This window comes from Melozone crissalis, unplaced genomic scaffold (assembly GCF_028551555.1).
Source record: "Melozone crissalis strain CALT ecotype California unplaced genomic scaffold, PUWL_Pcris_2 ptg000088l_1, whole genome shotgun sequence".
Classification (NCBI taxonomy): Eukaryota; Metazoa; Chordata; class Aves; order Passeriformes; family Passerellidae; genus Melozone; species Melozone crissalis.
Window position 1 is genome coordinate 2,849,990 of NW_026535865.1, and position 112,208 is coordinate 2,962,197.

Here is a 112,208-nt window from a genome sequence, read left to right on the forward strand (position 1 = left end):
CATTGCTGAGACCCTGGGACCAGCCCTGTGGGGCCTGACAAGGCTTGTGGAGGCTGAATTACACAAGGTGTTGCAGCCAGCAGGTGTTTCAGGCACTGGAGGCTCCAAAGCCACACCTGGCGTGGGGCGCTCCTGCCTTTGCTGCTCTTTCTGCTGCTGCTGCTGGATTTTGGTTGCCTGGAGCCTGCTGAGGAAACACAGGGATATTTGCAGCTCTGCAGAAGGGAAAGGAGTGGGAATATTGCCCCTGAGGTCTCGGGTTGCTGTTGATATTTGCTGCTTCAAGATGAGCAGGATGTCTCTGCTTCAGCCCGCACAGCTGAAGAACGAGTCTGGACTCTCCACTTTTCGGTCTTGAAGTTGTTTATTAATTCTGATCTATAAAATTTTCTTTCTGCCCAGCCAAGATCTGCTCAGCAGGGCAGCCACAGGGCACTCTCTGTGTTGTCCTTTTATACTACAAACTACACATAACATATTTACACTGAATTCCCAATACCCATCACTTGTGTTAGACAGTGCACTTCTACTCTAAACCAGTCCCAAAGTGCCAACATCACTGCAGAAAATGGAGAACAAGGAGAAGAAAGAAGAAGGACTAGACATGCCCATATTCCTCCATCTTATCCCCACAACCCCCATACCAAAAATCCTAAAATCTACATTTTCACCCTGTGATAGTTTTATTATTACACCATTCAAACTTCTGTGACTTTCAGGTCCTCATACAAAGCTGGTAATTTGCTCCAGGGGTCAAAATCCAATCCCCAGGTGCTCTGGTCAGCATTCCAAGGTCTCTGAGCCCCCCAGTGGGGTTCTTGGCAACTCTGGACACCCAGAGGGATTTTCTGAGTTCTGACACTGAGGGGCTCTGAGGCAGCAACAGAGGCAAATGCTCCCATTTGGCACATCCAGCATCAGCACCTCTCCTGCTGCTCTTGTTATTTCTTCCTGACCACAATTTGTGAAACAGCTTCCAAGCTGGTTTTTGTTGTGTTTTTCCTTTCCAGCCAGCACCTACTTGAATAGAACCTTGTTGCTGTAGAATATTACCACAAAATATAGAATATTACACAGGCAGAGGACAGAATGCTGCCCTTTGGAGCCAGGAAGGAGAGGGATTACCTGACTGTTCAGCATTAGCAAAGCTCCCAGCTCACCTGCCTGTGGTTTTTATACCTGGAAGCAGGAAATTGCAGCTCTGGATTTGAATATTAAAAGCTAAGAAGGATGGCAGTGGGATGGAGGCTTCCTGGGCATGGACAGAGTGCTGTAGCAGGGCAGAAATGATCCAGAATTCCTGAATTCCCTTCCTGGCTCGCCCTGTGAGGATGGAGCAGAGTCATTTTGTCTCCATGCACCCCAGGGCTGTGACTCACTGTGCTGAGTGGCAATGTGGGATGCCAGCACTCCCACCTCATCCTCCCTGCCCTGCTGCTGCTGCCCCTCTGCCCACAGCAGCCAAAGCACAAATAAACACACGTGGCCCTGAACCACAGTGCCTGTCATTGGTATATCTTTAAAAAAATCCCTCCTCAGCAGCACTTTGGGTGGAAATCTCAATCCACAGTGCCACAGGACAGAGCAGGTAGGACTAGCCTCGAGTTAAGCAATTGGATTTTCCCAAACTGGCCCCTTTTCCCAGATTTTGGCAGCAGCAGCAGCAGAACTGGGATGGTGGTGACTCCACCACTGCCCTGGGCAGCCCATGACAATGCTTTACAATCTTTCTGTGAAGAAAATTCCTCTAATTTCCAATTGAAATCTCCCCTGGAGCAACTTGAGGCTGTTTGCTCTTGGCTTGTTGATTGTACCCAGGGAGCAGAGGCTGACGCCCCAACTGTCCCCTCCTGCCAGGAGCTGTGCAGAGCCACAAGGGCCCCCCTGAGCCTCCTTTTCTCCAGGCTGAGCCATCCCCAGCTCCCTCAGCCCCTCCTGGGGCTCCAGACCCTTCCCCAGCTCCATTCCCTCCCCTGGACACGCTCCAGGTCCTTCTCATCATGAGGAGCCCAAATTTCCCTCCAGGATTTGAGGTGGGGCCTCAGCAGAGCCAGCACTGGAGGGGGGGGGGGGGGTCTCTGTGTTACTCTCACAGGGCCCAGAAGTTTCACCCTGAGCTGCCTGGGCACCCTCCTGTCCCCAGCCCATCCTCATCATCCTCAGCATCCTCAGCATCCTCAGCATCCTCAGCATCCTCAGCGCCCCAGGCCCTGCTGACCACAGGCAGGAGGATGTAAACATCAGCAGGAGTGTGGAGTGAGGACTCAGCAGGAAGCCAAGCTCCCTTTATGACCCAGTTATTGATGAATCAGGGGAGGTGCAGAGCTGTGACACCCTCCCCAGTTATTCACCCACTGCTGGCACAGGATGTAGCAGGGATGCTTGGACGCTTCGCTCACCCCAAGAGGTTTTGGGGTGGGAAATCTCATTCTTTTCAAAGATGTTCACACAGAACAGGCATCACCTGTGTGGGATCTTCATCCCAAATCCATCTCTGCCGCCTTCCCAGTGGGATGGGCAAGTTACCACTGGTTTCTCACTGAGATTCTGTGACCGTGTTCACAGGGGTCTGAGGATGAGGGAAGAGATGAGGATCTGACTCCATGTTTCAGAAGGCTTGATTTATTATTTTATTATATATATTACTTTAAAACTATACTAAAATAATAGAAAAAAGGATTTCATCAGAAGGCTAGCTAAGAATAGAAAAAGAAAGAATGATGACAAAGGTTTGTGTCTCGGACAGAGAGTCCGAGCCAGCTGACTGTGATTGGCCATTAATTAGAAACAACCACATCCAATCACAGATGCACCTGTTGCATTCCACAGCAGCAGATAATCAATGTTTACATTTTGTTCCTGAGGCCTCTCAGCTTCTCAGGAGGAAAAATCCTAAAGAAAGGATTTTCCATAAAAGATGTCTGCGACAAGATTCCCTGAGGAACTGGGGAGCTCCTGTCAGCCTGGGAGCTCAGTGTCCAGCCTGCAGAGTCCAAGTGAATAAAAAGCAAATCCATCCCAGATCCTTCACCATCCAGGGGTGGGAGCAGCTCTGTGGGATCCCCTCGGATCCTCTGCTCCAAGTTTATCCTAGAAGGACGCTAATCCTGGACTTGGTGACAGGTAATGGAGGCTCCACCATGGTGCAACACCGTGCTAATTACCCTCATTTCCAAAGCCAGGTGGATTTGTGAGGCTTTTGTAAGCCCTGGCACAGCCCAGGGATGCTCTTTTTCACAGGAGAAGGAAAATAAATGGCTGAAATTCCCAAAGAGCTTCTCCCCATGGCAAAGGCTTGATCCCTACTCTTCAGAAAGCAAAGGGAGGGACAAGGACAAGAACAGGGACAGGAACCTTAGAACTTGGTTTCACCCTGCCTGTGTTGTCTCCACCAGGAAGCAGTGGCCAAATAATAAGTTTCATGTTTAAGAAAACAACATATTTCTCTCAACTCTACACGAAAGGAAAAAAATGTTGTTTTGGGGGGGGAAAAGTTTAATTGCTGCCAAATTTCTTGAACGCCTGAATGAGGTTCCAGGCGGAAAATATTTGCAAAGCAGTCACCCAAAGGTGTCCTGTTCGGATAGTTCTTTAACTAAACAACAAAATAAACCTGCTAGAAGGAGTGAGATCTGATAACAACATTCTTTTTGATAATAACAATAATAAAACAGCATTTGGGGGGCAAAGCGGAGAAGGGGCTTGAATTTAAAGAGGCAGCATCGCCTTGCTCAACACTTTCTGGTGAAAACCTTTGGACTGGGTTTTCTGCTGGTGCAGGGGAGTTTGTGTGGATGCTGTTGGATGCTGTTGGATGCTGTGTGGATGTTCCCTCCCCTGGGAGAAGCAGGGCCAGGTTTGGGTGCGGCGCCTGCGCAGGGAGCCTGCCCGGGGGCACTGCGATGATTTCAGGCTGCATTTCCACCCCTGCTCCTCCAACCCTTCCAGCTCACGCTTGCCTGCCCTGCCTCCCTGCCCCTGCCCATCTGGGGGCACGGATATAAACCCCTCCAGCCAAAATGTTTCCTGTGGGGACCCAGCTTTGCCTGGAGGGTGCACATGACTCCTGTCCCATCCCAGCTCTTTCCCTAGGGACGGACAGAGGGGATTTTCTGGCGGCTGCTGTTGGTGAGCTCACACCGTGGGCATTCCTCCGGAGCTAGAGAGGCAGGGCAGGTTGCTGCTCCAGCTTTGCTGGAAACCTTGGAGCTCCCAGAGCGTGTGGAAGCAGCGCTGGTCCATCCAGGGATCGCAGGTAAGGCAGGCTGGGAGGAGACACCAGCAGCCAGAGCTGGGCACTCCATCACTGCTTCCATCTTTCTGCTGCTTGTTCTTGTTCTTGTTCTTCTTCTTCTTCTTCTTCTTCTTCTTCTTCTTCTTCTTCTTCTTCTTCTTCTTTCTCCTTCTCCTTCTTCTTCTTCTTCTTCTTCTTCTTCTTCTTCTTCTTCTTCTTCTTCCTTCTCCTTCTCCTTCTCCTTCTCCTTCTCCTTCTCCCCACTGACATCTCTTTATCCATGAGCTGGGATTTCCCATCCTGGCTCTGATTGTTTTTCCACCCTGCATCGCTGTAGAAGCGATGAGGGATGAGGAGAGAGTGCCTGGGGTGTGAAGGAGCACATGGAAACCCAGGAGAGCAAAGATTCAGCCCTCAAACCCTCCTGCCTGGCACCTCTTTGCCTGCTGTGATCCCAGCCAGCCTGGATTGAGGAGAGGCCATGGGTAGAGCAGAGCTCACCCTCGGGTCGGTCGGGCTGGTCGGAGCAGGAGCTGCAGCAGAGCTCGTTTGTGCTGCACTCCTGTGTTCCCTCCCTTTGAACTGCTTGGGAAGGGAGGCAGAGGCACCTGAGGGAGCCTCACCCTGCCGCACACCCAGGCCACTGCTGGACACGGCGGTGGCTCAGCTCATTCCACTGCAAATGGGGATTTTCTCCTCAAGGACATCACCAACGGATGAGAGGGTTTGAGACAAACCTCCCTTCCCTGCATTAGAGATTTAAAAGTTTTCAAAGAAAAGCGGTTTGCCAGCAGTGTCTCGGGAGCTCAGAGATGGCACTGGGGCAGTGTCACCTGGCTGGTGTCCCCCCCAAAGCTGCTCACTCTGCAGGGCTGGAGCAGCACGGATGGCTGGGTTAGTCCCACACCGCATCCAGGGACTGAACTGCTCAGCTCCAGGGGATCCCTGTCTCTGTTTTGTACCAAAAATCCAGATAACATGGGTTTGGTGGTGCTTCCAGATGCCTCTAAGGTTGGCAGCTGTCTTCAATAGCAGCTCTAAAGTCACAAGGATCTGAAAAAAAATACATAGCAAATAGGAAACTTCTGATCAAAATAATGAAAAGTGCTTTTTTAAATTAATGAAAGTGCTGAGAAACAATGAGGACAGGAAAGTTTTTCCTATAGTGGGGGTATCACTATAGGACACGAAAAAACACAAGCGCACACTGCTGTTCTTAAGGTGAAGGAAAAGGGAGGTTTATTTTTTGATTTTAACATTTATAGTTTTTTAAAAGTGACAGTGGATTGGAGGGTGACAGTGCCACCTCTCCAATGACACTGGTCAAACTAACAGTCCATCAACTTTTTCTTCTTCTATAAAGGAGTGCAAAACAATGAGTTATTTACAGAAAGTGTGTGAGAAGGTTCACTACAAGAATGTTAACATCAGAAGGCTTAGAAAATCTTAAAAAACCAGGGTGACATGGGGGAATAAAACAGGCAGAAGGTTAGATTTTGTTTTTGTTTGGAGTCCCATTTTGAAGCTGCAGTGCTGCCAGAGGCTGGGTCTGGCAGTTGAGAACCTGCTGGAGGTGTCAAACTCCAACCCCTCTCACGTTAAACCAGTGGTGGACTTTGCCTGGGAGTGCACCCCAATTGAGAGCAAAGAGGCACCTCCCAGTGCTCCCAGTGCTCCCAGTGCCCCAGCACTGCAGCAATGCCCGGGCTCTGTGCTGGAGCTCCAGGCCTGAGCTGCCACCAGCCGAGTTCCAGCCCTTGGGAAGATGCTGAGGAATGACAGTGGAGAGCAGAGCCAAGGAGCACCAGCCCCTGCAGGGCTGTCCACTCCCCAGAGGTAACTCTCAGAGCACAGGGAAGTCTTCCTGGCACGAAGGTCTGAGTCACAAAGAAAGTGAGGAGAAGGGAGAAGATGAGGTGACCAGCACTGGGCTGAAATGGGGAAGAGTCCCGTGGCAGCGGCAGCACCTGATGAGAGATGTTAAAGCCATGGATTGGTGACCATCCTCAGAGCCCAAGAGCATTTTCTGGGGCAATTTGCAACCTCTGCATTGAGGGGAGAGAGGAACAGTTGAGCAGTAGGATGTGTGTTGGGCATGATGAGCCCTTGGTAGCTGGGTAAGGCGCTGTGCTGGTGCCACATGTGTGAGGAGCAAAGAAAAGCTGTTTGGGTCCCCTTTGTGTGTGCAGCCCTGTGCTCCCCCGTGCCCAGCACTGACCTGCTGCTCTCCTTTCCCCCAGGGTGCTGAGGATGCCGAGCATTTTCTCCTACCAGAGTGCCGAGGTGGATTGGTGTGAGAGCAACTTCGTGCGCTCGGCGGTGATCGCCGAGTACTACAACACCGTGAGTGCCTCGGGGACATTGGGGCTCCAGGCGCCCAGGAGCTGCTTTTGGGGCCCTCACAGCATGGGACATCTCTGCTTTCTGTCCTCCTCCTCGCTCCTTTGAGCTTCCTGGTGCTGGAGGGTGCTGGTGTGGGGAACAATTTCTGGGCTTCAGGTAAATCAGGGGGTTTTTGTTGCTTGGAACAATTGCTCCCCAAAACATGCTGGGGTCAGGGGTATTTCAGTGTTGTGTGTGTGTGGGGTTGATTCCCAGTGAGAAAACTCTGGCAGGGCTCCCTGACAACCCAGATCTGTGAGATCCTGTTATACCAGTCCTGCAGCTCCGCTGCCAGCCGGGCTAAGCCCCACACAGGGCTCACATATCCCGGCTGAACGCTCAGGAGTGGCAAAACGAGAGGCAGCACTGCCATGAACCGTGTCAGGCGCGCTGGGAACACGGAACTGGGCTCAGAGCATGAGCCAGTTTCACCTCCTGTGATCCTTTATCACCCAGGCTGCCTCTAGTGCCAGTGCCTTGGCTGGAGCATCCATATCAGCCTGCACAGGGCTGGAGATAAGCAGCCTCTCCAAGCATGTCCTGCTCCCTCACAGCAATTAAAGGCTGCCAGGGGTGTGAGGCATGTGGATTTACAGCCTTCCACAGGCCTTGTTTACAGCTTTTGGCAATTGCTGCCTAACACTAGAAGATCTTGTTCTCATGGAAATGGCTCTTCCTCTTTTTTCTCCAAAGCATTTCCTGTTTTTAATAAATTACCTGTAATGACGATAATTGCCCAGCCCGAGTCCTGCAGGCTCCAGGGTCTCAGAGGAGGGGGCTGTGTGTGCTCACTGCTCTTTGAGGCACTCAGCAAAGAAAGATCTGCCTGTCCAGAGCAAACCCTGCTCCCCTGTGGCACCCAGATGGGTGTTCTGTGCTGTTTGCTGCTGCATGGGCTCAGAACTGCAGAGCAGGGAAATGAGCAAAGAGATGCAGAAATCACTCAACACTCGCATCAGCATCTCAGATTTCAGGGCTTGGAGCGACCTGTGTGAGTGGAACATGTCCCTGCCCATGGCAAGGGGTGGAAGGAGATGATCTTTAACATCCTTTCCAACCAATCCAAACCATTCTAAATTCAGCTAGAAGTGCCCAAAGCCTCTGAGAGTGTGGTTGCTAACACTGCAGAGGGGCTGATTGCCACCAAGAGCACAAAGCCTGGAAGTGAAGGGTTTGGTTTTGGTGTGAATTCCTTCCTTCTGGGAGGTAAATTTGCCTCATGTCCTAATTTTATACACAGGGCAGCATTTTTTAAACAGGAGCTGAGATACCATTGACACCAGGCTTATAAAGTGGCTCAGAGCTCTTATCACACCAACAGCTATCTCAGTGCAGAGCAGGGAAATGAGCAAGGAGATGCAGAAATCACTCAACATTCACATCAGCATCTCAGATTTCAGGGCTTGGAGCGACCTGTGTCAGTGGAACATATCCCTGCCCATGGTAAGGGGTGGAAGGAGATGATCTTTAAGGTCCCAACCAACCCAAACCATTCTAAATGCAGCTGGAAGTGCCCAAAGCCTCTGGGTTTGAGTGGCTGCTAACACTGGAGAGGGGCTGACTGCCTGAAAGTGAAGGGTTTGGTTTTGGTGTGAATTCCTTCCTTCCAGGAGGCAAACTTGCCTCATATCCTAGTTTGATACACAAGGCAGCATTTTTTAAACAGGAGCTGAGATACCATTGACACCAGGCTTACAAAGTAGCTCAGAGCTCTTATCACACCAACAGCTATCTCAGGAGCTCTTCAAAAGCACTTCAGTGCCTGAGTCCTCTGCTGGACACCAGCTGGTGTGTGCCCAGATGCATGACTAATCCTTGTAGGAGCTGTAATTCCCATAAAACATTAACTCTCAGCTGCCTGGCTCTCATTCTGTGGCACAGGTTTCTAAATTCTGAACGTCTCACCCAGGTTCACAGTCCTGGAGGAGCCACAGCCACATCCCAGGTTCCCATTCCACACCCTTGGGATGAATTCTCACTGTGTGGGGCTCAGGCACAGTGAGGAAAAGCTCTCCAATGCATGTCTCAGTGCAGATACAAAGGAATGTGATACTGAGGGAGAGAGAGAACTTGAAATTTTGCAACTCAAAGATGCAAGAGCATCAGTGAAGGAGCAGGTAAAAAAAAAAGTGATCTAATGAATTTAACTTATAACCTGATAAAAAAAAGTTTAGTGATGTTTGTGTGATGAAGTAGCCCAACAGAAATAGGTCTGATTTCAATACCAAGGCAAATATTGACATACAATTCAGAAAAAAATGAGGATCTCTCAATGCTGAATTCCCAGGCAGAATCCATATAATTGCATGATGCAAGAGGGCAATATCTGTATTTGTATAACATAGGGAGGGATATGGACAAGCAAACCCTGCAGGATTTTTTCCCAGCAGTTGGATTTGCCCTTTTCTCCTCTGTGTGACACTGAGCACCTCTTCCTCAGCACAGAAAGAGCTTTTCATGGTCCCTGCACTGCTGTCCTTTCTGCCAGGCTCAGGAGATCAGCAGAGTGCCAGTGCAGGAAGGGAGGGAAACAATTCTGTGTTAGGATGTGATTCCTGAGGAGCCCAACCCTGCCACGGCAGCCTCGGGCTGGCTGGTGACCCCTGCCCACACAAAGGGTGACAGAGCGGCAAACCCTCCTGAAATCTGCCCTTATCTGAGCATTGACAGCAGCCCCAACGCTGTGCTGTGCTCAGGGCCAGGCCTTGTCACCGAAATTGGGCAGGAACATCACTGAGATGGGCATCAGCCCTTCCTGAGCAGCACAGCCAGGCTGGCACTGAATGGGTCTCTCCTTCACCCAGAACAACCTGTTTGGCACTGCCTGGGAGCCATCCTTGGCTGGGACTGAGTGGGTCCCTTCTTCAGCCTGGCTGGCACTGAATGGGTCCCACTTTCACCCAGCACAACCTGTTGGGCACTGCCTACATCCCATCCTTGGCTGGCACTGCCTGGCTCCCTCCTTCACCCAGAATAGCCTGGCTGGCACTACCTGGGACCCTCCTGCAGCCTGGTTGGCACTTTCTGGGACTCTTCTTCACCCAGCACAGCCTGGCTGGCACTGCCTGGGTCACTCTTTCAACCAGCACAATCTATTTGGCACTGCCTACATCCCGTCCTTGGCTGGCACTGCCTGGCTCCCTCCTTCACCCAGCACAGCCTGGTTGGCACTGCTTGAGTCCCATCCTTGGCTGGCACTGCTTGGGTCCCTTCCTCAGCCTGTTTGGCACTGCCTGGGACCCAAACTTGGCTGGCACTGCCTGGGACCCTCCTTCAGCCAGAACAGTCTGGCTGGCACTGCCTGGGACCATTCCTGAGTAGCATGGCCTGTTTGTCACTGCCTGGCTCCCTCCTTCAGCCTGTTTGGCACTGCCTGGGACACTTCTTCACCCAGCACAACCTGTTTGGCACTGCCTACATCCCATCCTTGGCTGGCACTGCCTGGGTCTCTCTTTCACCCAGCACAGCCTGTTTGGCATTGCCTGGGTCCCATCCTTGGCTGGCACTGCCTGGGTTTCAACCCTGCAGCAGCACAGGGACCTCCATTCCTGCTCTGGGATCTCGCCCAGGATCAATCTCCTTGTGATGTGCCCTAAATAATTATAGAAATCTAGATTATAGAAAGGGTTATAGAGCTCTGGGGCTCAGGGCACTGTGATGGTGTTCACAGGGGTCTGAGGATGAGGGAAGAGATGAGGATTTGACTCCATGTTTCAGAAGGCTTGATTTATTATTTTATGATATGTATTACATTAAAACTGTACTAAAAGAATAGAAGAAAGGATTTCATCAGAAGGCTGGCTACGAATAGAATAGCAAAGAATGATAACAAAGGTTTGTGGTTAGGCTCTCTGTCTGAGCCAGCTGGGCTGTGATTGGCCATTAATTAGAAACAACCCCATGAGACCAATCACAGATGCACCTGTTGCATTCCACAGCAGCAGATAATCATTGTTTACATTTTGTTTCTGAGGCCTCTCAGCTTCTCAGGAGGAAAAAAATCCCAAATAAAGGATTTTTCATAAAAGATGTCTGTGACAGGACATCATCCTGTGATCCTCCCAGCCTGCATCTTCCCTTCTCCCCCTTCATTTGTTCCCCACATTCAGGTTGCTGCAATTGTTACTGCCCTGAATTAATTATACCAACATTTACCTCATTTTTCTGGAGTTTTAGGCCAGCTGGGAACCCAGCCAAGCCTCACTAAATCAGCAGGCTTTCCTCACAGAGCATCCTCTTCACTGTCTTCCTCCCAGCCCTGCCTGGGGCCGGAGCAGAGCTGCTCTGTGCCAAATGTGCTGCTGGGGATTGCTCTGTGCCAGCCACACTCTCTCTGGCCTGCTTGCCTTGGATGCTTTTTATTGGAAACAAGCACCAGGGGTATGAGAAAAGAATGTAAACAGCACCTTGAGGTAGCTAATAACACATGGTGGCTCATGGCTGGATGCAGTTCAGCAGCAGAGCTCCATTTGCAGTGACTCAGTGACCCAGACATTTATTGTCTTCTGGCTCAAACCAGCAGCTCCTGCCTCAATCCCCATCAGAGGCTGATCTCACCTGTCACAGGTGCAGGTTCTGTCCCTCTGTCTCAGGCTGGAGTCCTTCCCTGAATGAACCCTTGAATCCTTCCCTGCCAGGAATCTCCTTCCCCTGCAGAAAGTGCCTGGCTGGAGCACCCACTCTGTGCATTCTGTGAATTCTGTAAAGTCTGTAAATTCTGTGAATTCTGTGATTCTATGGATTGTGTGAATTCTGCGAATTCTGTCAATTTTGTGAATTCTGTGAATTCTGCGCATTCTGTGAGTGAGGAGCAGCCTGTTTAAGCCTGTGCTTAAACCAGCACCCCCTGCCCCAAACCCCATCGGAGGCTGATCTCACCTGCCACAGGTGCAGGTTCTGTCCCTCTGTCTCAGGCTGGAGCTGCAGAATTTGGGCAGTTCCCAATGATCCTGTTCATGCTCCAGGATTTGAGCTGTGTTGCTGATCCCAGCTTCTGTTCTCTCCTCTCCTGAGCTTAGTTGTTAATTGCTGCCCTGAGATGTGCAGGGTGTCTCTGTTTCAGCTTGTGTGTCTGAAGAACGAGTCTGGACTCTTCACTTTTCGCTCTTGAGGTTGTTTATTAATTCTTATCTATAAAATTTTCTTTCTGCCCAGCCGAGATCTGCTCAGCAGGGCAGCCACAGGCACTCTGTGTTGTCCTTTTATACTACAAACTACATATAATATATTTACACTTAATTCCCAATACCCATCACCTATGTTAGACAGTGCACTTCTACTCTAAACCAGTCCCGAAGTGCCAACATCACTGCAGGAAATGGAGAACAAGAAGAAGAAGAAGAAAGGCTGGACATGCCCAAGTTCCTCCATCTTGTCCCCATAACCCCCACGCCAAAAATCCTAAAATCTACATTTTCACCCTGTGATAGTTTTATTATTATACTATTTAAACTTCTGTGACTTTCATGTCCTCATACAAAGCTGTATGAGGTCAAAATCAAATCCCCAGGTGCTCTGGGCTGTGTGCCAGCGTCTCTGAGCCCCCAGCAGCGTTCTGGGCAACTCTGAACACCCAGAGGGATGCACTGAGTTCTGACACTCTCCTAGGAGAAGAAGTAAATAGTTGGGCTCAGCTGAGGCAGCTGGAACAATAATTCACATTTACTGGGGAGTGGGAGCTCAGCCAGGGGGGCTCTCACATGTCCTATCACACCAAAACCACTCCCTTATCTCCCTTATCTCCCTTATCTCCTCGGGCAGAGGGAGCAGAGGCTGAAATAGAATCTGTGTTAGGGGGTCCCAGCCTGAGCAGAAACTCCACAAAAACTTCCAATGTCTGTCCTGGGAGCAAAACCCTCCCAACCACATCTGAGACAGAGCTTGCCACATCCCAGAGGGAAGACAGAAAGTCAGCATTTACAAACCGGAGTGATGAAAACCCCGCGTCCCCCACGGGGGTGGGAGCTGTTCCCCAAACTCGGAATCCCGTTTATCTCCCTGACCCTATTGGCACGGTTCCCTTGGTTATCCCTCCCTTCTGCTATCTGATCTTGCACATCTCGTCCCGAGTTAATGAAGTGATAACGCAGCTATCATGTAATTAATGGCGCTGTTGCAATGCCCGGTGCTCGGGGATGCGGGGCTCTCCTCTCCCTTCAGTTTCCTCACTGAAATTCGTGCTGGCACTTGCGCTCTCCTGCCTTTCCCCCAAAGCGTTTTCCCTCTCCTTGCCTTCCCAAAAGCCTCCTTAATCATTTCAAGGGAAAAGAAATGTTTGAAGCGCGGCTGTTGTTTGATTTCTCGGTCGTTTCTGAACAATTTGACCTCGAGGGTGCAAGTGGGAGCAGCGCTTCTCATTTCATGGCTGGAATGGGAATTGGCCGGGATTTGGCTCTAAGCACCTGTGGAAAACAAATCCAAAACAAATCCATTCAGCCCCGAGAGCTGCTGCTAATGGGAGCATCAACTTGTCTCGTGGAAGCCTTAGCGAAAATCAAGATGAATCTGCGGTGTTTAAGGGAATAGAGACCTCGCATTAGGCATGAATTGTGTTTCCCTCTGGAATAGGAGAGGGCGTGTTCCAGAGAAATGACAGCATCCCGGTGATTTGCAGCCCTGTTAGGATAAACTGGGGTCCCAGGGGATCCCAGCACTGATTTTGCCGTTTACCTGGTGCTGCTGAGGGGGGAGAATCCAGCTGTGGATGCCGAATTCCAGGGGTGGGGTCTGGAAGATGAAAGGAGAAGGATTGTGAGGCTGAGATAAAAGTCACGCTGGTGCTTTGCCAAATGGCACCTCAGCAGATGGCTCCAGAGCCCCAGAGAGCTGTCTGGCAGGTAAATGCAGCACCACAATCCCAACCTTTCATAAGCAACAACCATTTTCACTGGGGAGGCCGTGCTCCCCACCGATATCCCTTCCCTGAGCTTGCAAAGTCAGGTGGAAAAGGCAAGGTAGGAACCCACAGAGGGTAATTAAATTAGCTCAGATTTCCCTGCCCTGTGCTGCAGGGTGGAGCAGGCCTGGCCCAGCAGGCAGGTCCGGGCTTTGGGCACTCACTGCTCCTCCCCAGCTCCCACATTTTGCCCATCAGCATCTCCTCTCTGCAAAGCACTGGCACCTTCAGCCAGTCCAGCAAGAGAATGAGCCCCAGAACCATCCTATCCTCCCCAGCACCATCCTCTTTTCCTCAGGACCATTCCCTCTATCCCTGCACCATCTCCTTTTCCTCAGCTCCATCTCCTCCTCTCCAGCACCATTCCCTCCTGCCCAGCACCATCTCATCTTCCCCAGCACCATCCCCTCTTCCCCAGCACCATCTCCTCCTCCTCAGCACCATCCTCTCCTCCCCAGCACCATTTCCTCTTCCTCAGCACCATCCTCTTCCTCAGCACCATCCCCTCTTCCCCAGCACCCTCTCCTCTTCCTCAGCACCATCCCTTCCTCCTCGGCACCATCTTCTCCTCTCCAGCACCATTCTTTCCTCCTCAGCACCATCTCCTTTTCCTCAGCACCATTCCCTCTTTCTCAGCACCCACCCCTGCTCCCCAGCACCATCTTGCTCAGCACTCTCTTCTTCAGCACCATCTCCTCTTCCCCAGCTCCATCCCCTCCTCTCCAGCACCATCCCCTCTTCCCCAGCATCATCTAATCTTCACCAGCACCATCCCCTCCTCCTCAGCACCATCCCCTCTTCCTCAGCACCATCCCCTCCTCTTCACCACCATCCTCTCATTCCCAGCACCATCCTCTCTTCCTCAGCCCCATCCCCTCCTCCCCAGACTAATCAAAGTCAGTCAAAGAAGGAATTTTGCAGAGTCGGAAGCCAGAGCAGAACAATTCCTCTGTGTTCATTTGCCAGGCGTGTTTAGGGGAGGTTGATGACCTCATGTAATTAGCAGTGTCCAGAACACCTCTCCTCCCCAGGCCAGGTGGCTTCACACCTGACACCACAGGATGTCACCTCAGTGCTGCCTGTCCCCACCTCCTGCTGTCCTGCTCATCCTGCTGCTCCCCACCCCACCCACTCCCAGGTCAGGATGTTTTGCTGACCGTGGTTTGCTGTGCTGGCCGAGCTCCTCACACCCTCCCAACCCCTCACAGGGTGGCTGGAAGGGTCAGGAGCCACCCAGGCAGCTCCTGGAGGGTCTGGTTTGGCATGAGAGGGAGGTGGATGCAAACTGAGGAGTTGTTGGAGACAGCAGGCAGCTGAAGATAAACCAGCATCACCCAAAAGGGCCACAGCAGCTCAGAGGGAGGGCAGAGGTGTCTGCAGTCGCTGCCGGCTGCCACAGCAAGAGCTGCCCTTCCAGTTCCAGCCTGGCTTCTGCAGAAACACCTCTGCCCTCTCCCTGTGCCAAGAACAACCCCTGCTTCCCGCTGGAGATCAGGAGACGCTGAGCCACGGGGTGGGATGGGGCTTGCCCAGGAGTGTCACAGACATCTTTTTATGGAAAATCCTTTCCTCAGGATTTTTCCTCCTGAGAAGCTCAGAGGCCTCAGGAACAAAATGTAAACATTGATTATCTGCTGCTATGGAATGCAACAGGTGCATCTGTGATTGGTCTCATGGGGTTGTTTGTAATTAATGGCCAATCACAGTCAGCTGGCTCAGAGAAAGAGTCCAAGACAGCTGCCTTTGTTGTCATTCTATTCTATTCTATTCTATTCTATTCTATTCTATTCTATTCTATTCTATTCTATTCTATTCTTAACTAGCCTTCTGATGAAACCTTTCTTCTATTCTTTTAGTATACTTTTAATGTAATATATATAATAAAATAATAAATCAAGCCTTCTGAAATATGGAGTCAGATCCTCATCTCTTCCCTCATCTTCAGACCCCTGTGAACACGGTCACGCAGGAGCTGAGTGTGCCTCTTGTTTTTCAGATCAGCAATGTGAGCTTCTTTCTGCTGTCCCCTGCGCTGCTGTACCTGAACAGGCAGTACTGCCAGAAGAAGGCTGTGCCCCTCTACTTTGTCTCAGGGCTGCTCATCCTCGTAGGTGGGTGCCAGCACTGTGGGAAGACCAGACAGGGTGCCAAACTACCCAACATGAGACCTTTGGAGGGTCCCAATGGCCAAAGCACAGGGAAAACTCAGACAGGGTGCCAAACTACCCAACATGAGACCTTTGGAGGCTCTCAGCGGCCAAATCACAGATAAAACTCAGACAGGTTTCCAGACTACCCAACATGAGACCTTTGGAAGGCCTCAGTGGCAAAAGCACAAAGAAAATTCAGACAGGGTGCCAAACTACCCAACATGAGATCTTTGGAGGGTCTCAGTGGCCAAAGCACAGATAAAACTCAGGCAGGTTGCCAGAATACCCAACACGAGATCTTTGGAGGGTCTCAGTGGCCAAAGCACAGGGAAAACTCGGGTGGGCAACCAAGCAGCCAGGTGTGTTTGAAGCCTGCAGCCCATGGTTGCTGCCAGGTGTGGATGTGCAGCTTCCAGCCCTGTGATCCACATGGTGTGACTGGGCTGACTCAGTCCGGCCCACCTTGAACAGCAAAATCCACACCCTGCTCTTGAGGAATGGTGGGTCTTGAGGAATGGTGGATCTTTGGGAATGGATCTTGAGGAATGGTGGGTCTTCAGGAATGGTGGATCTTTAGGAATGGTGGGTCTTCAGGAATGGTGGGTCTTTAGAAATGGTAGATCTTGAGGCATGGTGGATCTTGAGGAATGGTGGATCTTTGGCAATGGTGGGTCTTCAGGAATGGATCTTGAGGAATGGTGGGTCTTAAAGATTTTGAGGAATCTTGAGGAATGATGGGTCTTGAGGAATGGGGGGTCTTGAGGAATGGACCCTGAGGAATGGTGGGTCCTCAGGAATGGTGGATATTCAGGAATGGTGGATCTTGAGGAATGGTGGGTCTTCAGGAATGGTGGATCTTTAGGAATGGTGGATCTTGAGGAATGGTGGGTCTTGAGGATCTTGAGGAATCTTGAGGAATGGTGGGTCTTGAGGAATGGTGGGTCTTTGGGAATGGTGGGTCTTGAGGAATGGTGGGTCTTGAGGAATGGTGGATCTTCAGGAATGGTGGATCTTTAGGAATGGTGGATCTTTGCGAATGGTAGGTCTTCGGGAATGGTGGATCTTCAGGAACGGCCCCCAAGAACCTCCCAGGGCTGGTGGGAGGATGGAGCTTTGTCATCTCAAGCTGCCCTTGCTCCTTGCAGGTCTCTTCTCCATGTACTTCCACATGACCCTGAGCTACGTGGGACAGCTGCTGGATGAGCTCTCCATCCTCTGGACGCTGGCTGTGGCTTATTCCTTCTGGTACCCTCAGGCTTACTTCCCCAAGTGCATCAAGACCAGGTATGACCAGAGGGACACGGGCAGGCTCTGAGGGAGGCATGGGACACTGACACTGGGGTGTAGTGACCCACAGTTCCCCTGCAAGGGGTCAGCCCTGAGGTCACTGAAGGGATTTAGGATCAGGTCCTCCTGACAGAGGAAAAGTCAAAATTCTCCTCTCAGCTGGAGCTGTTTGTGTTTGTGTTGCTGCAGAGGAAAACTTTGCATGGAGAATTTCAAAATTAATTAGGAAATGAAACGTTCCTGAACACTAACATTCAATTACTCGTGCTGTCAATCTGTTCCAGCATCCTCTGTCATCCACAGAGAGCTTTCCCTCAAGGCTGAGGGGGTTTCCCATAGAACAAGGTGGTCACAGCCCTCATTTCAAGGAGGAGCCCAGCAGAAAGGATGGGGCCACTGGGAGGGCATGGACCAGCATGTGATGGTGTTCACAGGGGTCTGAGGATGAGGGAAGAGATGAGGACCTGACTGCATGTTTCAGAAGGGTGATTTATTATTTCATTATATATATTACATATATATATACAATTTTTTTATTTTACAATATATTAAATTTATTATTTTATGATATATATAAAATTTTATTATATATAAAATTTTTATGACATATATTACATTATCATATATTATGATATATATTACATGTATGTAATATATATGTATTATATATATGTATGTATATACACATATATACATACATACATATACAATACATATATATATTACATACATTATATAAACTATACTAAAAGAATAGAAGAAAGGATTTCATCAGAAGGCTGGCTAAGAATAGAATAGCAAAGAATGATAACAAAGGTTTGTAGCTCAGACAGAGAGTCCAAGCCAGCTGACTATGATTGGCCATTAATTAGAAACAACCACATGAGCCAATCACAGATGCACCTGTTGCATTCCACAGCAGCAGATAATCATTGTTTACATTTTGTTCCTGAGGCCTCTCAGCTTCTCAGGAGGAAAAATCCTAAGGAAAGGATTTTCCATAAAGGATGTGTGTGACAGCAGCAGGAACGGGAACCCAGCAGGGCTTTGCTCAGAGGATGCTCCCTCCTGGCTGGAGCCCCCTGAGCCAGCCCAGCTCCTTGCACAGACCTGCTCCAATCTTCCCATGGCGAACAGGAGGTCACCAGGAGTTCACCGAGGAGACACAGCTGGGGGAGAGCAGGGACTTGGGAAGGGGATTTGCATGTGAAAGGCCCCTCTGAGCCCCATTGTTGCTCAGGGAGCCCAGAGCGGTGTTTGCACAGCCCTAGCCTGTGCAGAGCTCCCTGCCTGTGCCTCATCCCTGTGCCTCACCCCTGGCACCCCAGGAAAGTGCAGGAGCAGCCCCTGGGTCTGTCAAACACTCACTGGGGGCTGCTACCTCACCCTCCCTGCAGGACCCCAAAAACACCGAGATCAGCCACATGCAGACAGAAGGGAGGTGCTGGAGGAGCTTTGCCCCTCTCAGGACCTTTCCCATCCTTACTCTCCCCTACACTGACACTCTGTCCCCATTCCCCTCAGGAGACATTTCTTCTGGCTGACGGGCATCACCACCGTGATCAGCACCCTGATGTCCTTTGTCAAGCCCACCCTCAACGCCTACGCGCTCAACTGCATCGCCTTCCACCTGCTCTACCTGACCTGGAAGGAGCTCAAGAAGTAAGGAGGGGGCTCAGGGGGTACCTGCAAGCTCCAGCTGTGCTCCTGCTGGGCAGTGACTCTGTCCTCAACAGGGAATTGAGACCAAGTCTTCACCAGCCACGTGTGCTTGGGAGGGAGCAGAGAGGCAGTGGGGTACAGGAAGGGCGCCTGGCACAGGTGGCAGAATGAGGACAACCCATGGGACAGTGGTGGAATCATCACCCCTGAAAGTTTTTAAAAACCCATGGGACAGTGGTGGAATCATCACCCCTGGAAGGTTTCAAACACAGGGCATTTTGGAAAACATCCCTGGAAGTTTCCAAAAGTGCCCTGTGGATGTGGCATTTGAGAACAGGGTTTTGTGCTGAACATGCTGGTGGTGCTGGGTTAAGAGCTGGATATGGTGATCTTAGAGGTCTTTTTCAACCTTTACAGTTCTATGAGGCCATGATTTCTCCCCCCTGGGAGTTTTTAAAAACCCATGGGACAGTGGTGGAGTCGTCACCCCTGGAAGTTTTCAAACACAGGGCATTTTGGAAAACATCCCTGGAAGGTTTCAGAAATGCCCTGTGAAGTTTTCAAAAATGCCCTGTGGAAGTGGCATTTGAGAACAGGGTTTTGTGCTGAATGTGCTGGTGGTGCTGGGTTAAGAACTGGCCATGATGATCTTAGAGGTATTTTCTAATATTCACAGTTCTATGAGTCCATGATTTCTCCCCCTTGGGAGTTTTCAAAAACCCATGGGACAGTGGTGGAATCATCACCCCTGGAAGGTTTCAAACACAGGGCATTTTGGAAAACATCCCTGGAAGTTTCCAAAAGTGCCCTGTGGATGTGGCATTTGAGAACAGGGTTTTGTGCTGAACGTGCTGGTGGTGCTGGGTTAAGAGCTGGATATGGTGATCTTAGAGGTCTTTTTCAACCTTTACAGTTCTATGAGGCCATGATTTCTCCCCCCTGGGAGTTTTTAAAAACCCATGGGACAGTGGTGGAGTCGTCACCCCTGGAAGTTTTCAAACACAGGGCATTTTGGAAAACATCCCTGGAAGGTTTCAGAAATGCCCTGTGAAGTTTTCAAAAATGCCCTGTGGAAGTGGCATTTGAGAACAGGGTTTTGTGCTGAATGTGCTGGTGGTGCTGGGTTAAGAACTGGCCATGATGATCTTAGAGGTATTTTCTAATATTCACAGTTCTATGAGTCCATGATTTCTCCCCCTTGGGAGTTTTCAAAAACCCATGGGACAGTGGTGGAATCATCACCCCTGGAAGTTTTCAAACACAGGGCATTTTTGAAAACATCCCTGGAAGTTTCCAAAAGTGCCCTGTGGATGTGGCATTTGAGAACAGGGTTTTGTGCTGAATGTGGTGGTGGTGCTGGTTTAAGAGCTGGACATGATGATCTTAGAGGTCTTTTCTAACATTTACAGTTCTATGAGTCCATGATTCTCTCCCTTGGCTGCCATCTCTGCAGCTCCTTCCCCTTTGTGGGGCATTTGGAAGAACCCACCAGGGTCTGGAGAGAAAGACAGGAGTGCTTTGGCATCTCCCAGCATCATCCTCACCCCGGAATGTCAGAAATCCTCTCCCCAGAGCCACACTTCCCCAGCTCCTGTGGGATACTCTCCAGAAGGAGCTTGCTGGGGTTTGCACCGCTGCATGTGCAGGCAGGAACCAGCCCTGTTTACAGCTCCCTTTCCTCCCAACATGATTTCTGTGCTCCCTGTCCCTCTCTGTGTCCTGCAGGTGCAATGACAAGCGTGTTCACCGGATGGCCGCGGTCATGGTGATGTGGTGGGCCCTGGCCATCACCAGCTGGATCAGTGACCGCTGGCTCTGCTGGCTCTGGCAGGCCATCAACTTCCCCTACTTCCACAGCTTCTGGTAAGGAATCCAGGAACCCCAGCCCTGAAAGGTCCACAGCAGAGGAAAAGAAAAATTATTTCCCCACCCTCTCCCCCTTTCCTGTCACTATTGGTGTTTCTCCTCACCCAGCCCAAGGATTCACTGTTCAATGTCCCTCTCCTCCTCCACACCCCCCAAGCAGTGTTTTGCAAGTGGAATGGTTCCAGAAGTCCCTCCAGGTGGGCTCTCAAAGGGCTGTGGCTGCTCCCAGGCTGCTGTGTGAAGTACAATGTTCTAGAGGTTCTTTCAGCAGCCAAACTGAAAGGCAGGGCTTTGTTTGGACCTGACATTTCAGTGCCGGCCCAGGTGGGGCTGCAAGTGCTGCACACTCAGATCCATCCCCAGAAAGCACTGGGATGGCTGGGACAGACAAGCCAGGAAATGGGGAATGGTTGGAACAAGTCCCCTCTGCCACCCCAGAAATGGGGAATGCTGCACCAGGAAATGGGGAATGGTTGGAATGAGTCCCTTATGCCACCCCAGCCCCGCTGCACCAGGAATTGTCCCCATCCCAGCTCTCACAGAGCTCTGCCAGGATCTCCCTCTAGGCAAGTGCTGCACACTCAGATCTATCCCCACAAAGCACTGGGATGGCTGGGACAGCCAATGCAGTCAGGAAATAGGGAATGGTTGGAATGGGTCCCCTGTGCTACCCCAGCCCCACTGCACCAGGAAATGAGAAATGGTTGGAATGAGTCCCCTCTGCCACCCCAGCCCAGCTCACAGAGCTCAGCCAGGATCTCCCTTTAGGCACAAACCCTGCAGGATCCACACTCCCTGCAGACAATGCAGCCAGGAAATGGGGAATGGTTGGAATGAGTCCCCTCTGCCACCCCAGCCCTGCTCCACCAGGAATTGATCCCAGCCCCATCCCTCACAGAGCTCTGCCAGGATCTCCCTGCAGGCAAGTGCTGCACGCTCAGAACCATCCCCACAAAGCACAGGGACGGTTGGGACAGACAGGTCAGGAAATAGGGAATTTTTGGAATGAGTCCCCTCTGCCACCCCAGCCCAGCTCTCAGAGTCTGCCAGGATCTCCCTGCAGGCACAAACCCTGCAGGACCCACACTCCCTGCAGCCCTCCTGGGACCTTTGGGGGCTGCATCCTCATGGTGACCATGCCATGACCCTCTGTCCAACCCACAGTTTTGGTTTCCTTGGCAGGCACGTGCTGATAGCCCTGTCCCTGCTGTACTGCTGCCCTCTGGTCATCTACTTCGACGTCAGCTACGAGATGCCCTCGTTCAAGCCCAAGCTGGAATACTGGCCCAGCGACTCGTGGCCTGTTGTGGTGCCCTATGTCACCCTGGAGGAGCCCCACAAGCAGTGCTAGAGCTCTGGGGTGCCCTCAGGCCTCCCTGGGCACGGGCTGTGTGTGATGCTCACGCTCGGTTGTGTTCCTCCTGCTCCTCAGGCAGTGCAAGGGGCAGGGAGCAGCTGAGGCCTCGTGATGCTGGGCATGAAGCAAGGTGGGAGCCCACGGGTGCCTCAGGAGGCTCTGCCCAGATTGGTGTTCAGGGAGCTGGAGGTTTCCTCCAGCAGATCCCCATGAGTGGGGAGGGACACGGTGCTGCTTCTGTGTCCTCTGTGTTAGTGCAGCACCAGCACCCCTCGCTGACAAGGGCACAGCACACAACACTGAAGCCAAACTGGTGACAGCTGGGTTGGTTGGGGCTGCTCTAATTATTATTATTAACTCTATTTATTGATGTATGTGGTTTTACTCAGGACAGCTGTGCATTAAAGCTGTGGACATTGACTTATACTGATGCCTTTTTTTCCCCTCTGACTGCACCACATCCTCTTGTCTGCCAGTCACAACCACAGACAGGGCGGCCAAAGCTCTCTCTGACCCAGGGAGAGCTGTTCATAAAGACAAATCCTGGGTGAGAGCCCAAAAGAGGCTCTGCTGGCCCAGGCCCTGGAGTGCCCTGCCCCAAACTCTTCCCCTTCCTCAAACCCCCATGTTCCTCCCCAGCTCTGAGTCTCCAAAGGCCACAGAGGTAAATTGGAGACTCCTCTGCTTTCTGGAAGAGCTCTCTGGGGGCAGGATGAGGCAAGGAGCCAGGATGGTCAAAGCTGGCTGAAGGAGGGGATTGTCCCCCTCTGCTCTGCCCTGGGGCAGCCTCAGCTCCAGTGCTGGGGGCACTTTGGGCACCACGAGATCAGAAGGACCCAAAGCTGTTGGAGAGTGCCCAGAGGAGGGACACGGAGCTGGGGAAGGGCTGAGGAGCAGCTGAGGGCACTTGGCTGGTTCAGCTGCAGCCCAGGAGACTGAGGGGAGGCTCCTCGGGGGCTGCAGCTCCTCCCCAGGGCAGGCACAGGGGCAGGGGCTGAGCTCTGCTCTGGCACAGGGACAGGAGCCCAGCAAGGGCTGCAGCTGTGCCAGGCCTTGGCATGGAGCTCAGGGCAAGGTTCTGCCCCCCGAGGCTGCTGGGCACTGCCCAGGCTGCCCAGGGAATGGTGCCAAGGCTGCCAGAGCTGCAGGAGCTCCCAGGGCTGCTCAGGGTGGGGTGTTGGGGTGGCTGTGCAGGGACAGGGCTGGGATCAATGATCCCTGAGGGTCCCTTCCAGCTCAGGATATTCAGGGATTCTGTGATATTAGATCAAAAGGTAATTACCTTTGCAAGGACAGAGATGTAGAGCCTTAGAGAAGGACACTGCTGTGCTTTGCAGGTTGTCGCTGCTGCTGCTCTCACAGCCATGGGGCACTCTCCTGTTCCCCAAACCTTGCTGCTCACAGTGCCAAGCTCAGCCTTGTGCTGGGTCTGGGTGCTGGCCCAGCCTGCAGGGACTGTCCCTGACAGCACCAAAGCTGGCAGGTGCCTGAGGGTGGCTCCCTGCAACACAGCCACACCAAGGGAATGTCACCCCAGGGACCATTTCTGGGCCCTGGCGAGTAAAGCAGCAGCAGAATCACTCCGGATTTTATCTCTGAGGAGAAAGTGAAGGGCAGTACCTTCTGCAATGGTCCCTCTGCAATGGCCCCCAGGGCCACTAGATGGCAAATTTGGCTCATGAACTCCGAGCAATATTTCTTCCTGCGGGAGAAATGCCTTGACACGGACTGGACTCCCAGGCCTGGTCCCTCTCTTCTCTGGGGTTAGATGTGGGAATCCACAAAATCAGAGGGTTTTGGGAAAGCTGCTAAAGGCATGTGCTGCCTGAGATGTGAGCTGGTGGCATCTTCTCATTGTTATAACCACGTAATGAGACTGAAGCTGAAAAATAAAACAGCTCAAGGCACATTCCACAGCAGCCCCGTCCTGTGACAGTGTTCACAGGGGTCTGAGGATGAGGGAAGAGACGAGGATCTGACTCCATGTTTCAAAAGGCTTGATTTATTATTTTATGATATATATTACATTAAAACTACACTAAAAAGAATAGAAGAAAAGGTTTCATCTCAGAAGGCTAGCTAAGCTAAGAATAGAAAAGAAAGAATGATAACAAAGGTTTGTGGCTCTCTCTCTGTCGGAGTCAGCTCTGCTGTGATTGACCATTAATTACAAACAAGCAGATGAGACCAATCACAGATGCACCTGTTGCATTCCACAGCAGCAGATAACCAATATTTACATTTTGTTCCTGAAGCTTCTCAGCATCTCAGGAGGAAAAATCCTAAGGAAAGATTCTTAATGCAAAGATGTCTGCGACACCATCCCGTCTGTGATTTGTACACAGCCCCTGGCCAGCCATAGCCAGACACCTCTCCTGCAGCACGGCCACCCCTCAGACACCTGCACAAGGAGCAGGGCACTGAGAGCTGCCATCCCCAGCCTGTGCATGCCCCTGTGTGCCCATCCTGTGCCCATCCCTCTCTTTGCCTCTTTGTCTCCCCTGCATGCCATCACTCCCTTCTCTCCCCTCATCACCCCGTCTCCCTTTCGCTGGCCCTCCCTGCCTCTCTCTCCCCCCCTCCTCATCCTCATCCTTTCCCCGGCCCATCCTCACATTCTTCCCCAGCCTATTAATAACTTCTGGGCAATTGCACCGGGTCCCCGCTGGGCCCGGCCCCGCCGCCGCTGGCCCCGAACGCGCCGGCAGCAAGTTCAAAAGTGCAGCGGGGCTTTCACAGCCCCCGGCCCCGCCAGGGGGTGGAGGAGCCGCTGCCAAAGAAAAGGCGGCGTTGCCAGGGAGCCCCTGGCACAGGAAAAGGGGGTCACCCTCACCTCCGGCAGGAGCCGCGGGGATGGACGGCAGCCAGCAGCCCCGCGGATGGGGGATGAAGGGATGGGGATGAAGGGATGGGGGATGAAGGGGATGAAGGGATGGGGGATGAAGAGAATGAAGGGCTTGGGGGATGAAGAGCTGGGGGATGAAGGGGATGAAGGGCTGGAGGATGAAGGGCTGGAGGATGAAGGGCTGGGGGGATGAAGGGCTGAGGGGATGAAGGGGATGAAGGGCCAGGGGGATGAAGGGTTGGGGGAATGAAGGGCTGGAGGGATGAAGGGCTGGAGGATGAAGGGGATGAAGGGCTGGGGGTATGAAGGGCTGGGGGTATGAAGGGCTGGAGGGATGAAGAGCTGGGGGATGAAGGGCTGGTGCTGAGGGATGAAGGGCTGGGGGATGAAGGGGATGAAGGGCTGGGGGATGAAGGGGATGAAGGGCTGGGGGAGATGAAGGGCTGGGCTGGGGGAGATGAAGGGCTGGGCTGGGGGGGATAAAGGGCTGGGAAATGAAGGGCTGGGCCTGAGGGATGAAGGGCTGGGGGATGAAGTACCGGGGGAATGAAGGTCTGGGCTGGGGGGATGAAGGGCTGGGGAATGAAAGACTGGGGTATGAAGGGCTCGGGGATGAAGAGCTGGGGGATGAAGGCATGGGGGATGAAGGGCTGGGGGATGCAGGGCTGGGCCGGGGGCAAGCAGGGCTAATTGGCCACCTCCAGCCAGCCAGCCCCCGTGGGATGCTCGGCCCCAGCGGCCAAATCCCCCCGTGCAGTATGGAAATAAGGGAGGTGTCTGCCGGGAGAACAATGTTGCTGCAGTTGAGTGACTGTAACAGGGCCCGATGACAGCCGGGGCCGCGTTAAAAATGCCTATTCAAGCAGATCAAGACATTGAGAGGCCTCGTGGGGATCTGAAACCCTCGGGGATTTCTGGATGAGGCCAGAAGCTGAATCCCCAGCCCTGGGAACCTGCGGGAAGGGAAGGAAAAAAAAAAAAAGAGAGAGAGAGAAAAGAAAAGAAACCCACAAAGCAGCTTTAAAAGGGCGGCAGTGCCCGAGGCTGGGCCTCCTGCTCCGAGCAGGGCTGCAGCCTGAGAAAGCAAAGCAGCCCCAAGAGCAGCCTGTGACGGTGGTGTGGGCATCTGCACAGGGTTATCTGAGGCTGGGTTTGCCCCTCCAGAATGCCCCCGAGCTGCTGGGGATGCTCTGTCCTTCCTGCCAGGGAGCCGCGGCTGCATCTGTGGGGCAGAGCTGACAAACAGCCCTAAAAGCTGGCAGGGGATGAAGGGATGGCCAAACAGTGAGTGGGGAACTCCTCGAGGCTGCAGTGGACCCTTCTTGACACCCCGGGGAGCTGTGAGGGCTCCCTGGGCCATGTGGGTGTGACAGGGGTGACACCAGCTGAGAGCAGGACAGGAGGACCTGCAAAGCCCCATGTGTTGTAGTGTGTTTTTATACTTTGTAATACTTTGAAGTAGTTTTGTTTTGTATCCCCGTATTTTTTCCCAAATGCTTTATCTCAGAATGTATCCCCCTCTTTTTACCTGTGTAATCCCTTTCCTTTGCTGAGATCATCCCCAAATCCTCACCCTGGCTCTCTGTCAGTCACTCAGCATCCCATCCTCTCCATCTAGAACTTTCAGTCCAGGACATGGAGTGATCAGCCAGAGGCCAGGGGTCAGCCCCCCAAGCTTTGCTCCATATCCTATCCTAAATGTCCATACCCCAGTATCCATCCCTTAGGGCCACTCATTGGTCAGTAAATGTTATCTACTTTGGGTTTCCACCTCCCTTTAAGTGAAACCTTGGCACATCTTCGGGGTTATCAGCAGGAGCCCCCTGAGGTGTGGGGGCTCCTTTGGGACTCCTAGAATAAAACCTTGGATTAACTCCTGCTAAGAGTCGGCCCTTCATCATCTACCCATGTCTCTGGTGTCTGTTCTGCTGCAAAGGCACCAGCCCAGGTGCCCTCAGCACCCTCGGGGCACAGAGAGCGTCTCCCCATTTTCTGCAGAGCTGGGGCTGGCTGGGGTTCCTGAGAGGCTCCCAGAGGGACTGAGACACCCATGCACAGGGACACAGGCTGGGACTGGCCTGAAAGAAACCTCTCCTTAACTCTGCCACGTCCCTGCTTTGGTTCTCCACTGCAGCACAAAAAAAAAGAGAGGCAAGAGAAGGAGTGGGAATGAGGAAGAGGATGGAGGCTGCTCCTGTCAAGTGACACCAGATTAAAGAGGTTGGGAAACAACAGCATCAGTTGAGTCTGTTTGGTGCAATTGCAAAACAAATGAAAGAAAAACGTTGATAAGGCACCAGTCCTGCAGCATCAAGGATTAACATTTACCTGTTCTGCTGCACCAGTTGCCTGCTGCTGTTTCAGATTCCCAGGATTTGGCTGGCAGACTGGAAACTTTTCAAGGCAGGGTGATTTATCTGTAAAAGATATTGCACATTCAAGGACCTGCATAAATAATGCAAAAGTAATTAATAATAACTCAGTCCCTGCTCTTAGCAGTGCCAGGAAAAGAAATTGCTTCACTGGAGTGTCGCTTATGCCTTTTGGAAAAGATCTTTATTTGTAAAGTGTTTCGGAGAGAAAGGACAGGGTAGTTTTGAAACAGGGAGTGGATGTCACAAAGTCCTGGGATTTTAGTGCCAGCCTGGCAATCTCCAGGACTGACTTAGAGTCAGGTGAAACCAACATTGGTTTTATGTTCAGTTTTAATCTCCCACGGCTGCAGCCAAAGTTTGAAACCGTGAACACAAAGGGCTGAGAAACCCAGGAAGGAAAGAGATAAGAGCTCCAAGAATTATTACTTTTAAAAGTCTTGTCCTTTCAACTCAGTGTAACTTTTGAGGCTTGACAGAGGATTTCCAGCTTGGGGTCTGGCAGTCCTGTCCCTCCCACTCCACACACTCCTTTTTATTCTTTCTCATTGTTTTCCCTAAATCCTTGCTGTCCACTTTTCTTAGGAGACAAAATAAACCATAAATTACAGGATTTCATAGATATTGCTGGCTGTTCTGGACAGGTGGAATCTATCAGGGAATATGTCACTATATCAGGGAATATTCTCACTATATTCCAGGGAATGGTCTGTCATTTTTTTCTTTTTGCATTTTCTTCATTTTCTTTTTTCTTCTTCTGTCTGAGCTGCACCCACAGCCAGGGCTGGGTTTGACCAGGGATCACAGAGATGTGGGCAAGGAGAAGCACAGCCATTACCAGGGAAAATAAACCAGCTGACCCAAAAATGAGGTTTTAATCAAAAGATCAAATAATCTCTTCAGCTGTTTCTATAAACCCCTGTGGTTTGGTTCCACTTGGGAAGACATTCTCACTGCTGCTGGCAGAAGAAAAACAAGCAGCTCCCTTCTGTCTGGCAAAGTGGTTTGAATAACTCCGACTCTCCACTAATGGCTGCTATCAAAATACCTAAAATGGCAGGATTAATTTTTCTGTGCCTTCCCATTACAGCTCAAAATGTGGTTTCAATTAGGGTCAGTCTCCATTTTTTTTTTTTTTTTGGTTCACTTTCTATGAACATTCAGCTGTTTCTCTCCCTATTCCTGCAGAGGTTCTTCACAGATGTGTTCAAACATAAAACTGGACTGTCCTGAAATGTCCCACTTTGCTTCTTTGGCACAAATATTTAACAAAAGGCAAAGATTTACCTGAAATGCTGAAATATTCAACATTAAGTTGTGCATGGGGTTATAAATTTCACAATCTGCTGTAGATGCTGCATTTATTTAGATAGGCCTTCAACAAGAGACCAGCTGTCTCAGCTTCCTGAAATGTTTAAGCATATGTTTAATTTTAAGAATATGAATAATTCCATTGATATCAATGGCACTTACACTTAAGAATATATTTTGCTGAGCTGGAGCAAGGAATAGTGCCATGTAATGCCAATAAAGTGCAAATTTCAATATCTCACTAAGTGCTTTCTGGGACCAATTTAAAAATTAATCAATGAAGATCTGTCGTGTGAGAACGCAGGAATTAATATATGTGAGATTTTGCTGTTTGCTATCCTAATATTGCCAAGTATTACCATCCACCAGAGCACTGACAAGTGAAACCAACCCCAAATCTGTGAAACAGAGCAAAAATGGCAACAAGTTGCATGTGTTGTTCATCATGAATCATCCTATCAGGCTTCACGATTTGCCCATTAACATTAAATAACATTTACCATCCTCAAAAGCAGACAAAGATATAGATTAATTCCAATTAAGATTTGGAATCAGATGATCTTTAAGGTCCCTTCCAAGCCAAACTCTCTCAGGGATGCACAGGGTGGGATGTGCAGAATCAGGAGTTGGACTCATGATCCTTGTGGGTCTCTTCCAATTTGGGACATTCTGTGATTCTGTTAATCTTAATGTTTAAAATATCACAGAGCAAAGGGTCAAAAATACCATTATTTTCCTCTTTCTGCCTCTTACCCACCACAAAACATTTTTACGAGGATCAAATAAAAAATTCCAGGCACAAACCCTTCAGCCATTTGGATTTGCCCTCATAATTTTGCTCCTCACAAGTTCAACACCCCTGACATTGACTGTGACCCGCAGAGAGCTGGGCCGTGCCCCTCTTCCCCTGGGATGATGTCACCAAATAAATAACTTTATATCCATATGCAAATGATTGCTGTTTTCAAGCTGTTCCCCAGCGACCTCACACCCTGCTCAGGCTGTGCAGGAATATGTTTCCCACATATGTCAGATGTTTTGTGACACATTTCACAGGGATTTAAAATAGATCTCCTGGCCTATAAAAATGCCCGGGTACCCAAACCAAGCAGCCTGCACCTGCACTGGTGTCCCTTCCAAAACTGTGTGAAATGGGCCCAAATGGATTGTATCCTTTATCTAGCTTAAATATTGATGGTTTATAACTTTACAAGTGAAGAGGATTCACTCATGGGAGGGAATTACCTGGTTTATTTGATGGCTGAGTAACAAAGGGAAAGAATTTGTTACAGCTTTGCTTCCACAGTGACAGCTCTGAATCCTCCCTGTGTTGGTCAAAACAGTTTTTGTCACATGTGTTTGTCACTTTATATTCCAGCCTGACTCCCCTGAAACTGCACTGGCTGTGCTTTTGTGCAACAAAATCCAGCTCCAGGGTGTTTGAGATGTGCCACGCTGCTAAAAAATGGCTTTGCTGCAATCAGGGGCACTCCTGTCTCTCACAGGTAACGATGGCACTGATAAAGCTGCAGTTTCAGTGGGCTGAATTTCAGCATGGCAGTGCCAGCCAAATGCCCTGAGTCACAGCACGTTGGCATTGCCCCCAGTGCAGCGTGGGGCACTATCTGAGCTGGCACAGCACCTGAGCCAGGTAGAGCAGGGGGCATTTGCATGCATTTGCATATGTGGCAACCCCTCCTGCAGTTGCTGTGCAGACAGGTGAAAGCTCTTTTTACACCATTCCAGAAAAAAACAGTTTAGTGGAATCTATTATGGGAGCAGCTGATCCAGAATCCACAAAAAAAAAAAAATTCTTAATAATTTTGTTCAATCCCAGAATCAATCTCAATGGTTCAGATCATTGAGTTCAGCCACTAACTCAGCACCACCACCACTCAAACCATGTCCTGCAGTTGCTGTGTAGATAGGTGAAGGCTCTTTTTGCACCATTCCAGAAAAAAAAAAACAGTTTAGTAGAATCTATTGTGGGAGCAGCTGACCCAGAATCCACAAAAAAAAAAAAATCAGAAATTCTCAATAATTTCATTCAATCCCAGAATTATCCCAATGGTTCAGATCATTGAGTCCAGCCACTAACTCAGTGCCACCACTTAAACCATGTCCTGCAGTTGCTGTGCAGACAGGGGAAAGCTCTTTTTACACCATTCCACAAAAAACCAGTTTAGTGGAATCTATTATGGGACCAGCTGACTCAGAATCCACAAAAAAAAAAAAAATATCAGAAATTCTTAATAATTTAATTCAGTCCCAGTGGTTCTGATCACTGAGTCCAGCCACCAACCCAGCAGCACCACCACTCAAACCATGTCCCCAGGGGCCACATCCAAAGCTTTTTGAACACTTCCAGCAATGGTGATTCCACCACTGCCCTGGGCAGCCCATTCCAATGCTTTGCAACCCTTTCTGTGAGGAAATCTTCACAATATCCAACCTAAACCTCCCCTGGACCAGCTTGAGGCTGGATTTTGTCCTGTTCCTTGCTCCCTACATGGCTGCACTCTGCTGTCAGGGAGCTGTGGAGAACCAAAAGGTCCCTCCTGAGCCTCCTTTTCTTCAGGCTGAGGTTTGGGATTCTAAAGGCTCTGAAAAGCAGCTCCAGGAGCTCTGGATTTGTCTCACAATGTGCTCTGAGTGCAGAGAGCATCACACAGCACCAGGCTGGGGATCAGGCTGGAAAACAGCAGCGGCTCTCAAAGCCCCCAGGCTGAATTCCTGGGGTTGGAAATGGCAGAAACAGCGGTGCCAAGAGGAAAAGGCTCCACACAAGGTGAGAAGAGCTCAGGATGCTCAGAAGCAGGGCAAGCATGAGGATGCAGCCACTGGGCTGCCACCTTAGAGCCTTAGCAGCCTCCCAGCACTGGGAGGGCCTTGGAGAGCTCCTGTCTCGGTGTATTTGCAGAATCATGGAATGGTTTGGGTTGGAAGGGACTTTAAAGCCCATCCAGTGCCACCCCTCCATGGGCAGGGACACTTTCCACTATTCCAGGTATCTCCAAGCCCCATCCAACCTGGATTTGGACACTTCCAGGGATGGGGCAGCCACAACCAATCCCTACTCACTTTTTGGGCTCTTCAACCCAGAACACAGCTCAGAACAGGGTTAGACTTTGGTCTGGTTAGACTTTGGTGCTGGTCAGACTTCTCCACTGATCTCCTTCTGTCATGTACTATTTTTCAAGCTATTTTTTCCCCTCATCTGGTATTTTTCAGTAGCCTGAAGGTTACCCTGCAGAGGGTGACAGTCCCCAGTCACAAGGTGGCTCCTCTCTCTCAGCACATGGGCACCTCTCAAAGCCTTTGGCAGCCCTGTGCAGAGCAGACATGGATTTCAGCAGCGAATCTCCCTCCCTGCCATTGTCCCAAATTGTGTTTGCTCCAGTGGCCACATGAGGTGCCTGGGTCCATCCTCGTGCCAGCAGTTTGTGTTCAGTCTGGGACACATCCAACTGTGAAATTCTCCCTGTGGCAGGTCTGGCCAGCTCTGGCAGCACCAGGCTGTTACATCACTTGGCCAAAGCTGCCCCCTGTGTGCAGAGCACCAGAGGAATTTCCTGTCAGGATCTTTAGCTTCTCAGAGTGACCCCAAGAAAAGTTGGAAAGTCTCTTTTCCCAGCCCAGCGCCTGAAGAAGGAGTCAGAGCTCTTCATTTCTCGGTCTCAAGGTTGTTTATTGTATCTTATCTATAAAATTCTTTCTCCTGTCCTGCTCAGCAAGACAGTCCAGGCACTCTGCCTGCCCCCAGGGCAGTGTTATGTCTTCATACTAAAAACTACATGTACAATGTTTACCATAACTTCCCAATACCTATCACCTGTATTAGACAGTGAGCTTCTACTCTAAACCAATCTGTAGGTGCCAACATCACAGCAGAAGATGGAGAAGAAGAAAAAGAAGAAGGAGAAAGGCTGGACATGCCCAGTTCCCTCCATCTTGCCCCCTGAATCCCCATTCTAAAAACCCCAAAAATCTATTTTTTTACCCCGTGATAACTTCACTATTATTCTACCTAAACTGTCATGGCTTGCAGATCTTCCTGTAAGGTTGGTAATTTGCTCCATGGGTCATAATCAAACCCACAGGTGTTTTGGGCTCTGTGCCAGGGTCTCTGAGCCCCCTGGCAGGGGTTTGGGCAGTCCAGGACAGCCAGAGGGATGTCCTGAATTCCCTTCCTGAATTCTGACACCACTGGAGCTTGTTGCTCTGGCCATTATTGATATTTGCCATTCCCAACTTGTGCTGCCATCACAGCAGAAGATGGAGGCCAAGAAGAAGAAGGAGAAAGGCTGGACACACCCAGTTCCCTCCATGTTGCCTCCTGAACCCCCATACCAAAAACCCCCAAATCTACTTTTCCACCCCGTGATAGCCTCACTAATATTCTACTTAAATTGTTGTGGCTTGCAGATCTTCATGTAAGGTTGGTAATAATTAAACCCACAGGTGTTTTGGGCTCTGTGCCAGGGCCTCTGAGCCCCCTGGCAAGGTCTTTGTCCTCCTGGATATCCTAGGTTCCCACAGAAGGCGGCCTCACCTCAATAGGCAGCATCGAGGATTGATGGGTGTCACTTCAGCAGCCCATTATGCTGCCAAGCTCACCTTTGGCGTTAATGAGGCCCCTTCATTAAGAGCCTGGAGCAGAGGGGTCAGGGGCTGAATGGCGACAGGCTCCTTTCTCCCCCAGCAAGCTGGTGCTGCTCATTCAGAACTGGGTCACGTTGGTGGGGCAGTTCCAGGACATTTGTGCTGCCCATGTTGCATCTGCAAGGGACGTGATGTGTTTGGGACTATTCATCTGGCTCTTTTCACCAGCACTAAATACCCAGAAAGAATAAAATAAATTCTCATTGTGTTCCCACTTACTAAGAAAATTTTCCCTCTTCCTTCTGGTTCAGGGGGTTATTGTACATTTAAATCCTTCTGCATTTTTCAGTAGCTATAGCATGCTATAATTTAGATTTTCCTCAGGCACAAAAGAACTTAGTTAAACTAAACTGTATTACAGTGTGGGTTGGGTTTTTTTACAAAGTCCTTCATTAATAAGGAGCTAAAGAATTTCCAAGCTGTCTGTAATTTTTCCCAGATGCAGCTAGTAGTTGCTAGGAGTATCTTTTTGGCAATCAGAGTTTTTGGTTATTAACAATCTGGGCTTTTGCTACACTCCACCAGTGTTAAATATGTTCTGTGAACGCTGCAGTGTGGAGTGTGAACTGCAGAAGGGGAAAGCAGACACCAGGCACAAGAAAATCATTTCTCAGAAGAATAAACACTGCTGGGGTTCACAGCTGATTGAAACAGGATTCCCTGCAGGGATCCCAGTGTTGATTAACAACCCAGGAGCCAGCGTGGCTGCAGCCCTCACTCACAGCTTCTCCTGTCACCCTGAGGTGACCCTGTGCCAGACACAGACCAGAGCAGCACCCAGGTCCCCCCACAGGAACCAAATCCTCCCTCAGCTTCAGGGTCAGGACATTTTCACAGGCAGCACACAAGGAGGTGATGCTGGGGTTGGCAAAGCTCTGGTCCACACCAGGAGAAAGATCTCTGCCCATTGTTGTGGGAACTCAGCACAACATTCCTGATGCGCAGAGTCACCGAGACCACCCTTGGGGGGGCTCGGAGGTCCTGGAACGTTTCCAGAAGTGTTTGGTGGCTGGACTTTGATCCTGCACGGGAAACAACACCTGTATCAGGATGGGAGGATCACGCGGGGATAAATGGTGAAGAGATAGATTAATTATAGTGTGAAACACAGGTTTTAGAATCTCGGTACAGGGGGGTTCTAGGGACAAGATGGAGGAATTAGGGCGTGTCCTGTCCTTCTTCTTCTTCTTCTGTTCATCCATCTTCGGTGGTGATGGTGGCACTTTGAGATTGGTTCTTACTGAATGTGCACTTGTCAATAAGGGTGAAAGGGGAGAAAAGGTAAATATCTTATACATAGTTTTGGGTATAAAGATAAGTGACCGCCCCGAGGGCAGTCAGTGTGCTCATGGCTGACTTGCTGTGCGGACCTCTGTCGGGCCGGGAGAAAATATTGTAGATAAGAATTAATAAACAACACTGAAGACCAAAAAACCTGAAGACTCCTTTCGTCCTTTGGAGCGCGGGCTGCCCCAAGGCCATCCCGAGCCTTTCCAGGCCATTAAAACAGCCGGGGAACGGGACACATTCTTACTTAAATATCACCAATTCTGGGTTTCAGCTGCAGCTTTGCTCATCCTGGGAGCACCACAGAGCACACTTGGCTTTGTAGAAATGGGTGAAGGCCACTGTAACCATTTTGCAGCTGTCAGAGAAGTCACTGACACCCAGAACCTGAGGGTCTTTCCACTCAAGCACATTGCACAAAGTGGGAGAGTGAATTTTCTCACAGAAACCCTGCTCAAACGCGAGGTTTGTGTCCTAATCTTTAAATCCTTTCGAGCTATTACAAGATGATAATTTTCCTGCACTGCCTGGTTCTTTCCGTGCTGGAATCAGCCTTGCTTGTTCCCTGGCTGGTGTCCAAGCCACTCAGAGCCCAGTCTGACCACAGAAGTCGTGGTTTTAGTGCAAGAGTGGAAGCAGGGAATGCTGCAACTAAATTAGTAATGAGAAAATAATAATGAATGATGAAAAACAGTGAAACAAACTTGTTCCTCCAGAGACAGGAAGGGCAAGCCACAAGCACAGACATATGAAACCATGACAGGGACTTGCAGTCGATGTATGGCTGATGTACAGCCCACCTCACTGTGATGATAAACTCACAGGAATGAATTTTTGCTGGAAAATGAGCAATTCAGGCATCTTGGGCTGCATGAGGATGGTCTGGAGGGGCTGCTGGGGAGGGTGGGGGCTGTGTGTGAGGGGTCAGTGTGTTCCTGCAGAGAAAGGGAGCCAGGGGAGGGAAGAGGTGCCTTGAGGGGCAGTTTTGTTTCATCCTAAGAGCTGGGTGGGATCTGCCAGTCTGGTGGCTGTGGGGACACCTGAGTGTGGGCTGCTCTGTCAGGACTTTACCCACCAGGACTCACCTGATCCCAGCACCCCATTTGTGCCTACTTTGCTCACACTCCCCAGGAACAGCCACGTTCAAGCATCCAAGTGTGCACAGGCAGGAGGGAGAAAGATCATCATGTGCTCAGATCATCCCACGAACAGGGTGAGCTCTGCCAGTCTGGTGGCTGTGGGGACACCTGAGTGTGGGCTGCTCTGTCAGGATTTTGCCCACCAGGACTCACCTGATCCCAGCACCCCATTTGTGCCTCCTTTGCTCACATTCCCCAAGAACAGCCCCATTCAAGCACCTGAGTGTGCACAGGCAGGAGAGAGAAATATCATCTGCTGCTCAGATCATCCCATGAACAGGGTGGGATCTGCCAGTCTGGTGGCTGTGGGGACACTTGTGCTGCTCTGTCAGGATTTTGCCCACCAGGACTCACCTGATCTCAGTGCCCCATTTGCTGCCTCCTTTGCTCACACTCCAGGAACAGCCACGTTCAAATATCTGAGTGTGCACAAGCAGGAGAGAGAAAGAACGTGCTGTCCTTTCCCAGGGCTGGAACCTGGGAAAACACCCCTGAAATCGTTCCCATCCCTGGCCCAGGCAGGGATAAGTGCAGTGCAAAGTCTTTTTTCCACTTTATTTTCCATCATCCCCAACTCTCACGGGACAGAACCAGCCCTTGGCATGGTCCCCCTACCATGGGCCAAGCCAGATTAAACACACACCTTTCAGTCTGAGACAAGGATCTTTGAGGCAAGACTCTGGAAAGAAAAATAAAATAGAAAAAAAAAAACACCCCCAAACAAAAATGAAGGAGAGCTGTCGTGTCTCATTTGCATATTTGAATATGCAAATGAGGAGTGTTTCTTATCCATTGGCACTGGCCCTACTGTAGATGGCAGCAGCACAGCGGATCTCTGCCAGCATCCAGTGCCACAAAGAAAAACGCTAATTGGATTTGCAGACGCTGATTGCAAAGCCCAGAAGTTGCTGGAATAGGTATAAAGAAGCAGGAGCTCAGCCCGCGGCTGCCTCGGGTGCGAAGGCACTCGGCTGACAGCTCGTTAGCTCGAGATCTCCCTGCAAAATGAGGAGTTTGGAGAAGCCTGGATGGCTGCTGGCTCTGGCATCCCCAAAACTCCCAAAGAGCCTGGCAAATTTTCTACCCTTGGCTGTGATTTATTTTTTTCTTTCCTTTTTGAGGGGAGCTTGAAAAGAAAATCGGGGTGGGTTTGATCAGTGGTTGTGCTGGAAACAGTTCAGGCTGGGAACTGCTAGCAGAGCAAAGGCTGGTTCTAGGAATTTCTCTCCTTGAGTGTTTTCGCAGTTGAATGTAAAGAGCCACCCCAGCACATTTTAAATTAATCCATTCATGCCACTTCATCAAATATCCTGAGCTGGAAGGGATCCACAGGATCAGCAAAGCCCAGATCCAACTGCTTGTCCCAGCAGAGAGTGCTTGGAGCACCAGGTGGTGCTAACCCCAAGTGAGACACCCCAAATAGTAAACTAAAAATGTGGTTTAATGCCCAATTATTGAGTGGCCAGAGAAGCTGAGACACCTGGCTGTGGGTTTCCCATCTTGGAAGTGTCCAAGTTCTTGCTCAGATCCTGAAAGCTGGAGGAGTGACCTGTGTCCAAACCAGAAGTGGGATGAGCTGGAAGGGATCAGCAAAGCCCAGCTCCAACTGCTTGTCCCAGCAGAGAGTGCTTGGAGCAAAAGAGAGTGCTTACCCTAAACGGGACATCCCAAATTGCTCAGGAAAAATGCGGTTTAATGCCCAAATATTGGGCTGACAGAGAAGCTGAGGCACTTGGCTCTGGGTTTCCCCGTCTTGGAAGTGTCCAAGTTCTTGCTCAGATCCTGCCCCTGAAAGCTGAAACAGTGACCCATTCCAAACCAGAAGTGGGATGAGCTGGAAGGGATCCACAGGGATCAACAAAGCCCAGATCCAACTGCTTGTCCCAGCAGAGAGTGCTTGGAGCACCAGGTGGTGCTTACCCCAAATGGGACACCCCAAATTGTTCAATAAAAATGTGGTTTAACACCCAATTATTGGGCTGCCAGAGAAGCTGAGGCACCTGGCTGTGTGTTTCCCATTCTTGGAAGTGTCCAAGTTCTTGCTCAGATCCTGCCCCTGAAAGCTGGAGGAGTGACCCATATCCAAACCAGAAGCTGTGTCCTGCACTGGGAGAACACAAAAACAAGCATGAACATCAGGCTGGGCAAAAATAAAAGCATGGGGAAATTGCCATTGAAGGAAATTAAAACAAAAAGCAAATTCTAACAACATTTCAGAGGAAGAAATGGGGAATTTTTCAAAAAAAAGCTCAGGGTCTGGTATGTCTGAACATCTTCTCTTGCATAAGGTGGAAATTCATTGCACAAGGTGGAAATTCAGCAGAACAAGAGCAAACTTGGGAAAGATGAAGACATTCCCAGGAAATATTCAGCCCTGGGAGCACATAACCACCAAGGACTGTGATGAGGCTGGGAGTGAATAGCCAAGACGGGGAGGTAGAAAATAAAAAGATTTAGACCCGAGAGTCACGTGCATGGGAATAATGTCCACAATTAAAGATATCAATGAGAACTCCCAGAGAATGAGGCCCTTTCTCAGTGGAGAAGAAAAGGGACTGTCCAAGGAGATGTCTCTTGGGACTGCATCAGACAGAAACATGGAAAATTAAAACCAGAGCACTTAAAGGAACCCAAATCAGGCTCTTTTTTTGTTGTTGTTGTTGTTAACTGAAGCGGTGAAGCGTTTTGCTTGGCTAATATCCCTCTATCAGGTTGATGAGGTAAAGTGGCTCTTTAGAACGATTTGGGAACCGATTAATCCTTGCCTGTGGCGATGAGGCAGCGGCACACAGAGTTATTGGCTTAACACGGGGGGTTTTTCTGCCGCCTCGCAGAGATCAACAAACTATTTCAAACAGGAAAGCAGCGCGGGGAAAAATTCTGAGCGAGTTCGCTCGGAAACAGTCACCAATTGCGTTTGTAAAGATTTCGCGGAGTTGTTTTAGGGCTGGTAAAATTGAGAGGTGTAAGTTGTCACTTAAAATTCTTAAAAAGAAAAAAAAAAAAAAAAAAGATTGAAACTCGCCCCGGGAGGGAGAAAGAGGGGGGAGAGGGGGAAGGAAGGCGGGAAGGGGAAGGGAACTGCAGGGGAATGAGGGACAAAGGGGAGAAGTGAGGGAAGTGAAGGGGAAATGGGAGCTGAGAGGAAATGTGGGAGAATGAGGGGAATAATGAGGGGAAAAAAGAGAGAAACTGAGGGGAAAATGAGCAAGAGTGGAAAAGAGTGAAAAAGGAGAGAAACTGAGGGGAAATGAGGGGAAAAAGAGAGAAATTGAGGAGAAAATGAGGGGGAAAAGAGAGAAACTGAGGGGAAAAGGAGTGAGAGTGAGGGGGAAAGGAGAGAAAGTGAGGGGAAAATGAGGGGAAAAAAGAGAGAAATTGAGGGGGAAATGAAGGGGAAATGGGGAGAAAAGAAAGAAACTGAGGGGAAAATGAGGGGGGAAAGGAGAGAAACTGAGGGGAAAATGAGGGGGGAAAGGAGAGAAACTGAGGGGAAAATGAGGGAGAGTGAGGGAAAAAAGGAGAGAAACTGAGGGGAAAATGGGAAAAAAAGAGAGAAAGTGAGGGGAAAATGAGGGAGAGTGAGGGGGGGAAAAGGAGAGAAACTGAGGGGGAAATGAGGGGAAAAAAAGAGAGAAATAGAGGGGGAAATGAGGGGAAAATGGGGAGAAAAGAAAGAAACTGAGGGGAAAATGAGGGGGGAAAAGGAGCGAGAGTGAGGGGGAAAAGGAGAGAAACTGAGGGGGAAATGGGGAGAAACTGAGGGGAAAATGAGGGAGAGTGAAGGGAAAAGAGGAAACTGAGGGGCAAAATGAAGGAGACTGAGAGGAAAAGATGAGGGCAATGAGGGTGACTGAGAGGAAAATAGAAACTGAGAGGAAATGTGTGAGACTGAGGGGAGAAATGAGGAAGACTAAGGGGGAAAATCTGGGAGACTGAGGGGAAAAAGATGAGGAAGACCAAAGGGAAAAGGAGATAAATGGAGGGAAACTTGAGGGGAAGATGTGTGAGACACGGGGAAAATGGAAACTTAAGAGGAAATGTGGGAGATGGAAAGAAAAATGAGGAGGAAAATGAGAAAAACTGAGGGGAAAATGAGAGAGAGTGGGGCGAAAGGAGAGAAGCTGAAAGAAAATGAGATTGAGGGAGAAAATGAGAGAAAACATGGGATACTGCAGGGAAAATAGAAACTGAGGGGGACATGAGGGAGACTGAGGAGAAAAGGGGAGATAAAGAAGGGGGAATGAGGGAAACTGAAAGAAAATGAGGGAGACCAAGGAAAAGAGAGGGAAAGGTGCAAAACAGAAAAAAAAAGGAGGAACACCAAGGGTAAAATGGAAACTGAAAGCAAATGTGGGAGATTGATGGGAGAAATGAGGGAGATTGAGAGGAAAAGGAAATAAATGTAAAGAAAATGAGAATGTGGGCAATTGAAGCAAAAGAGAGCAAAGGAAAAATGAGGGAGAACAAGGGAGAATAAAGGAGTGAGGGAAAACGGGGAAGAACGAGAGCAAATGAGAGAAACTGAGGGGAAACGAGACAGGCAGGAGGAAAAGGGGAGCACTGAGGAAAAATGAAAGACAACGAGGGGAAAAATGAGACGGGGAAACGTGAGGGAGACAAGGAGAGAAAAAAGGCGCAGGAAGGAGCGAGGCTGCAGAGAACAAGGCGAGCCCTGCCCGGCCATCCTGGGCTATCGGGACCTGCGGCTTCCCTCGTTCCCCCTTGTTCCCACCTCATTCGTGTCGGGAATTAACACACCGCCGGGGGAAACGTGGACCGAGAGCGGGATGGGAGGAGAAGGGGCGAGATGGCGTGGCCGGGAGCGCACGGCGAGGCCCACACGCTTGCTCCCTGTATTGGCTGTGCAATAAGGGGAACACCGAGGGGAACAGAAGCGGGGACACCACCGGGACGGCGCCCAGACCGGAGCCGCCGCCACATCGCCCCACACCGGGCTGGGGGGGGCGGCCGGACCCTGCTCCCGCCCCCCGCCTGACCCACAGCGCTGACCCCGCCTACGGGCCCGCCCACTCCGCAGCCCGCCCGCCGCTCACTGGTGGATACGCCTGTCCATCATGGGGACGAGGGCGGGGCCGCGCCCCGCGGCGTGCGGCGCGCGGGCATTGGCGGCGCGCGGGGGCCGCTGTGGCGCTGAGGCGGTTTCCGGTTCCGCGGGGCGGGCGCGGGGCTGGCGCTGCCTGTGAGTGACACACAATGAGGCGGGCGGCGGGGCCGTGAGGGGCCGCGACCGAGCAGGCGGCGGCCGAGGCGGTGGGGAGGGGGGTGGGGGGGACGGACAGAGCGGCTTCGCTCGTGGACTGAGCGGGGGAAGAGATTCTCTCTCCCCCCCCGCCCCGCCGACCGGGCAGCGAAACCGCCGCGGCGGCGGGAGCGAGCGAGCGGGGCCCGCGGCGCTGCTGTGCCCAGCCATGGACAATCAGGTGAGGGGAGCGGCCGCGGCGCGCTGCCGGAGGGGTGGGGCGGTGCCGCCCCCCCCTCAGAGAGGGGGGCACGTAGGGGAGGGACCCCCCGGAATGGGCCCTGAATGGGGGGGGCGCCCCTGTCCTCGGGAAGGGGGGGCTGGGTGGCATCGCCCCCCTTTGGGGGGGTATATCTTCTCCTCACACCATCTTTGGGGGGGGCACATCTGCTCCCAGCCCCTCAAATCTGGGGGGGTACATGTCCTCCCCACACCCTTTAAAGGGGACACCTTCTCCCCATTCTCTTTGGGGGGGCACACCTCCTCCCTAGTCACTTTTGGGGGGCACATCTCCTCGTCAGTCCCATTTGGGGGGCTTACCTCCTCCTACCCACACCCTGTTGCGGGGGCACATCTCCTCTCCAATCCCCTTTGGGCAGCACACGTCCTCCTCACACTCCTTTTTGGGGGCACACCTCCTCCTTACAAACCCCCATTTAGGGGGTACGTCTCCTTTCCACACCCTTTTGGGGGATGCAGATCCCCTCAATCCATTTTGGGGGGGGGGGTCACATCTCCTTCCCACCCCCTATTTGGGGAGTGTGCATGCCTTCTCCCCATTCCCCTTTTGGGGGACACCTCTCCTTAATCCCATTTGAGGGGCACAGCTCTTCCTTCCCGCACCTTTTGCATAGGCACACCTCCTTCCCAGTCCCATTTTGGGGGGGCACACCTCCTCTACACCCCCCATTTCGAGGGCGTACATTATCTCCCCAGTCCCATTTGGTGGGGCACATCATTTGATGGGGACTCCTCCTTCCCACACCTCATTTGGGGGTCACACCCCCTCCCCAATCCCATTTGGGGGGGGCACACCTCCTCCCCACGCCCCATTTAGGGGACACACCTCCTCCACACCCCCCATTTTGAGGGGAGGTACATCACCTCCCCAATCCCATTTGGGGGGGCACACCTCCTCCACACCCCCATTTAGGGGACACGCCTCCTCCACACCCCCCATTTTGGGGGGGGGTCCATCATCTCCCCAGTCCCATTTGAGGGAGCACATCACACCGTTCATTTGATGGGTACTCCTCCTTCTCACCCAGCATTTGGGGCTCACACCCCCTCCCTAGTCCCATTTGGGGTCACACCCCCTTCCCCAATCCCATTTGGGGGGGCACATCTCCTCCCCAATCCCATTTGGGTGGGCACATCTCCTCCACACCCCCATTTTGGGGAGGGGTACATAATTTCCCCAATCCCATTTAGGGGGGCACACCTCCTCTCCACGCCCCATTTGGGGGACACGCCTCCTCCACACCCCCATTTGGGGGGGTCCATCATCTCCCCAATCCCATTTGGGGGGCCACATCACGCTCTTCATTTGATGGGGACTCCTCCTTCTCACCCAGCATTTGGGGGTCACACCGCCTCCCTAGTCCCATTTGGGGGACACACCTCCTCCCCAATCCCATTTGGGGGGGTACATCATTTCCCCAATCCTATTTGGGGGACACACCTCCTCCACACCCCCATTTTGGGGAGGGGTACATAATTTCCCCAGTCCCATTTAGGGGGGCACACCTCCCCACGCCCCATTTGGGGGACACACCTCCTCCCCAGTCCCATTTAGGGGGGCACATCACACCCTTCATTTGATGGGGGCTCCTCCTTCCCGCCCCATATTTTGGGGGTCCTAATCCCATTGATGGGGGGACACTCCCCACACCCTTTGGGGGGGTTTCAGCCTCTCCCCTCCGTGTGCGGCCGCTGCAGCCTCGCCCTCGGCGGGGGGTGCGAGCAGCATTTCCCGCAAATTCCTGCCTGGGATTATTGCCGGGAGGGGTTAATGCCACCGGGAAGGGTTAATGCCACCCGGAGAGTCCCTGCGGGCCTGGGGGGCTCCAGGATGCGTGCGGGAAGTTTACCTGAGGTGATGGGGATGTGGGGATGGGGAACCTTTTGTGTGCGCGGTGCGGGTAACAGGTACCGGGCTGAGGTTCGGAACCGGCCCCGCTGTCCCGGATTACACCCGCAGGAGTGGAATGGGAGCTGCTGATGGCTTTCAGGCAATTAGCACATCAAACAAAAACCAGAGCAGCCTTCAGAATGTTTATTGAGAAGTTGAAAGCAGGCTCCTTTGTATTATTACAAATTGTTTGAATAGGATCCTGATTTCCCTTTGTTGAGAGACACGCTTGGAAAAAAAAAAAAGGAAAAAAACCCTCCATTTTCAGCGGAGCAACTTTGGATGCTGGTTATGTTGGGAGATCTTATTTTCAAATGTGTTTCAACTTCTGGCTTAATTCACAGCGATTGTTAATTGGAGCAGGGTGTGAGGAGTGCAGCAAGTACAACTTTCACTCTCAGTTAAACAGTTCTCTTTTATGTTTAATTTCGGTCTCTTCCACACAGCCCCATCTGGTTCTCAGCTCCAATTTCTCAGCCGTTTCAACTCGGAAAGGCAGATTTTGTAGCCTGACAGTCATTTGCACTTCTCAGGAGAGGGGTAGTAACTGGCAACAGTAGCAGGATTTAAAGGGTAATTACGGAATCGATAACGTGAGGCTGCGGCACAGGCTGGCTCAGGGGATGTGAGCGCTGTGGGAAGCATCCCAGATAAAGCCGGCCTGCAGGCACGCTCCGATGTGAGCTGAGGATTTCGGCAGGCTGGCTCCACAATGCTTTTGCAGCGTTGGAGGGAAGCGCACCTTGCCTTTCTTCTCAGCCCTTAATGCGACATGAAAGAGCAGCCGGCCCTAGGCTCGGTTCTTAGCGCAGGAACGAGGTGGAGCTGCTGTAGATAAGCCTTAAGAACAGGAAAAAATGGCCTGCCAAGAGAACTTGCAGAGGAAGGTATCCCAAAGAAATGCTGCAGCAATAATGGTGAAGGAATTAACGAGATGAGTTTGTCCCCGAGCCTTAGGATTGATGTGTTGGGTGGCTGGAGGTATTTTGCTGTAAAGATTTAAGCTGCCTGCAAGAGTGTGTTAAGGCTTATGGTTGAAATTGGAACTGGACTGCAATTTGGGAGGTCAGGCTTTGATGCCTGGTGCTCTGCAGACCTCCTGTGAGAGCTTTTTACAAAGACAAGAAGGCTGAGATGGAGTCACTTGTGCTTTTCCAGCAAGTATTCACCACGCTCTGGGAAAAAAAATCTCGGCTTGGAGATGCAAAGCGAGCATTAATTGTGCTCACACTCCTTGCTGCAGTTTGTCAGGGGGAAAATAAGGATGATACTTTCCCTAAACATTTGTCTGGAGCTCAGGAAGCTTTCTCTTTCCCTGCTCATTGTCTAACATGCCCTTGGTTTGGCTCCAGGTCAACATGTAATACAGGTAATGACAAATAATGCTGCCTCTCCCAATGGTAATTGGGACTTGCTAGGAAGAGCAGGACACTTATTTTCAAGCCTGAAGTGAAGAATGGGGTAGGGACTAAAACCAGCCCCTTTTCCTATGAGCCTCCTTGTGCTGTAGCTAGATTTTAGTAGATTTAGTTGGAATCACTGCTGCTGCTCTGGTTTGTGTAACAAATTGGGTTACCTTGAGTGTTATTCTCTGTCTACAAACGTGGCTCTAAGATTTCCTTGATTTATCTTGTGTCTGAATCCCATTTGCCTTTTCTCTGTTACATCTGTTTAATTCATTTCCTTTCTGCTGGCTGTGAAATCTGCAATACTATGTGGATTTTCACCATTAATTTCATTTGGTTTTTAAGGCACTTAATGGGATTTTTTGTGCTTTGAGCCTGATGTGGAATACACCTTCTCTGTTACTCAGTGGTCAGAGTAGGATTCAGGAATGCAAATCAGAATTAGGTCAATTTAGTGTTGGACATTGTGCAGGCTGATATGTTAACTTGGTCTTTGAAAGTGAGATAATAAAATATATTTAGAACCATACAGGAAACATAATTTTCTTCTGGTGAGTGATATATTCTACAGAATATTATAAACCACCAATTCCCGATCTGATTTTTCCTGTTTCAAGACGAGTTTTCTGTCAGTGCTGTGAATTCCGCAAGCTGTGAACATCAAGTTCTGTCTCTGACACTTTCTAGAAATAAAGATTCCTCAATTAGGACTTTGCTGACAATTTCACTGATAAGCGAGGCAGAGAAACCAATCCTTCTTTTAGAGCTGCTTTCTCTGCAATGTTAATATTAGGAAGAAAATAGGTATGAAATGGTGCTGGGAGTTATTTTAGTGGCTGTCCATAACAGCGGGTTGCAGCCTGAGGTTGATCCCACATGGGGGTGTTGTGTTCCTTGGGGGGTGCGGTGTCTTCAGCGCGGTTTGTGTTGTCTGCTGATGGTTTTGTGTTCTCTGTCCCCACACAGTGCACAGTGCAGGTGAAGCTGGAGCTGATGGTTTTGTGTTGTCTCTGCTGATGGTTTTGTGTTGTCTCTGCTGATGGTTTTGGGTTCTCTGTCCCCTCACAGTGCACGGTGCAGGTGAAGCTGGAGCTGATGGTTTTGTGTTCTCTGTCCCCTCACAGTGCACAGTGCAGGTGAAGCTGGAGCTGATGGTTTTGTGTTGTCTCTGCTGATGGTTTTGTTTCTCTGTCCCCACACAGTGCATGGTGCAGGTGAAGCTGGAGCTGATGGTTTTGTGTTCTCTGCTGATGGTTTTGTGTTCTCTGTCCCCTCACAGTGCATGGTGCAGGTGAAGCTGGAGCTGATGGTTTTGTGTTCTCTGCTGATGGTTTTGTGTTCTCTGGCCTCTCACAGTGCACGGTGCAGGTGAAGCTGGAGCTGGGGCACCGGGCCCAGCTGCGCAAGAAGCCGACCACAGAAGGTTTCACCCATGACTGGATGGTGTTCGTGCGCGGCCCGGAGCAGTGCGACATCCAGCACTTCGTGGAGCGCGTCGTCTTCCGGCTGCACGAGAGCTTCCCAAAACCCAAGCGAGGTCAGAGGGGCTGGGTGTGCTTTATTTCTGTGAAAGAGCATTCTGCCAAGTCGAGGTTGTGTTCAACTGGCACTTTTCTGTGAAATATCTCCTTAAAAAGGAGAGAAATATCCATTGCGTGCACTCCAGCTTGAACCTTTCCCCGCTGTGCTTGAGGAAGGTCCCATTCTCCCTGACCTTTCTTCTGCTGAAAGGGCAGGAGGTGAGCTGCTTTCTCCTCTTATTTAAGCATTAGTATGTGCAGGTTCTCAAGACACAAGTGACAGCAGAAGATAATTCATGTTACACAATGGGAAAGATGGGTTTGATTTGTTAAAATTCACCAGCAAAAGCTGGAAGCACATGAGAGATGCTCTGGGCTCAGATGTGTACTGGGTATGGAGAGTTTTGCAGATTGTTGCAAGTTTTACTCTCAGATGCCAGTTCAGGCAGCCTTAACCCAGCAGAAATCAATGCTGCCGTGGGGTGATGGTGTCTTTACTGTACATTCCCCCTGCAAGCCCAGTGCAGTCATTGTGGTTGGGTTGGAGTGTTATTTTCTGACTTTGTTTTTTGACTCTGTAGCAAAATGAACTTCTTGTTGGCATGGGGCAGCAGGAGCTCATGAGGTTGAGGTGGAGGAGCAGGAATTGCCCTTCTCAGGGGCAGTGCAGTTCCTTCTGTGTAGGATTGTGTAACTGGAGCTGCAGCATTGGTGCTTTAAGAAAGACAAGCTGCCCCTGAGAATTGTTGTAATGTGCATTTCTGACAATAGTGCTTCAGGAGCAGGACACTCAGGGTGCCTTGGGACAGCCTGTGACATTGGGGATTTGTGGGAGTCCACAAAGAAAGGAGCTGAGAGGTGCTCAGCATTCACAGGGGTGTGACTCTGCTCTGTGTTGATAAAATCTCCTTCAAACTGCTCTGTTCAAACTGATGTGTGACAAGCAGGTGCAGGACTGAGCTGAGAGCTGATTTATAGAATAAAAATACAACCTGTGGGTTACAGTTCTTGTCCTCTAGTGTAATTCATTTATTACAAATAACTGTGTTGGAATAGCACATAGAATAATGGAATGGTTTGGATTGGATTGCATTGGATTGGATTGGATTGGATTGCATTGGATTGGAAGGGACTTACGAAGATCATCCAGTGCCAGCCCTGCCATGGCAGGGGCACCTTCCACTGTCCAGCCTGGCCTTGGGCACTGCCAGGGATCCAGGGGCAGCCACAGCTGCTCTGGGCACCCTGTGCCAGGGCCTGCCCACCCTACCAGGGAACAATTCCTGCCCAATATCCCATCCAGCCCTGCCCTCTGGCAGTATAAAACCATGGCCTTTGCTCGTTCAGTTGCTGTATCATCTGCCTTTCCAGGGGTATTTTCTCCCAGTCCCTGAATTTCCACACTTCCTTGAGCTTGCTCCTAATTCCAGTGAGCCTTGGAGCAAGGCGTGTCTGGGTTGTACCTCAAGTTCCTCTCCTAGCCCTGAGTGTTTCTGAAGGGTTTTTTCAGATGGTGCCCTCTTGGAGCAGCTCCTGGTGCTGAAGGTGGGCTCGTGCTGCTGGCAGATTGCTCTTGGAGCCCTTGGAATTTGTCAGAACAGAGTGGCAGAGGAACAAAGGCTGCTTGGCACACAAGCTTAGGATTCCTGCTGCCATATTGGCACTGCTCTTTGCTTTGGGATTTTTCCTTCTAAATGACAGGATTCTTGTATGAAATTCAAGTTAAAGAAAGTCTAGAGGTTTTTGTTATTTTTAGGGATGCCCTTTTTTCTCAGTTGTGTTTGGAGTGCTGCTTTCCAGCACCTTAATGATGGTAGAAGTGCTTAGAGCTGGGAGGGGATAATACAGCTACATTAAAGGCAAATAATTTGTGTGCTTTTAGGTTTGATGTACTGTTTCCTAATCATATTAATTACTTGGAATTCTTAAGAGAAACTCAAAAGATTTGCACTGGATTCCTCTAATTACCTAATTGACTTTATTTACATATATTGTAGTGCATAAATTATATGCAAGTGCATCCAGTTCCTGAGGAGGGAGAATATCTGTGTGGGTCTCATGTTTCTCCTGGCAGCTGCTGTGTGCTGCTACTTCATGGCCAAAAAATGATCCTGGAATCCTTCAAATTGGATATCCTGGAATGGGTAACAGGAAAATTCAGGAGCATGAACCCACAGCAGATAGCGGGACAGGGGAAACTGAGGCAGGGCCATGCAGATTAATTTCTGAAAAGCAATTAACTTTTCTAATTGCTGTTTCTGCACTAAGCAGCTCTGACCTTAACAGCAAACTGGTTCACCTTCCTCCTCGTGTTTCCTTGTGTGTGAAATAAATAGCAGTGCTCACCCGCCCTTCAGGTTTGTTCACCTGGAGCGTGGCTCTTACCCAACTGTGAGCACTGGGGAGTGTTTCAAGGAAAAAATAATCCCCTGCTTGTGTGTGGCAGTGTTTTGATTCAGAATCATGGGCATTAAAGTAAAGTTTTTTTTTCTTTCTGTGCTGTTCCACTTTTTGGGTCTTGGCCTTTCCTTGCCAGGCACTTGGAGCTGGCAGTTTGCATTGTTGTGGGCCTGCCCAGAGCTGTAATTGTATCTGGGTGCACAGGAGGGGAAGGAGCTCACTGAGACTCAGGCCTGCAGTGTTTTATGTTTCCGTTCCATGGGAGGAGCCAAGAACAGATTTCATGTTCTTAACTAAGCCTGTGGCCACCATCTTATTCTGTGTGGGTTTTTCCACAAAGGTCAATGTTTTAACTGTGCCCTGAGCTGTCAGAGGCCCAGCTCTCCTCTTGCAGCTCCTTTTTTGCCTCAAATAAAGTTGTGCTGAATTCCAAGCTCACATTTATTTGTTCTCTTTCAGTGTGCAAGGAGCCCCCCTACAAGGTGGAGGAGTCTGGCTACGCTGGCTTCATTATGCCCATTGAAGTGCACTTCAAAAACAAGGTAGAATCTGATTTCTGGTCTTCTAATTGTTTTGAGCTGTGCCAGAGCCTGAAACTGCCTGACAGAAAGACTCTAAATTATGTGACTGGTTTATGTGTGTGTTTTTTATTAGTCTAATAAATAGAATTTAACTGGGAGTTGGAAGCTCCTGCCAGACTTCAAAAGAAAGCTTTTGGCAGAAATGGAATTGGATAAAAAGGTGATACCAGGACAGAGGATGGTCCTGGAGATTCTGAGCAGAGATTGTGCCACTTGTAGCTTCTTTAGCATGGAGGATATTAAAGCAATTTAAAATATTTTATGTACATATGGAAGTAAATAAACATAAGACACTGATGCTATGAATATTTGTAAACACTGTGTTGATTCTCAATATATTAAAAAATCTGCTTTTGAATTTGCAAGCTTGTTAAATTTAACTGTATAGGTATTAAATCTGCAGAGGCTCAAGACAAACATTTGCATGTGTAGCACAAGTATTTAGAGCTGTCTTAAAGATATCCTTGTTCTTGCTCAGTGCTCTTCCAGAAAGAAAACACTAAATATTTTAAGTCTTAAGATGCGTTGCCAGCAAGTATATGAAAGTTAAAATTTGGATTTATTGCTTGCTTTAAGTCTACCACAGAGGTCACATGCTGTAGGTTATGAAAACAGGGAATTGGGCACTTGTGTTCATATTTCCTCAGTTGCAGTTAAATTGTTTTGTTAAACATGAATAATGGATGTTTCTGGGTTTGATTACTGCTTAAATCATAAAATAAAAACTAATGTTTTGCTTATGATCCCTAAGAGGGAACTGAGGTAAACTAAACCAAGAATGTTGAGCCACATCCCTGGAATCTGTGCTCTCCCACCCCCTCAGAGCCCTTAGCCCAGGTGTGTTGACAGCAGACCACATGGAACAGCCTCAATCTATTTATTTCCCATCCTCCTTTCCCTGTCCCTCCCACAAACATCTGTCTGCTCTTCCCTCCTGTCCCCACTCCAGCCCAGGGTGCTCTTCTGGCATGTCACTCTGAATAATCAGCATTTTGGGTTCTTGGCCTGCCACATTGCTCTGACCCCACTTTATGGCTTGGAGGAATCCAGATAATTGGAATGAGCCACAGAAAACACAGTGCCCTCCTAAACCTGGGAATGTTTTGCCCACAAGTTGTTTTTTGGGTGGGCAGGGTAAACTAAAAGGCTGGGAAGAAGAATGGCAGGCAGGGGCTGGGGGGTGAATGGTCTTGATAAAAGCAGCTTTTTTGGCAAACATTTGAGTGCAACAAAAACACCTCAAAAGCTTGAAGTAGCCTCCCACAAACATCTGTCTGCTCTTCCCTCCTGTCCCCACTCCAGCCCAGGGTGCTCTCCTGGCAGTGTCGCTGTGAATAATCAGCATTTTGGGTTCTTGGCCTGCCACATTGCTCTGACCCCACTTTATGGCTTGGAGGAATCCAGATAATTGGAATGAGCCACAGAAAACACAGTGCCCTCCTAAACCTGGGAATGTTTCGCCCACAAGTTGTTTTTTGGGTGGGTAGGGTGAACCAAAAGAAGAAGAATGGCAGGCAGGGCTTGGGGGGTGAATGGTCTTGATAAAAGCAGCTTTTTTGGCAAACATTTGAGTGCAACAAAAACACCTCAAAAGCTTGAAGTAGTTCTACTTCTGGTGACTTTTCTGAGGTTTTAGATGGGAAGCAGAAAATTCTCCATCTGCACTAAATGGTGGCTTGAGTCAGGTTCAAGATCCTTTACACTCCTGACCAAAAAATGTCAACTTCTCCAGGCTGATTCCTTAAAAGTGAAACCTCTAATGCCTGAGAGGGTGAAATGTGTTTTAGTTCTACACTTCCCTTTTATTTTCACCCAGCCATTCCCCACTCTTCCCTTGTCCCTGCAGCTCTCCAGTGGTTTCTTTCACAAATCTCAGATCTCCCTCATTTCTGTGGCTTTTCAGAGGTGTCACTGCCATCTGCATTCCTGTGTTTTCTTTTTCCCTCTGTCCCTCATATTCCTGTGTTCCTCATGGAGTGTGGAGCTGGCAGCTTTTCTGCCTAGAACTTGCTTTCACACCCACTGGGGTCATCACTCCTCATTGTTTCTCCACACACGTGACTGCAGACTTGTTCCCCAGCACTGAGCAGAGAGGTGGCTTTTATAAATAAGGGAAATAGGTGGGCTCTGTTCTCCCTGGAAACAATGGAAGGAGCTGTTAATTTAGGAGAAGGCTCTTTGTTTCTGACATTTTGGTCTTCAGAAACATGACAAATAAATAGGAGAACAGGTTGAGTTGCAGACTTGTTTTTCAAATCTACAGATCTTCAAAACACTCATTTCTGCCCTGTTTTTTTAGCTGCATGTTTGCTGGAGAAGTTCTTTTCCATTTTTAAGCTGATTAACAAATTGCTAATTAAGGAGTTTCAGGCAGCACCTCTCATTATTTAATTGGGCCAAGGGGTGATTGAGGGAAAAGGTGGAAAAATGTTCCAGTGATGTGCTGGAAGATGGAACAAAGATGTGATTTCAGATTCAGCCATGAACTAAGGATTGCAGGGAGCTCAGGAGCTGCTGCTGAGGGGGTGAGCAGGATCTCAGGAGGAGCTGGAGCTGTGCCAGGGCTTGGCATGGAGCTCAGGGCAAGGTTCTGCCCCCTGAGGGTGCTGGGCACTGCCCAGGCTGCCCAGGGAATGGTGCCAAGGAGCTCCCAGGGGTGCTCAGGGTGGGGTTTTGGGGTGGCTCTGCAGGGATGGGGCTGCACTGATCATCCCTGAGGGTCCTTTCCAGCTCAGGATATTCAGTTGGGCTCCTCTGCCCAGTGGTGATGCCATCTGGGAATTTTAAGAGCTCTGATCATTTTCTGCAAGTGGAGTTGAAGGAAATGCAAGAGGTAAATATTTCTGCAAAGACTGGGATATAGTAAAAATTAAAAAGATAGGGAAAGGGGAGGAGGAGGAATGGCAAAGGTTTAGGATACAGCCTGTGTTCTCCTGAATTAAAGAAGGTGTTAAAACTCCAAATAAAGTTTCCTTTACTTCAAGACCTTGTTCTCACTTTGATCTCTGTAACCTGTTGCCACTGGTGGGGATCAGCTGGTGTGAGTGCAGCAGATATTGTGAATTGATTACAGCATTTGGGACTCATCCTTGAGTAATTCTCTGCAAGTAGCTGGTATGGATTGGTCTGCTGTTTGGAGGTGACTGGGTGGGGTTTGAGGCCATGTGTTCCTCACAATCTGACACATTTTTGTTGGTGTGTGTCCTCAGCTGAAACCAGACTTGCAGAGGCTTTGGGATTTGTTTATTGATGCATGTTTAGCTTTGTGAAGGTGAGAAGAGAAAGGATTTAAAGAGGGAGTGAGCCAGGCTGTGGAGATTGATCTTTGCCATGGTTGGCTGGAATGGGTTTTTTTCCACAATTTAAGCTCCTTTCTTATCCCTTTCCTTTCCCTGTTCTGATTTGTTGCTGGGATGACAAATGCTGGCTGTCAGAGCCCCTGTGCTCTTTGCTTTGGCTAGAGAAATACCAACCTGTGCTCTGGGAAGGAGCAGCTTTACTGAGAACTGTTTTAATTAACTTCATCAGGGATTTTTTAACCAGCTTGGCATAAAATTGCCCATTGACTCTTTGTGTTGGAGGACTCCCTTTTTGTTATCATTGTGTGTGTTTGGAGCAGCAGACTCGGTGCCTTTTTGTGGGGTGGGGAAGTGTCAGCAGAGTGTGAAAAAGGTGTAAGAGGCTGTTCTTATCCTCTGTGCACATTGCTGGCCTGTGTTTGTCCTTGTGCTGCAATCCAGCTCCTCCATGAGCAGTGCTTTCTCAGCTCTGCTATTTGAATTGCAGAATATAAATTGTGAATATTGCAGCGAGCCTGGGCAGCCACAGCACTCGTGCTCTCCTTTAACACTGGCAGAGCCTTTGCTGCTGTAACTGATCCTGAAAAACAAATGGCAGGGGCTCAGCAGGTTGATTGATAAAGCTTTTGGAAGTCGAGTTGGCTAATGACAGCAGATGATTTGGACTGGAAATGTTCGTGTGCTATTTTTGTTTTGAAATCCTTTGTGTTCCTGTAACGAGGGCTGCTGTGAGTGGCTTCTGCTGCTCGAATCGATACAAACCCGCTACAACAAATGCCTTGCTGTTTTTCTCCTGCTCTTCCCCTTCCCTCTCCCCCTCAATTTCAACAGTCTGGAGGCTTTTTTTTTTTCATTGTTGTCTCCAAATAAATCTCTTCTAGTGGTACACGTTGTAATCTGGAGGCTGTAATACAGGTCTGGCTTTGGTATTCATTCCCTGTGACATTTTTTGCATCCTAATCAAATTAGATCAATCCTCCTCACAAAGCTAAAGGTCTAGTAGATTTTCATGTTATTCTGATATAAGGCAGATGATATTAATGCAACATGGATGAGATCTTGTATTAAAGTCTCTTTAAAGATGCTACCTCCTAATTTTAGTGCTAGAGATAAAAGCCTTGCAGGATTTACATAATGGATACATGGAACTTGGGCTTTTCCTATTAGTGAGAAGGAGATAAGCAAAGAAAGCAGAAAAATTCGTTTGATTTTTTCCACTGAGGTTCAAAAGAAAAATAAGCATATTTTACCCCTTCTGCAACCTTTGTAGAGGTGATGTAGAAAACAAATAGAGAGAAATATTGGAAAAAGGGGAGAATTATTTGTGTATCAGAGTAGGAACTCCGTGGAGATGTTGTAGGTGGGCTGCACATATGGCAGGGGAGGTGAAACAGGAGCAGCTACAACTGGTGTCAGGATTGTGCCATCAGGAGGGGATTGGCCTGGGAAATACTCCTGGGGGAAGCTGGGGCAAGGGTTGGCCAGGGAATTGCTCCTGAGGAAGGTGAAGAGACATTTGATTTTCCTGAAATTGCCATTTTGGGCAGGATGTGCCCAGGTTTGAGGAGAGGATGAGTAGCTGTAGCCTGTTGGAGTTTACTCAGTGTTGCTGAAAGAGGAAAATATTTTAGGTCTGTCCTGTACCATCTTCCTTCCCAAACCTGCAGCAATTCCTTTTATCCTGCTGCTGCTGTCTAGGGAATCTTTCCTTTTATATTTTTCTGTCAGAAATTAGGCTGGATTATTAATTTACCCATTATTTTATCTGAGCAGGGTCAAACCCTGGGCTGTGTGTGTTTGAGTAGCCATTCAGGGTGGCACATCCATAGGCACCTCCAGATGCTGAAAAAATTTTATATATATATATATATATATATATATATATATATATATATATATATATATTTATTTTAATATCTATATCTATATATCTATATCTATATATATATCTATCTATATATATATATATAATGTGTGTATATATGTGTATATATATGTATATGTATATATATGTGTGTGTATATATACGTATATATATGTATGTATATATATGTGTGTATATTTGTATATATTTTATGTGTATGTATATTTATATATTTTCTATTTATTTATATATCTATATTTTATGTTTATATGTATATTTATATATTACATATATATTTTTAGATATTTATATATTTGCAGTGTGTGGCAAGGCTGTGTTTGCAAAGACAGAAGCTTTATCAGCCATGCCAGCTTCATAGCTTGTATTTGTAAGAGTTAGTAGATTATTAAGTGCTTGTCATGGAGTAGTGAGCAGATAAAGAGGTATATTTACACTAATCTATATTATTTATACTCAAATAATTATTGTACTCATTATATACATATATATAATAAAATATAGATTAGGAAAATCTGATTTTCAAGCAAAGTAATGAAAGTCTGATGGAGGAAAGTCCTAAATGCTTAACCCTGGGGAATTTTCCAAAAGATAACATTGATTCATGGGTTCCTGAGTGGATTATTTCAAAATCTGAATATTGGGCTATTCCCTTTGCAAAGCCCTGTGTGGAAGCTGCTCCAGGACCAGTCAGACAGGTTGGACCAGCCTGTGAGGGTTTTCATTTCTGCAGTTCTGGATAAATGCCTCTGTCAGGCTGGATCCATGGCAAAAGGGAAGTGGTGTTAGATGTTATAGTTATTGAATAACCATGAGCCTGCTTCCTTGGTGTGCTAGATTTTTGTAGATAATTTTGTTTTATGGCTTTCTAAAAGTGATTTATGAGCTTTATGCGCACGCTACCAGTGAAATTCTTTTGATTTGTGTTAAGTGGCAAAAGGGCACACCCTGCCTTAAAAACAAGACAAGGAAATTTTAACAAAAGACTTTCAAAAATTCCTTCTCTTAAGAAAAGTGCCAAAAGAACTTTAACCCATTACTTCAGAACTCAAAGGAAAAATAAAGCAGCTTCAGAGCTCATAAGAGCTCAGTGGCAGGCGGTGCAGACAGGAAGCAGTAAAAATAAAACCTAATGTACCCAGCTCAGGAGATTGGAGGTGGAATTGGGGGATTCACTGGATGAAGGGAAGTTTACAGCAGCTGCAAATAAAAGCTCTGGCTTTGTGCTGCTCACTTGGAGTTTACTTCTCTGGCATCCTGGGATTTAAGGGGCAGATGCAAAGTGAGGTTCTGAGGTGCCTTGCTGAGACATCCCTGCACCAGCTTAACCATTTCATGGCCAAATGAGCCACTGGATTTAAATCTAGAAATGTGAATTGTTAGAAATAGCTGTGAACCACCCTTTTAAAAGCTTTTCTTGGATGTCAGGCCCTTTAGAAAAGCTTATGGTCTTGGGAGCAGCAAAGTCTCTTCCCCTGTCAGTTTTTCTGAAAATCAGAAGGTGGAATTCTCTAAGAGCAAAGCTTGGCTTGTTTGTGTGAAGCAGGAGCACATGAAGGGTGTGTAGGATTGTTTGTAGGGTGAGAAAGAACCTCCTGTGAGTTGCAGCAGGATGTGTGGATCCCAACATGTTATTGAGAAAGGCTTTGAAGTGTGGCACTGTGGACTCAGCCTTTTTATTTCAAGTTAGAGGATGGCTAGGTCTGGGTCAATTGAGAGAGATTTTCCTTGGGTTTCTCCCCCCCTTCTTCCCCTTGATGGTTGTTTGGGGGGAAGAACCTTTTAGGGAGGACCGGATGGATTAAGCTTTGGAGTGGCCTGAGCTGTAATCATTAGCTGGGCAGTGAGGGCAGTAAAGGAAAGAATGTTTATTTGCAGCTTTTTGCTTTGAGAGTTTTGTGGTGGTTCTTTTAGGAGTGCTGTAATCTCAGCTATTCACTGAGGGAGGGGTGGGGGGCTCCTTGTGGCCTGGGGGGTACAAAGGAGATTTTAATGATCAGGGCACTCTGCTGGGGCTCATTCCCAGGGCAGTTGTGATCTCTGAGCTGGAGGATATCACATTAAAAAAATGTCTTAATTCTACAAAAAATTCAATTCAGTTTTTAGTGAAAAAAGCACCAAAAAATGGGATACCAAGGTGAGAGGAAAAGGGATCTGCTGCCTCCCTCCTGCTTGGAAAGCAAATGGGCAAATGACAAAGCAGAGCTGGTAATGGCATGGCAAAACATCTCCTGACCAAAGCCTGCTATTGCTGATGGAGCCAAGGTTATTTACTCTGTTGTAAAGCAGGGAAAGCATTTTAGAAGCCATTATTAGGCCACATTTGGATTTCTATTCATCCTTCATTTCAGTTTATTAGGCTTTGAGGGACCCTGTGCAGCTGCTGTTTGAACTGCAGCAAGCGCACACGCAGAGCTCGCTAATGATTCAGTTAATGAGAACAGGCATGGAAAACAGGCAAATGACAGGGCAGGGTGTTTTGCAAGGATTTTTATTCTTCCTCACATGTATCTGTTTTAGTCAACTCCTTTCAGGAGTGTGTGGATTCCTCAGGACTTCCCCAAAAGAGGGTCTGAATACCTGGTGTTGGCAGCATGTTAATATGATACTGTCCTCTGTGACCAAACCCTGCTCCTGTTTGAGGATCCAAGACCTCAACTCCTAGATGAGCTCAGGGTACTGATTTTGATGTAAACCAGGTGTAGCTACCACCCTTTAGCTACCACCCTCTAACATCGTTAGAGGTGTAGTTTGTCCAAGGAATGGCCCCTGCAGCAAACAGCAGGAACTGGGGTGGTCTGAAGCTGTTTCAACCTATTTTCAGCAAACCTAATGGCTGAGAGCCTACAGTGCCTGTTTCCATCCAACAATGCCACTGCACCAGGAAATGGAGCTGCTGGGAGGGAATTCTGGAAAACACTGCTGTGCAGCTGCTCGGTGCTGCACAGGGAATGAGGCACGTGGGGTGCATGGATGGAAATGTGCAGGGCACTGCTGGCCTCACTGGGCTTCCTCTCCTGCACATTGCATTTCCTCTGTGACCAAACCCTGCTGCTGTTTGAGGGTGAGGATCCAAGACCTCAACTCCTAGATAAGCTCAGGGAACTGATTTTGATGTAAACCAGGTGTAGCTACCACCCTTTGCATTGTTAGAGGTGTAGTTTGTCCAGGCAATGGCCTCTGCAGGAACTGGAGTGGTCTGAAGCTGTTTCAACCTATTTTCAGCAAACCTAATGGCTGAGGCTGGGAGCCTGCAGTGCCTGTTCCCATCCAACAATGCCACTGCACCAGGAAATGGAGCTGCTGGAAGGGAATTCTGGAAAACACTGCTGTGCAGCTGCTCGGTGCTGCACAGGGAATGAGGCATGTGGGGTGCATGGATGGAAATGTGCAGGGCACTGCTGGCCTCACTGGGCTTCCTCTCCTGCACATTGAATTTCCAGCTTGGAAATCAAACTGCAAGAAACACCCAGGCAGTGTCCTGTCCATATTTTTGTAATACACAAGAAGAGTATTTGCAATTTTAGGGCAAAAAGAGAGGGATTTCTTCCATTCTGTGCTGCAAGCGCAGCGGGTGGAACAGAGGCAGTGAGGCGCAGATGATCCCCCCAGCACTCACACAAACTCTGGGTTGCTTGGGTGAAAGTGCCCTTGGAAAGTTCAAAAGCCTGGCATATCTACCCATTCAGCCCCTGCAATATGCATATTGAAAAGGATTTTCCAAACTAAGTCATCCTTTTTCCATTGCCTTTAATCTTTTCTCAGTGCCTGCAGAGATGCTGGGAGTTCAGAAGTTGTTCCTTCTCTCAAAAAGGATTATGCTTTTCTTAATATTGATACTTAGAGTTGCTTCCCAAAGGAGATAGGATCTGAATTTTGGTGAAAACAGTAGTGCATAAAGCTTGTGAATCTGCTTTTCTGGGCAGACTTGAACAGCTTTAAGCAGACAATTTTCAGTCAAAAATCTGTGTCCATGCATTGCTTTTGCAGTGAGAAGCCTCATGCCTGACTTCCTGATGAACAATGTTAACCTCAAGCACAAATAGTTTAATTTCCAGCTCTCTGATCTCATGGTGAAAAACTCCATGAATGCAACACTCGGTGGTTTATTTGGGATTTTCAGGAGTGACTGTTCGCATCCCCAGGCTTAGTGTGCTTGCCAAGCTTCTTCCAGTTTCCCATAGCCTTTCTTGTTTTTAGGAGGAGCCCAAAAAGGTTTGTTTCACATATGACCTGTTCCTAAATCTGGAGGGGAACCCACCTGTGAACCACCTTCGTTGTGAGAAACTGACTTTCAACAACCCCACCAAGGAATTCAGGCGCAAACTCATCAGGGCTGGAGGGGTAAGTGCCCAGTTTGGGATCCTAAAAGGAGTGGGCTTGTTTTGTTCTGAGGTTTCTTTAAGGCCAGCAGGCTTCAAGCAGTTTTCTACATTCATTTACAAGATGACCCAGCCAGTTGTGACTGGTGGTTATAGAGCTGCAGCACTTGCAGCAGAACAAATCCTTTGTTGGTGTGTGATTGGTGACACTTCTTTTGTCAATTTAAATGTGAGCATTAATATCAAAGCAGAAAACCCCTCAAAACCCCTCTGGAAAGTGGGATCTGCTTTGAATGTTGCCTGGTGCCAGGAGCTGGGTCAATACAGAAAAGCTCAAGGAAAGAGAGAGGCTTTCAAACCATTCCTTACCTTTATTATTTTTATTATTCCTTATTATTATTTTTTAAACTTAATAGTGCTTCCTGGTCAATAAATGACCTCTAAGCCTGGCATCAGCTACTTGTAGCTTAGATAATAAAAAAAATTAATGGAAAATTGGACAATATAGAGTGAAAGCAGGTTGGGGTGGGAAAGTAGGTATTCTCTAGAAGACCCAGTAGAGAATGGGTTGCTACAGGAGCTGAACCTTTCCATCTGGGAAGGTATTGAGCAGGGATAGACTAAAGGATGATCCTCAAATAAATGCAAGATCTGGGCAAATCAGTCCAAGCCACAAAGTCCAAAAAGTTTTTAATGAGCCAGAGGATGTCAAGGCCAGGTTGGGCAGAGCTTGGAGCAGCCTGGGATAGTGGGAGGTGTCCCTGCCTGTGGCAGGGGTGGAATAGGATGAGCTTTAAGGCCCTTTCCAATCCATGATTCCTGTTCACTGTGTGCCAGTGCTTTCCTGTACTGGGCAGAGAGAGCAAGGTGCTCATTTCAGCCCTAGGATGGCTGGAACATCACCTGCTCTCTAGGATTTTCACACTGTGGTATTTTAGTCCTTGTGTACTGAGGTATTTCAGCTGTTAATCACTTTTGATGCCTTTTCTCTGGTGGCAATTTTTCACAGAATTCTCCTGACAGTGTAGGAAAGGAATTGTTCCATGGAGCTCTGTGCTTGGTGTTAAGATTTTGTGAAAGGAGAGACCCAAGCCCTTTTTTTTTTTTTCCTTTTTCCCCTGAAACAGCGAATTCAGCTTTTCCTAAACCAAGGAAATCTTGCTCATTCCTTCCAGATTTATCTCCCTTGCCTTTTTCAGGGGAAGAGCATTTGCAGCAGAACACAGAGTTCTTGTCCAGAGCTTTATTGCCTGCCTGTGCTCAGAATATTGGCATTCCCTTTGGGAAAGACACTCGATATTGCATTGCTGCCTTTCAGTTTTGTGAGTTTAATATTCTGTATTTGAGGAGTTGCCTTGAAACTGAGCATTCCATAGACAATATCTTTTTATAGCCTTTAAGCAGGCGAGGAAAAAAACATTGAAAAGATGAATAATAGTGTGTTAATTGAGCAAGTGGCTCAACATAATAATGTGTTAATAGTTAATAGTCCGTGAGACTTTGTGCAGACATAATTTCCCTCCTCTTTATTCCCAGGTAATGGTGATGCCAGAAGGAGCAGAGACTGTTTCAAGGCCAAGTCCTGATTATCCAATGCTGCCCACGATACCTCTCTCTGCCTTCTCTGATCCCAAGAAGACCAAACCCTCCCATGGGTCAAAGGTCAGTGCAGCACATGTTTGGGTCAGCCTGAGGTGAGGGAGTCTTTCAGGCCAGGCTGCTGAGAGCTTGTTCAGCAGCTGTTCCTGGCTGCTGCTAATTCTGAACCTCCTTGTACTCTGCAGTTCAGTACTTAATGGTCTGGAACTTCCCAAGCCTCTAGGAGGGTTTTTTTATGATCTGATAGACTTCTCTCCAGGGAAGTTTCGAAAAGAAAATTAAATGTGCCAGACTGGGAATTTTTGGTGGATTGTATCGTTCTTAAAGGCAGATGAAATCCTCTCTGATGGTTCTGGTTGTGTCCCTGATGCTGAGGATGGGTTCTGGGGCTCTCTCACTGCCTGCCATGCCCTGCACCCCTTGGGAAGTCAGCCCTTCCTCTTCCTCAGGGCAGTGCTGAGAGAACATCAAACACTTCACTTGCTCCAAGGGATGCTTGGAGCTTAAACTTAATAATAACTTGGAGCTTTTAAACTTAATAGTGCTTCCTGGTCAATAAATGACCTCTAAACCTGGCATCAGCTACTTGTGGTTTAGATAATAAAAAAAATTAATGGAAAATTGGACAATATAGAGTGAAAACAGGTTGGGGTGGGAAGTAGGTATTCTCTAGAAGACCCAGTAGAGAATGGGTTGCTACAGGAGCTGAACCTTTCCATCTGGGAAGGTATTGAGCAGGGATAGACTAAAGGATGATCCTCAAATAAATGCAAGATCTGGGCAAATCAGTCCAAGCCACAAAGTCCAAAAAGTTTTTAATGAGCCAGAGGATGTCAAGGCCAGGTTGGGCAGAGCTTGGAGCAGCCTGGGATAGTGGGAGGTGTCCCTGCCTGTGGCAGGGGTGGAATAGGATGAGCTTTAAGGCCCTTTCCAATCCATGATTCCTGTTCACTGTGTGCCAGTGCTTTCCTGTACTGGGCAGAGAGAGGAAGGTGTGGAAACCACTCTGGATGTTTGTGTCCAGCAGCAGCCAGGCCCTGACACTTCCAAAGAACCCAAAGAACCTCAAGTTTTTTCTTTTTTTTCCCTTATTTACTGAAGCTATTTTTGTATAATCCTACATGGGGGAAACAATCCCCAAGCAATGTATTTTAGAGCAGATTACTGCACTGTGTCAGCCTGAACAGTCACAGGTATTAACAACAATTCATTTCCCAGTGTAATTCAATTCTGACAGCCATGTTCTTCAGGGCTCTGAACACTCTGGCACTTCAGTTATGCCTTCTGATGTTATGAAACAGAGTGAAGATGACTTACCTGTTAGTGGCTGATTTAATTTTGGTCAGGAATTAAGCACTGAAAAACACAGCAGAGAAATAAAGGGCTCCGAGATGAGCTCTGGTGAAAATTGCCAGTTGCTAAAGAGACAACATTCTCCTGCTTCCCTTCCTCCAGGGTGCCCTGAGAGCTGCATCTGTGTTTGCATTCAGGTTAAACCTGAATTAAACACCTGTAGATGTTTCTAGACCTTTGACAGAGGAAAGGAAAGGAGCAGAACATGTTTCACCCTTTCCTAAATGTTAAAATGCTCACTGCCAGTGTGTGTGCAGCAGCTTGAGGGAAGTGTGAATGTTTACCTGGGCTAAACCTGAATTAAACACCTGTAGATGTTTCTAGACCTCTGATAGAGCCTGGAAAGGAGCAGAACATGCTTCATCCTTACTAAATGTTGAAATGCTCAATGCCAGTGTGTGTGCAGCAGCTTGAGGGAAGTGTGAGTGTTTACCTGGGCTAAACCTGAATTAAACATCTGTAGATGTTTCTAGACAGAGCCTGGAAAGGAGCAGAACATGTTTCATCCTTACTAAATGTTGAAATGCTCACTGCCAGTTTGTGTGCAGCAGCTTGAGGGAAATCTGGACGTTTACCTGAGCTAAACCTGAATTAAACACCTGTAGATGTTTCTAGACTTTTGACAGAGGAAAGGAAAGGAACAGAACATGTTTCACCCTTTCCTAAATGTTGAAGTGCTCATTGCCAGTGTGTGTGCAGCAGCTTGAGGGAAGTGTGAGTGTTTACCTGGGCTAAACCTGCATTAAACATCTGTAGATGTTTCTAGATAGACCTTTAACAGAGCCTGGAAAGGAGCAGAACATGTTTCACCCTTTCCTAAATGTTGAAATGCTCACTGCCAGTGTGTGTGCAGCAGCTTGAGGGAAATGTGGATGTTTACCTGGGCATGTGGGGGTGGATTTCTGCACAGAACAAACATTGCCATGTGATTTATGAGGATGTGTTTTATCATTCTGTGCAGAGCTGCAGTTTCATACCCAGCTTGCATGTTTCTGTTGCTGAATTTTAGGATGCAAACAAGGAAAGTAGCAAAGCATCCAAGCCACACAAAGTAACCAAGGAGCACAGGGAGAGGCCCAGGAAAGACTCTGAGAGCAAAAACTCCTCCAAAGACCTTGAGAGAGAACAGAACAAGCCTTTGAAGGACTCCTCCAGAAAACCAACTGAGAACAAACTGCCTAAGGAGGAGAAGGCACCTCCAAAAGCTGCTTTCAAGGAACCAAAACTGGCCGTGAAGGAGACCAAACTGGAGAACACCTCTCCAAAGGGGGGGCCACAGCCGGAGTTAAAGTCTTCCAGCAAGAGGCCCTCCAACGTGGAGTCACCAAAGCCTAGTGCCAAAAAACAAAAAAAGAGTAGCTCCAAAGGGGTGAAGAATATCCTGGGGACATCTCCCAGAACCTCGTCTTCCTCATATCCAGAGAAGAAACAAACCAAGGAGAAGATGAATGCCAAAGTGGAAAAGGTAAAATCGGAGAGCGAGGCCAAGGAGATCAAAAAGCCTGTGGAGATGGAGGAGTCAAACTCAGAGGATGAAACTTCTTTCAAGTCAGAGGTGAGTGGGGATTTATTCTTTACCAGAGTGTGGAAGGATGATGTTAAATCCCTGCCTGGAAAAGATGTTAAAAATAATCTCTCAGGGAAGATAGAGCAGCAGATTGGGAAATGCTTAGGCTGGGTTGCATCTCAAATAAAATTCTTCTTTGAAACTGCAGTCAATATTAAATGTTCCTCCTGTACAAACTTTTTGAGATTTATCTGCAGGCAGTTACCTGCAGTCAGAGTTTAAGGTTATGGTCCCTCATTGATCCCTTGCAGTGATATCTACAGAGCTACAAGAGATACAGAGACACTTTCATGATGGCAGTGTTTTAGAATGTGATCTTATTTCAGAAAAGAAGGAAATCATCTCAGTCTTGGTAATGAAAAAAACCCAGCATTAAAATGTAAATAAAGCCCCTCTTCCTGTCGTGGCCTGTAAGAAATGTGCCATTGGCTGAAGCTCAAAATGCAACCACATGCCCCTAAATCTAAGTAAGTTGTGTTGTGAAACATAAAACAAATTATGTTCTTGTACTACTATTTTTAAAAGCTGTCTAAATATTTTTTTCCTTTTTACAACTGCGAACATTCCTCATCCTCTGTTTTCTAAAAAGTGTTTTCCAAAAGAAGGCAAAAAAATGCAAGAAGGAACAGACAAATCCAAACTCTTGCTACTTTTCACTTGTATATTTGTTAAAAAGGAGCCATATATCTTGTAATAGGGTTCACAGGATCATGTCATGGGAATTCTGGAGCTGGTTCCTCCTGACCACTTTAAGAAAGGTTTATTTTATTAAGATTAATTTTCTAGGGACAGTTTGTATTATGATTTAATCAGCACTGTGATACAACAATACTGATGTGTTTTTTCAGGAAGAGTTTTTCCTGCAGGACTCTCAGTAGAAGAGTTTATTGGGCACTGCTGATTCCACTCTGCAGAGAATTCCCATCCCTGGCAGTGCCCAAAGCCAGGCTGGGCAGGGCTGGGAGCAGTCTGGGACAGTGGGAGGTGTCCCTGCCATGGCAGGGGTGGCACTGGATGGGCTTTGAGGTCCCTTCCCACCCAAACCATTCTGGGATTTTATCACTTTACTTCCCACATGGATAAATTCCCGCATTAGGAAGAGGCAGCTCCTCTCTCCTTTGAGCCTTTTACCAAAGTGCTCAGCAAGCCCCACATTTCAATCCCAGATGTACAGCCCTCCCTGCAAACCTGTGACTGTGCAGATCCCTGAGTGTCCTTTGCTGTCCCTGAGGTGTCCCCATCCCCTCTGCCAGCAGTGTGAGCTGACAGTGCTGCCAGGCTGTCCCTGGAACCACAGCCTGTGACAGTGGGGCTGAGCATCTGCTGCAGCCTGTCCTGCCCCAGTGTCCTGCTGTCCTGCCCCGGTGTGTCCCCCTGCCCCACGTGTGTGTCCCCTTGCCCCAAGTGTGTCCCCTTGCCCCAAGTGTGTCCCCTGCCCCAGTGTGTGTCCCTGCCCCATTGTCCTGCCCCAGTGTGTGTCCCCTGCCCCAGTGTGTGTCCCCCTGCCCCAAGTGTTTGTCCCCTGCCCCAGTGTCTGCCCAGTGTGTCCTGCCCCAGTGTGTCCTCGCTGCACCATTGTCCTGCCCCAGTTCCTGCCCAGTGTCCTTGCTGGCCCAGCTCCTGTTTAGGGTGCTGGGGACACTCTGTGTGGCAGACAGGGAGCGGTGACAGAGGTTCCTGTGGCACCTGAGCCCCAGCCCAGCTGCAGAGTGCCCTGGCAGCAGCACCCAGGCTCTGGGGAGCACCCTGGGGATGTCCCTGTCCCCAGCACTGGTTCTGCCCCAGGGTTTGTGCTGGCCCTGCTGTGTGGGGCCGGTGGGAGCCACATCACTGAGTGGGGGTGGAGCAGGGCTGGAAACTCTTAAATCAGCTCTGCTGCTGCAGCCAGGGGATTGTGCAACACTCAGGGCTGCAGCTCCACGGTGCCTCCCAGCTGCCATCTCTGCAGGCTGCTCGGAGGGGACACTGCAGAGCTTCTCCTGCTGTTTCAGCTCCTTGGCCTTGATTCTTTTGGGGGTTTTTTAATCATTTTTTTTCCTTCCCCCACCAAGTCCAGTTCCCTGAGCTGGCCCCATGCTTGGCTGCCTCGGTGCTGACAAAAGGGGAGGCAGGGATGGGAGGCAGGGTTGCTTTTTGCTTTGGTCACATCCCAGTGACAGTCACTGAGTGTGTCCATCTGCATCCTCCCCTCAAAGAGCTGATGGCCCAAATGGCAAAAGGAGAGATTGGTTATCTCCAACAGCTGCTGCTTAGATCCTGTTAAGTTAATTTTAAGGGATTTTTTAAGGGAAGACTTGCAGATTATCAGGAATGAGTGATGTAGGATTGGAGCTGTGGGTCAGATGCAAGAGCTGTGCTCAATTAGCTTGAAAATATTCATAAAATCCCACCATGGTTTGGGTGGGAAGGGATCTTAACTATAATTCAGTGCCACCCCTACCATGGCAGGGACACCTCCCACTGTCCCAGGCTGCTCCCAGCCCTGTCCAGCCTGGCCTTGGGCACTGCCAGGGATCCAGGGGCTGCCAGAGCTGCTCTGGGCACTCTGTTCTCTCTGCTCTCCACTTCCATCTTGGAATTTCCCTAAACAGCCAGATCTGCTGCAATGTGCCAATAGACCTGATACTGGAACTGTTAAATTATTCTCCTTTGCTCCTGAACCCTTCCCAAGGGCTGTAATAGCATTTTTGACACATTTCCCCCCTTCTTACAGTGAAATAATGAAAATCTTGCCAATATTTTGTTGACAGTGTCAACAGGGCAGGGATTGTGCCTCTTTGTGCCTGTCTCAAGGTTTTTATAGTATTAACCCTTCCTGTCAAATTATTTATCAGTGGCTGTGTGTGATTCTTCAGCATCAGGAGTAATAAGTAGATTTCTAGGAACAAAACACTGAAACTGAAATGATGATTTCCATGGAATTACTTTTAAAAAGACAAGATATTACAGTGCTTTGAGAATCTTTAAACTAGAACCTGCCTGAGTACCAAAAATCTCATTTTAGGGGGCAGAGGGAGTTGCTGTGGCCTCTTCTGCCCTCTGGTGGCTCCCAAGGATATTGCAGGTGATTGCTGCCAGTATCGGATTTATGATTAAAAATTTCCCAATCTTGCCCAAATTTCCTTCCTGGATGCTGCTGTTAGCAGTAATTAATTTACTTTTCACTCACTCTTACTGCACAGGATACTTCTCTTGTTTCTGCCAGGTTCTGACACACAAATTTGGGTCACAAGGGTTGAGTTGATCTCTGTTATGTTGGAGCCAGTGGATCACTCAAACTGGTGTAAACAACTGGGTTTAGGATATTATAATAATAATTTAGAATTAATTTTGGAGTCATGTGAGCTAGTTGGGATGGACATCTCCATGTCTGTGAGGAAAGGGGTAGAGAACTGGAATTGATTGGAGAAGTGTTGGGGTGACCTCATTGTGGCCTTCCAGTGCCTGAAGGAGCCTGCAGGAAAAATAAACTGATTATAAGGGATGGAGGGACAGGACACAGGGAATGGCTCCCACTGCCACAGGGCAGGGCTGGGTGGGAGATTGGGAATCAGGAATTGTGGAATCCATCCCTGGAATGGAATTCCCAGAGCAGCTGGGGCTGCCCCTGGATCCCTGGCAGTGCCCAAGGCCAGGCTGGACAGGGCTGGGAGCAGCCTGGGATGATGATTTGGATTAAATCATCTTTAAGGTCCTTTCCAACCCAAACCACTCCTTGACTCAGCTCCATGGTCAGTGATCAGTCTGAGGTTCAAGGGAACCTTGGTGGGTACAATAAATACACTTTTTAAGAGGGTTTGGGTAGGTTTGGGTTCTGTACTGCTAATCTGTCACACTTCAAAGCAAGAGCTTTAATTTAAATGTTTGTCATCATTTGGGGGGTTTGAACCTCTTGTGTGAAGGGGTTTGATGTTGCTCCCAGAATTGCTGAGCTATATCCTGCAAGATTCCATAAATGTTTTTATTCACCTCACATTTTGTGTTTTTCTGTAACCCCAAGAACTGTATTCAGTGATGGGTGATGCTCCTGCCTCACAGTGCTTTGTGCTCTGGTTTTCTGGATTAGAAAGATTAAGATTCTTTTTCTTTTGTTTCCCTTTTATGGGGGGTTAAGTCTGTCCAGTCCAGCCCTTCCAACTCCAGCTCCAGCTCCGACTCCAGCTCTGACTCTGATTTCGAGCCATCTCAGAACCACAGTCAAGGTGTGTTCCCAGCACAGTTTGTTCAGACCTTCCTTGTGTAACCTTAAAATGCTCAGGAGAATTAAATGTGCTTTTCCAGCACTATAATAATACAGTTTCTTGCATGCAGCCATGTGTTGGAGTTGTGATGCTTCAGCAAGAAAAGGCAATAATGTTATAACATCATGAACAAGTATTTTTCTTCTCTTGGCAGCTAATTTATGAGTAGGGAATCCCTCTGGATTTGGTTCTTTCCCTTTTGGCTTTGGTTTCTGCCTCAGTTTATAAATGTCTTGCTGCTGCCTGATCTGTAGAATCACCAGAACAGTTCTCCTCCAATCTCATCTATGTTTTATTAAAAATTATAAATGTGCCATTCATCACTTTGCCAGTGTGTAACAGCTCCTTTCTCAGATCCCTCCACTGATAACCCAGGGAGGGAAACTGGCAACACAGTAAATGTTCCAAATGCAGCAAATGCTGCGCTGCTCCTGTCTCCAGTGACATTTAAATCAACCCCACAGGCATGAAAAATGTCCTTTTGTTCTCCTTTGGGAAGGGAGGGAGCTGTAAAGTTTGTCAGCTCTGCTTTAGCTGCCTGCACAGGGCGTCCTTTGCCAGTCCCATCTCACAGGGGGTCAGGACTGGGTTTGGCTGTGCTGGGTGGGGCTGGGCTGGGCTTAGGTTTGGCTGGGTGGGGCTGTGAAGGTTTTTGCTGTGCTGGCTCTGCCCTGGTGCTGAATTGCTGTCCCTGTGCCCAGGCCCCCTGCGCTCCATGGTGGAGGATCTGCAGTCCGAGGAGTCGGATGATGACGACAGCTCCTCGGGAGAGGAGGCAGCAGTCAAAACAAACCCTGTCAGCAGGGATTCCAGGTGGTAACAAATCCACAGCAGGGCTCTTGGGTTGCTTTTTACACTCTGCATTTTAGGCTGCTCTCCATTTGGAGGGAGGAATCAAAGGGCTCTGGGTGGGAGGGGAGGAAGGGCAGATGTGTGGGGTCACCCAGCACAGAGGTGGTTGGTGTGTGATGGTGTTCACAAGAGTTTTTGGGTGAGGGAAGAGATGAGGATCTGACTCCACGTTTCAGAAGGTTTGATTTATTATTTTATGATATATATTATATTAAAGCTATACTAAAAGAATAGAAGAAAGGATTTCATCAGAAGGCTGGCTAAGAATAGAATAGGAAAGAATGATAACAAAAGGTTCTGTCTCAGACAGAGTTTGAGCCAGCTGACTGTGATTGGCCATTAATTAGAAACAACCACATGAGCCAATCCCAGATGCACCTGTTGCATTCCACAGCAGCAGATAATCAATGTTTACATTTTGTTCCCGAGGCCTCTCAGCTTCTCAGGAGGAAAAACCCTAAGGAAAGGATTTTCCATGAAAGATGTCTGTGACAGTGGTGACAGCAGGGTTGGCTGCAGAGCACAGAGAGGAGAAGGCACTGGGAGGTGCTGAGCTGGGCTGGCAGGTGTCAGTGACTGAGCCCCTTCAAACAGTCACCTCATGGTGACCCTCAGATCTCTGCAGAGCTGCTGGAGTGTGGCACTTTGATCTGTGGGGCCAGGCAGAGTGTGCTGCTCTGGGGCTCACAGGGCTCTCTCTGCCCTCTCTGTGCTGGCTTCTCCACTCTCTGCACTCAGTGGCAGCTGTTTCCTGCCCCACACTCTGGAAAGAGTTGAACTTCTCCTTCTTCCCTCAGGAAATGCTGTTACTGCCCAAACCTGGAGTGTCAGTGAATACTTGAACCCAAATGCTTGGCCCAGAGAGCAGCTGCACATTGGAAGTGCTGGTGGTGGTTACCAAAACAAACTAAGGTGCATTATTGCACTTGTCATCATCAAGGAAACAATAATGGAGGGACTTTGAAGGGTATTTTTGTAAACCTTTAGGGGATAACCAGTTTAGTTCACCACAGGTAGGATACCTGTCATATCTGTAGGGCCAAAGGAGAATGAGAATAAATAGGAAATCTCAGAGGTTACACCAGCAGCAACACAAAATCCATTTTTTGCCTGTATCAGTGAGCCTCTCATGCAGGTACTTTGTAACATTGAGAGGAATTCCTGAGCAGCTGCTGTTTGTGAAATGAAGTGGTGCTGAGTTGTGCTAGGGGACTTTGGAATGCCAGAGTTGAGCTGGTGCCTGTAATGTGGCACCCAAAGCTCCCTGGGCAAAATGGGTCCCTGGAGATTGCAAGAATCCCTTTCTCCCAGCCTGAGCAGTAATCTGTGATAAAGAAGAGTTTCATTCAGCTCTGTGTGGCTCAGCTGGTGCCGAGTTTGCTGCTCAATCTCTGCTGTGGTTTTTCAGACTGAGCCTCAGTGACAGTGACAGTGACAACAGCGCCGACTCGTGCCCGCCCAGCCGGGAGCCACCTCCTGGGCAGAAGCTGCCCCCAGCAAACAACAAGGTGTGAAACCCCTGCCTCCCTCCTCCCAGTGCTGAAATTGTTGTATTTGTTTGCCCTGCCTTGGAAATTCTTCCTTGCACCACATTTTCCCTGTCCTGTCCTCAGCTGACAGGGGATCCCTCCCTTTCCAGCTCTCTGCTGTGACACCCCCATGTTTCCTGAGCTCATTCTGTTTCCTGAGCTCATTCTGGTCCTGTTGTTGTTTTTCTTTTCCCCTCAGGCATCTGGAAGGAAAAGCCCAGAGTCTTGTAACAAGCCAGAGAAGATCCTGAAGAAGGGAACCTATGACAAGGTGTGTCCTGTGGAGAGGGACCTTCCATGAGGGCCTGGAGGGACGGGACACAGGGAATGGCTTCCACTAAAAAAGTGAAATTTAGATGGGATTTGGACAGGAATTGTTCCCTGGCAGGGTGGGCAGAGCAGTGGGGCTGCCCCTGCATCCCTGGCAGTGCCCAAGGCCAGGCTGGGCAGGGCTTGGAGCACTCAGGGACAGTGGGAGGTGTCCCTGCCATGGCAGGGGTGGCACTGGATGGGTTTAAGATCCCTCCAACCCAAACCATCCCAGGATTCTGTGATTAAGGAGCTGAGCTTAATCAGAGGATGGTTGGGCCTCACTGTGCACAAAACCACCTGAATCAGCCCAGCCCGTTCATTGTTCTGTCTCAGCAGGGTAAAAACTTGAGTTTAACAAAAAGCAGATGTTGAAAGGACAGGTTTTGGAGAGTGACACTGCAGAAATTGTGTACATTAAATAGCTGGAGCCCCAGGGGGTGTTCATAGGCAAAATGCTGAAATTGTTGTGTTTGTTTGCCCTTTGTCTGAACCAATGGGCTGGTCACTGCTGCAGTGCTGGGGCACTTCATTAAAATGCAGTTTCATCTGACTTTGATCTTCTAAATTAAAGATTATTTGATGCTCTGCTTTGCAGGTTTACTTGGAGCCTTTGTTTGTTCAATGAAATTCCCTCTTTCCTTGCCTCCAGGGAGGGCAGAGCAGTGTCCATTCTGTGATTCTCTGACTCTGTAAATCAGTTTTGCTGATACAGACCTGTTGCCTAAAAAAAACCTAAAATTAAGAAAAAACCAAACCCCTCTTACCTAAGAACAACCAACATGTTGAGCCTGTGAGTAATCCTTCATTTCCTGCTGTGGTTTAGGTAAAACCACCTGGGAATACAGTGCACTCCAAGAATTTTTCCTTACCTAAATGCAAAGCGTTGCTCAGTAGGTTGCTGGGTTTTGGTCACTGATGTTTTCAGGTAATTTGGAGTTAATTAGGAGAACCCACTGATGAGGAGCTCACACTGAGAGGTCACCAAGGTGAATTTCACCTCACTGAGGTTCTTAAAGGCTCTGCCCAGTTCTTGGAGCTCGTTACAGTTGTGGGTGTCATTAAATAAAAAAAACAATAAAAGGCCTTCAGAGCACTTGCATTTAGGGGAAGTACTTGAGAAGGAGGAGGAGGCAGTAAAAAAGTAGGGAAAACTTGGGAATATCTGAAATGGCCTCAGGTTCTTGTGATCCTCTCTGGGGAGGTCCCTTTGGCAGCTCCACGTGTCCCTGTTTGTGTTTCAGGCCTACACGGATGAGCTGGTGGAGCTCCACAGGCGGCTCATGGCACTACGGGAGCGCAACGTGCTCCAGCAGGTACAGACCCTGTCCTTGTGTCCCTGTGTCCCTGCTGTCCCTGTGTCCCCGGGGTCTGGGGTCCAGGGGCTCAGCCAGGCCCTTCCACACAGGTTCTGCTTTGCTTTGAAAGCAAAAATATCAAGTAAAAACTAAAATCAGCTGTGCATGCAATGGTTTTGTTGGAAACGGTACAGGAGTGTGGTGTGGGCATCTTCCCTCTGCCATGCTGGTAACAATCCTAAAGGTGGGATCTCCTGGTCTGACTGACAGCTTGGGCTGACTGACAGCTTGGGCTGACTGACAGCTTCCTCCTGGGAGGGGATGGAGGGGCAGGGACAAGAGCTCAGCAAGGGCTGCAGCTGTGCCAGGCCTTGGCATGGAGCTCAGGGCAAGGTTCTGCCCCCCGAGGCTGCTGGGCACTGCCCAGGCTGCCCAGGCAATGGTGCCAAGGCTGCCAGAGCTGCAGGAGCTCCCAGGGGTGCTCAGGGTGGGGGTGTTGGGGTGACTCTGCAGGGACAGGGGTTGCACTGGGGATCCCTCCCAGCTCAGGATATTCTGTTATTTTATGATGAAAAGGAAACCTGCCCACATCCCTCTCCAGGCTGAGCTGGTCAGGCAGGCAGGGGGAGCTGGTTTGCTTTTTTGGGAAAAGGATTCCCTCCAAGGGGTGGGAAAGCCTGGCTGGGCTCTGTACCCTCTGAGCTGTACTCACACCCATCCCCCTTCTCCAGATCGTGAATCTCATTGAGGAAACCGGGCATTTCAACGTCACCAACACAACCTTTGACTTTGACCTCTTCTCCCTGGATGAGACGACCGTCCGCAAGCTGCAGAGCTACCTGGAGGCCGTGGCCACATGACGCTGGGCCTGGCAAGCTGGCTCTGCTCTTCACCCAGACATCCCCTCCACTGGTACCAGGAAACCACCCCATGGAACTAGGCCTTCTTATCCTCCTGCCTCACCCGAAGAAGCACTGCCTTAGAGAACAGCCATGCTCTAGGAATGCTCAGCCAGCTGCACTTTTCTTGTAGGCTTCAAACCAGCGCCCGCCTTGCTGAGCCTGTGCCCGGCCCTGCCTTTGTGGGCCAGGCCCCCAGCAGAGCGGGCGTGCTGCACTTAGGCTGCACAGCGCGACCTTTTTGGTTTCCCTTGGAGCAACTGTGTTTCAAGAGCACATTTTGCAGGCATCTCTGAGCTCTGAAGAAGCGTGGATGCTGTTCCCTTCCCCTGGAGCTCGGGACCGGAGCCCTCCCGCTCTGCCCCGCGCCCTGTGGGTGACATCGGCTTTGACAGAGCTGGCCGGGACACTGGGGACAACAGGAGGCTCCTGCTGGTCTGCTGCAGAGGAGAGGGGCTCAATTCCAGCTCCATCCCAGCTGGGATCACCCTCTGGTGTGGGGACAGGACCCTCTGTGCTCGGTGAGGAGGCCTCTGGAACCTGCTGTCTCCTGCTGGGCTTTGGAGATGTCTTGTTTGTTGATCTGAGCTCCTAAACAAAGTCCCACTCCTTTCAGTCTGCTTTAACTGTAATAGGACTCCAAAACTGTAAGCTGTATATTTTATATATATATATTATATATATGTATGTACTGTATGTATAAGAAGGGCCTAGTTGGGTCTTATGATCTTAAGGGTGTGTTTTTCTGTTGTTTTTTTATGGCTCTGGCAGGGGAAGGCGCTTAATAAGATTTGACTCTTGTGGACAATTTGTAGTGTAAGGAAGCTGGACAGCAACCTCCAGGCATCCCATGCTCCAGAAGGGGCTCATCCATCGTCTTTCCATTTGTCAGTGTTTGATAACTTTGCCAAAACATGTGATTGGTTTTGTTCTGTGTTCTCAAAGAGGAATCTCCTTACAGTGGCCCCTATAGTAGTGGCTGTACTTCGGGAAAACCAAAACAAGGGAGAACTGAAATCTTCGGATTTTGGAGATGCTGATGTAAAACACAAAGTGAAGCTGGGTTTGTTCCCTCCTCCCTCTCCCACCCTGCTGCCTGTGCAGGAAAAGGCAGAAACAGAAACACTAATGCAGCCCCTCCCTGGATTTCTAGTTAAACTAGTATTGACCTCCAAGTGTTGTCCAGGTGGGCATGGGCAACCCCAGCCCTCCCCCCAAGCTGTGTTACACTCCTGCTCCCTAAATTCAGTATTTGCCCAGGAATTGCTGGTTTTTCCAAGGACTCTGGAAGCTTTGCCAAATGGGGCACAGGCAGTGTGGGAGCCCCTCTGCTCTGCTCAGGGAGGGCTGCACCCCTCCAGGTTTGCTGTCCCTTGTTTTGGGTTCCCCCTTTCTTTATCATGGAAATGTTGCAACTAATCAACTGAAGTGGCAATATGATGATAAGCTTGTTTGAGTTGGGTCATGTTGACCCGATTCCCATTAATTTTGTCCTTGTACCACCTTTCATGTGTTGTGTGTGTGTGTGTATATATATATATATATATATGTGTGTGTGTGTGTATATATATATATATATATATATATATATATATATGGAATTCAAGCTCATGCTGGGTGCAAACCCTGTCACGCCAGTGATCTCAGCTCTTTTCTTTCTTGCTGGACGATGCCAGGGCTGGATGGAAAGGCCAGGGAGCAGAGGGGGAGGTGGCAGCAGGACACCCACCCTGGGCACAGCCTGTGTCTCTGTGGGGCTGTGCCAGGGGATGGCAGCTCTGTGCCCACACTGGCACCCTGGCGTGGGGCTGGTGGCACTGAGGGTGGCCAGGCTGAGCCCCAGCTCCACTGAGTGCTGCCCGCTCCTCCCACAGCTCCAGTGCCAGCACTTGCAGACTGTCCCAGCTCCAGAGCTGCCCCTCAGGGCACTGGAGGTGCCACCCTGCCCCTGGCACACCTGCAGGAGGCTCTTCTGAGCCTGCCATGGCATCGTCCTGTCCTGGAAGTGACTTTGTTGGTCAGTCTGCTGAGCATTGATAGGGATTTCGTTTGGTTTTTATAAGAAGTATTTTACACATGGATTTTTTTAGACTGTTTATAATCCCCCCCCCTGAAAACCCGAGGTAGGATTGTTCCCCAGCAATAGTTCCTCTCCATTGTGTGCACATGCTGATTTGTTACTAAAAGGTTTTTGCAAGTACTTAGTTGTTCTACAGAGTTGATGTTTTTTGGGGTATGTGGTAGCGTGGGGAGCACAGGAGGGGTGGCTGCAAAGCAAGGTTGGTCACTTTGGGCCTCACCTTGTGTCCCCTTGCAGTTCCCTGTGTAATTCCCTCTAGGCTGGCTGAACGCTGTTCTGAACATGCCATGTACAGGTTTTTGTGGATAAAGTGTTTGTTCTTGTGTCACTCTTGAGAGCATGGATGGATTATTGTACTCTAGGAAGGAGGGGGCAGTGCTGCTGTGGGCATTGCTTCAGGTCCTCGAGGATGTGTAGTAGCTTGCGTTGTTAAAAAAAAAGGAAGAAAACAAAAAAAAGAATCCCAAATTGACTTGTAGCCATAATGGTTTTTCCAAGGAAAGTGGGCAGGACTCTGTTCCTTTTGCCTCTGTTCCTTTTCCCTGTTCCTTGTGGTGCTGCTGCTGGCACAGCCAGTGCTGGCAGCCCGAGCTGGAATCGTGTTGGAGGCAGGGTCAGGATTCGGCTCCTCAGGAGCCTTTCCCTGGCCCTGCCACGCGTTGAGCCTCGAGGCTTTGATTACTGACATTACCATTAGAAAAGTTTAATAAAAAGGAGAGGAGAGGAAGGCTGGCTTGGCAGCAGAGCCCAGTCTGGGTGTTTGTGCCACGAGGGGAGGCTGCCTGAGCCCAGGCTGCAGCCATGGAAGTGCAATCTCTGCCACCTGTGGGATCGTGGGGTGCCCTGGGAGCATCAGAACGAGCCAAGCATTGATGCAACAATCCAGAAACAGTTTCATTGTCACATCTTGGACCGTGTTTGATGGTGAGAGAGTTAAAACGTCCCTCCAGGAGGGGCCTCTCCACGAGCAGAGCCCAGAGTGGCTCCAGCTCCACTTTTCCATTGGGGATGTGCTGGAGCCAGCTCTGCTCACAGGAGGCTCCTCCCTGCTGAGACTCCCCTGGGACAGGTGAATCAGTGCTCAAAGGACCCAAATGGGTGTTGCTTTCCTTTGATAGCCATCAAAAACTGACAAGATGAGTTTGCACTCCTAAAGAAAAATGTAAGTACTTCAACTTCTAGAGAATTTTTAATTGTATTTCTGCCTAGAGCCGAGGTATTAAATACCTCAGCACCTGAGGATTTTAAAAGTTGTGTTGGGAGAAAAGTTCTTCGCTCAGCTGGAAGAAATGCAGCTGAGCCAAGACTAACTGCAAGATTAAAAAGAAAAAAAAAAACCACAAAAAAACTCATGTTTGTAATACGTTACAGGATTGTTTGTCCTGAATTTTAAACTTTTTGTTAAATTTGTGGAACTATGGAGGAATTTTCTAGAAAAAGTGAAATAAAGTAAGATGGAAAAGTAAAACTTGGAAGTGTTTTTCAGTTGTGTTGTTTCTCCAGGGATGGCAGTGTGGCTTTCCCAAAACCTCCCCTAGTGGCATAGGTAACACCATTGGGAAAAGCCAAGGAAAAGGGAATTATTTTAAACATGGAGTGACTCCAATGTCCTTTAATCCATCAGAGCTTTGTCTGGTCAGGTGAGGGGTCCCTGCCCTTGGAGCAGGGTTTGTGTGGGGCAGCTCCTGTGGGATTTGAGGGTTCCCACTGCAGGACAGAGCCCTGGCACGGGCATTGCCCTGGCACAGGTAAAGGGTGGCACCATCCCTCCCCTTCCCCTGAGGGACTGTTCCTGTCCTTGGTGCCCTGGGCACAGCTCAGCTCTCCCTGCCTGAGCAAAGCCACCCCTGCTCCATGCCAGGAACCAGACAGAGTTCAGAGACACAAACAGAGGAGTTTATTTCACTTGGACACAGCAATTGCAGCCAGCTCAGCACACAGGGGAGCTGCAGTCCCAGTAGTGCATTCAGGCACTGGAATTCCACTGACCCGAAGCAGAGTTGTGGGTTTAATTCTGTCACTCTGCTGTGACCCCAGCACTGCCCCAGCTCCTCCCAGTGCTCCTCCAGTCCAGGGAAATGGAACTGGAGCCAGAGCTGGGCTGCTCTCCCTGCCCAGTGAGGGTTCCTGCGTGCCCTGAGCCATTCCCAGCCATCCTTCCCCTGCTGGAATTGCACCAGGAGCTCCTGGCTGCAGCTGGGCCAGGCTGTGCCCTCCACGGAGCAGCTCCACAGCTCGGGGCTGGTTGATCACAGAGCCCCAGCAGAACCTGGCTGAGCTCCCAGCACCAGCCCCTGTCCCCAAGCACAGCTGCAGCCCTCAGCCTCCACTCTGCAGCTCCCCGCAACAGACACCACAGCATTCTTGAATTGTAAAATACAGACAGATTTCACACATTGTACACAGCCTTATAAATAATCCCTGGAGTAAATCGCTTCTTAGAATACCAGCCATGGATACAACTTCAACAATACAATTTATGGCTTCATTGTAACTCAAAAAGGTAAAACAAACTCAAAATATTGCACAGACAAGCCCAGTTCATGTGAGGTTCCACCTCCACTGCTGTGTGTAGTCACAGCATTTGTCATCTCACACAGGAATAGTTTGTGGGGAAGGAGATTTAAAATTATGAGGATGCCATCAGCATGCAGGGAAACGTGCAGCAGGGAGTGAGGACACTGCTGGAAAATGAAATCTGCCTTTCTCCCTCAGCAGAAAAAGGGCAGCTCCTGATTTGCAGCTCCTGTTTTACATTCATCTCAGGAAAAGAAAACTTTGGTTAGAACGTAACAGATCACGTGGATTTCAGGTAAACATCATATCGCCCTTATAAAAATGGAAATAAAAAATACAAAGCTGAGATATTTGGGCTATCTCAGCAAGGGACACAAGACACAGGAGAACATGGGCAGGACCACGCTCACCACACTGCAGGACATGGACAGCAAAGGGGCTGCCTGAAGGCTGAGCTGCTTTTATTTCAGCAGGATCCATCAGGGAATCGCTCCTGGGCAGCTGGGAGTGTCCTGGGGCGGTTCCGGGGCGGGCTCTATGGCCGGGCCGAGGGCTCCCCCGAGGGTTTTTCGGTGTCCGTGTAAAACCGAGCGATCTGGTCCCGGTATTTCTGAGCCACCACCGGCCTCTTCAGCTTCATGGTGGGGCCTGTGGGGAGCCAGCAAAGGGTTAAAGGGGAGGGCAGCACTGGGAGCACCCAGCAGGGCTGGAGGGAAAGGCAGAACACGGGAACAGGGACCTGAGAGAAGTTCTGAACTTCTCCTTGGGTTTAATGGAGTGTCCCTCCCTTCCTCTGTGAGCCAAAGCAGCACCCAGAGGGAACGGTCCCTGTCACAGACATCTTTTCATGAAAATCCTTTCCTTAGGATTTTTTCCTCCTGAGAAGCTGAGAGGCCTCAGGAACAAAATGTAAACAGTGATTATCTGCTGCTGTGGAATGCAACAGGTGGATCTGTGATTGGTCTCATGTGGTTGTTTCTAATTAATGGCCAATCACAGCCAGCTGGCTTGGACACAGGGCCCAAGCCACAAACCTTTGTTATCATTCTTTCCTTTCTATTCTTAGCTTAGTCTTCTGATGAAACCTTTTCTTTTATTCTTTTAGTATAGTTTTAATGTAACATATATCATAAAATAATAAATCAAGCCTTCTGAAACATGGAGTCAGATCCACATCTCTTCCCTCATCCTCAGACCCCTGTGAACACGGGCACAGGTCCCAGCCCCCCAGGGAATGGTGCCAAGGCTGCCAGAGCTCCAGAGCTCCCAGGGGTGCTCAGGGTGGGGGTGTTGGGGTGTCTGTGCAGTGAAAGGGGCTGGGCTGATCATCCCTGAGGGTCCCTCCCAGCTCAGGATGCTCCATAGCCCTGTGAGAGGCACCACAGCACAAGGTAAGTGCTGCTGCACTCGGTGCTGCCGGTCAGGACTGGGAATTCACCCCAGGTGATCCCACCCCAAACTGCCACGTGGAAAAGCCACAGTGAGGAAAGGCCAGGGCAGCTCTGTGCTTTGGGGTTGTGGTTGTGTTGATGTTCAGTACCAGGGAAGGGGCACAGGGCACACCCAGACACTCACCAAGCTCTCCACCAAACAGGGAGAAGTCCTTCTCCAGCAGGACCCACTTCTGGACTTTCTGGGCATTGGACACAGCTTTCTCATTGACAGCAGAGATCCCTTTCTGGATGGCAGTGTAGATGGCCTTGTCTTTGCTGCTGATGATTTCTGAGACCTTGGTGGCCTTGCTGCCCAGCCTCTGACAGAATGCCAGAGCTTCTGGGCTGAGGTCATCTCCAGGCTCACCCGTTTCTGCATCCACCACGCACTGCAGGCCAAGCACAACAGCAAACTGAGCACCTGAGGCTCTGCACCAGGAGCCTCCAGCCCTGGGACAGCTCCTGGGGTCCCTTCTGGGGTCCCTTCCCTGCCCCACTCCAGCCCCTCAGCTCCCACCCAACCCCTGGCTGCCAATGGAAACCTGGCACAAGCACAGATAAACCCCTCGGGTCTGTGCCTGCTCAGGAGCACATCTGCCCAATTCCTCCTGTGCTGCCCAAAGTTAATCTCTGTCCAAAGTCAATCTCTGCTTTCCAGACCTTTTCTGGAGCACAATTTATTTCCCTGCACTGTGCACAAGCAGTCTTGGAGTCACACACAGCCCTCAGCCATGACAAGAGCAGCAGGGCCACCCCCAGGGCCACCTCAGATCTCCTGCCCCAGGCCAAGGCTGCTGGCCCTGGTCTCAATTCCCACTCTGACAGTCAGCACAGGCCACCACAGATGTGTCCTGGTGCAGTTTAAATCCAGAGTCTGACAAAGAAATCCCTGACAGCTTTTTACCTCCCACACTGCTCTGGGAGAGACTGAAAGAGGTGAGGAGAGCAGAAGGGTTTCCTTTTCCAGCCTCACTTTTGGGTCTTTTCCTTCTGTTTCTCCCTGCCCTCTGTGGCACAGCAAAAGCTGCCCTGAACAGCAGCAGGGCCTGATGGTCTGAGCAAGTGACAGCTCTGTGCTTTCAGCTGCTCTTGGCAGCTCAGCTGCAGCCAATTCTGCTCCACAAGACACTAAAAGTGTGTAACAACCCTTCCTCCCTGGAATGACTCAGATTCAGCAGCACAGGTGGTGGATCCCCATCCTCTCTGCCATTACCTTTAGTGTCAGGAGCATGGAAAGGAATTTGGCTTTGTCTCCAACCAGCATGGCATTGCTGATGATGGGAACAGCGTTCTTGACAGCATCCTCGATTGGAACAGGAGGAATGTTCTCACCTCCTGCTGTGATGATGAGCTCTGGAAAACAACCAAACCCTGATTAATGCTTGGAGCTTCTCCCCTTCCCACAATCTGCAACAACTCAACTGCTCCTTTGGCTCAAACAGGGAGTCTGTGTCAGCACACCAGGACTGGGACAGTCACAGGGTGACCATCCCCAAAAATGTTCAGAAATGTGGGAATGTGGCACATTTTAAAGGGCTTTTCCAGCCCCTGTGCTGATCCCTGCCTGCAGCAGAGAGGAGCAGGAGCTGCTCACACTCAGCCCAGGGGTGTTTGCAGCCTGGCAATGCAGGTGAGCCCCTTGGCACAGACACCTGAGCCTCTAAGGCTCCTAAGGTGGCACCCAAATTATCAGAAACTGAAGTGAAAGGAGCTTCCTGTGTGCTGCAGAGCAGAGGGGAGCCCCTGCTCCATCTCCTGCTCCTCAGAGCTGCACCTCTCTCTGTTCAGGGCTGAAGCTTTGAGTGACCTTGGCTTTGTCTGGGGTTGCCCAAACTCTGTCCCAAGAGCCACATTGCCCCAAGGCACTTGCACAAGAGGGTTAAGCTGCTGTTTTCCTTGGAGGTCACTCTGCAAAGCTCCTGAAACTTTGAGCTGCTGATAAAACAAACCCACAAAGCACCAATTGCACTGGTGGTGCAATCAGAGAATTGCAATCAGAGAACTGAAATGAGAAGATTGTCCCTCACTCTGCAAACACACCCTGGCTCCAGAGGCTGCCCCTCTCCTCCCACCCTGCAGCCACATTCCAGTGGAAACTCCAGGAGATGAAGGATTTGAATATTCTTCTGTGCAAGTCACAGCCACACAACCAGCAGAGCACCCCCTGTACCAGAGGAGGTTTAGATTTTTCCCCATACCCAGGTTAAGCTGGATATTGGGAAAAATTTCTTCACAGCATTGGAACAGGCTGTCCAGGGCAGTGGTGGAGTCACCATCCCTGGAGGGATTTAAAAGATGGGACAGCTGGGGACATGGGGACACAGTGGTGGCCTTGGCAGTGCTGAGGGAACAGCTGGGCTCCATGAGGCCAACTCATCATCATCACCATCATCATTGATTTCCCAACATCAAAATGAATTTCCCAGCATCAACATCTCACTGATTCCACAGTGCTGCACAACACCAAGACAAAGTCAGGGGATGTGTCACCTTTAATTCTGCCTGTGATGAAGAGGAATCCATCCTTGTCATGCTTGCCCAGGTCCCCTGAGTGCAGCCAGCCATCCTCATCAATGGCTTCTCTGGTTTTGTCCTCCATGTTCAGGTAGCCCATGAAGACATGCCTGCCTGAGAAGCAGATCTCCCCAATGCCATCCATGTCTGGTTTATGGATCAGGGTGTGGCACCCTGACATCACCTTCCCACAGCTGAAACACAGCACAGAGCAAGGATTAATTTATTTTAAACCCAATTCAAGCAGAAGTTACAGCAGCACCTCTCAAGCTGGAGGTTTTGAACAAAGCCCAGCAGCTTTTCAGCACAAGAGTTCCAGCAAAGAGCTTTAAAGGCATCTGCTCATGTAAGGACAGCTGCAGAAAGGGTTGTTACTGCAGAGATCAGTGCTCACACACCTGCTGGTTTGCACTCATTGTTCTCAACACCAGATTTATGTCCTTGGCAGCAAACTTTCACTGTGCAGACTGAAGGAGCTGCTCAAAGACACCCTGAAGACTGAAGTCATTTGCCATTGAAGAGTAGGTTGGAGTTACCAACTTTTCCTTCTTCCCCAGCTCCCACAGAAGCCAGCCAAGGTAAATTCACATCTCCCCAGTGGCAGCAGGGCTGTGGGGATGAGCTGCAGCAGGACAGATGGGGGTGCCAGAGGCAGAACCCCCTGCCCTGCTCCCAGGCGGGCGCTCACCTGCCGAGCTTGAAGGCGTGAGGCAGGGAGATGCTGTGGGGCCCAGAGCTCTCACTCATGCCATAGAGCTCCATCACAGGGATGTTGAGGCTCAGGAAGAACTCCAGGGTCTCTCTGGTGATGGGAGCAGCCCCAGTGTAGCACTTGGTGCAGCGGTCCAGCCCGATGGCCTTGCGCACCTTCCTGTACACCAGCTGCCGGGCCAGGCGGAAATTCACCGGCTCGTCCAAGCGCCTGCACCAGGAAAGCGACACATTTACAGCTCCTCCCCTTCCTCCTTTCATCTTCATCCTCCTTCAGTTCATAAAAAATATAGAACTCCTCCCTCACATCCTTTTATCTTCATCCCATTTCAGTTCATTCCATAAAATAATGGATTATTTCCCCCTCCAGCCCTAGCTGCTCCCCTTCGAGTCCAAGTTGCACTGGTCTTATGTCACAGACATATTTTATGAAAAATCCTTTTGTTAGGATCTTTTCTCCTGAGAAGCTGAGAAGTTTCAGTTTCTCCATGTTTTGCTGCTTTGGAATGTGATTTGGAGAATTGTTTACCCAGCATGTGAATTGTTTTTACTTGATAACCAATGATAGCCACCTGTGTCGAGGCTGTGAGCAGTCACAAAATTTTATTATCATTCCTTTCTATTCCTTTCATGCCTTCTGATGAAATCCTTTTCTTCTATTCTTTTAGTATAGTTTTAATATATCATTTTCTTTTAATATAATATATATCATAAAATAATAAATCAGCCTTCTGAAACATGGAGTCAAGATTCTCATCTCTTCCCTCGCTCTGGGACCCCTGTGAACGCCACTGCAGTCTGTCACACGAGATAAAATCCTGGAATATATGGAATATAACCCCTGGATGGAATAAAATCCCTGATCTGACAGGAAAGTTCTCCTAAAAACTCATCAGCATCCCTGAGGTGTAGCTCATAATTACCCATCCATCTTCTTGAGGTTGGTCTGCAGCCCCACTCCCTTGGCCCATGCTGCCACTTTCCGTCGGATCGCTGAGGCTTTCATGCCCACAGATTTCATTTTCTCTTCCATTTTCTCCCAGACACGAGGAACTCCCAGAAAAGCAGTTGGCCTCACTTCTCGCAGGGTCTCCACCAAGCTGCCCTGAGAGAAGCAGGATTTAATGCAGTTTTTAGAAGGGATTCACTGCAGACTTCAGGTCAGTACTGGTCACTAGCAAAAACTTGGGAGTCTGCCATGAGTTTTGAGGAATTGTTTGTTTTTTGCAGCACCACCAAGAGAAGGGAACCCCTGAGGCATTCCAGTGAGAATTGTGAAGGGAGCAAGGGTCAATGCTTTCAGTGACACAAGAATCCTTTACTCAGGACTCGGGTTTAGCTGGGGCCATGGTGCAATGTGGGCAGAGCAAACACGAGGCTGTTGCTCAACCAGTTCTTGATGTGGCATCAGGTGTCAGGTAAGAACTCAGCAGATCCCAGTTGTGAAGTGCTGGGTCAGCTTCTCCCAGTTTGTCACTGAGTCAAAAGCTCAGGTTTCAGTCAAACCAACAGGGGCAGCTGGTCAGTGGGCAAAGTAAACCCAGTTAGGAAAGCTGAGAGAGCCACAAGATAACACAGCCTTATTTCAAGCACCTGTGGGAATCCACAAAATCAGAGGGTTTTGGGAAAGCTGCAAAAGGCAGGCCTCAGAGACAGGAGAACTGTGATTAGAGCTAAGCAGCAGCCATGAGATAGGTCAGCAGAAAAATTATTTAAACTGTAGAAAAGCAAGGGCAAATAGAACAATGGCCTGTGTATTAACACTTGTCTAGAATAACTCTCTAAGCTACAGAAAAGTTTATCTAGCAAGATATTAGGAAGTTTGAAGCTTCATAATGGAGCTCTGTGCATTGTGTTTTAAGGCTTACAAAGAGGTATTGTAATTGAAACAAGCAAGCATTGTTTAACCAAAGGCACGTGGGCTTACAGTGGTTGGATGGAACTACTGTCAATATAGAATATATACTATACAGATATAAATACTGTCAATGTGCTTTTGCTTTGTGTGATTAGTCAAAAAACTTATAAAGTGAGTTGTAACATTAAGTTCTTGGTCTGCTGCTGGCATCTTCCCATTGTCATAACCATGTAATGAGACTGATGCTGAAAAATAAAACAGCTCAAGGCATGTTCTACAGCAGCCCCACCTCATTTGTGATTTGCACACAGACCCTGGCTGGTGACAGCACCCACCCCAGCTCAAGCAGGTGGATGAGTGTAAGTTTATTATCTTATTTTTTTTTACCTTCAATGCATCTGGTTGGGCAAAGTAAACTTGCACTCCGAGGGTCATGGCTGCCCAAATGTCACACATCTGTGCAGCAATGTGGCTCAGGGGCAGGTAGCTGACCACCTCCTCCTGCTTCTCCCGGGCGTCTTTCAGCATGATGAAGCGCGCGGCCACCGTCCCCGTCCACGTCAGCTGCAACAGGAACCACAGGGGCTTCAGAGAGGGACACACACAGCACAGCTCAGCTACAGCATCCTGGGATCTCAGCAGCAGCACTTGGCTGGTTCAGCTGCAGCAGAGACTGAGGGGAGGCTCCTCGGGGGCTGCAGCTCCTCCCCAGGGCAGGCACAGGGGCAGGGGCTGAGCTCTGCTCTGGCACAGGGACAGGAGCCCAGCAAGGGCTGCAGCTGTGCCAGGCCTTGGCATGGAGCTCAGGGCAAGGTTCTGCCCCCCGAGGCTGCTGGGCACTGCCCAGGCTGCCCAGGCAATGGTGCCAAGGCTGCCAGAGCTGCAGGAGCTCCCAGGGGTGCTCAGGGTGGGGTTCTTGGGGTGGCTCTGCAGGACAGGGTGGCACTGATGGTCCCTGTGGGTCACTGTCACATTTTCTGAAAAATCTCTTTGCCCAGGATTTTCTCCTGGGAAGCTTAGAAGCCTCAAAGAAAAATGAAAACAATAATTATCTGATTTGCTTCTCCTGTGTTTTGCTGCTTTGGAATATGTTTGGACATTGTTTACCAACAGGTGATTGTTTCATTGGTTTCATATGAATTGCTTAAGTTTTGACTTAATGGCCAATCAGTGCCAAGCTAAGAGTCATGAGTTTTTCTTTACTATCTTTCTAGCCTTCTGTCTGTATCCTTTCTGTATTCTTTAGTATAGTTTAGTATAGCATTCTTTAATATAATATAGCATCATAAAATAATAAATAAAACTAATATAATAATACTATCATTAACTAGTAATATTATTAATAGAATATTATATATATAAAAATATAAATATTTATGAAGAATAAATATATAAGTAAAATTATTCTAATAAATAATTTATAAAAATTATGTATAAATTTATATACATATATAAATGATAAATATATATTAAATAATATATATACTATAATTTTATATATATTATATAATTATATATATATAAAATTATAGTATATATATTTATATATATTATATAATTATATAATGTATAGGATATATATAAATATATATAATATATAAATTGTATAAGACTAATATAGATATTAATTAATAATATTATTAAATCTTAATCCTAAATTATTTCTATTAATATATAAAATAATTAATGAAATAAAGTAATAAATTATAATTCTTCTAAGAACACAGAGTCACATGCATCATTCCCTCCCTCTGCGAACCCCACAAACACAACACCTGGGGGTCCCTCCCAGCTCAGGATGCTCTCCCTGAGCAGCCCTGGGGTGGCACTGGGCACTCACGTTGTCGTGGCTGAGCATGACCCCCTTGGGCTGCCCCGTGGTGCCCGAGGTGTAGATGAGGGTGCAGCACTGGTTGGGTTTCTGGGTGGCGATGACCTCGTGGAGCTGCTCGTCCGGCACGTCCCTGCCCAGCTCCATGAACTGCTTCCACTGCAGGGAACACAACAGCTCAGCCCCTTTGTGAGGCATCACCCACAGGAACAATGGAACTCTTTGTTAGAGCCTAAATGAGGGATGTGGGACTCTAGGTGGCTCTTCAAACTGCAGTTTATTGTACCCAAGAGTTACAGCGCTCCAGGGTGGTGGGTGACAGAGCCTGTGCCCACAGCTGTCAGCTCCAGCCCCAGGCAGGCCTGAAGACCCACATCCCTCATTCAGGCTCTTACCAATCCCTCTTACTGATGGTGCCCCACGTTGGGCGCCACCATAACAGCCTTATCAGAGATGTGGGACTCCAGGCCACTCTCCAAAATGCAGTTTATTGTATCTGAGACATTACAGCAGTCCAGGGTGGTGGGTGACAGAGCCTGTGCCTACAGCTGTCAGCTCCAGCTGCAGGCAGCCCTGGAGACCCTTAGTTTAGGTTACAATGCATTAGATATTTTTCTTTTGGTTACATTGCATTCTATACTTTTCTTTGCTGAGCATCTTAATACAGTAGAACCAATCTATACCTTAACTATTATCTATAACTACTAGAATTACCATAGTCATGTTACTGTTCTCCAATCACTAAAAGTCAGTACATTACAGTTTAAGCTAGAAGTTGTTTTTCAGTTTTCTAGCAGTGGAAAATTCTGAGACCTTTTTTCTACTTGCAACTTTGCTGACTTGTTTGCCTGTGCTCTCTTTCTGCTTGGTAAAAACATCTTCTTGTTAGAGATGGGTTTATCCTTTGCTCTAAGTCATAAAAACCCCTTCTAACTAACATAAGCTTTGGCTTCTTGGTTATCCAGTAAGACTGTCTCAGCAATTCTTTTCTTCTATATCAAAACTTGCTTCCATCTCTATTCCTTCATCAGATTCTACATCCAAAAATCTTTCTGCTGTGAGACTTTCTTGTCAAACTTTCATCCTTCCCAACAACTCTTTGCTACACACCAAGAGAAGGATGTTCTCCCTGTCCACACCCCTGGAAGAGGCTGTACACCCACACTGCCACCCCACAGTGTTTCCTGGCTGACACAGGGAGAAGCAGAAAGGAGCCAGACCCACCCCAGCAGCTTTACAGCTCTGAAGCAACTCCCTGGAGTAACTGTGGGGCTCAAGGCGTCTGGCAAAGTCCCTTACAACATGGATTATCCAGGTTGCACAACTGCAGACACCTCCTGTCCACCAAAGCCCACACAGCTCAAGGGATCACAGCCACGGAACCCCAGGCTGGTTTGGCTTGGAGGGACCTTAAAGATCATCTCATTCCAAGGCCCTGCCATGGACAGGGATGTCACCAGATGTTCAAGGCCCCAGGGCAGGTGACAGGTACTTGCAGCCATCAGCTGAACACAACCAGCCCTTAGCAGCTGTGAAGAAACCCAGGACTCACCGAGTACAGTTTTGGTCTCTGCTCTTTGATCTCCTCCCCATACTGGACAATGGCCTTCAGATGAGGTAGTCTGTGTTCAATCTGTGTTAAGAAGGGAAATTTGTGAGAAGGAGCAAATGCTGCTTGTGCCTTTCAGACCTCTGTAACCTCTCAGCACACTCCTCAGATTTGCCACTTTATGCAAAGCCAAGAGAATCCCATCTGTGCTCCTAAAGAATGGGTTTGCCTCACTAGAAACAGTCATCATTTGAGCTGGGAGGGTGCCAGGCAACCTAGAGGATGCTCAGTTGTTCATTTTGGCTTCTCCAATTTTAAGCCCAAGGTTTTTAAGAAGTGAAAGCACCACTTAACCTCTGTGAGACACAGTGCCAGTGACAGCTCACCTGGCTGGAGCAGGGAGCACAGCAAGGAATTCACCTCTGCTCTCAGACCCAGCACTTCCCCTCCCACAGCATTTCACCCTCCCACATCTGTCAACAGGTTGCTGTAATCCCCAGCCATTTAAAAAACTTAATTACTTCTAAGATTTTCTGCAGCTGTTTATGGTTTTCCACCACTATGACGTTGGCACTGCAGTTCTCTGCTACATAATGACAGGCCTCAGGAGAGTTTGTAGTGTAGATCCCAACAGCAAATCCCCTGGAAAAGGGAAAAAACAGAACAGAAAAGCAAAACAGAGTTAGAGGACAAGCAGAGTTGCTGGCAAATTTCAGAGAAAAAATTTTAAGGACAATATCTCATAAAATGACAACAAAAAGGGGAGAGCTTAATTCCAAGAGGAAAGATTCTGTTCTGGGGCATGGGAAATGTCAAGAGTGGAGCAAGGGAGCAAAATATCTCATGTGGAAGGCAGATATCACAGTCCAGCCATGGGATTCTCTGGCATTTCCTTAATCACTGTGTACATAAGAATGCTTTTGGATTAACCTACTGGTCATCTTATTTTGAGAGAAGCAGCTGGCTAAAAAAAAAAAAAAAGTATTTAATTTTTGTCTCATTAATTCATTATTAAACAGTTCAGATTCTATCTACCTTTATTAAATCCAAATATAAGCAATTGAATTTGGGGTGTTGTTTGTTTGTTTTACTGGGGTTTAATCAAAACCTGCTTCTCATGTGAATGCTGCAGTCACTCCCTGCCTGCCAAAGCAAAATGCATGGCAAGAAACAAGAGCCTTACCCTGCAAGGATAGCTCCAATGTCAGCAATGAACCACTCAGCAGAATTGAATCCCAGGATGCCCACTCCATGGAAACGCTCCAGCCCCAGCTGCAAACAAGAGATGGCATTACAGCATCCTGCTTCTCCTCTGGCCAAAGCTCAGGGAGCATCTGAGCTCTCTGCTGTGAGCACAGCACTGAGGGAACAGCTCATGTTCTTACACTGAATCACCCCCAGTGAAAGTTTCACAGCTCTGTCCCACTCTAAGTGGGCAGGAAAATGGAGATTTGCTGAGCTCTGCCCTTGGAAAGACAGACTCACCAACAGGAATTCACTCACAGGAATATCAGCCTGCACTCCAGGGAGTTCCTGCCTTGGGCTGGGAATGAGGAGGTGAGAGGTGAAGTCAGACAGCACCTCCTGGGACATTTGGGACAAGTTGAGAATGGCAAATATCAATAATGGCCAGAGCAACAAGCTCCAGTGGTGTCAGAATTCAGGACATCCCTCTGGCTGTCCTGGACTGCCCAAACCCCTGCCAGGGGGCTCAGAGACCCTGGCACAGAGCCCAAAACACCTGTGGGTTTGATTATGGCCCATGGAGCAAATTTTAGATGAAGATCAGCAAGCCACAACAGTTTAGGCAGAATGATAGTGAATTTATCACAGGGTGAAAAAATATTTTAGGGGTTTTTAGAATGGCAGTTCAGGGGGGTAAGATGGAGGGAACTGGGTGTGTCCAGCCTTTCTCCTTCTTCTTCTTGGCCTCCATCTTCTGCTGTGATGGTGGCACTTTTGGATTGGTTTAGAGTAGAAGCTCACTGTCTAACATAGGTGATAGGTATTGGAAAGTAATTGTAAATATTGTACACATAGTTTTTAGTATAAAAAGATAACACTGCCCTGGGGGCAGGCAGAGTGCCTCTGCCTTGCTGGGCTGACCTCAGCTGGACAGGAAAAAAATTTTATAGATAAGAAGCAAAATCAACAACCTTGAGAGCAAGAACTGAAGAGCTCTGACTCCTCTTTGACCGCCAGGCTGGGAAAAGAGATTTTCTAACACATCTTGGGGTCACTGTGAGCAGCAAAACCCCAAGACAGTGGCAGTCATACTTGGCTATGAAATTCCAGCTCTTGGAGTCCCAGTTTTTAACTCCCTCAGCCAGACTCTGGCTTTGTACCAGAGTGGGAGATCCCACCACAGCAGTAAAACCACACTGGACTTAACTTGAGGAGGTAAGACTTGATCCCAACAGTACAAACAGGTATTGTTGGTTTCTGTCTCCAAGTCTCCTAATCCCAGCAGCACCAGCAAAAGGCTGGGCCACGTGGGACATTTAAGTCTGGTTTTAAGATCCCTTTTTTTCTCAGAAAGATGAACTTTCCAAGCCTCTGGAGATGCAGTGTCCAGGTTTGCCATAAACCTCAAACACCTCACTTGAAATGTTTCCTTACATGTTTTTTTACTTGGTTAAATGTGGAAGCAACTGTCAAAAAAACTAAATAGGTGTCCATAGCATGTTCAGGTACTTCCCTGTCACTGTGAGATTCATCTGCACTCAGGGAATTTGCAGATTTAAGACAGAATTGACTGCAGCCATTCCAGCACTAAAATGAGTGAACATTAAACTTGACTTTGTTTTGTTTTGACATAGTGTTTTGTTTGTTTTGTTTTGACACAGTGGTAGGAAGAGGGAGAACAGTTTTAAATTAAGAGAGATTTACACGAGATACTGGGCAGGAATTGTTCCCTGGCAGGGTGGGCAGGCCCTGGCACAGCTGTGGCTGCCCCTGGATCCCTGGCAGTGCCCAAGGCCAGGCTGGACAGGGCTTGGAGCACCTGGCACAGTGGGAGGTGACCCTGCCATGGCAGGGATGGCACTGGATGGGTTTTAAAATCCCTTCCAACCCAAATCATGCTGGTTTTAGGACTCTGTGAATATACCAAAGAGAACTCAACAAACCCTTACCTTCAGAAAGCTTTTGGCTGCTTTCCAGCACTCATCATAGTACATCTTATACGTCAGCTTTACCCACTTGCCATTTTTTTTGGATGAAAGGGCATAAAAGTTGCTGTATTTGTTGACACTTTCCTGGAAGAGCTGGTGCACAGTCTTTGGGGCCTCACTGCCAGGGCCCTGCTCCTCCATCCTCAGCTTGACCTCCCCATCACGACGTGTTGTCCACATGCTGGAGCCAGGAGAGGAGGGGGCTGCTTTGAAAGGAAAGAGTTCAGCATTTTAGATTTACAAATTTCCTGCTGCCATAACAGCAATACAAATACAAGTCTCAAGCATATGAAAGCAAATGTTGTTACACCCCCTCCCACACCCCTTTTTTGACCCTTTCTTTGTGGCAATTTTGCCATGTGAGCCCCAGTATTTTAGATAGAAGCCTCTAGAGGACTTTCAAATTTTGTTAAATATTTCCCACTTATATCCCCTCTAACCTGCTCTGCTGCCCTAAGGCTCTTGTACTGGTAAGGTGATAGTTTCCTGCATGTTATACTCTGCTATTTATAATTTTTTTTCTTTTAAGGAGGACTGAAAGCAGGACACTGGTACCTGGCAGATGAGCACCAGGCACTGGTACTGCCTATTTAACCCTTGTGCTTTAAAGTCTGAGTTTCAGACACTTCTGCACAACTCATCCTGCAACCTGAGCTGCTTCTTCCATTGTCATGGTTTGACAAATCCCTCTCTCATTGCAATAATAATTTCAGGCACCCCACAGCCCCCAAATTTCCATGCACTCACCTTTGGGACCGAGTGAGTTCACCTGATAGTCCTCAATCTTGGAATCTTCCCCTGGCTGGCTGTTGTGTGGCTCAGCAGTTCTGCAAGGCAAAAGGAATTATCCCTGGATGAGAGCACTGAGGGCTGCCTGCCACAGCCAGGTTGGCTCCATCCCCTAATGTCACTCAGATGTCAGAGTGATTCCTGATATTCTGATATTCTGCAGGTGATTTTATTAATTCACTGCCCTGCATGGCCCCAGCAATGGAACAGCTCCCTCAGAGTGTGCAAGCTCTGCCTGTGCTGGTTTTGAACACATGAGCATTGTCCTAATTGCAGCTTTCATTGCAGACAAGCTGCAGAAGAATGCATAAACATCATCCTAAAAACAGCCATAATTTAATTCCTAAAGGCTGCTCCAGGTGCCTGGAATAAAGAGTCTGCAGCTGGGAGGAGGAGGAGGAGAAGGGGGGCAGGAAGGGACACTTGGGTCTGGAACTCATCTCCTGTTTGCAAGATGTGAGTCCAACCACAGGGGAGGCCCTGGGGACACTCTGCAGTCACCCCATGGGGAAACCCACAGAGATTTCCTGTAAAAGAGCAGGAAATTGATTCAACAGCAAATCTTGCTCTTAGGTATTCCTATTAAAACCAGGGCTCCCACCAGATGCTTGGGAAGAAACAGAATCAGGCTCATGCCCATGTGCTCCAGCCACTCCCCCCAGCTGAGCTGTCCTTTCACTTTCAGCCCTGCAGCAGCTGGTGAAGCACCACTTGCCTGCTTGCAAAACTGTTCTTACCCCATCCCTTTCCAAGCTGGACTGTCACAGCCCCAGTGAGGAGGGTCAGGGACAATCAAAGCTCATGTCTCACTTTAGGGCAGGAGCTGGAAGCCAGAGCCAGTGAGATTTGGGAATCCCACCCTCCAAGCAGGCAGCTGCTGCTTTGTTCCCTGTCCTGGGCCATTGATGTCTGAGCTTTAGCTGAGTAAAATTTCACTGCAGAGACCCAAAGTTTCCATCCTGCCTGGCCCTACCAGGCCCTTTGCCTCAGCCCATCACTCATTGTTGTTCCTCCAGGCCGGTGTTTTCCCTTCTCAACAGCAGCACCTGCAGCACCCAGCCCAGGCTCTTCCAGGAGGGCCCTGACATCACAATAACCCCAAACACTGCAGGGCAGCTCTGGGGCACAGAGGAGCCCTGACTCTGCCCATCACAGTCACACTGCTCACAGCTGAGAGCTCCTCTGGGCACACACAAACCCCTCAGCCCCAGCCAGGCAGGGCTCCCACCAAATCCCATCTTTAATTCCTTTCTACCAGGTCAGAGACAAGGCAACCAGCACAGGCACTGTGTGAATGTCAGGGTAAGGAGAAATCTCTTCCCTCTAATCTACATTTATTCTGAATTTCTGACTGCTTTGGGGGTATGAGGAGGTTCAAGGCCCAGGGAAGATGTGACATGGCTGATCACATGTCCTGCTCTAAAGCAGAACTGCTCCTCTGAACTAATCTGCAGGCCAGCAACCAGGGCTGAGTAAATAATTCCTTTATTTCCCCCTAGGGGATTATGAGATGTTCCCATCTCCGTGCTCCCTCCTCATTACTGAGAACATTTTTCAGCACAAATGAATCCTCAGTTGCAATAGTTCTGCACCATTTCTCCACCAGCTTTTATGATCAAAGCATGCAAATGACCCAGTAATATGAGCAGAAAAGCCCCAGCTATTTCCCTTACAGTCAATCAAGTCATCTTTTTTTCCCCCTTACAACATGTAACTCAATGCAACCCCAAAAAATTTAGGTAAAGAGGTTTTAATCAGCTAGATCTCATTATGCTGTGGTGAGATACAGACCCTAATCTGCTCTTTAGTCTGTAAATCCAAGCAGCCTCTTACCAGCAGGAGTTTGAGATCAGTGTAGGGACTGCACATGATGTTCCCTGCAGAGGCAGGGCTCTTCCAAAATCATTTTAATTAATCAAAGTAAGCATGGTAGAATACAATTCTATATAAACAGGGTAAATAAAATGCTAAACAGGCAAATAAATCCCAAATAAAATCCTAAATTAGACCAACCTGGGTGAAGAGTTGAGCAGCACATCTTCCCCTGCCACCTCGCAGCTGCCTTGAAGAGCTGAATTGCAATAAGCCACGGAGGAGACTGGTTCTGCAAGTGCCATCCTGGCGTCTGACTCACACAGCACTGTCCCTGCAAGAGAAAACACGTTGGAAAAATTAAAAATAAAAATACAGCCCCACGTCACAGCAAAGCAGCTCCGCTGACGTGAGCCAGGCAACCCCAAAGAGGCTGCATTTGCACCAAACAACAGGAAATTCAGTGGGCAACAGGAAAAACAGCGGGCATTGCAAAACCCCGCGGCAGCACCAGACACCCACAGCTCCCCTAGAGCACCACGAGCCCAACCATTTAAATTCCACACTCTTTTGCCCTAAATGCTGTCCCAAAACCCCGATCCCCGCAGCCTCACCGCGCATCGCCGGTCCCGCAGCCTCCCCTCACCGAGGTGTAATATCCTTTATTTTTAAACTAGCGCCCAGGAGGCAGATCTGGAGCATCTTATGTCATGTGCTGCTGCCTCGCAATTGGAAGCGGCTCGTCACCCCACACCGCCGCCTCTTAAGGAGGCTCTGGCCCCACACCCGCCCGGCACACCGGGGATTTCGGTTCCTCTGGGGGTGCACCTCACATTCACCTTGTTCCCATCAAAATAACCTTTTCCAACTGTATTTTTCTTTTTTCCTTCCTTTTTTTTTTTTTTTCAGCACTTTGTCCTGGAAGATTTCATCGTTTTCCTAAACGCTGATTTTATTTAAGGTTCACACTCATCAAAAGCCTTCGGTGCTTATGAGTCGCCAAGGCTGAGCTTTAATTGTTTCAAGGGATTTCAAGCTGATTGGAGGCGAATCTCATTATCCTTGATCTCTCTAAGAAGTGGATTTTAGGCTGCTATTTTGTACCTGCTTTAGACAGACGCGTTTAAACCGTGTGATGCGAGGGGCATGTTCGCCTCCACGAGGAACAGGAAAGTCTTTTTTTATAAAAAAAAAAAGTCTTTTTATGTCATAAATGCGAGCGAGCACGCTGCAGCCTCCTGCCTTTAGCGGGAGGGGGAAGGCTCAGGGACGTCCCCCTTTCCGCTTACTCATCTGCACAAGGACACGTTGCCGCTCACGCCACGCTCTGCTACAGCCTGCGAGTCACCACGCCAGAAATAGTTTAATTCACGAGCAGCGAGAGGGGGATGTCGGTAAAAAACCCCAGCTCTGGAGCGCACGGATAAGCGGCAGGCGCTGCCGTGTACCCATCGTGGGCTGGAGCACCAGAGGGGTTCATGGGCAGCGGGGGAAGAGCTGCAGCCCCGTGCTCGGAGCAGCCACGCAGACCTGCCCGGAGCTGTTCCCTGCCCGGCCCCGAGCTCGTTCCCCAGCCCAGAGCTGTTCCCTTCCCTTGCCCGGACCTGGTTCCCCAGCCCGGAGCTGCTGCCCCTGCCTGGAGCTGCTCCTTTGCCGGCCCGGAGCTGCTCCCCTGCCCGGGTCAGAGCTGTTCCCCCTTGCCAGCCTGGAGCTCATTCCCCAGCCTGGAGCTGCTCTCCTGCCCTACCCAGAGCTGGTTCCCCATGCCCTGCCCGGAGCTGTTCCCCTGCCCGGCCCAGAATTGGCTCGCCTGACCAGCCCGGAGCTCATTCCCCTGCCCAGAGCTGCTCCTCGGCCCAAACCGGAATCGGTTCCCCTGCCCGGCCGGGAGCTCATTCCCCTTGCCCGCCCCCGGCTGGGCAGCAAACAACCTTTGCCTGGAGCTGCTGCTTTCCCGACCCGGAGCTGCTCCCCCTGCCCGGCCCAGCCCAAACCCACCCGGGGTGCCCCCCTAGCTGTCCCCATGCCCTCTCTCGCTCCCCCGAGCTGTCCCCACGGCCTCTCTTGCCCAAGGACAACCCAAGAGGAGCCCAGCAGGGACAGAAGGCAGCAGCTGCCATCACTCCTGACCCCTTTCACAATGCTGCTCCCACTTTCCTTCCCAGCGCCCCCAAAAGGAGGGGTTCAGGGCACCCCTGAGGGAAGCTTTGATTAAGCTTTTTACTAATTACAGAGTTTCTCTTACCAACTGTGCCTTAGTGCAGCAATGAAGTTCCAAGGGAAAGGGTGAGGTGCCAGGGAATTGTGGCATCCCAGAGTGGTTTGGGTGGGAAGGGACCTCAAAGCCCATCCAGTGCCACCCCTGCCATGGCAGGGACACCTTCCACTGTCCCAGGCTGCTCCAAGCCCATCCAGCCTGGCCTTGGGCACTGCCAGGGATCCAGGGGCAGCCCCAGCTGCTCTGGGCACCCTGTGCCAGGGCCTGCCCACCCTCACAGGGAAGTGCTTCCTATTAATACCTGATCTATCCTTGTCCTCTGGCAGTGAAAGCCATTCCCTGTGCCCTGGCACTCCAGCCTTTTCAGTCTCTCTCCTTCTCATTTTCTTTCAGGCTCCCTTCAGGTCCTGCCACAATTTCACCCAAAGCTTGAACAACCCCAGTTCTCTCCTCCTTCCCTCACAGCAGAGGTGTTTCATCCCTCTCTGTTCCATTTCCATGGAAGGCTTTCTGCCTCACCTTCAGGCACCCAAAAGGGAAGAGCTCTTCCAGTAGAGCCCACCCTGAGCTCTGCTCTCACTGTGCCCAACCCGGGGTGCACTCACACTGAGCTGAAGTGCAATCCGTGCAGGTCCCCAAACCAGACATGCATTTTATCAAAAAAATTCCGGTTAGAAGAAATATTTCCCAATGTATTCAGACTCTCCCTAGCTTTGCTCAGCCCTTCCCTCCCTAATGCTGGGTTACAAACACAGCAATGTTAAACACACAAGTTCCAGGGTTAGGATCTTTAAGGTCCTTTCCAAGCCAAACCATTCAACGGTTCACCAGAGTCAGGTTTAACTCCTGGATACCAAATGTTCCCACCCCACATTGTTTCCTGAGGAATCAGCACACCCGTGATGTACCACAGTGTTCAGGAACACCGAGGACACACTCCCAAACAAAAAACCTGCGGGAAGAAACCTCCCTTTTAATTACGCCTGTCTGACATCTTAAACCATTTAAATAAAAACGCCTTTTGCTTTGAGGGAGCACCTGACCCAGAAGAACTGGGAATGGAGTGTTTCTTTGGAACCACTTCACTGACAAACCAAAATAAAGGTTTGAGTAAAGTGCAAACTCATGACAGTGAAGAGGGCAGGAATGGAGTTTCCAACTTTGGACACACCTTTACCTAAAACACACACAGAGCTCCAACAACACCAATTCAAATTCAAATTACCGAGCGCGTTATCAGCCGCTTGACATTTTCCAGCGCGGCCCCCCTCGGTTTCCTGTGTCGGATCTCTTTTAAGCGGTTCGGGCACCACATCCGCTCTGCTCCTGTCCAGAGCAGCTCCAGGCGACTGCCACATCACCACCAAAACCGAAACCTGGGACTTTCTGTTCCTTTCAAGAGTCACTAAGTGAGGAAACAAAAGCTGAGCGACTCACACTTCTTCCTCTTAGATAAAATTCAGTTTTGAGGAGAGGTGCTGATAAAAACTTCCTGAGCACTGAAGGTTTTGTCACTGACCTCAGGTGCTGGGCAGTGCCCTATGCCCTCCTGATGCTGGAGAGCAGAAAACAAGAGGAAAAGCAATTTCAGCCTCTGTTGGGGTGATGAGTGACTGTCACCAGTGCAGACAGGCACCCCACTCTTCTTCTCCTTGCAACTTTGCTGACTTGTTTGCCTGTGCTCTCTTTCTGCTTGGTAAAAACATTTTCTTGTTTGAGGCAGCTCTTCAAAATGCAGTTTATTGTATCTAAGATGTTACAGCAGCCCAGGGTTGTGGGTGACAGAGCCTGTGCCCACAGCTGTCAGCTCCAGCTGCAGGCAGGCCTTGAGACCCTTTGGGTTTGGTTACCAATGCATTATAGACTTTTCTTTGGTTACATTGCATTATATACTTTTCTTTTGGTTACAATGCATTACATACTTTGCTGAGCATCTCAATACATTAGAACCAATCTATACCTTAACTTTTACCCATAGCCTATCAAACTCCTATAATTACCATATTCATGTTACTGTTCTCCAATCACTAAAAGTCAGTACATTACAGTTTAAGCTAGAAGTTGTTTTTCAGTTTTCTTGCAGAAGAAAATTCTGAGACCTTTTTTCTACTTGCAACTTTGCTGACTTGTTTGCCTGTGCTCTCTTTCTGCTTGGTAAAAACATCTTCCTGTTTGAGATGGGTTTATCCCTTGCTGTAAGCCATAAAAACCCCTTCTAACTAACACACCCTTTGCCTCCTTGGTTATCCAGTAAGACTGGCTCAGCAATTCTTTTCTTCTATATCAAACTTGCTTCCAACTCTATTCCTTCATCAGACTCTACATTCAAAAATCTTTCTGCTAAGCACACATATGTGTGAGACTTTCTTGTCAAACTTTCATCCAATCTGCCCACTGACCATGGCAGCCCCAGAGCCCTCCCTGCAGGCTCCTTGCTCCTCCAGGGATGTTTCTTTCAGGTGAATTCACCCAGTCGAGCTCCTCTTTTCCTGAATTTCTGCACAGCAGGGAAAGGCCCAGCAGGAAAGCTCAGGGCTGTGTTTTCTGTGTTCCTGCACTCCTATAAAATCCCTGGATTTTCTGTGTTCCTGTTTTCCTGCTGGCTCCCACAAGTGGCTTTGTGTGCCCTGGGAGCACAGCGGGGCTGGGAGCCGGCACAGGAGTGTTCCGAGCACCGGGGTCACCCAGAGCACCCCAAACTCTCAGGTCACCTTGTGGAGCATCACAAAGTCACCTCATGGAGCATTCCCAACTCTCAGGTCATCTCAGAGCATCCCAAACTTTCAGATCACCTCACAGAGCATCTCAAACTCTCAGATCACCTCGTGGAACATCCAAAAGTCACCTCTTGGAGCATTCCCACCTCTCAGGACATCTCAGAGCACCCCCAAACTCTCAGATCACCTCTTGGAGCATTCCCACTTCTCAGGACATCTCAGAGCATCCCAAACTCTCAGGACCTCTCAAAGCACCCCAAACTTTCAGATCACCTCATAGAGCAATTCCCAAACTCTCAGGACACCTCAGAGTACCCCGAATCGCTCAGGTCACCTCGTGGAGCATCCCAAAATCTAAGATCACCTCACGGAGCATCCCAAAGTCACCTCTTGCAGCATTCCCACCTCTCAGGTCACTTCATAGAGCATTTCCCACTTCTCAGGACACCTCAGAGCATCCCAGACTTTCAGATCGCCTCGTAGAGCATGCCAGAGTCACCTCATGGAGCATTCCCACCTCTCAGGTCACCTCATGGTGCATCCCAAACTCTCAGACCACCTCTTGGAGCATCCCTGATCTCTCAGGTCACTTCATAGGGCATGCCCACCTCTCAGGACACCTCAGAGCACCCCAAACTCTCAGGTCACCTCAGAGAACCCCAAGTTCTCAGGACCCCTCACGGTCCCTCACGATGGGTTCCCGGACAGCACAGGGGAAGGGACACCCCTTCTCCTCACACCACCTCCCGGGGGAAACTCCAACGCACCATACGTTCATTTAACCAAAACCACCAAGAATTTCCCCCTCGCTGTCCGCCCGCCCACCCACACACCCACGCACAAACGGGACACCCCCAGAAGCACCTGCCGGGCTGTGATCCCCACAGTGGGGGATCCCCCACACAGCAGGAGCCGCTGGGGACACCCAGAGGGGCTGTGCGGAGCCGGGACCCCCGTCCCTCCCTCAGCCCCGGCCGGGTCGGGCTTTAGGACCGCGCGTTACCTGCGGGCCCGGCGGGAGCGCACGCGGCCCCTCAGTGGCTCCCGCGCGCCGCTGGGCGGCGCCTTTAACACCCCTCGCGCTGGGGCGTGGCCAAACTGCGATTGCTTCGCCCACTCAGTCAGTTTGAAACACCCCATTGGGCAATATGGTGTGGGCAGAGAGAAAGCCACGCCCCCCCGGCGCTAGGGAGAGACTCATCGCCGCGCGATTGGAGGAGAAGGCTGTCAATAACAGCTAGACTACGCCCTCCTGCCTGGCGCGGGTTACCCGCGGTCAATGCCCGGAGCGGTGCCGGGACACCGGGGATGGGCTGTTCCCAACAGCGGGAATGGGCTGTGCCCGACACCGGGACTGGGCTGTGCCCGTCACCGGGACTGGGCTGGACACCGGGGATGGGCTGTTCCCAACAGCGGGAATGGGCTGTGCCCGACACCGGGACTGGGCTGTGCCCGTCACCGGGACTGGGCTGGACACCGGGGATGGGCTGTTCCCAACAGCGGGAATGGGCTGTGCCCGACACCGGGACTGGGCTGGACACCGGGGATGGGCTGTTCCCAGCAGCGGGAATGGGCTGTGCGGGACACCGGGATTGAGCTGTTCCTGACACCGGGATTGAGCTGTTCCTAACCCCGGGATTGGGCTGTTCCACCGGGAATGGGCTGTTCCCAACACCGAGAATGGGCTGTGCCTGACACCGGGAATGGGCTGTGCGGGACACCGGGGATGGGCTGTGCCCGACAATGGGAATGAGCTGTTCCACCGGGATATGGGCTGTGCGGGACACCGGGACTGAGCTGTTCCCAACACTGGGAATGGGCTATTCCATCGGGAATGGGCTGTGCTGGACACGAGGGATGGCCTGTTCCCGACACCGGGATTGGGCTGTGCTGGACACTGGGATTGGGCTATTCCCAACACTGGGACTGGGCTATTCCCAACACTGGGAATGGGCTGTTCCACCAGGACTCGGACACCAGGAATTGGCTGTGCCAGACACCAGCATTGGGCTGTGCCCTACACCGAGATCTGGCTGTTCCCAACACCAGGATTGGGCTGTTCCCAACACCAGCAATGGGCTGTGCCAGGAATGGGCTGTTCCCAACACCTGGAGCACCTGTGGTGGTGTGGGACGACCCAACAGAAGGTTTTAGGAAAAAGAGGAAAATAGTCTGAAAATGCTCTGACAAAATAGTCTGAATCCTTCTGAAAACTGTTTTTCCCCAAAATAAGGTAAGGTTAAGGAAGGTTAAAATAAAATAAAGCAAGGTTAAGGGCAAGATTCAATAGGACAAGAGGAAACGGCCTCAAGTTGCACCAGGGGAGGTTTTTGTTGGACAACAGGAAAAAATTCTTCCTGGAAAAGGTTGTAAATCATTGGAACTTTCCATGAAAAACTGAAAGAATGATGAATTTTTCCTAATATCCAACATATATTTTTTCCTAATATCCTAATTAGGTTTTTCCTAATATCCTACTTGTAGAATAGGATCTCACCAAGTTCCTAATATCCAACCTATATTTTTTCCTGATATCCAACCTGTATTTCCCTTGGCGCAGCTTGAGGCTGTGTGCTCTGGTTCTGTCAGTGCTGCTGCAGAAAGAGCCCAGCCCAGCTGAGCACAGGCACCTTTCAGGAGCTGCAGAGAGCGATGGGGGCACCCCTGAGTCTCCTTTTCTCCAGGCTGAGCACCCCCAGCTCCCTCAGCTGTTCCTCACAGGGTTTGTGTTCCAAAAAGATTTTTTTTTCCATCCAGCACAAGTTCTGGTCATGATCTCCAGGCCTCCTTCCTTATCAGAATCTGTGATCTGGTGGCAGCTCCACCATCTTCTGGCTCTTCCTTGTTTAATCTGTAGTCCAACAGTGCATATTGATTTATTTATTACTGTATTTTTAAGAGTTGTGATCAGGTGGATCTATGTATCTGTTCTCAGTCATTCCTGGCTGATAAAGCTGCAGAAAAAGCCAGGATTTTGTTTATCCTGTTAGGAAAACAGCTGTAGCTGTGAAATGAATTATTCCTGCTATTTTCCTGCTGCAGACCAAGAATTCCAAGCCATTGTTTGTTGTTTTTTTCCTGTGAATTCCTCTTTGCCTCCTCCCACTCACCCAGGGAGGGGAGGGTTTGGTTCACAGCTGATGAGCAAACCTAAGGAATATGGAATTGGGGCAGCTCCTGCCAGAAGGTCAGGCTGCAGCTGGAGGATATTGCAGCTGTAAAACAGCTCCAGCAGAGCAGGACAGCAGGGCCAGGGCAGCCTCAGGAGCCCTGAGCTGTCCCTTGGCCCAGGCATCTCCAGTTCTTGCTGTTCTCCTGCATCTGAGCCTTCCCCTGCAGCCCCTCAGCCTCCTCACCTCTCTGCAGCCCCTCCAAGGTGGCTCCATCCTCACTCAGATGGTGAATTTATTTTGAAAAGCAAGACAGAATAGCAGCTGGAAGTTGGTGAGAGCTGTAAAATTCAGATTCCTGACCCTCATTCTCCAGCCTGCTCTGGTCCTCAGCCAGGACCTGACTCCATTCTCATTCAGATGGTGAATTTATTTTGAATAGAGCAGCCTGGAAGTTGGTGAGATCTGTAAAATTCAGATTCCTGACCCTCACAGTCCAGCCTGCCCTGGTTCTCAGTCAGATCCTGGCTCCATTCTCATTCAGATGGTGAATTTATTTTGAAAAGCAAGACAGAACAGCAGCTGGAAGTTGGTGAGATCTGTAAAATTCAGATTCCTGACCCTCATTCTCCAGCCTCCCCTGGTCCTTGCCAGGCCCTGGCTCAATTCTCACTCAGATGGTGAATTTATTTTGAAGAGCAAGACAGAACAGAGCTGGAAGTTGGTGAGAGCTGTAAAATTCAGATTCCTGACCCTCATTCCCCAGCCTGCCCTGGTCCTCAGCCAGGCCCTGCTGTGCTGACACAGGGAATGTCATTCCCAGTGAAGCATGGAGAGCTCCAGGGGCACAGCCCAAAGGTTAACTCAAGAGGCAGGAGTCACCAGATCTATTTTTGGCCATTCCCTGAGCCAACAGATTACCTGGGGTGAGCTGGGGTTTATGTCCTTGTCCATCAAACCAAGGTTGCATCACTCCCAAGGTAAATCCTGTGCTGTTTGCTGAAACCCTGCTGGTTCAAAGGGTTCCAGGCTGGTGGTGAAGAGCAGAGATGGGCACAGGTGATCCTCAGACACCCCTGGCCCAGGCAGGAGAGGAGCTGATAGCTCAGAGCTGTTATTGATTGCTGATAACACAGCACAGCCCTTTATAAACAAGCAGGGAGCTGCTGAGCTTGGAATAGCAAATGCACCAGGGTGGCCTCTGCTCAAACAGCTCCTGTGCTGGCTCTGTGCTTGCCAGGATTAACCCTGTGGAGCCACAGGGCTCTTGGTTCCTGAGGAACAGGAGCAGGGTGGCCCCAGCAGCTCCAGGAAAGGGAAGGAACCAGGACCAGGAGAGACTGGGGAGAGAAACTCTGCAGAGAAACTCCAGGGAGGGAATTGCAGCCCTGGAGGGACAGTGGGACCCTGGGGGCATTGGGAAGAGTGTGGCCAGCAGGGCAGGAGTGATCCTGCCCTTGGTCCTGGTGAGGAACATCTGGAGCAGTGTCCAGTCCTGGCTCCATGGTCCAAGAAAGACAAGGAGCTACTGGAGAGGATCCAGGGAAAGCCACAAAGAGGATGAGGAGTCTGGAGCATCTCTGTGATGAGGAGAGACTGTGGGAGCTGGGCCTGGTTAGCCCAGAGAAGAGAGGGCTGGGAGAGAATTCACAGAATCACAGAATTCACAGAATTCCAGAATCACTGGGTTGGCAGAGACCTCCAAGGTCATCAAATCCAACCCAGCCCCAACCCCTCAACTGGACCCTGGCACCCAGTGCCACATCCAGGCTTTGTTAAACACACCCAGGGATGGTGACTGCACCACCTCCCTGGGCAGCCATTGAAGAACTTCATCACCTTTCTGTAAAAAACCTTTTCCTGATATCCAACCTAAATTTCCCTTGATGCCGCTTGAGAGGATCCCATAAATTTTATATAAATATATAAATAATAATTTCGTTTGTGATAGGCACAAACTAAAACACAAGACAAACCCCTCAACATGAAGAAAAACTTTACACTGAGGGTGACCAAGCTGCCCATGGAGGATCTGGAGTTTCCCTCTCTGGAGATATCCCAAACCCACCTGGATGTGTCCCTGTGTCACCTCCAGGTCATCTGGGGTATTGTGATATTTTTATTATATAGTTTTGTCTCCAGAAAGTAATGTTAACTGGAATAAAAATGTGTAGAAAAAGTAGTTTAAAATGCAAGGAGTGCAACAGGGTGGAGGTAAGATAGGAAAATGGGTTTATTGTCTAGACCTAGAGTTGCAGTTATCTCTGTCTCTTGTCTATCTGTGTTAATTTCTTCTCCTGCTTTGGTGAAAAAAATGCTGCAAAATAATAGTAATAATAATAATAATAATAATAATAATAATAATAAATAAAAATAATAATATCTCATTAAATCCTATGTCATGTATCCCTCATGCAATGCAAAGCTTAAACTATGGCAATAGAGTGGAATATTTCATTATCTCCACACCTAAATAAGACATTACAGAAATGAACTTCTTATTACTTCATATGGGGTTGAATCTGAATTTATTACATAAAAGCACTTAATTAAAAGTCTAATGTCACACTTTCCCAGGTGAGCTGCCTTGGCTGGGTTGTCACTCCTTGTGCCACAAGATCAGGGGGCAGGAGGTGGCTGCAGGTTCAGCAGCCTCGAGCTCTGCTGATAACACAGCCTGGACCTCGACGGGAGCACCAAAACCTCCAACATTTTGTTCCTGCTGGGAAATCTGCAGTGAGAACACGCAAAGAGCCTCCAGCTGATGGTCCTGGGTGAGTTACAGCAGTGGCTGGGCTGCCTGGGCTGGGATCTTACAGATTTTTATCTCTGTGATTAAAGTCAATTTTTCTGAAGTGTATTCACGCTCCTGGAGGGGTTTAAAAGATGTGGAGATGTGACACTCAGGGACAAGATTTAGTGGGGGCTGGCAGTGTTAGATTATTGGTTTTGGTGATTTTAAGGGTCTTTTCTAACTTAAATAATTCCATTATGCCTTCATGTTTCTGCATCCCCTTGACATTTCCAGGTATTTCACATGACAAAGGCAGGGGGAGATGCCAGCAGGGACAGAGCTGTCCCCACAACAGAAGTGTTGGATTTTGCCCTTTTCTGACTTAGAGATGTGGTAACTGAGAGGTGTTTTAAAAAATTTTATTCCATTTTCAGTCTCATGCGAAGGGTGAGACAATATAGATATTATGAGTCACCCTATATATATATATATATATATATATATATATATATGACCCTATATTATATATATATATATATATTCATGTATATATTTAATTCAGATTTTCTAATTCTATTTCTCTCTCAACAATGCCTTACTATATTACATGTCTAAGTGAACATTTCTTATCTCAAAATTTACATACAAACACATACTATGTAAACCTTCTATTGAGCTTTAAAAATTCTCTACAAATTCATTTCCCACAAAGAAGAACATCAGGACAAGAGGCCCAGGATAAATTCAGATTTATCTGGAGCTGTGATATTCCACATTTGTGCATGTCAAACCACATCATTGAGGGTAGGAACTCTGGTGCACAGGTTTGGTGAGACATGGGCTGGCTGCTTCTTCTTCTTTACCTCAGCCACAGATTTCCTGTGCCCTACAGAACATCAGCCCAGTGAAATTTCCATTTGTTCTTTCCTACCATCATCTCTTCGTGCAGCTGTGGACACAGAGAATGGAAATTTCTTTTTCAGCTGAACAGAGCCAGCCCTGTGTGCCCATCTGAATTACCCAACACAGGTTACATAATTCTCACTTTTATCACTGGCACTGGGTCTGGGAGCTATTCTGGGCTAGGACTGCTCTGATGACACTCCCAAATTCCAGCTCTAGAGTGGCAAAGTGACTCAACCCAAGCTGTTGCACCTCAGGACGTTGACTTGGAAGATAACAGGGCATGGAGGGCAATAAAATATTTCAGCAATTTCCACTTGAAGCTGGACAGGAGAAGATGGATGTGATGAGGAAACAGGTTGGAAACCACAGACAGAAGAGTCTCTTTGTACCTGAGTCATTTCCACACTTAAACTGCTCGTGGTGTCTTTCCCATCAAGGACTTGCAACATCTTTTCTGGTCATGTGAAATGGTCTACAGCAAATAGGGGTGGGAAATACTGGAAAAACCCCCAAAAAACCACAGCCCAAAAGCACCCAAACACAACAAAAAGACACACACAGTAACATCCCCACCAAATTATGCTTTAGATTAATATCCAACTCCCAACTGTCATAAATCAACAAAGCCAAGGGCTCATCACCAGGACACAGCAGCTGATAAGTGACCTTTATCTGCCTCTATGATTAAATGACTCTTCTGCAATTCTCATCAATAAAACAGGACAAAAGCTGTTTACCCCGGCCTGTCATGGGCATAAATTCCTTTTTGGTTTTTTTTTTTTAAACTCATTAAAAACTGCACACTCATGGATTTTGAGACAACACAGAGCAGGCAAAGGCTGTTTATGCAATATGCAAAGTGTAGTGTGTGAAACACATATTTATAAAGCCTGAAAAGCAGAGAATTAGGATTTCTTGGCTGTATAATTACTTCGTTTGATGTTAGATATCACCTCACTTCAGAGGCCATGCCTATATCCTCTGAACATTAAACTTAAACCCAAAAATGCAACACTATTTATGCCTGCAGGTAATCCCAGTTTTAGAAAAGAATTTGCTGGAAAGCCATTTGCTCTAAAATGGGATGGATACAGAAGTTCATGGAGAAAAAAAATCCAATTGCACCTCCAGAACTTCAGTAAAAAAGGAATTCTGTCTTTCCCCTTGCTGCTGGAGCAATGGGCTGCTCCCCCCAAGCCCATTCTAAAACCTTCCACTCTAAGTTTCCCACCCTGTGATATCACACACTTCTATTCAAACTCCACACCCACAATCCCAGTTCTGTCATTCCCTTTTGGAAGCTTCTCCACGGCCTCAGGTCAATGCAGTGTTCTCCTGGGGGTCAGCACAGAAAGTCTGAAATTCTCAGCAGCCAGGGTTCCAACAGTTAACTGAGCTGGAGTGAGGTACAGGACCTCTGCACCTCAATTCAGCCTGAAATGTTAATAATCCACAGGGCCACTTAATCACCACTTGCTGTGGTTTTTAAACATAAACTCACCGGAGTGAAACAGTTACAGAGCTTTAAGAAGCTCACAGCCACCAGGATATTGAGCTTCCCCATGTCAACAAACCAAGCCTTTTTTGCTCAATATTCACATTCCAAGCTTCCAGCAGTGTGCCCAGGGGGCCAAGAAGCAGACCTGGCTTGTGCCAGTGGCCACAGGAGCAGTGAATGTCCCCAGTGCTGGGGTCACACCTCAGATCCTGGGGTCACACCTCAAATCCTGGGATGTTTTGGGCCCCTCATGATTCGAGGGGCTGGAGCATGTCCAGGGAGGGGAATGGAGCTATGAAAGGCTCTGGAGCACCAGTGTGGTGAGGAAGGCTCTCTCCAGGTGTCCTAGAGGCTCTTCCTCGCTGCCATGCAGGTGCTTGAGGTGCCATCTCTGTGGGTTGGGTTGATTTTGTGCCCCCTTCCCACCACATCTCCCAGGCCTTCACTCTGACCCTGCCCAGCACCCCCTCAGGGCTCCTGGGCACTCTGCTCCAGCACCTGGGGAAATGAGAGCTGTGGAAATGAGAGGTTTTACAGCCCCTTCTGTGAGCCAGAGAGAATTTTGATCAGAGGATCCATGTTTGCCCCTGAAAGAATTTCCTACCAAGGCCATTGACAGAGAAACCAAGAAAGAAAGAAGGACAAATAAAAGAAACCTGCAATTATTCCAATAAACATTTTGTCTCTTGTAACCAATGAGTAAAGTGTAAACTTATGAGTTTTGTAAGAGTGTATAAAAAGCATGCATGCTATAATAAAAACAGGTTTGAAGCCGTGGCATTCATTGAACAGAGAAAGAAATAATTCTCTCTCAGGTTTTCTCCTGAAGCACAAAGAGAAAAAGAGAAAACAATTCCTATCTCTACCTGCTACTCGTGTTGTTTTTACACGTGTGGAATGTGTTAGGAAGATTGTTTACCTGAAATAATTTGTTAATTAAATTCTATTGAAGATTGTTTTGATTCCTTGGCCAATTGAGTCAAAGCTGAGTCCTGACTGTCTGGAGACAGTCATGAGTTTTCTTTAGTATTCTTTGTATAGTATAATAGAGTATCCTCAGGGTATTTTCAGGGTCCCCAGGACAAAGGAGGAATTGAGACTCTGACTCCATGTTCTTAGAAGAATAATTTATTATTTTATGTATTATGTTATATGTTATGTTATATTAATTATATTATATTAATTATATTGTATACTAAACTATACTAAAGAATAGAGAGAGGATATTTACAGAAGGCTTAACAAGATACTAATCATTATAGTATTATATATTACTTATATATTATAAGATACTAATTATTAGATACTAACTCGTGACTGACTCCTCAGAGTCCCAACACAGCTGATGGTGATTGCTCATTAAGTAAAAACAATTCACATGAAACCAATCAAAAAATCACCTGTTGGATAAACAATCTCCAACCACATTCCAAAGCAGCAAAACACAGGAGAAGCAAATGAGATAATTATTGTTTTAATTTTTCCCTGAGGCTTCTCAGCTTCCCAGGAGACTAAATCCTGGTGAAGGGATTTTTCAGAAAATATGACAGTGACAATATCTCTTTGGTATAGTTATAATATAGTATTAATGTAATGTAGTATAGTTTAATAAAGCAATTGTTCAGCATTCTGAATCAATGGATGCCAATAATTTCCTCCAGGTTTTACTGTAGAAGCCTTCTGAAAATGGAATGTGTTGTTTTGTATTGTCTCTGTCTCACTCCCCAGCCAACCTGTGCTTGTGCAGAAATTCCATTTAAACCCTGCTCAGGGGCTGTTCAGCCTCTGAGGGTTTAATTCCACAGAATTCCACGTGGATTCAGTCATATCAGTCTGACTGCCCTTGATTTCATCCCAACACACATCCTCCTCCTGCGGGGTCAGGAGCTGCAGGGAGTGGCACACAAAAATCCCATAGGCACTGTGGTTTGTTTTTTTCCATGACTTTATCCAGTGGTTTTTTTTGTGGAATTTCCAGGCAGCTACAGCCAAACCGAGATAAAACTGCAGATAAATGCTTGGTCTTTAAATCTCACAAAAGGAAATTTCTAGGGTGGGGGGAAAGAGAGCATTTGGGGTTTTAGGTGGGCTAAAAAACTTGTTAGGGGGGAGATGTGAGGTTGGGAAGAGTGATTTTCCCAAATCCCACATTGTGCAGGGAAGCTTTGCCAGGGATTGTTGAGATGCAACCCAAAGGGAGACAGGAAAAAAGAGCACAGGAAGGGCTGAACATCCTCTCTTCTTTCTCTTTCTTCAGCACTCACCTGTTTGCTTCCAGGCTGAGGAAAAAAATGCTCTAGGCCTCTGCCAGGACAGGACAGAACATCCCAAAACAGCCTGGGATTCATTGTCTTGCTGGAAAAAGATCCCATAACAGCCTGGGATTCATTGTCCTGCTGGAAAAAGATCCCATAACAGCCTGGGATTCATTGTCCTGCTGGAAAAAGATCCCATAACAGCCTGGGATTCATTGTCTTGCTGGAAAAAGATCCCATAACAGCCTGGGATTCATTGTCTTGCTGGAAAAAAATCCCATAACAGCCTGGGATTCATTTTCCTGCTGGAAAAAGATCCCATAACAGCCTGAGATTTGTTGTCCTGTTGGAAAAAGATGCCATAACAGCCTGGAATTCATTATACTCCTGGAAAAGGATCCCAAAACAGCCTGGGATTCATTGTCCTGCTGGAAAAAGATCCCAGAACAGCCTGGGATTCATTGTCCTCCTGGAAAAAGATCCCATAATAACCTGGGATTCACTGTCCTGCTGAAGGACATCCCATAACAGCCTGGGATTCCCTGTCCTGCTGGAAAAAGATCCCATAACAGCCTGAGATTCATTTTCCTGCTGCAGAGAGATCCCTTAAGAGCCTGGGATTCATTGGTGCTGGAAAAAGATCCCATAACAGCTGGGATTCATTATACTCCTGTAAAAGGATCCCAAAACAGCCTGGGATTCACTTCCTGCTGGAAAAAGAACCCATTACAGCCTGGAATTCATTGTCCTGCTGGAAAAAGATCCTATAATAGCCTGGAATTCCCTGTCCTGCTGAAGGAACATTCCATAACAGCCTGAAATTCCCTTTCCTGCTGGAAAAACATCCCATAACAGCCTGGAATTCCCTGTCCTTCTGGAGACAGGCTGGGCAGAGCAGGACAGGGAAATTCCAGCCTGGAATTTCCTTGGCACAGCCACACTCCACAGCTTTCTCCTCCCAAGGCCAGCCCAAAGCACTGCAGGATGTTGCTGTGGTGGAGTTTGTGGGGCAGAAAACAAAACCCTGGGGCTGTGCTTGGAGCAGGAGCTCAGCCAGGGCTGTGCCCGAGGAGTGTGGCAGGAAAAAGCTGCAGTTTGCACTGGAATTTCCTTGGAAATAGGTGGGATGGAGATTAAATGGAGATTTAATCCCTAAGTGCAGCTCTGGAGTGACTCCCTGCCTGCAAAAGCAGGACCTGTTTATGTGCACCACAAATTGAAATGATTGGGGATGAAATGATTTTGAAATTTCATTTTATGGCCGATATTTTAAAGGGGAAATCCACGATGATAGATGAGATGATCCTCACAGCCTGCAGGGGAGGGTGCTGTGGGACAGGGGACACAGAGAGGCACCAGCTCAGCCCCCAAATGCTCTGCACTGAGCTCGCTCTGCAGCAAAACACAGCACAGAGAGAATAATAATTATTAGGGTTATTATTAGGGCTGGAATACAGAATAATTAGAGTTGGAAAACACCTCCAAGGATGGGAGGAAGCTCACACAGAAATCTCCCAGGTGCTGTTTGCTCCCTGTTTGGAATGGGAATTCTCCCATTTAAAACAAGCAAATTTTTTCTCTAAGCAAAAATCCCAAAAGCAATTATTTTTATTTCTTTCATTTTTAACCCTCTGGGAATTTATTTTTTTTCACAGGAAACAATTTAAAGGAATAGTTTCATTTCAGGTTTCATTTCCAGCACCCAAACCAACAACATTTTTCATGGATAAACACAATATTTCAAAGGATCTGCTGCCTTTACAAGGAATTTGCTTTCATCAGAAAATTGTTTTTCTGTTAAAACCTCCCTTTAGTGAAATCAAGTGAATCAATGAGATCCTTTGAGTTTGAGCTGAATTCCAGTTTTGCTTTGAGGAACGTGCCCTCCTGTGGGTAGCAGTGACAGCTGCAGCACGCTGGGAGAAAAGAGAAGGAAGAGAAAAATCAAACTTCTCTTTCTTTACAACTTTTTGAAATTAATCTCCTTCCCCAACCCCTGGTATTGTGTGAGAGGAGCGAGATCTGGCTCATGAACAGAAAAAAAAAAAAAAAACAAAGAAAAATTCATCCCAGTGATCAGCTTGGCACAAGAAAATTGAAAAGAAATGAAAAATAATTAAAAATAAAAGTGCTGTGGTGATTCTGCCTGACCCCCATGGGCTGCAGGGCTTCCCAAAGTTGTTGTGCTGAGCATTATCAAAAATTTCAGGCATTATCAAAAAATTCAGGCATTATCAAGTGTTCAAAACTGGCTGTGGCACCTGTGGACAGAGTTGGGGCAATGCTGGGGTGGGTTTGAAGATCTCAGAGGGTTTTTCCAGCCCCAATGTGATTCTGTGAATTTCAGGATGTTTCTGGCACCTGCGCTTTGGGTTTCACTCAGGAGGAAGAACAGGAGCACACCTAAATGTGTTTTATGTTTATTTTTGTTGTTCAGTGGGGAATTGTGCCCTAAAAAATAAAAGTAACAGAGCTGCAACAACACGTGGGGCTGAGGAATTTCATTCAGCTTGTGGGAAATTTGAGTGATAATTCAAAATCAGCGTGGTGCAACTCAGGGTGGCCAAACCAAATGCATTTATTCCTGCTCCAGAAGGAATAAGTGACCACAGGATTAAAAAAATAGCTTTTTATTGAGGGTTTTTTAGGAAAAAAAACCCCAAAATCAGAGGATCGCTTCATTTCTTCATTTGTAAAACAAGAGATTGAAGGAAGGAATGAGAACAACCTTCAAACACATCAGGAGTGTTTAAGGCAAATCTATTCATCTGCTCTCAATTTCCAGGAGTAAAGGTGGAAGTTTATTTGTTCTAGGTGATTTTTAAAAACTATTCCATATCTATTTTATCTTTTTCTGGATGTGTCACTCACCTAAAAGTTGTTCTTTTTTAATATCCATGGCTTAAGCATTTACAACCGATTAAGAATAAAATTATGTATAAAATAGAATAAAAATTAAATATTTTTAAAATAAAATATTTAAAAAAATAAAATAGAAATAAAAATAAAACAAAAATAATAAAAAATAATAAAAAGAATAAAAATTATTTTTCTCAGGAGCTTCTCCAAAGCTTACTCAGAATAAAAATTATTTTTAAGAGGAGCTTCACCAAAACTCACTCAGGGTAAAAAGTATTTTTCAGAGGAGCTTCTCCAAAGCTCACTCAGTGTGTCCACAGTGGTCAGACACACAACTCCATGAATTTTTCCAGTGTAATTCTGGTGGTAATCTCCCAAAAGCAGGAACAGCAACCCCAAATCTGCTCTCTAACCAGTGTCTAAAATTTAAATTGCCTCACTCAGTCACTTCCTTTTCCAGTAACTCCTTTCCAGAAGGGTTAGGTAAGAAAAGTAATAATCCTGTGGTGTTTGGAGCAGGCTGTGTTATTGGAGTCTCCATGGGTACAAATTCCACACACTTCCTTGGCTGAGGCTGGGACATACTTTTCAGAAAACGTTGCAGAAAAAATACATCATAAAAGCCCTTTTATTTTTTTTATTGCATGTCAGGAAAGCAATCCTGGAAATGGTGAAATACCTGATGGGGATTTTTCAGAGCAAGTGGTGGGGATTCTGCTGAATTTAACTGTAGGGAAAAACCCAGAAAAACCCCCACAAACAGAGATAGTTCGTAAAGCTTTATTAAAAAACCGCTGCTTTCCTTGGCAGCACCTGCATTCAAAAAATATGAGAGTGACTTGGAGCCCGGGCTGGGTTTTACTGACAAAATATAAAACAGGATGGGATGTGAGGGATGAGGAAACACCCAGCCTGGCCTTGGGCACTGCCAGGGATCCAGGGAACAATTCCTGCCCAATGTCCCATCTAAATGGGATTTTCAAATTTCAGTAGGAGCCATTCCCTGTGTCCTGTCCCTCCAGGCCCTGTTCCCAGTCCCTCTCCAGGTCTCCTGGAGCTGCTTTGGGCCCCACAAGGGGCTCTGAGGTGGCCCTGGAGCCTTCTCCTCTCCAAGAGGGAACAACTCCTGCCCAATAGCCCATCTAAATAGGATTTTTCACCATCTAAACGGGATTTTTTCCCATCTAAATTTCACTTTTTTCAGGGGGAAGCCATTCCCTGTGTCCTGTACCCAGTCCCTCTCCTGGAACCCCTTCAGGCCTCACAAGGGACTCTGAACTCTCCCTAGAGCCTTCTCCTGTCCTGACACGGAACAATTCCTGCCCAATATCCCATCTAAATGGCATTTTTTCCATTTAAGTTTCACTTTTCCCAGTGGAAGCTATTCCCTTGTCCTGTCCCTCCAGGCCTTGTCCCCAGTCCCTCTCCTGGAGCCCCTTTAGGCCCCACAAGGGGCTCTGAGGTGGCCCTGGATCCTTTTCCTCTCCAAGAGGGAACAATTCCTGTCCAATATCCCATTTAAATGAGATTTTTTCCCATCTAAATTTCAGTGGGAGCCATTCCCTGTTTCCTGTCTCTCCTTCCCTTGTCCCCAGTCCCTCTGCAGCTCTTCTGGAGCCCCTTCAGGCCCTGCAAGGGGCTCTGAGCTCTCCCTGGAGCCTTCTCCTCTCCAAGAGGGCAGCCCTAGCTGGGCCAGGGAGCAATTCCTGCCCAATATCCCATCTAAACGGGATTTTTTCCCATC

The 112,208-nt window shown here is 48.6% G+C and overlaps 3 protein-coding genes across 6 annotated transcripts; 2 read left to right on the forward strand and 1 right to left on the reverse strand.

The window, feature by feature from the left end:
* The first annotated feature begins 6,484 nt into the window (after positions 1-6,484).
* ACER1 (alkaline ceramidase 1) lies at positions 6,485-21,827 on the forward strand. Its single transcript, XM_054291222.1, has 7 exons — positions 6,485-6,577; positions 15,508-15,622; positions 16,807-16,930; positions 17,912-17,926; positions 18,470-18,610; positions 20,336-20,473; positions 21,659-21,827. The coding sequence occupies exons 1-7, from the start codon at positions 6,485-6,487 to the stop codon at positions 21,825-21,827; spliced, it is 795 nt and encodes a 264-aa protein (XP_054147197.1).
* Positions 21,828-40,751: 18,924 nt separating this feature from the next.
* Positions 40,752-73,445, forward strand: MLLT1 (MLLT1 super elongation complex subunit). 2 transcript variants are annotated; one of them, XM_054291199.1, is made up of 12 exons: positions 40,752-40,893; positions 45,606-45,786; positions 48,629-48,711; positions 58,132-58,275; positions 59,790-59,915; positions 62,215-62,760; positions 66,887-66,974; positions 67,715-67,826; positions 69,274-69,373; positions 69,594-69,665; positions 70,948-71,019; positions 71,733-73,445. In XM_054291199.1, the coding sequence occupies exons 1-12, from the start codon at positions 40,882-40,884 to the stop codon at positions 71,859-71,861; spliced, it is 1,665 nt and encodes a 554-aa protein (XP_054147174.1). In that variant the 5' UTR covers positions 40,752-40,881; the 3' UTR covers positions 71,862-73,445. The 2 variants fall into 2 exon arrangements, with proteins under 2 accessions (XP_054147174.1, XP_054147173.1); XM_054291198.1 differs by having other exon boundaries at positions 62,215-62,759; positions 66,877-66,974.
* A 3,529-nt stretch (positions 73,446-76,974) lies between these two features.
* ACSBG2 (acyl-CoA synthetase bubblegum family member 2) lies at positions 76,975-98,148 on the reverse strand. Of its 3 annotated transcripts, none has more exons than XM_054291185.1 (15): positions 98,106-98,148; positions 92,369-92,501; positions 90,314-90,393; positions 89,528-89,772; positions 87,577-87,665; positions 86,915-87,035; positions 86,397-86,477; positions 84,854-85,003; positions 83,401-83,577; positions 82,079-82,260; positions 81,133-81,366; positions 80,421-80,638; positions 79,144-79,283; positions 78,073-78,319; positions 76,975-77,145 (listed from the first exon to the last, which is right to left on the reverse strand). In XM_054291185.1, exons 2-15 carry the CDS (start codon positions 92,470-92,472, stop codon positions 77,033-77,035), a joined length of 2,181 nt encoding a protein of 726 aa, XP_054147160.1. In that variant the 5' UTR covers positions 92,473-92,501; positions 98,106-98,148; the 3' UTR covers positions 76,975-77,032. The 3 variants fall into 3 exon arrangements, with proteins under 3 accessions (XP_054147160.1, XP_054147159.1, XP_054147158.1); XM_054291184.1 differs by lacking the exon at positions 98,106-98,148 and adding an exon at positions 92,782-92,879 and having other exon boundaries at positions 89,528-89,769; XM_054291183.1 differs by lacking the exon at positions 98,106-98,148 and adding an exon at positions 92,782-92,879.
* Positions 98,149-112,208: the final 14,060 nt, after the last annotated feature.

Excerpts from the sequence above, each read along its gene's own strand:
- ACSBG2 (XM_054291183.1), bottom strand. Across the intron at positions 90,394-92,368 it reads CTGCTCAACTCTTCACCCAG|AACTGCTGAGCCACACAACA; the intron begins GTTGGTCTAATT and ends TTTGCCTTGCAG. Across the intron at positions 81,367-82,078 it reads AACCTCAAGAAGATGGATGG|GCGCTTGGACGAGCCGGTGA; the intron begins GTAATTATGAGC and ends TTCCTGGTGCAG.
- ACER1 (XM_054291222.1), top strand. The coding sequence starts at position 6,485 with ATGCCGAGCATTTTCTCCTACCAGAGTGCCGAGGTGGATTGGTGTGAG. Across the intron at positions 6,578-15,507 it reads TCGCCGAGTACTACAACACC|ATCAGCAATGTGAGCTTCTT; the intron begins GTGAGTGCCTCG and ends CTTGTTTTTCAG. Across the intron at positions 18,611-20,335 it reads ACCTGGAAGGAGCTCAAGAA|GTGCAATGACAAGCGTGTTC; the intron begins GTAAGGAGGGGG and ends TGTGTCCTGCAG.
- MLLT1 (XM_054291198.1), top strand. Across the intron at positions 66,975-67,714 it reads ATCTCAGAACCACAGTCAAG|GCCCCCTGCGCTCCATGGTG; the intron begins GTGTGTTCCCAG and ends CCCTGTGCCCAG. Across the intron at positions 67,827-69,273 it reads CCTGTCAGCAGGGATTCCAG|ACTGAGCCTCAGTGACAGTG; the intron begins GTGGTAACAAAT and ends GTGGTTTTTCAG.